Below are 136,301 nucleotides of genomic sequence, written 5' to 3' on the forward strand. Positions count from 1 at the left end.
TTCTCTAGTATTATTACATTTTTGTCCATCTCTCTCTTTTATTCTATTAATGGTCTCATGTATTTTGGTGCTCTATTATTTGATGAACACATATTTTAAGTGTTACTTCTTCTTCTTGTATTAGACATCTAATCATAATATAAAATTCCACTCTCCCCTTTTTTCAATTGGTCTTTTTTTATCTTTTTTTTTTTTTTAGAGATTTATTTATTTATTTATGCAAGCACTGGGTACAGTCAGAAGTTCAGGAGGGTGAAAGAATTCACCAGAGCCAGAGAGGGAGCAGAACAGGCAGACTGATAAAGTACACTGCTGATGGGAGCAGTGGGGGCGGCAGGAGAGGTCTGTGCGCCATGTAGGACCTTAGCCCAGCGGCCGGGGATCTAACCGGTGCTGCAGAGGCTGCGGGCAGCTTTGCAGCCCAGCTTTCAACCGCTGCACCAAAAGGGAGGCCCATTCAATTGGGCTTCTATTTTATCTTATGCAAGTAGAGCTGTCCCTGTTGTTATTTTTCTTTTAAAGATTTATTTACTTATGCATACAAGAGCTGGGTTGTAGGCCAGAAGTCGGGAGGTGAGAGGATTCACCAGAGACAGACTGGGAAGCAGATCAGGCAGATCTACTGAAATACACTGCTGTGGAGAGCAGTGGGCAGGATAGGAGAAATCTGCTATGCCACACGTGGGTCAGCTTCCTGGCTGGGAATTGAACTCATGCTGCAGTGGCTGCTGATAGCTTCATAGTGCTGAGACTGAATCCATTGCACCACCAAGGAGGCCCTTTTTAAATTATAATTTTCTTGTAGGATTGTCTTTCAGCCTCTACCTTTAAGTCTGTGCTGTTTTGTGGGTGAGATGAACTTCCTATAGACAGCAGAAAGTTGGACTTAGTTTTGAAATCCACTCATCCATTCATACATTTTAATGGTGAATTCATGCCATTTACATTTGTGGTTATTATTGTGACTTAAATACATATGCTACTTTATTGTAAATTTTTTTTTTAGTTTGTCTTTTTAATTATTTGATCTCTTCCTTTTATTCTTTGTTTAAGTCCCAGTTCCACTGACTCATGTTATACTTTGTTGATTTTTATTCGATGGTTAGTATATGATGGGCTATTTTGATGGCCTGATGGTTCTGATCTGATGGGTTGCATTGTTGTTTTGGTCCTCCTCCACATTGTGTAATTTAGGTCTTTTACTTCTGGAGATGGCTCTTGTTGTTTTATAATTGTCCCTTTAGTACTTCTTCATATCGAGCTTAGTGTTAATAAGTTCTTTTTTGCCTTTGAATGAAGATCCTTACCTTTCCTTCTATCTTGAATGATAATCTGACTAGAAATCATTGTCTTTGAGTACTTTCCACATCTCCTGCCATTTTCTTCTTTCCTGCAATCCTACTACTCAAAAGTCCATGCACAATCTAATAGGTGCTTCCTTAAAGGTTAATTTTTGTTTTGTCAGTGTTATTAATATTTAGTCATTGGCTTTCAAGAGTTTTATCATAATGCATCTTGGAGTTTATTAGTCTGGTATTTTCTTTGGAGATCTTTAGACTTCTTGATCTGGTTCATGTCCCCGATTGAGACATTACTTAGCAATTATTTCTTTAGATAAAATCTCCAGGTAGACATTTGTAATGGGGGGGTTGTGCATTTGAGTGTGGAACTGAATTGTAAGATTCTTACAAGTGTGGTGAAGAGAATGGCTACCCTCAGATGAATATGTCATGTGAGAAAGGTAGGATAGCCATTTAGTTGCTCATCCATTCCCGATTTCTTCCAGATTCTAAACCCTGGATTGAATGGCATATCAGCCTTCTCTCATGTGACTAGGAAAGAACTACCATATCTTAAGTTTCAAGGGTAAATCTTGATTGACTTGAGACACTCACAGTGGTCTCATTCTTTTCAATGATGATTAATTGGGCATGCATATGACCTGGTCTGTCAATGAAGTATGAGGAGAATACTACTCTGTGACTTCTTAGGAGTTACCTTACTCTAAGAATAAAACTTGCAAAAGATCATCCTTTTCTGCTGTGAATTGTGCTGCACCAATTGGGGACTGGATTGCTCCTTACCGGAGGATGATGCCAACACAACCAAATTGGACAGACCCTAGAAATATCAGAGGAGTAATGAGGCTTACCTAAGGGATGTTAATGAGGCTTACCTATGGGATGTTTGTTTGATTAGAAAGTCTGAGTCCTTACTGTTCATACCATTTTGGTTTGGCAGGGCCAGGACCAGGGTGAAGCAATTGAGGCATTAGGCATACCAGGAGGTGCTCGATATCAGGTGTGGATGCTGCAATAACATGACTCTGAGAGTGTGCCATTCTTTAAATGTTGCACCGTAGATGCCTCACTTACCTTACCCTGGTCTTGACTTGGTTGACTTAAGACTTTTTAGACCTATAGCTGAAGCTTCTAACTGGCAACTATATGGTACTAAAAATTAATAGATGGATAGATAAGGGAAGTTAGAAAAGGAGATGAAAAGCAATGCTGTTGCTGGGGCCAGAATGATATTACATCAGTGCCAGCAGCCAGGCCCATCTTCATTCTAATATAAAGAAATTGTACTCCAAGCTCTCAGTAGTCATCTTTTATTTTCATGATTCTCTAGTGTGTGTTACTATGTTTTTATTTCATTTGATTAAAATTTTATTTAGTAGAATTTTCGCTAATTTCCCAGTGGTTGGAGCTTTTGTAATTTAAGTTTGTGTTATTATTTATCTGTCAAATTGTGCTATGATCAGAGGATTTGACCTGAATAATATTTGCTTATTTGAATTTATCAAAACATTTTGTGTGGGGCCTCCCTGGTGGCACAAGGGGTTAAGACGCAGCACTATGAAGCTATCAGCAGCCACTGAAACATGAGTTTGATCTCCAGCCAGGTAGCTAACCTACATGGTGCAGCAGAACTCTCCCAACCAGCTCACTGCTCCCCTCAGCCGTTATTTCAGCCAATCTACTTGTACTGCTCCCCATTCTGTCTCTGGTGAATCTTCTCACCTCCCCACACCTCTGGCCTGTACCCCAGTTCTTGTATGCATAAAATAATTTTAAAAATTAAAAAAAAAATTGTGATCCAATGTAGGGCATATTTTGATAAATGTTCCAGGGATATTGGAGGTAGTGGTGATTCATTTTATGATTTTATTTTATGTAGATCTGTTTAGAACTCAATATATGTCTTTATGACTTATTAATTCTGTTGTTCAACTCATTGTAACTTTTATATTTGCTTATTTGCCACAGTCTGTATCTTACACACTATGTATCATATTTTACTATTATTGTGTACCTAATCATTGTATTTGCAAAGATTTTTGTTCTTAAAAGAGGTGAAAGACCTATACAAAGAAAATTATAAAACATTGTTAAAAGAAATAGAAGAAGACACAAAGAAATGGAAGGACATCTCCTGCTCATGGATAGATAGGATTAACATTATTAAAATGGCCATCCTTCCAAAAGCAATTTACAGATTCAGTGCTATTCCAATAAAAAATTTCTTTTTTTTTTAAAGATTTATTTTTATTTATACAAGAGCTGGGGTACGGGCCAGAGTCATGGGAGGGTGAGAGGATTCACCAGAGACAGAGTGGTTTGCAGAACAGGCAGACTGACTGAGATACGCTGTTGAGGGGAGCAGCGGGCAAGACAGGAGAGGTCTGCTTGCCATGTGGGACCCTCCCTGGCTGACCAGGAATCAAACTGGTGCTGCGGAGGCTGCGGACAGCTTCACAGCACTGAGCTCAACCCGCTGCGCCACCAGGGAGGCCCTCCAATAAAAATTTCAAAGACATTCTTCAAATAAATTGAACAAATATTGATAAAATTCATATGGAGCCACAAAAACCCTGAATAGCCAGAGCACTCCTGACTAAAAAGGAAGGGAATAGAATTATCACAAACCCAGACTTCAAACTATACTACAAAGTCACAATAATCAAAACTGCATTGTACTAGAACAAGAACAAACAGACCAATGGAATCAAATAGAAAACCCAGAAATAAACCCACAGATTTATGGACAACTAATCTTTGACAAAGGTACAAAAACATGCAATGGAACAAAGAAAGTTTGTTCAATAAATGGTGCTGGGAAAACTGCATGCTACATGCAAAAAAATGAAGCTTGACTGCAACCCTATACCATGCACAAAAATCAACTCAGAATGGATTAACTGGACATAAGACCTGAAACCATAAAATATATAGAATAAAATATAGGCAAAACACTACATAGCATACACCTCAGTAACATAAAGGATAAACAGCTGGGACTACATCAAATTAAAGAGCTTCTGTACAGCAAAAGAGACATTAACCAAAACAAAGAGACACCCCAGGCCTCCCTGGTGGCACAAGGGGTTAAACATAGCACTATGAATCAATCCGCAGCCCCTACAGCACGAGTTTGATCCCCAGCCAGGGAGCTACCAACATGGCACAGCAGACCTCTCCTGACTTGCCCACTGCTGCCCTCAGCAGTGTGTTTCAGTCAGCCTGCCTCTTCTGTTCCCTCCTCTGTCTCTGGTGAATCTTCTCATCCCCCACACCTCTGGACTGTACCCCAGCTCTTGTATGCATAAATAAATAAATCTTTTAAAAATAAATAATAAAGGATTTATTTTAAAAAAACAAAGAGACACCCCACTGATTGGGAGAAAATTTTTGCACACAATACTAATGATAAGGGACTGATCACAAAGATCAAATAGCTGGTGAGACTCAACAAAGTAAACAACCCAGTCAAAAAATGTGGTATATAGGGCCTCCCTGGTGGCGCAAGGGGTTAAGATGCAACCTATGAACCTGTCCACAGCCACTGCAGCACAAGTTCAATCCCCAGCTACCCAGGGAGCTACCAACATGGCGCAGCAGACCCCTCCTGGCTCGCCCACTGTTCCCCTCAGCAGTGTGTTTCAGTCAGTCTGCCTGTTTTGTTCCCCACTCTGTCTCTGGTGAATCCTCTCACCCTCCACACCTCTGGCCTGCACCCCAGTTCTTGTATGTGTAAATAATCTTTTTTTAAAAATTGTGGTATATATACACAATGGCATACTATTCAGTATGCCATTGTGTATATATACTCATGCCTTAGTTCATACTAAACTCATGCCTTCTGCAGCAACATGGATGGAGTTGGAAGGAATTATGCTAAGTGAAATGAGTTTTACTTATATGTGAAATATAGAAAGACCAAATAAATGGTTATACAAAGACAGACCTTGAAAGCTGACCATAGATATGAGGCAGTGAGGAGGGGAGAGAAGGAGAGTAAAAGCAGGGTGGGGAAGAGCACAAAGGAACATGGTGATGGCCATGGGTGCTTTAGCGGTGGGAGAATGATGGTGACCACAACTGAGGGGAGAAATCATACATAGTCCAAAAATTAATGATGTAAAAAAGAAAGTACATTTAAAAATTTTCTTAAAAACCTACAATTATAAAAACTGAAGGAAAAAAATCTCAATTTTTTTCTTTTGTTACCATAGCAACAATTATTTCAACTTATCAGCATCAGTCTCTACTGACATTTTTATTGTTATCTCTGTCTTTACATAGTTCAAAGTTCTTTTCTTTCATCATTCACTGCTTTCTGGTTCAGGTTTTAGTGATTTATTTTACAATTCTGAGCAATTTTTGTAGAAAAGGGAATTAATGGTTACAGCATAGTCAGAAACCTGTGGTTTCAAGTGACAGAAACCTATCTCAAATTGATTTCAGTAAAATAGAGAAGATATTGGTTCATGAAACTGTAAAGTTCAGTTTCAAACTATTTCAAATACAGTTTCAAACTATGTCAACAGGAAATTGTCTCCATCTTTGGATTCTGCTTTTCTTGTCTCATCTTCATTTTCAGGAGACATTTTTCACTTCATGGCATGTTTGGCCCTTGAATCCAGTGAAAAGAGAAGACCCTTTTCCCTATTATTTCTGCAAAAGTTTGGACTGAGTGTCATTGGCACTGATGCGGTCACATGCCCAAACTCTGAGCCAATGTCAAAGAGTCTGGTTGGGGAGACCTGGGTCACATGGCTACTACTGACTTGAGTTTGGGACCAGCCCTCCAAATCCTGTGAAAATGTAGAAGGAATCATTCTGTATTTAAAGATTGGGTTATTACTACCTAAAGGAGGAGTTGATGATTGGGGAGAAAATAACAGATGTTAATTCTAAGAGTCACAAGTCTGTGAATTGTTACCGCTTAGATAAGCATCCAAGGTAGTCAACTTGCCATTCAAGCCTGGCTTTCTGCTTAAATATTGACTTAATATGGTCTCACAGGGTTCCAGATCCTAGTTCTCAGCTTTGTGCTTCCAAAGATTTGTTGTTGTCAGTATAGCCAGATGACTTTTCCCTCTGGACATAGCTCATGCTAACCTGACTCAGCAGAGAATGATATATAATTAAAACCCCATTTTTCAATGAACAATAGCCACAGGACCTGAAAAGGGCTATCCTCTGATCAGGGCACTTTTCCTGTAAGGAGTTTTCCTTACAGTGAAATCAAATTCTAACCAAAAGTTTGCTTAGAACCCATGGAACCAGGCAAGAGAAGTTCTCTGGAGAAAATTAGTGGTCTGATGCATGATGCCATGGTGGTTTTGAAATGCCCACAAACACAGGAAGAGTGGAAACAAATCCATAGGTGCTGAGAAAGAGAGAACTGATCTAATCTGGCTGGAGCATGGAAGAACAGAGTAAGAGGAGTTGGGGTGGAAAGTGGTTAGCAAGGAACTCAAGAGTGCAATGGGAAACCACTGAATGTGTAGTAACATGGTTAAATTTGCTATGGAAAGATTAATCTGAATATAAGAAGCAATTGGAGATGAGCAACATTGAAAGAAAGGAGTTAAGGCTATTGTGACAGTGGCCTAGGTACAAAAATTTATGCAGTTGGGCCTCCCCTGATGGTGCAGTGGTTGAGAGCTGGGCTGCAAGGCTGCCTGCAGCCTCTGCAGCGCCAGTTCGTTCCTGGGCCGCCAGCGAGGGTCCCACAAAAAAAAAAAAAAGCAGCAAAAATTTATGCAGCAGGTTTTAACCAGCAGCACGGTGGTGGGGATGAAGTGGATACATTTAAAACAGGACTTTTCAAAGTTTAATATACATGTGAATCAATCACCTAGGGATGTTGTTAAAATGCAGATCCTGGTTCATTAGGTATGAGGTGGGCCCTAAGATGCCGCATATCTAACAGGTTCCCAGACAGTCTGTCATGCCAATCTTGTCAGTGGGCGACCACACTTTGAGTAGCAAAAAATTCAGAAATCGGGCCTCCCTGGTGGCGCAGCGGTTGAGTGCTGGGCTGCGAAGCTGCCCGCAGCCTCTGCAGTGCCGGTTCCAAGCCCGGTTGAGGGGCGAGGGTCCCACATGGCGTGCAGACCTCTCCTGCTGCCGCTGCTCCCCTTAGCAGTGTACTTCGGTCCTTCTGCCTGCTCTGCTCTCCCCTCTGGCTCTGGTGAATTCTCTCACCCTCCCGCGCTTCTGACTGTACCCAGTGCTTGTATAAATAAATAAATAAATCTTTAAAAAAAAAAATCAGAAATCCTTAAGAAATACAATTTAAGAGTTTGTGATTGGTTCAAGAGGAGGGTTTGGGTGTAAGGTAAAATGAGTGTATAGGTGAAGGTGATGCTATCTACAGTTACAACATGAGAAACAGGTTTGGGGTGGGTAGAAAATAACAGAACATATTTATTAGATACTTTCCATCTGCCAGGCTCTTTACATATGTTGTCATATTTACTCTGTACAACAATCTTTTGAAATAGGTACTATTGTGATCTCTTCTTTTTTAAGAGGAAAATAAGGTTAAGGTCATACAGGTGGTAAGTGGAGCAGCCAAGAATCAAATCTTCCAGCAGTCTGAATGCAGAACTCATTCCATTAACCACTGGCACCTGTGGAAGTCATGCGGCTCTGTCCACGTAGACACCATTACCTGGAGTTCATTTTGACCAACAGTTAAAGGTCTGGAAGGAATTAGGGCATTGGAGGGAATGCAGTCACACAACAAGAGTGACAATCTAACCCCTCAGAATACTATCAGTCTTGTTCCATTTTTCTCCAACATTTAATTATTACAAAGGAGGAATACGAAAAAAACAGGTTTTAGCTTTTTATAATTTTTTTTCATTAAGTGCCATTAGTGCTTATTCTTTGTTCCTGAAATTTAAGACTTTTTCCAGACAATGTCTTGAAGTTTATTTTTGCTATTAACTTTGCTGGATCCCACTGAATTCATTCCATTTTCTACCTCCAACTCAGATCTTTTCAACCTAAAGAAAGTTTTCATTATTATAATCTGAATTAATTGTCTCTAATTGATTTGTTGTCTTCTCTTTCAAAAAAATAGAGAGGATCTAAGAAAACAAACATATTAGACTCCACTTGCATTAAAACAGATGTGGTACGTTTGTAACATTTCCTCCAAAGCTGTCTTGCTGCAAGAAAGAAGAGCTAGAGATATCAATCATTCTACTGCGCAAGTTTGAGAGGCAGTGCTAGCTATTCCAGAGCTCAAGCTCCCTAATAGTACTTGTGTGTTTTTGTTTTAAAGATTTATTCATTTTTTACAAGAACTGGGGTACAAGCCAGAGGTGCGGGAGGGTGAGAAGATTCACCAGAGACAGTGGGGAGCAGAACAGGCAGACGGACTGAAATACACTGCTGAGGGGAGCAGCGGGCGAGGCAGCAGAGGTCTGCCACCATGTGGCGCCATGTGGGCATCTCCCCAGCCAGCTGGGAATCAAACCCATGCCGCAGAGGAAGCGGACAGCTTCACATGCTGCGCTCAACCCACTGCGCCACCGGGGAAGCCCTCTTTTTTTTTAGTTCTTTTTAAAAGATTTATTTATTTACACATACAAGAGCTGGGGTACAGGCCAGAAGTGCGAGGGGTGAGAGGATTCACCAGAGACAGAGTTACAGAGCAGGGAACAGAACAGGCAGACTGACTGAAACACACTGCTGAGGGGAGCAGGGGGCCAGTTAGGAGAGGTCTGCTGTGCCATGTGGGTAGCTCCCTGGCCGGGGAGTGAACTCATGTTGCAGTGGCTGTGGATAGCTTCATAGGATGCATGGGTTGCGTCTTAACCACTTGCGCCACCAGGGAGTTCCCAGTACTTGTGTGTGTTATTTAAAATATTTATGTTTCAAATGTACAGCATTACAATTCGTGATCTGGATATACAACATCATGATCTGTGCTATTTTCTTTCAGGAGTTGCTTTAGTCTTTAAGATGTTCTCCTATCCACGTTCTTCTCTTTTAAAGAATTCTCTCACTCCTGAATTTTTCTTATGTTTATTTTCTATATTGCTTCTGCATTGTCAAATCTGCTTTTTTACTCCTTTGACCATTGTTTGGCTACTGTGAAATTAAATTCATATTACTGTTCATTCAGTGGCCTTTCCTTTAAAAGACTCAATGTACTTTTTAAATTTAGAGTTAAGAATTATGTGTTTTTGGGTCTTCCTGGTGCGCAAGGGGTTAAGACGCAATCTATGATGCTGGTCGCAGCCACTGCAGCATGAATTCAATCCCTGGCCACATGGCTCAGCAGACCTCTCCTGTCTTGCCCACTGCTCCCCTCAGCAGTGTATTTCAGTCAATCTGCCTGCTCTGTTCCCCACTGTCTCTGGTGAATCCTTTCACCCCCTACACCTCTGGCCTGTACCCCAGTTCTTGTATACATAAATAAATAAATCTTAAAAAAAATTATGTGTTTTCTCACACTGGGCTCTGTTCATGAACTAAACATATTTCAAAGGAACAATTTTTTAAGATAATAAAGTTGCTGCTTTTATTGAAAATTTATATATAAATATATAAACAAATACATAAACATACATAAATTATATATATACATAATAACCACTTTCACCCCTCCCAAAAAAAAGACAGCTATGCTAGAGAAAATATTAATTGGGGATTTACTCAGTGTGGCAAGACAGATTTTCATCAATACAGAATAAATAGTAACAGCATTCTTGAGCCAATGTTGATACCCAGCAAACTGTAGGAACCAAACTGAATATAACGAAGAATTATCCTGAGTAAAAGATGGTGTATTCTTAGATAAGATCATCTTTATAAACTGAAAGCTCACATTCAGATCATAGGACTGTCTACAGTAAAGAGCCATCCTCTGAAGAAAGCAGGGGAGATGAACTCTAGTGTTACATATGGCAGAGTAGGAGTAAAAGTCATTCGTGACTATTATCTCCCTCTTAACACCTCACCCAAATTTCATTATGCTATAAGTAAAAAAATGTTTCCAAAATTTCCTCCCATCAAAAACTGAAGGGAAAATGAGGGAAGGGTTTTCTTCTTTCTTCATAAAGGGCTGATTTTTCTTTATTTTCTTTATGTTCGTTCCACTTGTTTCAAAAATCATTTGCTTATTTCCTTTTGAGACTGACCATTTGATATTTACTGATACTTGGAAGTCTAGAAGGTTTTCAAGACCACAGTGTTAGACAATCAGGAAGCAGGGCTTTCCGCCATCTTTCCTCTCCCTCCAGAAATGGCATGTGAAATGGTTCAGAAGTTCTGGCTGGATCATTATCTGTCTCAGAGTCTTAACTACGCACCTACTTCAGGATTCCGGTTGGGTTGTTATTTTTCAACTTTTTGTTTGTCACTATTTCTGAGCCTCAGTGTATTTGTCTCATTTTCTCTAGATCTTGATGTTTTGATTATGGCATTTCTACCTCTGCATTTACATTTTCAGTATGCATTATATTTAAATTTCAATCATCTGTATAATCTGGGTTTAATGTATTCCTACACCCACTCTTGAACCCCTTACTCCCCTTTACATTTCTTCAGTGCACATACATACCTACATACACATGCACATAAGCATACTTTGTCTATCTTTTCCCCCTAGAATGTAATTTCTGTCAGGAAACACTTGTTGAACCAACCTCTTTCAGGTTCCTGGCTCTTACCAGACTCTCTACTTTTTGGTCTGAACCTTTGTGTTCACACTTTCTCAGTACGCAAATCTTCCTCGGTCTCAGTCATGCCTTTCAGTTTCTGACCTAGTCCCGGGGGCTCTGAGGTTGTGTGTGGGCCACGGACTCACACAGGTCGTCAATCTCCACTCGCTGCGCCGCGTCGCTCTCTGGCTGAGTAAGGAAGCGGCTGCTGGGCTCTCCGTGCCCCCGGCCGTTTCTCAGGCTCAGTCTTGTGGGTTGTCCCGACACCTCGACGTCCTTCAGCATCTTAAGAGCCGCCTCCCACGCCGCCTCCCCAGCGAGCGCACGTGACCGCGCCGGACTGCGCCTCGCCTGCCGGGGGGGCGGCGCCTCGAGGCCACCGCAGCCGCCTCCTTGAGCTCACCGCTTCCGCTGGCCCGCGCGGCCCCGCCCCCAGGCCGCAGGGAGCCAATCCGTGTGTACGCTTGTTGGCCCCGCCCCGGCGCCCTCCTCGGAGCGCGCCCCGCCCTCCGCCCGCCGGCCCGCCCGTCAGTCAGGCAGGCAGGCAGGCGTCTGTCCGGGCGGCCTTGGGTGCTTCAGCTCTCTTGCTCATAGCGGTCCGGCTTCCTTCCCGGCCAGCGGCGGCGGCTGCATCCGCGGCGGCGCGGTCCCTCCGGGAAGCGCGGCGTGGGCCGAGCGGCGGCCGCGGAGGGGAGAGCCCAGCGCGGCGGCGGCGGCGGTCTGGCAGCCAACATGGCGGCAGCGGCGGCGGCGGGCGCGGGCCCGGAGATGGTCCGCGGGCAGGTGTTCGACGTGGGGCCGCGCTACACCAACCTTTCGTACATCGGCGAGGGCGCCTACGGCATGGTGTGGTGAGTGTCCGCGCCACGCTCGGGCTGGGCGGCGCCCGCCCGCCGGCCCCACCGCCCGGGGCCGCAGCGACCGTAACCGCGGCCTCGTCGGCGCCTCAGCCTGCCCCGCTGCTGCGACTCGGACCCGGGGCCCGGCAGCAGAAGGGGCCACGGGCGGGACCGCGGGCGGGTCGCGGTTTGGGTATTCGCAGTGCTTCCTAGGCCCGCCCTCTCCTGCCCCTGGAAGATGCGGGGCGGGGTGTGCAGAGGCTGGGACTCCCACCCCGGGCGAACCCTAGATCCCCCCAAATGGGCTGCGCGGATTTTACTTTCTGGGTCCCTGAGAAGGGACCAGACGGCCCCCGCCTCCCCAGTTCACTAGCGTCCTGGCCTTTTTGTCTGCCGATTGTAAAACCGGGAATTCCTTCCGAAGGTTGTTGGTGGTGGTAGTGATGGAGAATGTAGTCTTGAAAGCGGTTCTCCTTGGCATGGGAACACCAAAATAATAAATTTTTCTTCCGTCTTCCTTGTTTTCCTCCAACGAGGCTTCCATTAAATATCAATCGTGGTGCTAATGTTGCTCTTCTGCGCAGGCTTTTTAAACAGTGTTAGTGACACACCAGTGTTGGTTGTGGAATATCCCAATCTTCAAGTTTTTAAAATGGATTTAATATCGTACTGTTAGCTTTTCAAGAAGACAAGTCAGCATCGTTCTCTTGGTTTAGTTGAGTCGTTCGGAGTTGGAACTAAATTTGACTTTTTCTTTGTTGAATTCTCTTACCAACATAAATGCATCCAGACATTTTAGCACAATTCCTATGTCCTTTTCTTGTTAATGTTAGTGGTCAGTATGTGTGCAGCCTTGATGGAGTTCTTGAAGAATCACAAGATCGCTCATCTTGATCCAGATCCCTCAGAAATGTTCGTGGAATGAGGGTGATGGTATTGTTTTTGTTAGAACAAACTAGCCTGGAGTGTTTTATGCCGATAAAGTCTTGTGGATGTGTACACTCCCTTACACCTAAATTTTGTGTCTTTTGTGTAGAATGAAGGAAGCAAACTACTATTTATTGAACTCTTGTGGCAGTTACTGCGCTAGGTTCACTATTTTATTTGAACAACCATCTTAAAGGAGGTAAGGTGGTATCTTTTTTTCAGGTGAGAGTATCTTGAAGTGAAGCCAATTCCTAAGGTCAGATTTAAGATTGTAGAGTTAGATCTTATTTCAAATGCTGCAGCACTTCTCCATTACACTCTTTTTCTTGAGTAAGATTATCAACAATCTTAGAATTTTACCATGTTACTGTGTTAGAAGCAAGTCTATTTCAGAAACATTTTCAAATTTGAATGATCATAATTTTAGAAATACCATAGAGGGCGTATTTTACCAAGTGTCTTAGCGTGGTGAAGGACTAGTTAGTTCATGTTCTTATTTAAAAAAGACAAGTTGAATCTTGAATATTTTCATTATCTTCTGGAGCAAAAGGCTTCCCATTATATAACTATGAAAATTAACATGAGTTCAGAGGCTAAGGAACCAAAAGAGAAATTAAATTAGGTCAGAATTAAAAGAAATAAGACCCTAGTAAGTAACTGAAAGTACTGGCCCCCAGCATCATTACTGTTATACATCTTGTGATTGCACCATCTGGTAGGTAAAACATATCTCATTATGAGAGGCTCAGAATTTTCCCTCACATTTTCTTACCTTAAAAAAAAAAATTAACTTCTAAAATATGGACTGAAAAATTCTTTCGGCTTAGGACATTGCAACCAAAAGATCTTTTTTTTCCTATCTGGTAAAATTTTTACTAGTCTGAAGGTCATTTAGATCTCGTAATTTATTTCTATCGTTGCTACAGACTTATTTCACCTAAGTTTCCACCAGATGAAATGCTAAGTTCTCTTACAGTGATTTTCCTTTCTAAGTAAAATGTAAATATAATTGAATTAGAATTCTGGTGTATCCTAGTAAGAAATTAATCTTTATTGCACATTATTGTCATTTAACAAATGTTGACATTGTTGGGTTTATAGAGATCATCTTAGTTGAAATGCTACTATTTGAATAATGATATTTTTAAAGACAATGCTTCCAGAGGGTTGAAGATTTTCTGTTGCTTTCATTTCGTGAATCAGTTCATTAGGAATTTTGCCTTCTCTTTTCTAGTCATTATGTGGAGGATATAAAGATGAAGAGTGGGGTTTGTGTTGCACCTTTAAGAGTGGATGTGCATTTGGTAGACAGATAATAGGTGCAAGTGACAGTTTGTGTTGTGGAATCTAGTTCTGGAAGAATACTTGAGTGGCAAACTAGTGAATTTTAAAGTGACTGAGTTTATTGTAGGGAGGTAAGAGAAAATGGGGTTGGTGTAAGTAAAGAGGGAGATGCACTGGATAAGGGTTTTATTCTGGGCCTCCTATTCACAGGTCTGTACAGCCAGGCCATGGATCTGCCCTATTCTTTTAAATCAAGAAGTTGATCTTATAAGCTTATTTCCATATTGTAGATAGCCAACGGGTTTTATAGCTTTCCCTCTGTCTCTGGTGGCAGTGCTTCTCATAGTACCACTGTCAATAAATGTCCTAAGTGAGTTCATCTATGAGGAGGAGGCTCTTCAGGGTCCTGCAAGCACCTTCAGTGTTCCCTTCCTGCACCATCACAGTATTAGCAATGAACTTCAGCTGTTTTCCATGACCTTGGATTTAAATCTTCACTCTGTAGTATCATGTGCTCATGGGATCCAACTGACTCCCAACCCCAGATGATGAGATCTTAAAGGCAGATGCTGAAAGTGGTAGGTTGAATTTGGATTTGAGAGTGACTTATGAAACAGGGTTTGGTGATTGATTTGGTGTTGGTATAGTTAATCCCAGGACTTTAAGCCGGGGAGTCTGGGATGATGGTGGTGCCATTACCTGAGAGAAGGAATACTGTAGACAAAGCAGGTTGATTAGGGAAAAGTAGTGAGCTCTGGTTTGGACTTTAAATTTTTGATGCCTGTAGGCCATTAAGATATATCCAGAAAGCATCTTGAAATTTATAAGAGCAGTAGAAGCTGGAGATAAAACTTTGTGTAAGTAGTTGTCTTGCTTTGAAGAACAAAGATTCTTACTTGAGGTAATTACTGGCTAGGTGAAACTGCTATTACCTTCTCTTAGGTAATAATAGCACCACTGTCCTCCCAGACTCCCCATCTGAAAATCTTGGGATTAACTATACAAATACCAGTGTTGGTATTGGAATACCAATGTTGTATATCTTCATCTTTTTAGTGAATAATCCATGGCATTCAGTAGATTTTGAGGAATTCATTATTCCAGAGAAATTAAGAACCACTGAAGTAGACCATAAAGACCAAAGAAGTTATTGGCAAATAATTTTAAGAAGTGGGCAAAAATAAGAGGAAGCTGAGGATTGAGAATATATAAATCAAGAAAAAAGAGTAAAAGATAATATAAGGAGGGCCTCCCCGGTGGCGCAGCGGTTGAGCGCTGGGTTGCGAAGCTGCCCGCAGCCTCTGCAGCGCCGGTTCGATCCCCGGCTGCTCCCCGGCCACCAGAGGAGGGTCCCACATGGTGCGCAGACCTCTCCTGCCGCCCGCTGCTCCCCTCAGCAGTGTACTTCTGTCCTTCTGCCTGCTCTGCTCCCCACTCTGGCTCTGGTGAATTCTCTCACCCTCCCGCGCTTCTGACTGTACCCAGTGCATGTATAAACAAAACAAACAAACAAACAAATAAATAAATAAAAATAAAACATGCCTCTATTAAAAAAAAAAGATAATATAAGGAGAAATCAAAGTTGTATTCTTGAGTCTTAGTTTATTAACTAAGACAAGAATGATCTATCAATATTTTGGATACATTGATTTTTTTTTTTAAAGATAGATTGATTGATTGATTTATACAAGTCTGGGGTACAGACCAGATGAGCAGGAGGATGAGAGGATTCACCAGAGATAGAGCGGGGAACAGAACAGGCAGACTGACTGAAACACACTGCTGAGGGGAGCAGCTGGCAAGACAGGAGAGGTCTGCCGCGCCATGTGTGACCCTCGCTGGCTGGCTGGGATTGAACTGGCACTGCAGAGGCTGCGGACAGTTTCACAGCGTGGCGCTCAACCGCCTGCGCCATTAGGGGAGGCTCTACATTGAGGTTTTTTTTTTTTTTTTTTTTAAAGATTATTTATACAAGCATTGGGTACAGTCAGACGTGCGGGAGGGTGAGAGAATTCACCAGAGCCAGAGCGGGGAGCAGAGCAGGCAGAAGGATCGAAGTACCCTGCTGAGGGGAGCAGCGGGCAGCAGGAGAGGTCTGCGCGCCATGCGGGACCCTCCTCCGGTGGCCGGGGAGCAGCCAGGGATTGAACAGGCGCTGCAGAAGCTGCAACACAGCGCTCAACTGCTGCGCCACTGGGGAGGCCCCCTACATTGAGTTTTCAACACTCTGAATGTGACTGAGAGGCTATAGGATCATCTCCACAGATAAACTAACCGAAGTCCCCAGAGTGAACAAAATGAGAAAAATTTGAGAATTGAGCCAAAATAATGTCAGCAGACATTCATGTTACAGAAGAGGAGAGAGGAAGCATGGTCCGAGAGATCAGATGGTGGGAGTGTGCATTATTTAAGGAACCAAGGGAGATAGGTAGTCATTAAGGAATTGCTGTTGAATGCTATGGAGGGCAAACAGTATGGTTTGAAGATGACCTATTGGACTTGACTTTAAATTCTCTTAAAAAGGCAGATTGTTCCAACCAAAATTTTATTGTGATCACTTCCCTCATGGTACAAATCCTGTCCCACCTAGATTTTTGTGATTATGCCAGACTAGTAGAACAACCATCTGTTTAGCATTTTGTTTTTGTTTTGCATACATCAATTAATGCTCATAACCAAAAGTGATTCATTACCTTATAAATTAGTGAGGAAACTTGAGGCAGGTTAGTTAACTTGCCCAAGGACACATGGCTAGGAAGTGATAAAGCTTCCCGGTTTGTCTGGTAGAGTTTTAATAGCAGAAAATACGTGTTATCTGCTTTTGTGTCTATCACTTTTTTGGCCTTTTTAAAACCTTTCATGCAAGGTCATTTTCTCAGAAGTCATTTGGTGAACATCTATTACATGCCAGGATGTACATAGTCCTTGCCCTTTAGCAGCACTTAGTCCAAATAGTGAGATGGAGTTGGGCATTGATAATTAATACAAACACGCTCCCAAAGCTATGCAGGAGCTGTCTTGTGGGGCTATCTTTGTATGGCTTTACAATCTTTTATACTGGGTGTTGATGATTAGACATTTGCCTTGAGAAGTGCATTCTAGGTAGAAGAAAGTGAACATGCAAAGGCACAGGGTATGAAGATCACCTTATGGCAGATCATAAGGTGCCTTAGGCAGGTAGCTGGAATTGAGCGTATTATTTACTAAGGCGATTGGACTTGATTTTGTAGGTGAAAGTCATTAAAGAATGGCCCTCTTTTGCTAGTTCCTCATCAAATTTTATGAGTTGGTTCACCATCTTTTTTTCTATTTTCTGCCTAATCTCCTTTCTGCTTATCTAGAGGTACTCAGTAGATAATATTTTTTAAATCCCCTCTCCAGGGGTATTTTTAAATATATGTAGGTTGTTTTGTTTTGTTTTGTTTTCTGGTTGTTAACATTGATTGGAGAGTACTACTGACCTGTGTGTATGTAGGGGCAAAACCTGCACTGCTGGGATCGTCCTCCAGTGGAGAATTGTTCTGTTAAGATACCAGTTATATGCTCCTCCAGCTCAAGAAACACTGAAACCTGGTCAACTCTTACCTTCCTCTAAGGCTTATTTCCATAAACTTTCACTTATTATGCTCTGTTAATAGCACTCCCTCTTTCCTTGAAATTCTGCTGGGTATTTGTACCAACTGTGTATATACTACTGTCAACCTCTGTACCTGAATTCAAATTCTAAGTTTTGCTTGATAGAAAATCCACTGTTTCTGAACAGAGTATTAAGTGCAAGTAAAATATAGATCAAAATAATTTTTATATAAATAACCACTCTAATAATGTACTCCTGGTGGTTAGTTACAACTGATATGCCATTCCCATGTATTTAACTTGTATGTTCTCAAATTCAAATATTTATAAAGATACTTACTTGAAGCTTCTGTAAGCTGAGTTTTCCCAGGAACCACCTGTAACTATTTCTCATCTTGCTCCCATTGATGTATCTACTTATTAAAAAACCTCTCTGATTCCCCAACAAATATCCTGCCTCCAACCTACTCCACCCACTCATCCACCTCACTAATAACCCTGAGATGCTTTTTCTCCCCTTTATTTCACTTTGCTGTTTTACTTCTTGGAACTGAAAGGAGAGATGTTCTCCAAAGTCCTGCTCAGATTTTCAGCCTTAAGGTATGCTCTGGGTTCTGAACCCATAGCAAATAGGAATTGGAAAGTGGGTATAGGGGTGTTGGGGGTGTCTGGATAGGTTATGCCATTACCAGCTGACTAACGGTAGATGCAGGCCTGCCTTGCTTTATGTGCTGTGGTTTCTAAATCATTTTCAACCTGATACTAGAGACATTATCTTTTCACTTTACAAATAAGAAAACCAGGTCTCAGGCATCTTGCACAGCCAATAAATATATAGCAGAACTGAGATTTATCTGAATACCAAAACTTATGACTTTTTGTTTAAATTGCTGTTACAACCAAGCTACCTGGAAACATGCTTCATGTAGCCTGGATTCTTGAATTCATCTGTATCAAGTATAAAATACGATTTCCATAGCTGACTTGTGCCAAGTGAGAAAGTGGCAGAGAAAACAATGGATACCTGGAAGAGGTGAAGGAAGGTTAGGGTCAAAGCTCTTAGGTTTTGTCAAGATTATAGTTTTGATTTCTATATTCCAATAGTTGTTGATTTTCATTCATTCAGTAATATTACTAAGGGTTTACCTGACCTATGTTCTACATAGGAGGATCAGAGTGGTGCAATCCAAAAAGATAAACTCATGAAATTCACAGCAGTATGAATGGAGTTAGAAGGGATCATACTCAGAGAAATAAGCCAGAAAGAAAAAGAAAAATATTGGACAGTTTCACTTATAGGAGAAATATAGGGGAACCAAATATGGGATCAGGGAAAAATAACTAACTAATTAAAAAAAAAAAAGCAAAATTTGCAGGCAACCATAAATCATAGCCATTTTACAAGAGAGGGGGAGGAAAAGGGATCAGAACAAGAGAGAAGAGAACAAGGGACTCTTGTGATGGTTCACAGGTGAATTGGTGGTGGGAATTTTATGGGGAATACACAATGATGTAAAAGATATAAATTTAAAAAATAATAAGAAAAAAATGGTGAACAGATGTGGATTTTACTCTTTGATATTTATAGTCCAACAGGAAAATAATGACATTTACTGAGTATGATGAGGCACAGAGTGCTACCAGAGATTATAAAAGGTGGATGTGAGATATTTTGAGAGGTAGTTCTTGGAGGATTACTTAGAGTGGTGGTTAGGCAGGTACCCAAAGAATAACTTGGAACTAAGAGAAAGGTAGGGTAAGGTGGTGGAATGTTTCAGGCACTATCTTGTTGAAAATGGATTGTAAAAATTGAGGAATTTGTGATTAAGATCCAGGCATCTTTCTCATTGTACTACAGAGGTAGGGAGTGCAGTTAGAGTTTCAGGTATGGTTGGAATCAGGAAATAGAAAATAGACCAGAACTAAAGAGAGATATTAGCAACAACCCGATAACTGGGGGATTTTAATATTCCACAACAATGAATAGATGAGCAAGTGAATAAATAAGGAAAATATAACTTTGGATGAGGAGATAGAACTAATAGACTTAATAGATAATTACAGAACACTCCACCCAAAAAAACATTGCATGCACAATTCTTTTTAAGTGCACATGGAACATTTTCAAGAAAAAACATATGTTGGGATACAAGACAGTTGTCAATAACACTGCAAAGATTGGAATCATACCAAGTATTCTTTTTGAAAATGCCATGAAGCCAGATTTCAGCTATATTTAAAAAAAAAAACACTGGAAAAACATCACATGGCAAGTAAACAATATGTTGTTTATTACCTTTTGGATTGAAGAGAAGATAAAGAGAAATAAAAATATCTCAAGGATAATACAAATGAGCCAACAAGCTATCAGAATTTATGGGATACTGGAAAAATGATCTTAAGAGAGAAGATAATTGCAATACAGGTCTACCTTAGGAAGCAAGAAAAATCCCAAATAAACAACTTAATATTATACCTAGAGCAACTTGAAAAAAGAGGAATAAACAAGACCCAAAGTTAGTAGAAGGAAGGAAATAATAAAAATAAGAGTGGGAAATAAATAGAAATCATAAGGACCATACAAAAGATCAGTGAAACTAAGAGGTGGTTCTTCAAGAAGATAAAATTGATAAACCTCTAGTGAGGCTCACAGACTGGGAAGGGAGGGAGAATATTAATGAAAAGAATTTGAAGTGAAAGGGGAAATTTCCACAATGGCATATAAATACAAAGAATCAAAAGAGATTACTCTGAACAACTATAGCAATAAATTTGATAATCTTGAAGAGATGGACAGGTTTTTAGACCAATACAGTTTGCCAGGGTTAAACTAGGAAGAAATAGAATTGTTGAATAAATTGATCATAATCATAGATATTGAAATAGCAATAAAAAAAACTCCCCCCAAAACAGAAGCCCAGGGCCAGATGGCATTTCAAAGAAATTCTATTAAATCTTTAAAGAAAATACCCATCTTGCTCAAATTATTTCTAAAAATCCAAGAAGCAGGGAATCCTCCTTCATACATTTTATGATGCTAACACTACCCTAATACCAAAGTCAGACAAAAACAGCGCAAGAAAATTAGACTTCATCCTTGATGAATACTGATTAGGGATTCTGAGTATTTATAAAATTCTAGTAAATTAAATTCAACAATGTATCACAAAGATTATATGTTATGATCAAGTAGGTTTTATTTACAAGGATGGTTTGATATCCGTAAATCAAGGCAATATGTTATATCAACAAAAGAAAAGATAAAAATCATGTATCAATAGGTGCAGAGAAAACTTTTGACAGGATTTGGCACTCATTTATGGTAAAAACTTGTTTAATACAAGGTGGGAATAGAAGGAACCTACCTCAATATAACAAAGGCCATATATCACAGACCTAACCCAGTAAAATACTTAGTGTTGATAAACTGAAAATTTTTCCTTTAATATCAGGAATAAATCAAGGTTACCCACTTTCACTACCTTTGCTTAATTTAGTATTTGAAGTTTTATCTAGTTCACACAACAAGTAAAGGGAATCCAGATTGGAAAAGACTTATTCACAGACCACCTGATACTATTTATGAGAAACCCTAGATTCCACCAAAAATTATTACATACATTAAATGAACACAACAAAATGACAGGTTACAAAATCAACATACAATAATCTATAGCATTTTAATATACAAAAAATGAAAGAAAAAGTAAAAAATTAAGAAAAAGGGACCTCCCTGGTGGCACAGGAGGTTTAACATCAGCACTATGAAGCTATCTGCAACTACTGCAGCATGAGTTCAATCCCAGGCCAGGGAGGTGACCCATGTGGCGCAGCAGACCTCTTCTGTCTCGCCCACTGTTCTCCTCAGCAGTGTATTTCAGTAGATCTGCCTGTTGTGCTCCGCACTCCACTCTGTCTCTGATGAATCCTCTCATGCCCCACACCACTGGCCTGTACCCTGATTCTTGTATGCATAAATAAATCAATCTTTTTTTTTCAGGTTTATTTATTTATACAAGAACTGCAGTACAGTCAGAGGTGCAGGAGGATGAGAGAATTCACCAGAGACAGAATAGGGAGGAACCGAACAGGTAGATGGACCGAAGACACTGCTGAGGGGAGCAGCGGGAGAGGCAGGAGAGGTCTGCTTCACCATGTGGGTTGTTCCCTGGCCAGCTGGGGATCAAACCTGCACTGCAGAGGCTGCAGACAGCTTCACAGCATGGTGCTCTACCCACTGTGCCACCGGGGAGGCCCCTAAATAAATCAGTCTTTAAAAAGAAAAATTCCATTCACACTTGCTTCTAAAAAAAATAAAATATCTAGGAATTAACTTAATTAAGGAGATGAAGGACTTAAACAATAAAACCTCAGCTAAAGGAAATTCCTTATGGAAAACATTCCATGCTCATGGATGGGGAGAATCGTATAGTCAAAATGATTACCCTGCCCAAAGTGATAGATAAATACAATGCAATCCCTATCAAGACACCAACAATATTTTTTTTAGAGAAATGGAACCATAAAAGGCCTCAAATAGTGAAAGCAATTCTGAGTAAAAAAGGGAAAAATGGAAGCATCATGTTACTTGACTTTAAATGATACTATAAAGCAGCAGTAATTAAAGGACTGTGGTGGTGGGATAAAAAATAGATACCAGATCAATGGAACAGAGTTAAAAGCCTGAAAAATAAATCCATGTTTATATCAATAATAATTCTTTTATTTTTTTTAAGATTTATTTATACATACAAGAGCTGGGGTACAGGCCAGAGGTGCGGGGTGGGAGAGTGGGAGTGAGAGGATTCACCAGAGACAGAGTGGGGAGCAGAATAGGCAGACTGGCTGAACTACACTGCTGAGGGGAGCAGTGGGTGAGACAGAAGAGGTCTGCTGCGCCATGTAGGTAGCTCCCTGTCCCAGCATCTAACTCATGCTGCAGTGGCTGCTGATAGCTTCTTAGTGTGAGACTTAACCCCCTGTGCCACCAGGGAGGCCCCATCCTGGTTCTTGATAAAGGATCTACAACCATAAGTTGTGGGAAGTAAAGTAGGGTCTCTTTAATAAACGTTGTGAAACTGGACAGCCCCCACACATAAAAGTACAAAGTTGGAACATTCTCTAATCCCAAGCACAAAAATATGTCCAGAATGAATTAAAGTCTTAGGTGTAAGATCTGTGGCAATAAAATATATGAGAGAAAAATTAGTATATGTTTCATAACATTAATGATAGATGTTTTTGGAGGCTTGACCATCCTATGGTGAAGGAAATAAAAACAAGAGCAAACAATTGAGATTACTTCAAATTTGAAAGGTTTTACACAATTAAAGAAAATATAAATAGATTAAAAAGACTGCCTGCTCACTGGGAGATATTGACACATAACTGACAAGGGGTTAATCCAAGTTATACCAAAAAAGCAAACAATCCAATCAGTAAATGAGTAGCATTTTTCCTTTTAATACTGGAGATGCAGGTCAAAACCATCCTGAGATATCTCACACCTGTGAGAGTGGAACATATTAAAAAGATCCCCAACAAGAAGTACTGGAGAGGATGTGAAGATAGAAGAACCTTATTACGTTGTTGGTGGGGATATAAACTGGTGCAGCCATTTTGTAATGTAATCTGGATTTCCCTTTAAAAACTGAAAATGGAAATACTGTATGGTCCAACAATCCCACTCTTGGGCATCTCCATGAAGAATATGAACGCATAAACTAAAGACTATGCTTTACAGTGTTTATTGCAGCACTATTTACAATAGCTAGGTCATGGAAACAACCTGAGTTCCTACTGAAGTGATAGATTATTGGATTAATAAAGTGTGGTATAGCCACATATGGAATGTGAGTCATAAGGAAAGATGAAATGTTGCCATTTATAGCAAAATGGAAGGCGTTCAAGGGAATTGTGTATAGTAAAGCAAATCAGAAGACAAACTCAGATATTGGGTGTTTACATAGTGGATGATCTGGAAAAATACCTGTCAAACTAGTGAATATGAGTGAGTTTAAAAGGGAAGGGAAGAGGAATTAAGGGCCAAAGTGGTAAAAGAGATGATGGGGAGTGGGAACAAAAATAGTTACTTCCCTCCCACTTTATATTTACAAAGTCTTCTTGCACCCTTCATCTCTGCACAACTGGTTCCCCCACCTCTTTCTCTTTTACCATTTCCCCATGCATTTGTCTGAATGCTCACCCTCACTTCCAAAAGGTATATGTCTTGAGCCTCCCCTGGTGGCGCGGCGGTTGAGCGCTGGGCAGCAAAGCTGCTGGCCTCAGATCCCTGGCCGCTGGCGAGGGTCCCACGTGGCGCGACAGACCTCTCCTGCCATGCAACTGCTCCCCTCAGCAATGTATTTCATCAGTCTGCCTGTTCTGTTCCCTGCTCTGGCTCTGGTGAATTCTCTCACCCTCCCGCGCTTCTGACTGTACCCAGTGCTTGTATAAAGAAATAAATCTTAAAACAACAACATCAGCAACAACAAAAGGTATATGTCTTTAGTTTATTGACTACTGAAGGCCGGGAGCACTGTGAATCCGGTTTCTGGGGAAGAGAATCTGATCCAGCCTGGGATGTGTCCATCACTGGTGTCAAGTTGAGGGCTAAGGTGGAGTCATTTGCTAATGCTGAACATTCCTAAGGTATGAGGGGTCAGGTGAAAATGTCAGAAGATATGACTACTGACTTTCAGATTAATAAAGTTCTTGTTGCTGCTTCCCATGATCTAGTTGACAACTGGTGTCCCCAGTTGCTATTCAACTTGAGAGAGATGGGAGGTGGGAGATTGTTTTGGGTTGCTTTTAGGAGTTTTGTCATTATATCTCTGGCAGTATGGTGTGGCAGCTAAACACAGGGGCATTTATTTAAAATTTATTTAATATCTGATGCATCTATAAAGTGATATATATGTGAGTTTTGTCACCTAATAATAAACACCTAAGAGCTTGTCACACACATAGTAACTTCTTGATCAGATTGTCTCAGGCCAACATTGGGATTCCCTGGACACACCCTTTACTCCAGGGTTTTATCCTTTTGGGACTGTGTACAGTAGAGTGGCTGAGAACATGGCCTTTGACTGAGGCAGGTTGCCCAGTTTTGCCTTGATTTTCTCACCTATCGGAAAGGGTAGTGTTGTGAAGATTAAATCTTATTTGTTTTAATAAATATGCCTGGTGAGACCCGAGTCCTCCTTCATCTCAATTTCCAGGAATACCCTCTTGGAATGTAAAGCACCTTGTCCAGAAATGAAAATGTTACGCTTGGGGTCACACAGGTTTGTGAAGTTCCAGTTGTGTGGTTTTGGGCAACTTTCTTCCCCATTCTTTGATCAAAGAAAGAACCTCTTTTTGGACCTTGTTTCTGCTCTTCCTCAAGAGTGTTACAGTGTAGTGGGAACAGAAGGAAATAAATTACTGTGTAACATGGTAAAAACACTTTTATGAGATTACTCAGAACAGAACAACTAACTCCACCTGGATTTACTTTTTTTTTTTTAAATAATAAATTTTATTTTTATATTCCCCATACAATTGCAGCCCCCCCATTCTGACCCCAATCCCTCCCAATTCAATGAATAGTGGATGTATTAGGCAAGTTCAAATTGTGCTTTACACATCAGTGAACATATAGTCCCCTGGGAGCATACCTATGGGATGCCTGCCTGGATGATTAGGAGTGACTTGAAAGAAAATTAGAAAAGCCTGGTCAGGGCCTTGACTTTAAGTTCCCACTAATGATTTTTTCTTTATTTCTTTTTATAGTACTTATCACAAAAGCTGGTCTAAAATACTTTTTTTCAAATTCTGTTATGTTATTTAATTTTAAATGACCCTGTTTTTCTACATTGAAAAAGGTTGCTTATGCACAATTTTATTTTTTAGGTGAATTACTCTTTCCATTCTTATTGAATGAACAGAAAACACCTTTGAGCAGTTATATAGTAAGCAGATTATATTTCTTTTTTCTTAAATATGTCCGCTAAAATAATTTTTGTGATCTTGAAACCATAATTCTCCCTCCTTTATAAGAATCATATTCTGTTGTAAGAAATAAAACTTTTGATTGACATAAAAAGATGGTGGAACATTATAACCAAGAAAATTAATCTTTTTTCTTAGCCAGTCAGGATTCTCTACATAAATGTAAATTTTGTTCTCTACTTTGCATCTTTTTTTAAAAAAAGATTTATTTATGCATGCAAGAACTGGGGTATAAGTCAGAGGTATGGGGGCGGTCAGAGGATTCACCAGAGAGAGTGGGGAGCAGAACAGGCAGATCTACTGAAATACACTACTGAGGGGAGCGGTGGGCGAGGCAGGAGAGGTCTGCTGTGCCAAGTGGGGTAGCTTTCTGGCTGGCTGGGGATAGAACTTGTGCTTCAGTGGCTGGCAGTGGTTGGAGATAGCTTGATAGCACTGTCTTTAACCTCTGTGCTCCTGCATCATTATTTTAATTACTAGTATTGATGGGTTTCTGCTACTATGCCCAGGTGCTGATGTATGAGTTCAATGCAAATTTTGAGAATTCCTTTTAAGGCCAACTGAGGGGGGCAGGCAAATTGACAGAATATGAAGACTGCAGCTCCTACCACTTACGAAGTTCTCCCATTTTGTTGCCTGGACCTTAATTTGAGTTAATAAGCTCTTTTAAAATGCTCATCTTCCCTGTGTGGAGTGAAGCCTTGCTCGCCCCTCTATAGATGCTGATTTTTTTAAAAAAACTTGAGAGTAAATGGCTATACAATTTCTTACACCCACCTCCACCCGCAGGCAGTAAGGAAAAGGAGCTTGTTTCTGTTTTTCTCTCTTTAAATAGCTATATAGACATAAAATTCATAAAATTTAAAGTTTTCAATTCAGTGATATTTTTAGTAAATTTTACAAAGTTGCCCAACCATTTTCCACAACCCAGTTTGAGAACATTTCTGTCATTCCAAAAAGTTCCCTCTTGTTTAATTTCTTACTCCCACCCCCACCTACAGGCAACCCTGATCTGCTTTCTGTTTTATTGTTTATAGAATTTTCATAAAAATGGCATCATTGCAAGATGAAGTTTTTTATATCTGGTCATTTCTTCACTTATAATGAATGTTTAAAGATTCATCCATATTGTTGCCAGGATTAGTACCTTGTTGCTTTAATTGGATTGACATTTCAGATTGTGAACATTTAGAGTATTTCCAGTTTTTGTCTGTGATGAACAATGCGGCTATGAATATTCATCGATAAGTCTGTGTGTGCTTTGTTTTCATTGTCTTTTGGGTATCTAAGAATGAAGTTCCTGGCTTAATAGGTGAGTAATGTATGTGTGTTTTGTTGGCAGGAGATTGCTGAAATGATTTTATTTAAACCTTAGTAAGACTACAAATTTATTCACTGCATAAATAAGAATACTATGTGCTTACCGCTAGTCTAGGCACTGAGATAGAGTGAGAAAAACTTAGTTCTTGCTCTGGAGCTTACTTTTCAGTGGAGAAGATCGACTATCACATGTATATAAATTTTACTGACAATTGCTATGAAGAAAAATAAATTGGGTAGAGTGGAAAGGGGGAGGCATGCTTTTGTTTTCCTGTAATACATTTGAGGCATTTTTAATACTACACATTAGAAAAATTGTTTTAAATCTTAAATGTAGAGAAGTCTGTTTCAGAGGTTTTTCCTTAAGCCATTGAGAGTAAATTGATATACAGTGACCCATTTCACTAAAACACATCACTGTATTTTCACCAAACAAGGACATTCACCTATACAATCTTAACATAACTGTCACCATCAGGAAATTAATACTGATACATTACTACTATGTACTGTTCAAACTCCCATACAGTAACCACATACTGTGGTTAGTTGTCCTGTCTCTTTAGTCTCCTTCAGTCTGGAGTGGTTCCTTGGACTTCTTCAGCTTTAATGCTTTTTTGATGATTGTGATTCTGACTTTCAAAGAGATCACCAAACTATTTTGTGAAGTAGCTGTTCTATACATTTTACATGTATGAGGCAGTCCAGCTCTTTACCTCTTTACAAACACTTAGTTTTATCAGTCTTTTTCATTGTGTGATAACTCTTTATAGTTTCACTTTGTGCTTCCCACATGACAGATGATGATGTGTGTTGTTGTTGTTTTTTTTTTTTTAAGATCTATTTATTTATTTATTTATGTATTTATGTATGTATTTATTTATTTATTTATTTATGCGAGCACTGGGTACAGTCAGAAGCGCGGGAGGGTGAGAGAATTCACCAGAGCCAGAGCAGGGAACAGAACAGGCAGAGTGACGAAGCACACTGCTGAGGGGAGCAGCGGGCGGCAGGAGAGGTCCACACGCCATGTGGGACCCTCGTCCGGCAGCCGGGGATCGAACTGGTGCTGCAGAGGCTGCGGGCAGCCCCATAACCCGGCGCTCAACTGCTGCGCCACCGGGGAGGCCCTGATTATTGTGTTATTTAACTGAAGAGCTTTTGCCTAATGGCTGGAATGAATATTAATGCTGCCATTTTGACTTTGTAAACAATTATAGGCATAATGAAACAGCAGAGTTTCAGAGAAAGGGAAATATATAGTATTCAGTAGAGCTGATTAAAAATAATTCTGAAAAATATTTGATTTATTACAATCACATTTATAAAAGAAATACATTTAGTTGCACTGCTTAATAACACAAGAGCAATACATTTCTCCAGTTAATATCAAAACTGCCATTGAACACACTTGAAGCTTGCAAAGTAGAGTTTAAAACCTATAGAACTTACCTTGACCAGAAAGATTAATCTTGATTCAGTGACTAAGTTGAGTCTACAGCTATTTTTTGCTTCAATAGAAATGGGAAAATGTTCAGTTTGGGGTTTATTTGAAACTTTTTTTGTTTTGTTTTGTTGTTTTATTTATACAAGCACTGGGTACAGTCAGAAGCACCAGTGAGAGAATTCACCAGAGGCAGAGTGGAGAGCAAAGCAGAGCAGGCAGACTGATGAAGTACACTGCTGAGGGGAGCAGCCGGCAGCAGGAGAGGTCTGCGCGCTATGTGGGACCTTCGCCTGGTGGCTGGGGATCGAACCGGCGTTGCAGAAGCTGCGGGGAGCTTTGCAACCCAGAGCTCAACCACTGCGCCACCAGGGAGGCCCTTTATTTGAAACTTTTCACTTTTTAAATCTAGCAGTGCTGAACCTATCCTCAAGTAAAGTTATGCTTCCTCCCAGTAAAATCACCTTTGGTTCTGTTCCATACTTGAAGCATATGTTTTTTGTTTTTTAGGATAATGTAATCCTTTTCACAAGTTATTTGATGTTATGTTTTACGCTAGTGAAAAATCAGTTGATAGTAATATTAGATTGATTCACGATTGTTGCCAAGAACATTTATTTCTTTATTGAGCCATTCTGCTTGTGTTAAATGTTGCCAGTCTTTTCAAGCATCTTTTCAGGCCAACTCTGGTTATTTAACCATTCGTGTGTTGATAAACGTGACATTCTTTAGGAGTGTTATAAATTTGTTTCTCTCTTTAGTCCAAAGGGAACAGGGAAGAAAACTCATTTGTGGTTCTTTGTCCATTCTAACGTGACAGCTAGGTAGAGCCATATGTTTATTGCCTACAAGGAAGTATAAGACAGAATCAGTCATAAGAAGGGCAATGTTTTATGGAAACTAAGAATGCAGGCAAAATGAGTCATCAAAAACTGGTGAATTGTTTGTCTAACACCTTAGAACTTAATATTTACCTATAAAAATGTAAATTGAGAAGTCCAGCAAATGGTGACAAAGTGAAGAAGTTAGGCTCACCTTCTGTGTGTACTTACAACTAAATTGCAACAAAACAAAGTCAATAACCCCTGAAAGATAAACAGAGGACTGCAGCATACTCCAGGAGCATTGTGTGGCAGAATGGGGTTGGAAAATTTATTTTATTTTTTAAAGATTTATTTATGCATACAAGAGCTGGGGTACAGGCCAGAGGTGTGGGGGGTGGGAGGATTCACTAGAGACAGAATAGGGAACAGAACAGGCAGGCTGACTGAAATACACTGCTGAGGGGTGGGGTTTCTCCCTGGCCGGCCGGGGATCAAACTTGTGCTACAGAGGCTGCGGATTGCTTCATAGTGTGTAGCTTAACCCCTTGCACCCACCAGGGAGGCCTTGAAAAAACTTTAATTGAACTGTATTTGTAATGATAACGGACAATACAGTTATGAAAGGCTACTGCTATTTTTTGCTTCAGTAGAAATGTGAAAATGTTCAGTTTGGGGTTTATTAGAAATTGCACTATTGGAGAACTGTAGAGATGGGAGTGCAGAATGATTATTGGCTTAAACCAGAGACTCTGAATATAGAACAGCTGGGGCCCAAACCAGGCAGAGGAACCAAGTTGGATCACTTGTATTTCCTCATAGAATAGGCTTTTATTTGTCGCCTGAGACTGATACTCAAAATATCTGCCATTACAACCACCCCAGGGGCTAGACTGAGACAACAGATGAACACTTCCACTAACCAGAATTTAAGCACTTGGATCTTAATAGGAGCAAGAACCTCAAGTCTCTGTACAGGAGAAACAAAGAGAATGATTCTTATTTTGTTTTTTTGTTTTGTTTTGTTTTTAAGATTTATTTATTTATTTATACAAGCACTGGGTACACTCAGAAGCTCAGGAGGGTGAGAGGATTCACCAGAGCCAGCAGGGAGAGCAGAGCAGGCAGACTGCTGAGGGAGCAGTGGGCGGAAGGAGAGGTCTGCACGCCATGTGGGACCCTTGCCCGGTGGCCGGGTATTGAACTGGCACTGCAGAGGCTGCGGGTAGCTTCACAACCCAACCCTCAACCACTGCGCCACTGGGGAGGCCCTGATTCTTATTTTGTGGCCCTGTCTCTACTACCCAGCATTGCATCTAGGATTCAGACATAACCTAGAGATTTGACTGGCATGAGATACTTAACTGAGGAGTTGACCACAAGGATGGGATCACTGTGGATTACAATCCTAACCCCTTTCTGTTATCCCTTGCCTGTACTGGTTCTTCTGCCTCCGGAAAAGGTGCAGAGGCAGCAGTCTGAAAGTTTATCCCTGTTACAACTTACAAAAACTAAAAATGAAGAGACAAAAGAAGAAATCACAAATGCTGGAGCAAAAAATCCCTGAATGTCTCCTTTCAGCAGACCTATGAAGTATGACTCATGAGGTTTTTTGGTTTTTTTTGTTTTGTTTTGTTTTGTTTTGTTTTGTTTTTAAAGATTTATTTAATTATTTATACAAGCACTGGGTATAGTCAGAAGCGCGGGTTGGGAGAGTGAGGGAATTCACCAGAGCCAGAGGGGAGAGCAGAGCAGGCAGAGTGATGAAGTACACTGCTGAGGGGAGCAGCAGGTGGCAGGAGAGGTCTGCGCGCCATGTGGGACCCTCACCTGGCCGTGGGGGATCGAACCGGCACTGCAGAGCTTCTCAGCTTCTCACGCAACCGCTGCACCTGGGAGGCCCTGACTCATGAGTTTTAGCAGTTACAATAGTGTTTGCAAATTTAAGAAAGTGGATGATGTAAAAACAAGAACAGAATAAAGACTTAGAAAATGTGAGGATTTTGCAATTAGAACCAATGGATCTAAAACATAGTCTAACCAAATTTAAAAATACAGTAAATATCTTAATGGCAGACAAATACAAGCAAGCAACAGAGAATTAGTAAACTTGAAATCACAGTGTTGGAAAAAGCACAAATATAACATTGAGAAATACAATTAAAAAAATGAAAGTAGTGCAAAATTCCTTGGAGACAAGCTAAGGAAAAATAACATCTGTATCATGGAGAAAGAAAAAGGCACAGAAAATTTATTTTAATAAAATAAACCAGGTGTCATGATGTAAGAGGCACATAGAGTTTCAAACAAAATAATATCAGACAGACACACTCCAAGACACGTTGCAGGAAAACTGTTGCAAGCCAATGACAAGGAAAGAATATTAAAAACCTCACAAGAGGGTCTCCCCGGTGGCGCAGCGGTTGAGCGCTGGGTTGTGGGGCTGCCGGCGACCTCTGCGGCGCCGGTTCGGTCCCCGGCTGCTCCCCGACCACCGGAGGAGGGTCCCGCACGGCGCGCAGACCTCTCCTGCCGCCCGCTGCTCCCCTCAGCAGTGTGCTTCGGTCCTTCTGCCTGCTCTGCTCCCCGCTCTGGCTCTGGTGAGTTCTCTCACCCTCCCGCGCTTCTGACTGTACCCAGTGCATGTATAAACAAAACGAACGAACAAACAAACAAACAAATAAATAAATAAAAAAAATGCCTCTAAAAACCTCACAAGATAAAAGGGTGACTGCTGAGGGAACACCCATTAAATGATCTGCTGACTTATCTGTAGAAATCTTATAGACAACAAGGGAATTTCAGGAGATATTTAAAGTACTCAAATAAAAGATGTCCACCTAGAATCTGTTACCCTGCAGCATTAATATACAAGACAGAGGGAAGGGTAAGGAGCTTCAAAGAAAAGCAAAAACTCATAAACTTATTAATAAAGAACTGCCCATATAAGAAATGCTAATTGAGTTATTATATGACAACGGAACAACCAAAATAGAGGTAACAGTCTTGTTAATTATATAACATAGAGAGGGGGGAGAGTAACATTGTGACCCGTGAGAAGGAGCTTGAGACCAGACCTTCCATTGTGTGACATGAATAGTTAGTCCATCATATTACTAACTTTAGCAAAACCTTCAAAAAAATATCAATAGGAGATAATAGTCTTAAATGAGGAGCTATACTAAATAGGCTGAATGGAACTCATAACTTCCAAGTGGAATAGAGTTAGATAGGACCTGCAACAATAAAATATATAGAAGAAAACATCAGTGATACGGTTCCTTGATGTCAATGATAAAAGATTTTTTTTGAGACTCGATCCCTGTATTGGCCCCCTCTCCCAAAAAAAAAAAGTAAGCAAAAGCAAACAATTGGAATTAAAAAGCTTTACACAGTAAGAGAAAGTATAAGTATATTAAAAACGCATTTGTACTGAATGTGAAAAAATATTTACACATTACATAAATCACAAAACGTTAACAGCCATATGTGGAAGTAGAATCTAAAGAAAACATAAAAGGAAGATGTTAATGAAAAGACAAACTTAAAATTGTTTTTAAAAATTTCAAAATGTCATTATGCATTTAGGTCTGAACAGTTATCTTAAATATAAGTCTTAAATTCACCATTAAAAGGTAGAGTGACTGAGTGAATACATGAACAAATTCCATCCTTCTGGTATTTATAGGAAGCCCATCTTAATAAAAACAAACAGTGTTAAAAGTTGGATGACAATTCTACAAGAAAATGGTAATCTATGGTAGAAGAATCAGGAACAGCTCTGCTTATATCAGATAAAAATAGATGTCCAATTTAAAAAGGTAATAAGAGATAGGAATGGACTTTACATTATGATTAAGGGTCTAGCACAAGAAGGAGAAATAACACTCAAATATGTAGACAACAAATAATGGTGCACCAAGATAGACAGTTATCAACAGAATAAAGAGAACTCTACTGAAGACATGATAATACTGGAGGATTTTCATACTCACAACTTTGGACAGATGAACGAGACAGAATAAATAAGGAAAACAGATCCTTAGATGAGGCAGTAGACATAATAGACTTAATATCTATATTATACTTCACCCCAAAACACTATATGCACAGTTGTTTTAAGTGCACATCTAAACTGAGCCTTAGATGAGGCAATAGACCTAATAGACAATATCTATATTATACTTAACCCAAAAACACTACATGCACAGTTATTTTAAGTTATTTCAAGAATAAAATTACCTTATGTTGGGACACAATTCAATTGTCAATAATACAAAGATTGAAATCATACCAAGTACTCTTTCTGAAAATAATACAATGAAGCAAGAAATAATAGGAAATACTATAAATACACGGAGAGTAAGCAATGTTATTTAATAGCTGCTTGAAGAAGAAATTAAAACAAATCAAAAAACATCTCAAGGCTAATAAAATAAGGAAACAAGGGCCTCCCTGGTGGCGCAGCGATTGAGCACTGGGTTGCGAAGCTGCCCGCGGCCTCTGCAGCGCCGGTTCGATCCCCAGCTGCTCCCCAGCCACTGGAGGAGGGTCCCACATGGTGCGCGGACCTCTCCTGCTGCCCGCTGCTCCCCTCAGCAGTGTACTTTGGTCCTTCTGCCTGCTCTGCTGCCTGCTCTGGCTCTGGTGAATTCTCTCACCCTCCCGTGCTTCTGACTGTACCCAGTGCGTGTATAAATAAATAAATAGATGTTTAAAAAATAATAATAATAAGGAAACAGAATTTATGGGATGCAAGAAAAGTGGTCTAAAGAGGGAAGATAATTATAATACAGATTCATATTAGGAAGCAAGAAAAATCCCAAGCAGTCCAAGGAATTTGAAAAAGAGAAACAAGATCCAAAATTAGTAGAAGGAAGGAAATAATAAAGAGTGGGAAAAATTAAATAGAAATTAAAAAGACTGTACAAAAGAGGAATAAAAATAAAAGGCACTTTGAGGAGATAAACACAATCAGTAAACCTCTTGCTAAGTAACAAAAGAAAGAGAGAAGACATTAATAAGCATAATGAGAAATGAAGGAGAAATTACCATAGATGGCATATAAATACAAAGGATCATAAGTGATTGCTGTGAACAGCTTTATATGCCAATAAATTTGGTAACTTTAAAGAAATGGACAAATTTATAGATCAATATAGTTTACCAGGACTAAATCAGGAAGAAATAGAAAAGTTGAATAAAACTGTTCAGTCATGGAAATTGAAACTAATAAAAAATAAATCTCTTCCCAAACAAACTCCATGGCCAGTTGTCTACAGCTGCCATTTTTATCAGACCTTTTAAAAAGAACCTGTGCCCATCTTGTTCAAATTATTTCTAAAAATCCAAGAAGATGGAACTTTCCCTAATAGTTTATTGATGTCAGGATTACTTTAATACTGAGCGAGATAAAAGACAGCACAAGAAAAGTGTAGACCGATATCCCTGATGAATGTTGATACAAAAATCTTAAAGTACTAGCAGGTCAACTACACATTATAAGGATTATACATTATAATCAAGTGGGATTTATCCCAGGAATGCAAGGATGGTTTCAGTCAATGTAATACATTGTGTCAACAGAAGTAAAGAGAAAAACCATATGATAATGTGAATAAATTCAGAGAAAGCTTTTGATAAGAGTCGGCACCCATTTATGATAAAAACCCTTAAATAAGTAGAAGGACCTACCCCCACTTGATAAAGGACATATATCACAAACTGACAGCCAGTATAATACTTAATGGTGACAAACTGAAAGCTTTGCCCTTGAAGATCAGGAACAAGACAAAGAAGCCCACTATAACAACTTCTGTTTAGTTTTAGAGATTTTATCTAGACCATTCAGACAACAGAAATAAAAGGAATCCATGTTGGAAAATAAGAAATGAAACTATCATTCACAGGTGTTTATACCTAAAGACTCCACCAAAAAGCTACTCAGTAAATGAGAACAGTAAAGTGCCAGGCTACAAAACTTACAACCTAATTAATAAATAGACTTCCGATTTGACGGTTCTTCAGAGAGCCAATAGATACATGTTCATTATTTCTTCCAATAAGAGGATGCATGTTAAAACCACCTGAGATAATCAGCTCACACCTGTGAGAACCAACAAGTGCTGGAGATGCAGAGAAAGGAAAACACATATTTCATGGGAATGTAAACTAATGCAGCAGTTTGGGAAAGTAGGATTTAACTTAACTAAAAAATGGATTTACCATATTACCTAGCAGTCCTGCTCTGGAGTACCTATGCAAAAGAGAGGTGAAACCATCAATTCAAAAAACTATGTACTCTACAGTTTATTGTAGCACTGCTTATAATAGCTAGGACATGAAAGCAACCCAGATACCCATCAGTAAAAGATTGGGTTAAACAGATGTTGTACAATGTATTCATAATATGAAATACTCTTTATCTGCAGTAAAAGACAAAATCCAGTCATCTACAGCAAAATAGAAGATACTTGAAGCAAATTATGTGCAGTAAAGCAAGTCAAAATGACAAAGACATATGGGATATTTATATAGCAGACAATTCAAACTAAAATGCTTATTAACTGGCACAGATTATTAAATGAGGTGAGGTTTCTCAGGTTAAGGAGGAGGAGATAAGGATAACAAGTTCAAGGGGATATAAGGAATGATGGTGGGAAATAATTTCAAAATGTGAAATTCTTCAAAATGGGGAAAGATGTAAATGTGAACATATTTTGGCCCTGCATAGTTTTCTTTTTCAGCAGGTAAGTTTCTAGTATTTTCCTCTTAGCTGACAGTAGGAAGAAGAGTATTATATTTACTTAAGGAAGTTCCAAACCATCGCTTCCTATTTTGGTTGTGTTTAACACAAATGAGTGAATTTTTTTCTGTATCTTTTCCGTCTCTGTGGAGATGGTTATATGATTTTTCTCACTTTAACTCTATTAATAATGAGGATTATATTAATTAACTATTAATAATGAGGATTATATTAATGGATTTCTTTATATTGAATCTCCCATATATTTTTTAATCTTTTTTTTTTTTTTTTTATAGAGGCATGTTTTATTTATTTTGTTTGTTTGTTTTTTTTGTTTATACATGCACTGGGTACAGTCAGAAGCGCGGGAGGGTGAGAGAATTCACCAGAGCCAGAGCGGGGAGCAGAGCAGGCAGAAGGACCGAAGTACACTGCTGAGGGGAGCAGCGGGCGGCAGGAGAGGTCTGCGCGCCATGTGGGACCCTCCTCCGATGGCCGGGGAGCAGCCGGGGATCAAACCGGCGCCGCAGAGGCCGCGGGCAGCTTCGCAACCCAGCGCTCAACCGCTGCGCCACCGGGGAGGCCCCTCCCATATATTTTTTAAATAAATTCTGCCTCATTAATGGTATTGTTTGTAGCTGACTAGTTGATTGTTACCTGTTAATAAGACATTGCTTTGATATTAATATGTGATATTATTCTCTAGTATATTTTTTGTGCAGTATTTGTCATGTTTGGGATTTACCGTTACACTTGCTTATAAAATGACTTTGAGGGCTTCCCCGGTGGCGCAGCGGTTGAGCACTGGGTTACGAAGCTGCCCACAGCCACTGCGGCGCTGGTTCAATCCCCGGCCGCTGGCGAGGGTCCCACATGGCGCAGACCTCTCCTGCTGCCCGTTGCTCCCCTCAGCAGTGTATTTCATCAGTCTGTCTGTTCTGCTCCCTGCTCTGGCTCTGGTGAATTCTCTCACCCTCCCACGCTTCTGACTGTACCCAGTGCTTGGATAAATAAATTAATTAAAAAAATAAAATAAATTGAATTTGAGGGCCTCCCTCGTGGTGCAGGCAGTTGAGCACAGCGCAGTGAAGCTGTCTGCAGCCTCTGCAGTGCCGGTTCGATCCCCGCCGGCTGCGGAGATACCTACATGGCGCTACAGACCTCTCCTTTCTCGCCCGCTGCTCCCCTCAGCAGTGTGTTTCCGTCGGTCTGCCTGTTCTGTTCCCCACTCTGTCTCTGGTGAATCCTCTCACCCTTCCGCACATCTGGCTTGTACCCTGGTTCTTGTATAAAAATAAATCTTTTTAAAAAAATGAATTTGAAAGTTTTCTTCTTTTCATGTATTCTGAGATAGCTTTGAAACTACCTTATCAAATAGGAAAATTTCCTTACAAAACCATCAGTCCGGTACTTTTTTGTGTTACCATACATAGACTTTTGTTTCTGCCACCAGTTTATTTTCCCTTTAGGTAATTCTCAGCAATCACTACCACAACTACTATTTCTTTGCCAGAATGTATTCATAAGTATTACACTTATGTGATTGTCCTTAAACATTAAACAATATACCACTAAGTTTGTATTTTTTTTCCTTTCTTATGTTCTCTGGTCTATTTGTGTAAAATTGGAGTGATCTATACCTTTAAGGTTTGGCAGAACTTGCTTGTAAAGCAACCCTAACCTTGGGTGGTTTTTCATTTTACTTTGTTTTGGTATTTCTTTGTTTTTGGTGGAAATGTGTTAAACTACTGATTCAAAATTCTTCAAAAAAAAATTAACATGACGTTCCCTTTTTTTTTTAAGACTTAAGGATCAGATTTTTTTTTTTAAGATTTATTTTTATTTATTTATACAAGCACTGGGTACAGTCAGAAGCGCAGGAGGGTGAGGGTGAGAGAATTCACCAGAGCCAGAGCGGGGAACAGAGCAGGCAGACTGAAGTACACTGCTGAGGGGAGCAGCGGGCGGCAGGAGAAGTCTGCATGCCATGTGGGACCCTCCTCTGGTGGCCAGGGAGCAGCTGGGGATTGAACTGGCGCTGCAAAGGCTGTGGGCAGCTTTGCAACCCAGCGCTCAACTGCTGCCCCACCGGGGAGGCCCCCCTTTTTGTTTTTTAAAGATTTATTTATGCATATAAGAGCTGGGGTACAGGCCAGAGGTGTGGGGGGTGAGAGGATTCACCAGAGACAGAGTGGGAAACAGTACAGGCAGACTGACTGAAATACTGCTGAGGGGAGCAGTGGGCGAGACAGGAGAGGTCTGCTGCACCATGTGGGTAGCTCCCTGGCTAGCCGGGGGATCGAACTCATGCTGCAGAGGCTGCGGATTGCTTAATAGTGCTGTGCTTAACCCCTTGTGCCACCCAGGAGGCCATGACTTTGCTTTTGTTTCTTCTTGGTAATGTTTATTTTAAAGGAATTCAGACTGTTTTTACATTTATTGGACTATCTCATTAACTATATTTTGAACTATTTAAAATATAAAAAAATATGTACTATTTAAAGAAAAAGTTAAATACATATAATCATTATGTCAATTACAAAAAAGAACATTGTTACTAGCTTATTAAATTAAATCCCCTTCTAGAGTTAATTGCTGTCCTCAATTTTGTGAGTTATTCAGCTTAATAAATTTTCACATACTAGCCACACCCATGTAGTGTCAAGATCAATGATCAGAACCCCAGCACCACAGAAGTGCCACTTGCACTCTTTTTCCAGTCATCATCCTTTTGAGTTCACCTCTATTTTCATGTTTGATAGCATGAATTTCATTTGGACTTCATGTGAATAAAATCATAAATAAGTTTGTTCTCTGTTGTATCTGTCTTCTTTAATTCAGCATTATGTTTGGATTGTTCATTATCATTGCCAGTATTATATTGCATGGTGTGGCCAGACCATAATTTATCCATCCTACTTTTAACATGAGCTTGGATTGTTCCTAGTTTCTGACCCTTTTTTTTTTTTAAAGATTAATTTATTTATGCATACAAGAACTGGGGTACAGGCCAGAAGTGTGGGGAGTGAGAGGATTCACTAGAGACAGAGTTGGGGACAGAATAGGCGGATTGATTGAAGTACACAGCTGAGGGGTGCAGCAGGCAAGTCAGGAGAAGTCTGCTGCGCCATGCGGATAGCTCCCTGGCTGGGGATCGAACTCATGTTGCAGTGGCTGCCTATAGCTTCATAGGTTGCGTCTTAACCCCTTGTGCCACCAGGAAGACCCGTTTCTGACCATTTTTAAGAGTACTACCATGATCACTCTACTTTAAGTGTTTTAGTCAACAGGTATGCACATTTCAGTTGGGTACGTACCTACAAACAGAATGACTGTATCACAGGATATGCACAGGATTCTACTTTAGTGGATGTTGCCAGTTTTCCAAAGTGGTTAATGATATGTATGATTAAATCATTTATCTGCTGGCAGTATATTAAATTTCAGGCTGTTCCTTAACTACACTTGGTATTTTCTACTTTAGTTTTAGCTATTCTGGTGGGTATGAAATGGTATGCATTGTGGATTTTGTTTGTATATCCCTGCTAATTTTAGGTCTTTTGTATATTAGCCTTTTGGCTCTTTTGTGAAGTGTTCAGGTTTTTTGCAAGTTTTTCTATGGTGATTTGACTTATTAAGTAATAGTTCTTTATAGCTCATGACAGGATTTTTTTTTCAGATTTATGTATTACAAGTATATACTCCACTTTGAGAATTGCCTTTTCATCCTCTTAATGGAGTCTCTGATTCTGCTTTATAGATTTCACTTCTTTAGTGAAGTTCCTCTTGTATCGTATTTTCTCTTGGCTAGATTGGCAGTATTAGAAAAAGGATATGTTCATGAGGGAAAGACCCTAGGGTAGTGTGCAATTTGATGTTTTGTTTTGGTTTTGAATATTCACAGATCTATGCAGTCATTGTCAAAGTCAATTTTAGAATATTTTTACCATCTCAAAAAGAATTTTTTTTTTTACTCAAAAAGAAATCTTTTAACACTCACCTCTATAATGCCCTCCTTGCCCCTAAAGCTAGTGACCCACTAGTCTTCTTGCTATCTCTATAGAGTTGCTTATTCCAAACATTTCATATAAATGGTATAATATGTTCTCTTTTCTGAATGGCTTTTTTCACTTAGCATATTTTCAAAATTCATGTTGTAGCATTTAATGAGTATTCATTCCATTTTAGATTGTATAATACTCCACTATATGAATATAACACTTTTTTTGAAATCCATCAGTTGATGAATAATTGGGGTCTGTCCACCTTTTGCTATTATAAATAATGCTGCTGTGAGCATTTGTGTATAAGTTTTTGTATAGATAGCATTTTCATTGACTGGGTCTTACGGTAACTCCACCTTAAACATCTGGCAGGGTATATGAACTGCCAGACTGTTCTCCAAAATGACTACATCATTTTGCATTTTCACCAGCAGTGTGTATGGTTCCAGTTTCTCTATGTCCTCACTAGCACTTGTTTTCCTTAAACAAACAAACAATAAAACCCATCCTAGTGGGCATGAGGTGATACCCTGCTGTGGTTTCAGTTTACCTTTCTCTAATAACTAATGCTGTTGAACATATTTTCATGTGTTTGTTGACCATTCATTTCCCTTTTCATTTTATTTCATTTTTTTAAGATTTATTTTATATTCCCCATACAGTTGCACCCCCCTTAATTTCACCCCAATTCCTCCTCTCCCCCCCCTTTTCATTTTAAAGAAATAGCTGTGTAAATCCTTTGTCCATTTTTAAATTAATTGTTTTATTATTGAGTTGCAAGGGTAACTTAACATATTCTACAAATTCCTTATCCAGATGTATGATTTGAAGGTATTTTTTTCCCTATCTGAGCTGACCTTGCACTTTCTTAATAGTGTCCTTTGAAGCTTTTCATTTTGACTGAGTTTAGTTTTTTTCTTTTGTTGCTTGTGCAAATAAACTAAAACACACTATGTATTTTAAGAGTTTTGGTCTTGAATTTAGGTTTTTGGTTCATTTTGAGTTAATTTTTGCTTCTGGTGTGAGATAAAGGTCTAACTCTGAGTTCTTTTGCTTATGCCCATCCAGTTGTCACAGTATCATTTGTTGAAGACTGTCCTTCCCTGTTAGTGCTCTTGGCATCCTTGTCAAAAATTAGTTGACCATGAACAAATGGTTTTATTTCAAGACACACCATTCTGTTCCATTGATCTATACCACTATCCTTGTGCCATTACTACAAATCTTAATTACTTTCTTAATTACTTGCTTTGGAACATATTTTATAATTGGGCAGTGAGAGTTCTGTAACTTTTTTCTTTTGCAAGATTATTTTGGTTATTCCCGTTTCCTTGAGTTTCCACATGAATTTTAGGATCAGTGTTTCAACTTCTAAAAGGAAATCAGCTGGATTTCTTTTTTTTTTTTTTTTAAGATTTATTTATTTATTTATTTATTTATTTATTTGTTTGTTTGTTTGTTTGTTTATTTATACAAGCACTGGGTACAGTCAGAAGTGGGAGGGTGAGAGAATTCACCAGAGCCAGAGCGGGGAGCAGAGCAGGCAGAAGGACCGAAGTACACTGCTGAGGGGAGCAGCGGGCGGCAGGAGAGGTCTGCGCGCCATGTGGGACCCTCCTCCGGTGGCTGGGGAGCAGCCGGGGTTCGAACCGTCGCTGCAGAGGCTGCAGGCAGCTTTGCAACCCAGAGCTCAACCGCTGCGCCACCTTGGAGGCCCTCAGCTGGATTTCAATTGTAATTGTGTTGAATCTGTAGATCAACTTTGAGTACAACCATAAGACATTGTTATGTTTCCTGATCCATGAATATGAGATGCTTTCCCTTTATTTAAGTCTTTGGTTTCTTTCAACAGTGTTTTATAGTTTTCAGAGTGTAAGTTTTATATTAAATTTTATTAAGACTATTCTGGAACCTTGCTGAACTTGCTTACTAATTCTAAATTTTTCTACAATTGGATTTTATATAAGATTGTGTCATCTATAGGTAGAGATAATTTTTCTTCTTCCTTTCCATTGTGGATGCATTTTATTTCTTTTTCTTGCCTAATTGCCCTGACTAGAACCTCAGGTATAATGTTGAGGAAAAGTCTTGTTACGTTAGAGGGGCAACATTCAGACATTAACCAAAAAATGTTAGATTTTTTTGTTTGCTTGCTTTGGTTTTTGTATAATAGATGCCCTTTTCCTCTTATTCCTAGTTTGTTGAACTTTGATTTTTTGATTTCTAATTGTGGAAGAGTTTTCGTAAAATGCTTTTTCTGTTTTTCAGATGATCTGGGCTTAACTTTAATATGATTTCCTCAGTGACTAGGGATATTGTACAGTGTTTCCTTTTATTGAAAATAATATTTAAAAATCATTCTTATTTGGAAGATTTAGCCAGTTTTATAGTGATTTTTTTTTAAAAACTCAACAGCAGGTCTTTTGCTATAAAACATTTATTGAAGACATCAGTTTTTCTTTATCTCATACTTACTCATTGTTTAATCAAGTCTTGAACTTTCCTGCACTTTGCCCACAAATTAAGAAGAGGGAGAAATAGAACTTTTTGCTCTTTCCCTGATAGCATTATCTCAGTTGTAACCTATAATACTACTACTTTTATAGTCTTGAATTTGCCTCTTTTGCTCACTGTAACCATACTACTCAAACCCAGTATTTCACTCAACTGATGCTGTGCACATTTCTTAATGTGTACAATCTTTTTTAATTTTGATCTTTCTGTATTGGTGACTTTTTCCTGAAGGTCCCTAACTTCTCCTCTCTCCTGCCATTAAAATTTTTCATCTTTCTGGAGAATTTGATGTTATAAACTATTTTCTTTTTAAAACATTACCTCTACTTTGCTGAAACATACCTGTTTTACCCATTTCTGTCCATATGAGTCTTCAGCTCTCTCTGCTCTGCTGGACCCTTTCTCAGCAAGGTATTTTTTTTTTTTTAACCTACTTAATGCATGTAGTATTTTTTACTGTGTCCTATTTGTACCCCTTTTCATGTATTGAATCCAACATGGAATGTCAATGTAACATTAAAAGTAGGTAGTTTAGGGGCCTCCCCAGTGGCGCAGCGGTTGAGCACTGGGTTGCAAAGCTGCCCACTGCCTCTGCGGCGCCGGTTCTATCCCCGGCTGCTCCCCGGCCACCGGAGGAGGGTCCCACATGGCGCGCAGACCTCTCCTGCCGCCCGCTGCTCCCCTCAGCAGTGTACTTCGCTCCTTCTGCCTGCTCTGCTCCCCGCTCTGGCTCTGGTGAATTCTCTCACCCTCCCGCGCTTCTGACTGTACCCAGTGCATGTATAAACAAAACAAACAAACAAATAAATAAATAAATAAAACATGCCTCTATTTAAAAAAAAAAAAAAAGTAGGTAGTTTATGTAGGTCTTCCATTTGTTGGATTTTTGGAATCCTTCAGCTTTTCACTATTATTTGAGTGATTTTCTCAGAATTTATTTCTCTAAAATGTCAATACCAGGTCAAAATAATGACTTTTGTAGTCCTGCCAGATTACTCACTAAAAACAGTATTTGAGGGCCTCCCCGGTGGCGCAGCGGTTGAGCGCTGGATTGCGAAGCTGCCCGCAGCCTCTACGATGCTGGTTCAATCCCCGGCTGCTCCCCGGCCACCAGAGGAGGGTCCCACATGGCGCGCAGACCTCTCCTGCCTCCCGCTGCTCCCCTCAGCAGTGTATTTCGGTCCTTCTACCTGCTCTGCTCCCCGCTCTGGCTCTGGTGAATTCTCTCACCCTCCTGGGCTTCTGAGTGTACCCAGTGCATGTATAAACAAAACAAACAAACAAATAAATAACATGCCTCTAAAAAAAAAAACAGTATTTGAATTTATGTTGCTACTGTACTTGTGTTCTCCATTCCCTCTTGCTGTCACAACATTATTTTACTTCTAATTAAATAGGGGTAGGTTAGGAGCTTATAGTTGCTGTCGGAACCTTATAGGTGTCCTGTTTTTGGTTTGTTTAACGCTAAACTTTCTTTTAAGTTTTGTATAGGACATCCATAGGTGAAAATAGCATGACCTGGGTGAGTACTTACTGTGAATTTAAGTGACAAGATCCAAAAGCAGACACATAGAAAAAAATGAAATAAAATAAAAGCTTTTTTTATTGGGGGAGGGGGGGCTTGCATGGAAGGGGAAAAAAACTTGATTGATTGACATGTCCTACCAGTAATGCCATCTGAGTTGAGAAACCAGGGTACAAGTTGAAAGCTGGGAAAGTCAGAGAGCTGGAGAATGTGTTCATAAAGGTAAGCATAGTTGTTTAACTGTATGCTAATTCCCAGGGAACTCCCATTCAGGAAGAGAGATTCATGGCATGCGGGGAGCTGTAGTCCTCTGCATCTGAAACCCCTTTAGCATGGAGACAAGGGTGGAGCTCATTCAGGATGTCATTCACAGACTCAGAGTTTGCTCCTTTAAAAAAAAATAAAAAGGGGCCTCCCCAGTGGCGCAGCGGTTAAGCGCTGGGTTGCGAAGCTGCCCACAGCCACTGTAGTGCCCCCTCGATCCCCGGCTGCTCCCCGGCCACCAGAGGAGGGTCCCACCTGGCGCGCAGACCTCTCCTGCCGCCCGCTGCTCCCCTCAGCAGTGTATTTCGGTCTTTATGCCTGTTCTGCTCCCCGCTCTGGCTCTGGTGAATTCTCTTACCCTCCCGCGCTTCTGACTGTACCCAGTGCTGGATAAATAATAAATAAATAATTCTTTAAAAAAAGGGTATTTATGCATACCAGAACTGGGGTACAGGCCAGAGGTGTGGGGGTTGAGAGGATTCACCAGAGACAGAGTGGGGAATAGAGCAGGCGGATGGACTGACATACACTGCTGAGGGGAGCAGCGGGTGAGTCAGGAGAGGTCTGCTCATCAGGTGGGTAGCTTCCTGGCCAGGGATTGAACTCATTCTGCAGTGGCTGTGGATAGCTTCATAGGTTGCGTCTTAACTGCTTGCGCCACCAGAGAGACCCCAGAGTTTGCTCCTTATTCCTGCAGTTTTACTCATTTAACTGGCTTGGTTTGGTTTTAACCTGTAACACTTCACGAATTTACATGTCATCCTTGAGCAGGGGCCATGCCAATTTTCTCTGTATCAAAGGTGGGGAACAGATCATAGTGCATTCACACCATGTACACTGTTGCAGTACATCACCCAGGCTCATGGTGTAACAGTGGGGTTTATTAACAAAGGGGAGAATGGGAAGAAGGAAAGAATTTCTAAGGCCACAAATGTATGGCTGTCCTTCCTTAGATAGTGTCCACAATGTCTAATAGTCCAAAACAGATTATTTGTGCAAGATGGTGTTGTTCCTTGAATAAGAGCCTGGAGCTGGTTGCCTACTGGTAAGTGGTGGACCAAGATCCAGCTTATAGTGGCACCTGGAGGTGATCATAGCTGGGGCTGCTAAGGTGATTTCACAGCAGCAGTCCAAAGGTCAGGCTGGACTGCACCAGATGCCAGACTGGATAGTGCTGGCTGCAGCAGCACCAGGAGGTGGTACCAGAGGAGCAAAAGTGGTGGATAGCTCTCAGGTGATTGGACACAGGTCAGCAGTGCCAGTCAACACTGGTCAGCAGGTGATGGGGCAAGAGAACAGGCACCACTGTTAGTTCTTAGAGATGCTGGCTATAAACCAACAACAAAGAGCTCTTTCAGAGACACCAGCACAGGCCAGTGGTGCTTTTTGCAAGTTATGTCAGAGCCAGGGCTGGAGTTAGGTCTTCAGAAGTCCCAAAGTCTGTTGCAGTCTCAGAGGTCTCTGTAAAGGTCTTTCCAGGAGTCCTGACTAATCTAATCTGAAGCAATCTGATGAATCGCTCAAGTTGGCAACTCTCCTTATAAATCTTCAGGGTTTCCACCTTTTAAACCTGATTGGTCTGTTTGCAATTCCAACTGTTTGATGGGTGCTGGATGAGCTCCAGTCAGATTGGACCATTTATAATCCCAAATGGGCTCAAAAAGCCTTGAATGGCACATGGTTCTGACCTGCGCTGAAATTGGACTGTCTAGTTGGTGGTGGGCTTGGGAGCCAGAGCCAGAGCCAGCTCCGGCAGGACTGAATGCTCATCTATATCCTGCATGCTCCAGTGAGGGCCAGAGGCTCACCTGAGCAGTCAGTTCTAGGGCTGGCCTGCAGGTCGCACCTGAGGTGGGCCCTCATGAGGCCACCAAGCCTGGTCATACCCATGGCTTTAAAGCTAAGGGGTCTCTGGGTCTCTCTTTCAATTCCAATTTTAGTATATGTGCAACAGAAACAAGTACTTATCTGGTTAGAACTGTATTTGAAATAAATTATCAAACTGTATTTGAATTGTATGGAAATTCTTATGCATTGTGCTACATTTTGATGCTTTTATGTTGATTTATGTTAATAGCTTATGTTTTTGTCACTATTAATTGCTTTCCATTTTGTTTAAATTCCTAAGTGTTCCTATTAATTAAACTTATAGATACTTGTCTTTCTAGAAGAGTTCCACATTTAGGTGCTTTATTTTATGACATTAGCTTATTTTTTCAGTATTAACTGCTTTCTGCTTCGTCTAGTTTGACATGAGTTTTCATATTAAATTTACAGATATTTACTTATGTTTTTCTGGAATCTGTTCCACTGGTCTAGTTTTCCTAGCAGAATTTCTACCTTGAGTCCTTGTCAATTTCCTGACTCTGGTGAAGTGGATTGGGCAAGATAAAGTGTCGGGATGCTCTTTCTTTCCCTCTTCACTGCCCAGGAAACTACTCACAGTTTATCTCCTTGCTCTAGGCTCTTGTGTCCTGTTTTGGTTGACTCTAGCTCTCAAGAATGAAGGGATCTCTCACTTTGAACTCTTAAGTGTTAGTACCTGAAGCCTTTTTGCATTCTTGCCTCTATCTTTCCACTTTCTTTTTATTACTTGTTAAATTGCCAGGATTTACTTTTTAGAGTCATTAGTTAGAATTTGGCATTCACACCATTAAATCAATTGGAGAATAAACATCTTTATTTTAAATTGGTTGGGCCCAGGAATGTGTTTTCTCATTCTCTTTCTACATTCTCAGATCTTTTTTCCCTCCCTGCTGTTTGGACTTTTTCTTCCCTTTGCTGTACTTCTTCCTAGGCAAATAGCTTCTTTCATTCTTACCACAAAATCCTTCGTTTTCTTTGCAGTTTTGAAAAATATTGAACTATTTTCTTTGTGATTTTAAAACAATAACGCTCTTTCTGTGGGTCTCTGTTATTGTAGACTAATTCTTTTTTACCTGTTTTCCAGTTCTGATAGCTTTACCTGTGTTGTCTTCTGTTTGTTTTAAGTGCCTGGCTTTTGACATTAATTTCCTAAAAATTATCTTATAATTTATATTCTGCTTGCCTCATTTAAAAAATCATATTTCTGGGCCTCCCCGGTGGCACAGCGGTTGAGTGCTGGGTTGCGAAGCTGCCCGCGGCCTCTGCGGTGCCAGTTCGATCCCCGGCTGCTCCCAGGCTGCTCCCGGGCTGCTCCCTGGCCACCGGGGGAGGGTCCCACATGGCGCACAGACCTCTCCTGCCCCCCGCTGCTCCACTCAGCAGTGTACTTCGGTCCTTCTGCCTGCTCTGCTCCCCGCTCTGGCTATGGTGGATTCTCTCACCCTCCCGCGCTTCTGGCTGTGCCCAGTGCTTGTATAAATAAATAAAAATAAATCTTAAAAAAAAAAATACATGATCTTTAAAAAAAAAAAAAAATCATGTTTCTGGGCCTCCCCGGTGGTGCAGCGGTTGAGCTCTGGGTTGCCCGCAGCCTCTGCAGTGCCGGTTCGATTCCCGGCTGCTCCCCGGCCACCGGGGGAGGGTCCCACATGGCGGGCAGACCTCTCCTGCCGCCCGCTGCTCCCTCAGCAGTGTACTTCAGTCCTTCTGCCTGCTCTGCTCCCCGCTCTGGCTCTGGTGAGTTCTCTCACCCTCCTGCCTTCTGACTGTGCCCAGTGCTTGTATGTATGTATGTATGTATGTATGTATGTATGTATAAATAAATAAATAAAATCATGTTTCTGCTATTTGCTGCTTCGGAGGTGTTTTAAATTATTTTGTAATATGTCATACTAATGCAGTATTCTAGTCTGTTCTTAGGTGACAGTCGTCACACACACACACACACACACACACAACTTTAAATAGTGTAAGTGGGTCCTGTTTATTTTTATTTATCTCTGTTCTTGTACACTTAACTCTGCCAGACCATTTCTTCTGTCCTTTATGGTTTGTTCTTAGTTACTGCTCCAGTTCCTGGGTTGCCCTTTAAAATTTGTTTTTATTCTTTAAGTTGCACCTGTGTTTATTTCATTGGGTTTTGGAGAAGGTATTCTGTACCATTTCTCACATAGCTCTTCCCAAAGTTCTGTTGTGTAAGACTTTCTGGGCAAATTCTTTTTTTTTTTTTTTTTTAAGATTTTTTTATTAATGCATACAAAAACTGGGGTACAAGCCAGAGATGTGGAGGGTGAGAGGATTCACCAGCGACAGAGCTGGGAACAGAACAGGCAGATTGACTGAAATACACTGCTCAGGGGAGCAGTGGGCAAGACAGGAGACGTCTGCTGTGCCATGTGGGTTAGTTCCCTGGCCAGAGATTGAACTCGTGCTGTAGTGGCTGCTATAGCTTCATAGTGCTGCGACTTAACCCCTTGCACCACCAGGGAGGTCCCTTGGCAAATTCTTACATTATGGAAAGAACATAAAATTCAGAGGAAAGATCAAAGGCTGGTCTTAGCCCTCATTGGGTGATTTTGACTTAAGTCACTTCAACTCTATGGTAGGACTTTAATTCTTTTAATGTTTTATATAGTTGTCATGTTCTGAACCAGAATAATTTTTGTATTTAATTCAAATGTAAGGTAAATTAAAATATTGCAGCATTTTCAGTAACAAAATATATTAGTAAGTGATGTAGTCATTATTTTTTTCTTCCTATTATTTTTTTTATTAAACTTATTTCTTACATCATTGTTCAGTATTTGTGCAGTGTTTGATTTATCCCCTCAGTTGTATTCCTCATACCACCACATCACCTGTGAACCATCACCATAGGCCCTTGTGCTCTTCCCTCTTCTTCCACCTCCCCTCCTGTATGCCTCAGTCTCTATTTTGCCAGCAAGTTTTGTCTTTTTTTTTCCTTTGACACTTCGTTCAGTTTCCCTATATTCCTCCTGTAAGTGAAACCATAGGATACTTTTCTTTTTCCTTTGGACTTATTTCACTGAGCATATTCCCTTCCATCTCCATCCATGTTGCTGCAAATGGCATGAGTTTATCTTTTTTGATTGCTGAGTATTCCATTGCATATATAAACCACATCTTCTTGATCCAGTCATCTATTTGGGGGCATTTAGGTTGATTCCATGTCTTAGCTGTTGTAAATAGGCTGAAATGAGCATAGGAGTGCAGGTTCCTTTCAGATTAATATTTTCATGCCCATTGGGTAGATTCCTAGGAGTGGAATTGCTAGGTCATATGATAGCTCCATTTTTAGTAATTTGAAGTTCTTCTACACAGCTTTCCATAGTGATTGGACCAGTTTGCATTGCCACCAGCATTCTAAAAGTGTTCATTTTCCTCCACATCCTCGCCAGCATTTGTTGTTACAGGTTTTTTTTTTTTTTTTAAAATATGGGCCATTCTCACCGGTATGAGGTGGTATCTTGTGGAATCATTATTTTTGAATGATAAAATAATAAGAAAATAAGATTGTTGATTTTAGAAGTCTGATAAAATTCTCTTCTGAATGACAGCTGTATTTGTATTTCCAAGTATTTCCACGATTTTACAAGCACACAATTGTGTCAGTGCAAGAATTCAAGTTCAAATTCAGATTGCAGGATTTCTAATACTAGAGCTTTGTAACTTGATCCTGAATAAAACTTGAAAACTCTTACTGTTGTTTCTTCAAATATATGACCCTCTATTGCTTCAGTAGGTTTCTTGGAGTGAGTAAAGGCAGGAGTTTCGGCACTTGTCCTGGAGGTCATGTTACTCTGAATGTACTATTACTGAATTTGCAATTCTTTTCCTTCTTTGAGAAAGAATTCAACAATAAGGCAAGGATCATGTATCCAGAGATGGTTTATTAGACTATGCGTAAGCACCAGGGAGGTAGCACTGAAGGAGAGGTTTCAGACTGGCTTTTTGAAAGGAGCTAGAAAAGGGAGTAATTCTCCAGAACTTGCTATGTCGGATGAATCCTCCAATCATGGGCAGTCCTGGGTGGGCAGCAAGGGCTGTGACAGCTATTCTTTTTCTGCCTATGTGCTTTTTGGACAATGTTGGTAGCACATGAATTTTTCCCTTTAAGGGAAGGTCATACCCAGCTGCACATGAAGGTCATACCCTGCTGCACATGCAGGGCTCTTGGCCACCCCTTCCAGGGAATTGTACTGTAAAGGGATATAGAGGGTGGAACTAATTGCTTATCAAGCTGTTTAGGCCACTCCTCTTAACCAATTCATGTGCTATCACACTACCAGGAATCAAAATTGTGAGTTATCTGGGAACAACCACCATCTCCGGAACTATTTCTCTCTGTCTCTATTTGAGAATAGATGTATTGCTCAAGGATAAAAGTGAGGATATAATATGGAGTGAAAAGAAAAGAACTTATTTCAGAAATGATTTCCACAATACTTTCCCTCCCCCACCATGTTTTCTTTTTTGTTGAATATTTGATTCACACCATTTCTTCACTTCCTCACTTGATTGCTACTTAGGTAACAGGTAGTTTCCCACCTCTCGAGAACATGACATCTGAACAAGCGGAAACAGGCAGTCTGAGCACAGGCTTTAGAGTAACAAGAACAACAAAAGCTAGCCTTTCTCTTCACTTAGGAAGAGATTATGAACCAGAGTCCAAAGCTCTGCCTTGCAAATGCAGAAGACCTGGAACTTAGTGCAAAACTGAAACCAAAGTGCATCAGAAATGAACTGTATTAGGGCCTCCCTGGTGGCATAAGGGGTTAAGACGAAACCTATGAACCCTTGAAGCTATCTGCAGCCACTGCAGCATGAGTTCGATACCTGGCCGGGGAGCTACCCACATGGCGCAGCAGACCTCTCCTGACTCGCCCACTGCTCCCCTCAACAGTGTATTTCAGTCAATCCACCTGTTCCCCACTCTGTCTCTGGTGAATCCTCGCACCTCCCGCACCTCTGGCCTGTACCCCAGTTCTTGTATGCATAAATAGATAAATCTTTACCCCCAAAAAAGAAATGAACTATATTACCTCCTCATATATTCAAGGTTAAGATGGTTTTTGAAAAAATAATTACATCATTTCCCAAAAGGGTATAAACTCTACCAGTGATGTAATTAAACAGAATAAATCAGGCCACTTATAAGATACTCTTCTAGATAATAATACTCACTTGCTGAGGTTACTCAACATGTTATTTCAAAGTGTCAAGATTCAGAGTAGTCTGAAAAGAAAAGTCAAAAGTGGCAGCTATACTCACTGATAGTTTTATGTGAGATACTCATACATTCAACCATTTTTTCAGTATGTTTATCAAGGGGACAGGACCCCTGAAGATGAAAATGTTATTTTGTAAATTACAGTATACAGAATAATAGAAAGAAACTTTTTTTGAGAGTGATCACAAAGCATTTTGCAAAATCCTCATACCACATTTGAGGTGAAAGGACTGGAGCCTAGTACCTCATATGGCCTTCATTAGTTTGATCCCTCCTCTTTGGTTGCAGGGGCATCAGTGGGAGTTGTTTGCTCAAAATCTGCTGGCTTCTTCCTCCCTTCCCTCCTCCTGCGGGTAGAGGGTGAAATATTTCTGCGTACATTCCTGCATGACCCAGAACTGATCTACACAGTCAAGCCCTTGTCATCCTCCATGCTATAGTAGAATCAAGAAAAGACCCACTTGAAATGTTCCCCCTGGGGGCCACTGGTCAATCTCCCAAAGCATGGACAATTTCAAGTAACTCCTCAATAGAATGTAGGGGTCACCAGCCACCAGCTCTGCATTGCTTATAGTTTCATGGTCTTCTTTGTTCCCAAGTATGATTTGACCCTTCCCTTCTGGCCATATAGACTATTGCATGCAGACCTCAAAATAGTGGCCCAAAGTAACTTTTAAGCCAGGAAAATTTGAGTAATTTTTCAAAAATTCAGAATTCTTCTGACCAGTATCTTGTGGGATTCTTGTAATCATTAGGGATTTTTGTGTACACTTAGAAACTCAGGCCAGGAATTCTGAGTTAGAGGATGAAATTGAGGAATTGGGAAGGCATCAAGATCAAGGCAGTGCCCTTGTCATTCTCTCTGAAGCAGCAGACCTTGTTTCTGTAATTCTGCTTGCTACAGGGCAAACTGGAGAAAAAGGGATGACCAAATTTACGAACCCTCACCCATGTGCTTATGATGACAGGACAAGATCCAACAGCAGATTTTAAATCAGGAACAAGGAAAGGGAGAGCTAAGAGAGAAGAAGATTTATTGGCAGGATGCCACTGCTCTACAGTAGATAGCCTTTGCTGAGCGGAGACAATAGTGCAAGCAGAAGCCAGAAAGAGAGAATGGCCTACCTAGGTTTAATCTTTCAAGCTTAAGCTGGCAGTGCTGATCAGTCCCTAATCTGCAGCAGCTGTGGTTCAGAGAGTTGGGGTGAGGAAAGCTCCACCTTTTCCATCAGTTTGGCTATGAGTACCATCCACTGGCTCAGTGGCTTCTCACTGTTCCTGTTACAGCTTTCTGCTGCTTTCTACAGAATAAAATCTGACTGTGTGCAGCCTATCTTAACATTCTTGGCTTTACAACTAGCCATTTCTCTACCAGCCTGGCCCCTCTGGTGTCTCTGTAGCCCAGCTCTGCCTTTGGGCAGGTTCTTTTCTGTGCTGGGGCGTAGTACAGTACTTTTCCCACTTATGATGGGCTTACATCTCAATAGATAAATTGATATCAACCCGTCATAAATTGAAAGTTGAAAATATCTAAGTAAAAGGCATTTAACACTGTATCCTAAAAATACCAGCAGTACAGTACACTATAAAATAAGGTTTGTTTAACCTTATGGTCTAGTGGCAGGCTAGGAACTGCAGTTCCCTCATGCTACCCAGCATCACAAGAGTATCATATCACACACCATACACTCAGAAAAAGATCAGAATTCAAAGTATAGTTTCTAGTGAATGCCTGTTGCTTTTACAGAATTGTAAAGTCAAAAAATCTTTTGTCAAACCATCATAAATAGGGGACTATCTGTATTCTCAAGGGGCACAGATAAGACATTGGCACACATCTCTGAGTAAGGGTGATCTAGGCTGGGCAGCTACCTTAAAAGGTGTTTGTCACAGAAAGTGACCTAGAAGATCTTTGTAAAGAGAATAGCAGGTTCTGTTTCCTAGAGGTTTATTTAGATTTATTTATTTATTTATGCATACAGAAACTGGGGTATAAGCCAGAGGTGGGGAAGGGGGCCAGGGAGGGTGAGAGGATTCACCAGAGAGAGTGGAGAGCAGAACAGGTGCATCCACTAAAATACACTGCTGTGGAGAGCAGCAGGCAAGGCAGGAAAGGTCTGCTGCACCATGAAGGTTTCTCCTTGGCCTGCTGGGGATCGAACTTGTGCTACAGTGACTGGCGATAGCTTGATAGCACTGTCTTTAACCCCTGCGCCACCAGGGAGGCCCTACTTCCTAGAGGTTTTGTGGACATTTTTAAAAACTGCTTGGATGATTCTGATGCCTCATAAACTTTGGTAATTACTCTGTGTAAATAAATCAGTACATATTTATATTTGCATGAAGGATAAACAAGAAACTAATAAAGTGGCTATATAGGGTGTGGGTAGTTGATGGCAGGGATGGAAACACAGTATCTTTTTTAAAAAACTTACAACCCACTTAGAAGTTTAATAAAATTCTTAAGCTTAACAATTTAAGACCTTCATTCAAAAAATTGTACTAAGGACCAGAAGATGTCACCCTGTTTCTTTGGCCAGGTTTTTCAGCTGCAAAAGTGAATTTATATGAATTATTATTATTTATATGAATTATTTAAATGGAATTCATTTTTCTCTTTAGCATAATCTCATAGAAATTAATAATGGTAGGCAGAAGAAGGGAATAGATCCCAAAGAGAAAATGAAAATTTTAACTTTTCTCTGTTTTGTAAGGATGACTCTTCCAAAGTAGAACTAAAAGAGATACCAGCCCAGGACAAAACAAACTGAAAAGAAAAGCATTGGAGCAATGGTTTTCAATCTAGGTTAAATATTAGAATTGCATGGGGTTCTTTTTTGTTTTGTTAATTTTCTTACATCACTGTTCATTTTTGTACAGTACTTGATTTCTTCCCTCAGGTATAGTCCCCATAATTATCCCACCATCACGACACCTGTGAACCATCACCATAGTCCCTTGTGCTCTTCCCTCCCATTTTGACTTATCTCCCTGCCCCTTCCCTGGTGTTACATGGGCTTCTCAAAAATAAATAAATAAATAAAATAAATCCCAACGCCTAGAGTGTACCCTAGACTAATTCAGTCAACTTCTGGGTGTGAAAACAGGCTTTTTTTTTTAAGCTACAAGGGTGATTTCAAGGTTGAGAGTCACTGTGCTAGAACAACAGGAAACAGCATCAGGGCTGTGCCCATTTCCATTATTTTTTTTAATGTTTGAATCAAGACATTTATTGAAAATTTACTGAACTGGGTACTATTCTGAATATTTCATGTTCTTTATTTCTCCACTACCTCTTTTCATTTCTAGTTAATTTGATTCCTTTTACATTTTATCTAATTTCTTTTTTCATATCCGTCCTTCTCATTCCCTGTTCCTTTTTATTTTTATTTTTTAATTTTTGTATAGTGCTTTAGATTTTATGAAGAATTTTTTTAAAGATTTACCCATTTATGCATACAAGAACTGGGACACAGGCCAGAGATGCAGGGGGTGAGAGGATTCACCAGAGACAGAGTGGGGAGCAGAACAGGCAGACTGACTGAAGTTCACTGCTGAGGGGAGCAGCGGGTGGAGCCAGGAGAGGTCTGCTGCGCCATGTGGGTCACCTCCCTGGCCAGCCAGAGAATCGAACTCATGCTGCAGTGACTGTGCACAGCTTCATAGGTTGTATCTTAACCTCCCGCACTACCAGGGAAGCCCCTGTTCCTTCTTTTTTTTTTTCCCCCCCATATAAAAATGCATTACCAACATTTTATTTTTTTTATTTATTTAATTTTACTTCATAGATTGTTACATCATTTTTCATTTTTTGTTTTTATTTTATTTTTTATTTAAATATTTTATTTTATATAATTCTTACATCTTTTTCATCTTTGCACAATGTATGCATTTTCATTTTGGTTATATTCCCCATACAATTGCACCCCACCACCTTATTTTGACTCCAGTCCTTCCTTTCCCCGACACTCCCCCCCCCCCCCCACCGGTAGTGTGTCTCTGGTTTATAGTTGCTTGTTGATTTAGATTTTTACTTTGTATTGATTAGTCTTTTTCCTGGTCTCTTATTTAGGTTTTCTAAATTCCTGCCATGAATGAGACCATCGGTATTTTCTTTTTTTTTTTCTGACTTATTTCACTGAGCATGATCCCTTCTAGCTCCATCCATGTTGCTACAAAACTGCATGTGTTTATCTTTTTTGATTGCTGAGTAATATTCCATTGTGTATATGTACCACATCTTCTTGATCCAGTCATCTATTTTTGGGCATTGCTGGTGGGAGTGCAAACTGGTCCAACCACTATGGAAAGCTGTGTGGAGATTTCTTGAACTACTTAACAGAGCTTCCATATGATCCAGCAATCCCACTCCTAAGTATTTACCCAAATGACACAGAAACAGTAATTCCAAAGGGCACCTGCACCCCTATGTTTATAGCAGCACTATTTACAATAGCTAAGCTGTGGAAGCAACCCAAATGCCCAAAAACTGTTCCTTCTTTTTAAAATCTTTGTTACACAAATAGATGTGCATGTGATTTTTAACATAGGTATGTAGTTTTTTAAATAATTATTTTAAGATCATTTTAGATTTAGGAAAGTTGCAAAAATAGGTCAGTGAGTGAAAACCACACCTGTCTCTAAAACCCACTTTTCTCTAAAGTTAATAAAAATCTATAGCAATATTATCAAAACTAGAAAGTTAGGCACAGTTCTGTTAACTAGCCATGGTCTTTTCTGCATTTCCGCATATTAACATTTTTTTTCCTTCCAGGATTCCATATTAGGTTTAATTGTTGTATTTCCTTAGTTTCTGCCAATGATCATTTTGTCTTAATTCCTGGATATATTATCTTTAATCATTTGGTTAAGATGGTATTCATTTGTAACAAATAAGTTGTGGGGATGTAAGCTGAGACTATGGAGATATGTTTCTTCTCAGGTTTTCACTCAGTAAGCATCCATCCATGTATCTTAACAATGTCATTGTAGTATTTGTATAATGACACATCTTCTCTTTGCCTTATCCCTTCTGTATTTACTAATTGTAGTGCTTCTGTAAGAAAGAGCTGTCCCTTCTCCCTCATCTGTTCAGTTATTTATATTGGTATGACACATGAATATTTGTTTTATTCTGTGGTTTATAATCCACAATGGTCATTTACTTTGTTGCTCAGTTTGTTGAAGTTCAGCCTTTTTTTCTCCATCTAGTTGACTGGGAGTTTCTTTCAATAAGCTCCATCCTTTTTTTTTGAGTATCTCTTTAGGTGTAGTGTTTATTGCTACTGGGGTGTTGTTGCTTCCAGGTCTTCTCAGTGAACAGAACTAGGAAAAATAGATGTATATGTACCAACCCACGCATATCAATGTTTATATCTATGTCTGTATATATGTTAAAAACTGAGTTTTTTAATGTAAAAACGCTGATCTCTCCAATTCTGCTTCAACACCATGGTTTATTTTAACCTTCCCCCTTGTGCAATTCTTTCACCAAACTTGCTCTCATTATCTCCTTTTTGTTTGCCAATTTGTTCAGTTCTGTTCTCTATCTACAATTAACTACTTTCAGAATTTCTAACCCTATCCTGTGAGGGAAAAAATTTACAAACTAGATTACAGATTTTGTATATAGTTCTTCCTGACTTTAATTTTGCAATATTTCATTAAAATACTGTTTTTCAGAGTTTCTTTCTTTTTTTTTTTAAGATTTATTTACTTATTTATACAAGCTCTGGGTACAATCAGAAGCACGGGAGGGTGAGAGAATTCACCAGAGTTAGAGCGGAGAGCAGAGCAGGCAGACTGATGAAGTACACTGCTGAGGGGAGCAGCTGGCGCGGCTGGAGAGGTCTGCGCACCATGTGGGACCCTCACCTGGAGCCCGGGGATGGAACCGGTGCTGCAGAGGCTGCGGGCAGCTTCACAACCCAGCGCTCAACTGCTGCGCCACCGGGGAGACCCTGTTTTTCAGTTTCTTAGGCTAATTTTTATGACATTCAGTGTGTTTGATTTTTGTTTGTAATGTGGTTTGGTTCATTTGCTGCTGTTTGTGTTCTGTTTTGGTTTCTTCCCACATCCTGGTTATTTTTCATTTTTTTGAGTGTGTGATACATTATTATGGTTTTAAGAATCAGAGCTATACACAGAGGTGTATTCACAAAAGTTCACTTGCTCCTCACCCTTACCATCCCAATATCATTCTCTTCCTTTTTTAAAAAAAAAAGATTTATTTATTTATGCATATAAGAGCTGGGGTACAGCAGGAGGTGAGAGGATCCACCAGAGACAGAGTGGGGAACAGAACAGGCAGACTGACTGAAATACACTGCTGAGGGGAGCCGCGGGCGAGACAGTAGAGGTCTGCCTCACCAGGGTTTCTCCCTGGCTGGCTGGGGATTGAACTCATGCTGCAGAGGCTGTGGACTGCTTCACAGTAAGGGGCTTAAACCCTTGCGCCACCAGGGAGGCCTATCATTTCTCTTCTTTACCTCTTCCCTATCACTCCCTATAAATAGCCAATCTCTTTAGTTTATTCTTCCTGTATTTATATTGTACAAATAAGTGGTGCTTATATTTTTTCTTATTACCCCTTTCTTATATGAAGAATCGCACAGTATAAATCTCTTCTGTACTTCTTTTTAACTTAACAGTATAGCTTAGAAATTACTGCATATCAGTTTGTGGACCTCTTTGTCATTTCATTTTACATCTGCATTGTACTCCATCATGTGGATACACTATAGTGTATCTACCCTCTCTGCAATATATGGGCATGTAAGATTGTTTCTAGTGGGCCTCCCCTGTGGTGCAGCAGTTGAGCGCTGGGTTCCGAAGCTGCCTGCAGCCTCTGCAGTGCAGGTTCTATCCCCGATCAGTCGCTGGGTGAGGGTCCCACATGGTGCACAGACCTCTCCTGCCACCTGCCGCTCCCCTCAGCAGTGTACTTCGTCCATCTGCCTGTTCTTCTCCCCGCTCTGGCTCTGGTGAATTCTCTCACCCTCCCGCGCTTCTGACTGTACCCAGTGCTTGTATAAATAAATAAATAAATCTTAAAAAAAAAGATTGTTTTTAGTAATTTGAAATTACAAGTAATGCTGCAGTGAATAACCTTGTCCATATGTATTTTCTTACCATCGGAGGTATATCTTTATAGATTCTTGGGAGTGAAATTGTTGGATCAAAAGATAGCTGCAGATGCATAATTTTGTTAGGTGTTGCCATACACCCTTCCAGATGGATTGTGTATTTGCATTACTATCAGCAATATGTGAGAGTTCATTGCATATTTTTAATAACTTCAAATTTTGTTTGGAGTCCTCCTTTCCTTATCTGTTGATATTTTCTCTTCTACGATGATAGGTTACAAAAAAAATAAAAAACCTTTAATTGCAGAAAGTTTTTTTAATGGAAAAAAATGAAATTAGTTTTCTAGTGCTGACTGAAAATTTTCTTAGTGGCCTTTAGAGTTATAATTATATGCTATATTTTTCTACTTTACCTAGTTTAGCATCTGTTATATAACATCCCACCACCTACTTAGTAGTGCAGACAGTTCTTTTCAGTTTAGATAATAATACTGTGTACTTCAAATGTAAACATTTCTCCTGTTTTAGATAGTCTTTTTTCTACATATTTGAACCAGGTATTTAGTATTTCTACACGTGAGGCATTCATAAGAGATTTGTATCTCTTGATTCCTTTAAGTTTCAGTGATGGGGATAGTCATCTGAACCTTTCCCCTTTGGACTGACTCCTAAGTCATTGCACCAACTCACAGCTTACAAAGGAGTGTGCAGGGGTTGCCTTTCTGAAATAGATAATCTTTGCAGACTGTAGCTCCCTATAGAAGTCCCTTGTGTTTTCTCCCCTGCACCTTCTGACTCCAAGACTCTCTTCTTTATGGTTTTTCTGGTATATTGGTCCTGTCTGGTCTCTTCTGTGATCAGAGCAACATTTGTCTAGATCTCTTCACATCCATTCTCTAAGAACCCAACTGTTTATTTAGTCTGATCTTGCACACAAACAGTGATACATGCTGGAGAAAATTACTTAGTTGTCATGATTAACACCACTAAAAGTCTCTGGATTCTGATTTTCCCTCGATCTTCAACATTTTTTTTTAAAGATTTATTTTATTCATGCATACAAGAACCGGGTGCAGGCCAGATGCGTGGGAGGATGAGAGGATTCACCAGAGACAGAGTGGAGAACAGAACAGGCAGAGTGATCAAAATACACTGCTGAGGGGAGCAGAGGCAAGACAGGAGCGGTCTGCTACGCCATGTGGGGATCTCCACGGCTGGCTGGGATCAAACCCACGCTGCAGAGGCTGTGGACAGCTTCACAGCGCTGCGCTCAATCGCCCGCGCCACCAGGGGAGGCCCTTCAACATTTTTTTTTTTTTTTTAACTTGTCCCATTCAGTCCTCTTTTCCACTTCCCTTTTGACTGGCTTGCCTTTATATCTTCTGCCTTCAGACTTTCCTACTCTTTCACCTCATTTATAACACATATTTGCCTCTTGTGAGGAAGACAGATTTTGGTTCATTATGACAAAGAAGATCTGAAAAACCAGAACCTTTGATATTGGTAGGCTACTTGGGAAGGGAAAGCATTTTCTGTATCATGAGCATTTGATTGGTTTTTTGTTTTTTGGTCCTAATTGTCTCCCCTTTTCAACTTCTTTTCAATTTATTGCCAAAATCTGGCTCAGTTATGAGTCTAATCTTATAATATCACCAAGAGACACTTGACCTTCAGATGATGTGGTGGCTGAGAGTATCAGCATTGGAAGCCAATATACTGGAATTTAAATCCCGGTTCTTTTGGCTACTAAAAGAACATCTGTGTAGGGCCTCCCCTGGTGGCGCAGCGGTTTAGCGCTGGGCTGCGAGGCTGCCCGTAGCCTCTGCAGCGCCAGTTTGTTACCCGACCGCTGGCGAGGGTCCCACAAAAAAAAAAAAAAAAAGAACATCTCTGTAATCACGGATGAGTGAATTGACTTTCCTTGCCTCAATTTCTTCATCTCTAAAACAGGGGTTATACTTCACGGGGTTGCAGTGAAGGCAAAATGTAAGGATTTTCTAAAGCTCTTAGCACTGTGTTACGTACTCAGTAAACTGTATTCATTATGGTTAATGAGACTGGTTCTCTTTTTCTTGCAAGTCCAGAGGTAATGAAACTGCCTGTGTTGCTTCTCTTGGCTGCTTGGCATTGGAGGAGACTTGACTCATTTAGTCTTTGTTGATTTCTTCTAGCTGTTACCATAGCTTTTTGGTAGTCAGCCCAACCTGGACCATTCTGTGTAGAATTCCTACACAGTGAAAGTGGGAAAGTATAATTGAGGAGGAAAAAAATGTAAGGGAATGATAAAAAATGAGTAATCACATCTGATTCATCCAAGTCTTTCATGACAGGCTCACAACAGTTTGATTACAAAGATCACTTCTAAATAGTATTGCTTGGGATTAGCACTGTTTTGGATTAGAGTATCTGTTGCAAAGAATACTCACCCTGACTTTATGCTACTCTGGCTTGCTTCAGATAAAACAGTTTCTTTTCTTTAATTGTATTTATTTTGTTGAGGTAGCAGTAGTTTACAGCACTGTGTATGATGTGGGAGCGTAGGTTCACACCTCTTCAGGTATATGTTGTCATACCATGCCCATTGGGTCCCTCACCCCTTTTACCCCAATCCTGTCCCACCTCAGATAGCATCAGTTTTACAGTTAGATTTCTAGGGTTTGTTTTGGTTTTGTTTTTCTGTGTATTCCACATATGAGTGAAAGTGAAACAGTACTGACACGGTGCAAAAGACTCTTAAAAGAGTGTTCGATGGTGCTCAGACAGTAGTGAACAAAGAGTGTTTAAGGGATGGTGACCACGATGGAGGACAGGTCTTTATCACTGGTTTCTCACCCGTGTGCACAATTGCAAGACCTCTCTCTGGCTCAGGGTCCAACAATAGGGTTTATGTAACAAACAGGAGATTGGGGGAAAGGAAAGAGTTTTTAAGCTACAAGTGGCCAGCTATCTCACCCCAGATAGTGTCCAGAAGTCCCAAACAAAGGCCTCTCCTGGAAGATGAGCTGACACTGCAGCTACCCACAACAGCAGTCTGAAGTCTGGGCCAGATGCCAAACCAGACAGCAACAGACTCAACAGCACAGGAGATGGTGCAGGAGAACTGCAATTTGTGATCAGCCATTTGAGACTCTAAGCCAAGCCATACAGTGCTTCTCGCAGACATTGTCAGAGGCAAGTTCGGTAGCCAGGTCTCTATGAAGGTCTACGGAGGTGTACGGAAGTTTATGGCGTCTGGTGAAATCCCAGAGTCAACTGCTTGATGCAGCTCTCTGCAGAGACAGGGAGCAGAATCCTTCTACTTGAAGGTCTTCTGATAAATGCTTCCTTTTCAAGGCTTGGCAGGAGAATTAATCCCTTTTCTGTCTTTGGAGGCTAAGAGCAGGATGCTTCTTTCAAGGTGATCCAACGAATCCATCTTCCCTCTTTGGAGACTGGGAGCAGAATGAAACAAGCTGGCTCTTACTCTGCCTTCTATTCCTTTCAGCCCCTCTTCCTCACATACCCCCCCGACCCCCCTACACCCCCCTGCCCAAGCCTGATTGGACCATTTTTAATCCTAAGCATCTTATTGAACCATTTAGCACCTGTCAAGCTAATTTTCCATTTTCAATCCGAATAATTAACAAATGAAGTGGACTCAGATTGTTCCATTTAGCTCACACCTTGTTGGTCCATGTTTGAATCCTAGCACCAGATATAAAAGAGGGAGAAAACCTAGTCCTGCCCTGCCTTAGGTCAGGGCAGGCTGATGGGTCTGTTGGCTCCAGAGACCACTGAGGTCGGGGCAGGGGAGAATGTCCACAGGCTTCTGGGTGCTGCGGGGATCTGGTTACAAAATCATCCAGTTTTTGTCTTTCTCCTTCTGACTTACTTTGCTTAGCATAACCCCCTTTAGTTCTATCCATGTTGTTGCAAATGGCAAAACTTCATTTTTTTTTTTTAATAGCTGACTGGTATCCCATTGTGTGTATATACCATATCATCTTAATCCACTCATCTGTCATTGGGTACTTTGTTTCTGTAACTTGACTCTTGTCAATACTGATGCAGTGAACATAAGAGTGCATATATTCCTTCAGATCAGTACTATTGCATCCTTAGGGTAGATACTTAGGAGTGGGATTGCTGGGTTGTACAGTACAGTAGATCTATTTTTAATATTTTGAGAAACTTCCATACTGTTTCCATAGGGCTGGATCAGATTACATTCTTGCCAACACTTGTTTTTTCCGATCTTCTTTACATGGACCATTCTTGCAAGAGTGAAGTGGTATCATATTTACTGTGGTTTTGATTTGCATTTCCCTGTGTTAATGAGGATTTTTTCATGTGCCTGTTGACCATCTGTATGTCTTTGGAAAAGTTTCTGTATTTAGCTCTTCTGCCCATTTTTTAATTGTACTAATTTCTTGTTGACTTGTGTGAGTTCTTTATAGACTTTGGATATTAGCCCCTTGTAGAAATATGATGTGCAAATATTTTCTCCCACTCAACAGGGTGTCTTTTCATCTTTATGCGTTTCTTTTGCTGTGCAGAAACTTTATTTTATTTGTATATATTTTACATCAGTCTTCCTTTTTGTACATTGTATGCTTTCTCCTTTCAGGTGTAGTCCCTGTAAAATTCTACCAGTTCACCTGTGCACCATCACCATAGTCCCTTGTGCTCTGCCCTCCCCTGATTTGATCCCTCTCCTTCCCTCTCCCCTGCAGAATGTCTCTAATTTATAGTTGCCTGTTAATTTTGGTTTATTATTTTTTTTTTTTCCTGATCTCTTATTTGGTTCCCCTACATTCCTCCTATATGTAAAACCATCCAATATTTTTCTTTTTCTTTCTAGCTTATTTCACTGAACATAATCCTTTCCAGCCTCATCCATGTTGCTGCAAATGGCATGAGTGTATCTTTTTTGTTTGCTGAACAATATTCCATTGTGTATATACACCACATCCTTTTGATCCAGTCATCTTATTTTGGGGCATTTAGGTTGTTTCCATATTTTAGCTATTGTAAATTGGCTGAAATGAACAAAGGAGTGCAGTTTCCTTTTAAATTAATGTTTTTGCGTCCTTTGGGTAAATTCCTAGGAGTGGAATTGTTAAGTCATATGGTAGCTCCATTTTTAGTATTATGAAGATCTTCAACATAGTTTTGCATGGTGGTTGGGCCAGTTTGCATTCCCACCAGCAGTGTAGGAGAGTTCCTTTTTTGTGCAGAAGCTTTTTAGTTTGATGTAGTTCCATTTGTTAATTTTTGCTTTTGTTTCGCTTGCTAGTTGAGTTGAGTCTCCAAAGACATTTCTGAAGTTAGTGTCATGTTGTTTTGCTGTGTCTTCTTTTACCTATTTTAGGGTTTTGAGTCTTACCACCAAGTATTTAATCCACTTTTGAGTTAATTTTTTGTATATAGCATGAGATAATGTTCTGGTTTCATTCTATGCGTGTGGATGTCCAGTTTTCCCACCACTGTTTGTTGAAAAGCCTTTTCCTTTCTCCATGTTGTACTCTTGGCTCCTTAAAACCAAATTTCTTGGTTGTGGGTTTTTAGAATGATAGTCACAGTACTAAATCCTAATAAGAATGTTTACATCTCATTAATATTCTCATTTTTCTTTTTTTTTTTTTTACCTTTTCCCTTAATGTACTTTGGGCCACCAAAAATTTGTGGAACCTCTACTGACTATGTCACTATAAATCTTCCTCCCTGTAACTTTATGTCTATACATAAATACCTATGTACATTCAACCACTCAACTGGGTGTGGGTTTTTTCCCCATTCTCTTATATACATATTAATTTTTAATGTTGCACTTCTTATGGTTATAATGCCTGATCACAGAATAAGAAAATATTTTTGTAATTTAGTCAACACTATCAGAGCAGACATGTAAGCTGAATTAGGACTAACCGTCAGGCCTCCTGATTTGAAGTCTGATGTTCTTTGATATTACTACTACCTTTCTAAGGTACCATGTGATAAATAAAGCAATAAAAGAACGGTCATACCCTGTTTTTGTTTTTTGAAGGCCCTAATATCTTTCAGGCTTTGCATCTGCTATTTTGCCATCTTAACAACCTTTGCACTTCATTTTTCAGCCAAACAAATGGTTGCTTGGAAATGCTCACTCTCTTAAGTTAATGAGGGATAGAGTCAGTATTAGAACTTGTCTGGCTCTTTCACCCCTGTTTTATTATTAAAGAGATTTTGAAGTACTTATGTAGACAACCAGATTTGTTCAAGAGCATCTTTTCTAGAGAGATTGCATTTGTGTTAGTGATATTATATTTTGAGCTACAATACCTATTGAACAGTGATACTAAAATAACTGCAGGCTAGCTATTACTTGCTCACTTAATGGCTGCACTCTAAAAAAACCTTTTCATAGGCTTTCTTAGTTGGTAAATTATGAGATAATTAAACTAAAGTAAGGAATACATTTTCTTTTGAAGCAGTCATTTGTATTATCTACCTATTTATTTTTGGAACATTAATTTGGATCAGTCTAACTTAGCGTCTGAAGACAAGTTAATTTTTATCTGTGAAGCAAAGTACTGTAGTTTTGTGTTCAGATAATTAAAGTTCACCAAAATGAGTAGCTTAGAGAACAGCTTAATAGCTTTCTCTAAAAATAACCCATTCACAGTTGATAGGTAGCATTTTAGTTGCTTAACAACGTGTACAGTATTTGGTGCATGTGCATGATAAGATATCTGTTTAGACAAACTTTATGATCCACAAATATTATTGAGTTTCTGCTGTGAAATCATTATAATGACAAGGGGCTGGGAGGGTGTAAAGAAAACCTGATTTATACTAGAAATTTTATATTTTTATATAGCCCTAGAAATTACTGTGAAAGGCTAGGCATTTATTCTAATAATACTGCCATTGCATAAACCTGTTTAGAACATTTACCTTTGAATTGCCTTCATTATGAGCATATGAGCCATGAAATAAAATCAACCCCAAATTTTACAACATAGCTCAGTTTTTGAAAATCACCTTTCGAGGTATAATTGGTATCTAATAAAACACCTTTTCTGTGTGTACAGTTCTGTGAATCTTGGCAAATGTATATATTCATGTAACCACTACCACAGTAAAGACACAGAATTTTTATATAACCCAGAAAGTACTCTTACGCCTCTTTACAGCCAGTCTTCACCTCAGGCAATGACAAATCATCTTTTTATTTCTATTGATAGACTTCAACTTTTGTAGAATTTCATTTAAATGGAATTTATAAGTCTCTTTTCTTTTTTTTGTCTGGTTTCATCTCACTCAGGGTAGTATTTTCTTAGTTTCATCCTTGTTACATGTCAGTAGCTTTTTCCATTTTGTTGCTGACATTGGTTTGATTGCCCTTGTTGATGAATATATGAGATTTGCAGTTGGTAGGAATGAAGGTCCTACAGACATTTGCATACAAATATCTACAGACACATTTTCATTTCACTTGAGTATATTCTTAAGAGTAGAATTGCTAAAAGAGACATTAACCAAAATAGAGAGACACCCCACTGATTGGGAAAAAATATTTGCACTCCATTCAACTGATAAGGGACTGATCACAAAGATTTACAAAGAACTCTCATGTCTCAACAAAAACAAAATAAACAATCCAGTCAAGAAATGGGCAGAAGAACTTAAAAGACATTTCTCCAGAGAGGAAATGCAAATGGCCACCAGGCATATGAAAAAATGCTCAACATTCCTTAAAATCAGGGAAATGCAACTCAAAACCACACTGAGATACCAACTTACACCAGTCAGAAGGGCACATATCAAAAAAACAAGCAACAACAAATATTGGCGAGCATGTGGTGAAAAAGGAACTCTCCTACATTGCTGGTGGGAATGCAAACTGGTGCAACCACTATGGAAAGCTGTCTGGAGGTTCCTCAGTCTGCTAAAAATGGAGCTACCATATGACCCAGCAATTCCACTCCTAGGGATCTACCCAAAGAACACAAAAACATTGATTCAAAAGAACACCTGTACACCTATGTTTACTGCAGCACTATTTACAGTAGGTAAAATCTGGAAACAACCCAAATGCCCAAAAATAGATGACTGGATCAAGAAGATGTGGTGTATATACACATAGGAATATTATTCAGCAATCAAAAAAGATAAACTCATGCCATTTGCAGCAACGTGGATGGAGCCAGAAGGAATTATGCTCAGTGAAATAAGCCAGAAGGAAAAAGAAAAATATCAGATGGTTTCACTTAAAACAGGAATATAGGGGAACCAAATAAGACACAGTGTAAAAAAAATAATAACAGTACAAACCACAACAAAGCAAAAACAGACAATTATAAATTAGAGACATCCTGCAGGAGAGGAGGAGGGAGAGGAATCAGAGGGCGGGAGGAGCACAGAGGACTGTGGTGATGGTGCATGGGTGCCTTGGGGAAGGAAATTCTATAGGGACTCAATCTGAGGGGGTGGAGGGAAGCAAATATTGTTTAAAAATTTAAAAAAAATTAAAAACAGAGTAAAATTGCTAGGTTGTTTGATAAGTATATATTTAACATATTTAACTTTAGAAACCACCAAACTTTTCCATACAGGTTGTACTATTTTGTAATCCCACCTGTAGTATAGGAAAGCTTTTCTTTCATCCTCATCATTTGGTATGGTCAATCTTTTATTTTAACCATTCTAATGGGTTTATGGTTTCTTTTGTATTTCCCATGTCAGTCATCTTTTCATGTGTTTATTGTTACAAAAAATTTGTCTATTCTTACCTTTGACCTATTATTGATATTCAGTTGCCTTATTTTGAAGTTGTAAGAGTTCTTTATCTATTCTCAACATAAGTCCTGAATATAGTAAATTTTACCCCTTCACCTGCCTCTCTCATTCTTGACCTTCATGGTATTTGGATTATTCACCACTTCGTTTACCAGATCCCAGACAGTGCCACTTTTCTTTCCAGTCTTACCAGCTCCTTCTCTCTATACTTTTATCATTATTGTACACTTTTGGGACTTTGCATGTATGTGTACAAGTATGATTATTTTTCTTTTTCTCTTTAAAATTATTTCACTGGGCCTCCTGGTGGCGCAGTGGTTGAGCGCTGGGTTGCGAAGCTGCCAGCAGCTTCTGCAGCGCCTGTTCGATCCCCAGCTGCTCCCCGGCCACTGGAGGAGGGTCCCACATGGCGCGCAGACCTCTCCTGCCGCCCGCTGCTCCCCTCAGCAGTGTACTTCGGTCCTTCTGCCTGCTCTGCTCCCTGCTCTGGCTCTGGTGAGTTCTCTCACCCTCCCGTGCTTCTGACTGTACCCAGTGCTTGTATAAATAAATAAATAAATCTTTAAAAAAAAGTTTTAAAATAAAATTATTTCACTGATGAGGACCTCCCCGGTGGCGCAGTGGGTTAAGCACAGCACTGTGAAACTGCTCTTAGCCTCTGCAGAGTAGGTTTGATTCCTGGCTGGCCAGGGAAATACACACATGGCACGGCAGACCTCTCCTGTCTCACCTGCTGCTCCCCTCAGCAGTGTTTTCGATCCATCTGCCTGTTCTGCTCTCCATTCTGTCTCTGGTGAATCCTCTCACCCTCCTGCGCCTCTGGCTTATACCCCAGTCTTGTATAAATAAATACATCTTCAAAAAAAAAACCTTATTTCACTGATGAGAGTGCGCCTGGTTCATAGTGCCTTCGAGTCAGGGATGCTAAATGTCCTGTAGTGAGTGGCACTGAGTTTCATACAATGAACTTAGAAGAGTGCAAAGTTAGGGGACAGGTCTGTGGCTTCTCACCCATGTGCTCACAATTGCAAGATACCACTGAGACTCAGGGTGGAACAACAAAGAAGTTTATTAACAAAGGAAAGATTGTGAAGACGCAAAAAGTTTCTAGGCTACAAGTAGCAAGCTGTCTGAACCCAGGTAGTCCACAGTGTCCAGTAGTCCAAAACAAAGGCTCCTCATGCAAGATGGTGCTGTTCCTTCAATGAGAGCGTGGAGATGGTTACACATTGGTAAGCAGTAGACCAGGATCCAACTCATAGTGGCAGCTGGAGGTGCTCACAGGTGGGGCTGCTGAGGTGAAACCACAGCAACTCAGCAACAGTCCAGAGGCCAGGCTGGAAAGCCCCTGATGCTGGACTAGACAGTGCAACATCACCAGGAGGTAGCGCCGGAGGACCAGAAGCACTTGACTGCTCTCAAAGGTGGTCCAACACAGGTCAGCAGAGCCAGTCAGTACTGGTCACCAGCGGTGGTGCGCACACACAGGCCCAGACTGTTGGTGCTCTTTGCAGGCGAAGTCATAGAGGCAGGGCCAGAGGCAGGTGCAGCAGCCTGGTCTCTGAAGGTTCTATGGAGATCTTTGGAGGCCTCAAAGTATCAATGAATCTGGCTGCAAGGGGTCTGCAAAGCTATCTGCTCCATCTTCTGAAGCCATCTCCTGACTAAATCAAGCTGGCTCCTGCCCTGCTTTATATTCTCTTAGGGTCCCCACTTTTCCAGCCTGATTGGACCATTTTTAATCATTTGGTAGGTGCTAGTTAAGCACCAGTCAACTTGGTCCATTAAGTTCAAACCTGATTGGTCCATTTATGATCCTGGTGCTGTATTCAAAAGGGAACCCTGTTCCCCGCCCAGACCCAGCCTGAACTGAGGCCAGGGCATGCTTGTCTGCTGTGCACTCTGGGTATCCACAGCCAAAGCTGGCCTCAGGGGGACCAGAGGCTGGCTGGTACCGGCGTACCTCAGCAGGGCCAGGTGTAGCCATGCTGGGGGTCCTGCTGCAGGGTTGGCTGCCACTTGGAACCCACCATGTTGGCCTAGCACACAGCCCTCGGGCTTCACTCCTGGGACTCTTGCCAGGCCAGATTAAGCCTCAGCGCTGGAGCTAGCTTGCTCTGGGGTGGGTCAAGGAAATACCAGGCGGGTGACATGGGGCTTAACCCAGCCTGCACACTGCATGCACTGGACTACGGGTACTCCAGTGGGACTGCTCGCACTGGGGTGGTGGGGCAGTAGGAAAACATTGCTGCTGCCTGTGCTGCCACTGGAGTGGCCTAGGGCCTGCCCACAGATGTAGCACCAACAGAGCTGCCATGTTCCTCAGCTTGAACCAGGGCCATAGTAAAGCCAGTCATGCCTGCAGCCTTTAGGCACTAGGGGAGAGCCTCTGTTTCAAACTGACCTGGTTAAATTGCTAGCTGTGTTGTCAGTGGCTTAGTCCAAGCCACTGTTAACCTCTCACTGGTACTGTTGGAGTGCTTCAAGTGGTTTCCTTTTTTTTTTTCCCTTCAGTTTTACAGTTCACTTTTACTGTCACAACTGGGAAGATCGTTTAGAAATCTAAATTGGGCACTTTTTACTCCCCAGCTTTAAGTGGAAGCGCACTTAAGAAATCTTCAATCATCAGCACAACTGCCAGTTTGATGCCTATTTCTTTGGCCTCATTCTGAGCCATACTCTCTTTGTTTGGTATCCTCAAGCCACGTTGGCATTCTTGAGTCCACAAATACTTCACCCCTAACCTTTCCCTGCCCTTAGAATATTTGCTGCTTTGCCACATCTCAGCCTAATTCCAGTTCATCTTTCCCAGTTCTCTAGTTACTCATGATGACATTAATTGTATTACTTGCGTTTCCCTTTTAACATTCCTCATAATTTATGTCAACTACTACTATTTAATATATGAATACATACTTATATATATCTATAGTTTCCCCATATTGTATAAAATTTATGAGAACAGGAAACTTTCTAATGTCACTGCTGTATCCACAGTGCCTGTTACAATGCTATATGATTGATAAATATTTGATGAATAAATAAAATTGATTTTAACATTTAAATGCTTTTAAAGTAATTCAGTATGTCTCTTTCAAGATCCCAAACTGACATTTCTTTCTCTTGAACTTCTAGTTTTTTGTCTTTTTCACTGTCTGTAAATTCACCCAATAACAAGAGTTCTTAATCTTTTTTTATGACCTTAAAGCAGTCAGTGAAGCCTGTGACTCATTTTCAAATTGTTTTTATTTTTTTAAGATTTTATTTATTCATACAAGAACTATGATGAAAACCTGATGGGGGGTTGGTGAGAGGAGCAGAACAGGCAGATGCACTGAAATATACTGCTGAGGGGATCAGCAGACAAGATAGGAGAGGTCTGCTGCACCATGTGGGTTAGCTCCCTGGCCGGCCAGGAGCCAAACTTTAGTTTGACTTTAGTTTTACTTTAACAGACCTAGACATTTCTTATATTTAATCACAAAAACCCTATGAATAATTTAATGTGCTATAATATATAATATATTGTATGTATAATAGAACCCTCAAGCTCCTAAGAATTCTGCAGTTGGTGGTGGCTGGTGTTTTGGATTTTTGTACATTTTTAATCTGCCTTAATTACTATTAAGTATTCATCTGCCTCATATATAATCTATACCAAAACAGAAATCTTGCCATAAGGAAAACAAGACTTGAAAGCACTACATTAACTATGTTAATTGTTGTTGCTTTTTACACTATAGTAAATATGACCTTGAAAGGAGGAGGTGTGACTTTGAAAGGGGTAGATATGATGAGAAGTTTGTAATATAAGCTACTGTGTGGAGCAGCTACTCAAACCTCACAGCATAGACAGTTTGAGAATGCAGTATCTGTGTTGGATTTGTAGTTAGTTGCAGGGATCAGGTTGGCTAACTGCTTCCTGAACACATTAGTTTCAGGGCCATAGACAGACCTAAATGCAAGTATTCTTAAGATGGCAGTGAGAAATATTAATGTTATAAGAAAGAGTTAAAGAAATACTATCTCTCAGTGAAAGGACTATACCAAAAGTAAAGCTATTCAATCGAGTGGTAAAGGTTAGTTCCTAATTTCTAATAACCAAATAACTAGAAAATTTGAAAATAATGCTTTTTAAAAATGTATAAGTGGTACAGTTTTCATGCAGTAATTTGGGGAAGACCTGTTTTTCCCTCCACATATTTTCTCCCCAAATAAGACTGCTGCTGTCCTAGTAGGCAAACAGTAATAGGTTTGAAGTAGTTATTTTTGGTTCTTAGAGTTTAGAGTCTCTTTTTGATCTGTTGCTGTGTCTTCTTGGTCATCAGGTTTTTCTTCAGTGTGTAATCTATTCCTAATTCCAACCATTGCATTTTTTTTTCATCTGTAAAGTTCATTTTGAGTCTTCTACCTTCTATTTCTCTCATTACGCTCAGTCTTTCTACTCTCTTTGAATGTATTTTTAATAGCTTTTAAAACATTCTTGTCTACTGATCATCTGTAATTTCTATAATGTCTGTTTTTACTGACTTTCTTTCATGGATCATATTTTTCTGCTAATTTGGTTATCAATACATTTTGAATCCAGTACATTGGATTCAAGGCAGTGCAGCTTTTACGTTATAAAATTGTAGGGTTCCCCCCCCCCTTTAAATTTTTTGGGCTCCCCCCCCAACATGGAATTAAGTTATTTGAACAGTTTGATTCTTTCAAGGCTTGCTTGTTTTAAAGGAAGGTCAAGAATGGTCTTTAGTGGCCTCCCTGGTGGGCAAGGGGTGAAGTCTCAGCACTATGAAGCTATCACCAGCTGAGGAGCTGACCCACATGGTGCAGCAGACCTTTCCCGACCTGCACGCTGCTGCTCTCCTCAGCAGTATATTTCAGTCATTCTGCCTGTTCTGCTCCCTACTCTGTCTCTGGTGAATTCTCTCACCCCCCTGCATCCCCCCTCCCATACTTCTGGCCTATACCCCAGCTCTTTTATGCATAAATAAATAAATCTTTTAAAAACAAAAAGACTGACCTTTAGTCAAAGTCTAATTTGGCCTCACACTGAATTAGTACTCTTCTGAGGAATCAACTTGATGCTCAAGACTGAGCTCTTTCTACTCCTGGTGATGGAACGGAAATTAGTCCCACTTTAGGATTCCATTATGCATGTGCATTTCTTAGCTGAAGACTCAAAGCCACCCTGAAGATCTCTCCAACTTTATTTGAATTTCTCTCCTCTCTAGTACTGTGCCCTACAAATTCTGACTGATTTGGTCTCTCCAAACTTCTGATTCTGTCGTCAGCTCACCGAGACTGCCAGGCTCAATTTAGGTTTCCCTTCTCTGCATTGCAGCCTTGAAATTCCAGCAAGTAAGTCGGAGCAGTCATAGGCCTCACCTTGCTGTTCTGCCATTGTTGGATGTTAAAAAAACTGTTGTTTCCTTTGTATTGTATTGTAGAATAGACAGAAATGGTTAAACAGAAGACAATTTAAATCACATCTTAAATCACTCATTATCCCATCATTCTAGCTTGTTTTATAGTTGCCTCCTGTAGGTAAATATTTTTAAGCTGCGGCCTGTGATTTTATCTTGAATCATACTTTTAGTTAATCTTATCATCATACATGATTTAATGGTTACACAATGACATATTAATATTCTATAATGAATTAATCTTTGTTTGGCAGTACAGATTTTAATCCTTTAAGAAGTGCTACAGGGCCTCCCCTGGTGGCACAGCGATTGAGCGCTGGGCTGCAAAGCTGCCTGCAGCCTCTGCAGCACCAGTTCCATCCCCGGCTGCCGGCGAGGGTCCCACATGGCGCGCAGACCTCTCCTGCCATGCCCGCTGCTCCCCTCAGCAGTGTATTTCATCACTCTGCCTGTTCTGCTCCCCACTCTGGCTCTGGTGAATTCTCTCATCCTCCCGCGCTTCTGACTGTACCCCAGTGCTTGTATAAATAAATAAACAAATAAATAATAAATCTTTAAAAAAAAAAAAAAGAAGTGCTACAGTAAATATCTTCATATGTCATCCTTACTCTTTTTTTTTTTTTTTTAAGATTTATTTATTTATTTATATAAGCACTGGGTACAGTCAGAAGCGCGGGAGGGTGAGAGAATTTACCAGAGCCAGAGCGGGGAGCAGAGCAGGCAGAAGGACTGAAGTACATTGCTGAGGGGAGCAGTGGGCGGCAGGAGAGGTCTGTGTGCCTTGTGGGACTCTCCTCCAGTGGCCGGGGAGCAGCCGGGGATGGAACCGGCACTGCAGAGGCTGCGGGCAGCTTCGCAACCCAGCGCTCAACCTCTGCGCTACCGGGGAGGTCGGGCGGTCCCATCCTTATTAAGGATACCCAAAGGAAAAGCAAGTAGGATGATGTTTCATTTGTTTCAATCTGCAATGATGATTAGGGCTATATTAGACATTTAGTAAATGTTGAATGGTTGGGGTGGAATTTACTTATAAAGTTCAATTAGGTAAAGTTTTCCATTATCTATTTAGGGATTTTTTTTTTATTATTTAAAAAATAAATAATAATAAAATTTTTTTTTGGTGGGACCCTTGCTGGTGGCTGGGGGTTGAACTGGCACTGTAGAGGCTGCGGGCAGCCTTGCAACCCAGTGCTCAACCGCTGCACCACCAGGGGAGGCCTTATTCAGGGATATTTTTATTCTACTTGTCATTTACCTGTATTTTTTTTTTTAAGATTTATTTATTTATACACGCACTGGGTACAGCCAGAAGCACGTGAGGGTGAGAGAATTCACCAGAGCCAGAGCGGGGAACAGAACAGGCAGACTGACAAAATACACTGCTGAGGGGAGCAGTGGGTGCGGCAGGAGAGGTCTGTCGTGCCCTGTGGGACCCTCGCTGGTGGCTGGGGGTTGAACTGGCGCTGCAGAGGCTGCGGGCAGCTTCGCAGTCCAGCGCTCAACTGCTGTGCCACCAGGGGAGGCTCTCATTTACCTGTATTTTTATGGGGATTAAAATAACTATAAAATATTTGTTTCCTTCTTACTAAATTAAGCCTATAGCTCATAGAAATTTATTTCATCAATTTTGGAGATAACATTTAGTGGAATACTTTCTCAAATAATCTTTTATTTTGGAATAATACTAGATTTACAGAAGCATGGCATCTTAAGATAGCACAAAGGGTTGCCATATGTCCATCCAGTTTCCGTTTCCCTTGGTGTGAACATATTACTATAGCACATTTATCAAAACAAAAAATGAGTGATTTAAGATGTAAACAGTAATTTAAGAGGCAACTATAAAACAAACTAGATTGATGGGGTAATGAATGGTTTAAGATGAATGAAACCAACACTGGTATGTTAGAACTAAACTCCAGACTTTATTCAGATTTTATTTTTCCACTGATTTCCTTTTTCTGTCCCAATATCCAACCCAGGATACCACTTGCAGTTAATTGTCATATGACTTTTTCTTCACCAGTCTGTGACTTTCTTATCATGACCTTGACAGGGCCTCCCTGGTGGCACAGGGAGTCTCAGTGCTATCAAGCTATTGCCAGCCACTGTGGCATCAGTTCCATCCCTGGCCAGGTAGCTAACCAACATGGCGCAGCAGACCTCTCCTGTCTTGCCTTCTGCTCCCCACTGTCTCTGGTGAATCCTCCCACCCCCCGCACCTCTGGCCTACACCCCAGTTCTTGTATGCATAAATAAATAAAAGGGCCTCCCCTGGTGGCGCAGTGGTTGAGCACTGGGCTGCGAAGCTGCCTGCAGCCTCTGCAGCGCCGGTTTGACCCCCGGCCACCGACATGGGTCCCACATGGTGCGCAGACCTCTCCTGCCGCCTGCTGCTCCCCCCAGCAGTGTATTTCGTCAGTCTGCCTGTTCTGTTCCCCACTCCTGCTCTGATGAATTCTCTCACCCTCCCGCGCTTCTGACTGTACCCAGTGCTTGTATAAATAAATAAATAAATAAATGAAGATCGGGGGGGGGGGACCTAATCATCTTTTAGGATACGGTTTCTGTAGGCTTCATCTTTTAATACCCTTATTCAGACTTAATCGGCCCTGTTTCCTTCTTTTAAAAATGCTATACTGTGATAAAGGCATTGTATGTTTTCTGTTTCTGTCTCCTTACCTCATCAAATTGCAAGCTACTTAAAAGCAGGAATATTTGTTTTTACCATCAATCCTAACATGAAGTCTTACAAATGGGCAGTGCTTGACAAGTATGTGTGTTTGAGTCCACCACAACTCTGGGGTCACTCTTAACATTACTGTTGTTGTGGTAACCCTATCAAAACAGGAAATGACGTTAGCTTGGCATGACTTCATAATTGACTCATGCTGGTTCCCTTTCCTTCCCTAAGTGATCACAAAACATCTGCTAGTTAATCTACTCCAGAATCTTATGGACATCTACTTCCACATTTACTGGTCAGATCTGCAATCTCTCTGTTTCTACCCTGGCCTTGGAATCAACTGCAAATCCCAGGAGCCGTGGGCCTTGGTTCCTTTATTTAATTGCTTTCTTGAGAAGTAATTTACACATGCATACGCACGTACACACAGAGATTTATTTATATAAAGTGTAGTTTGGCAGGTTTTGACATTATACACCCGTGAAAGTTGACACAATTAAAATAATGAACATACACATCACCTTCATAAGTTACCCTGTTTCCATTGTGTAGTTCTTTCTTCCCACTAACCTCCCTCCCACAGCCCCAGGCAACCCTGCAAATCTGTTTTCTGTCCCTGTAGAAGAGTTTGTATTTTTGTGAATAGAAGTACTTTTCATTTGGTCTGTTATCAGCACAGTTAATTTTTTTTTAAAGATTTATTTGTTTGTTTGTTTATACAAGAACTGGGGTACAGGAGAGGACTCACCAGAGACAGAGTGGGGAAAAGAACATGCAGACTGACGAAATACACTGCTGAGGGGAGCAGCGGGCGACAGGAGAGGTCTGCCACGCCATGTGGGAACCCTGCCGGCCGGCCAGGATCGAACCAGCGCTGCAGAGGCTGCGGACAGCTTCACAGCACGACACTCTGTGTCCAGCACAGTTAAATTTTAAGATGCATCTGTGTTTCTGCTCTCAGTTTCATTTCCTTTTACAAGATACATAGTGGGAATCTCTTTCGAGAATTGAGTGTGTTCACCTCTAGCCTTGAATTCCTCCCATTCCCCAGGATTTATGGCTCTTCAGATAGAACTCATTGGGGACTTGAAGCTGCATTTATGTAAGAAGACTGGATACTGTCAATAGCTTGAACTTCTTCGGGGCAGATTATTTTTTTATAATTTTGTATACTGTTAATACTGTACTACAGAGAAGTCAACTAGCTCACAGTTTCCCCCTTTATTCAGGTGTCTTTGTATGTATGGGACTGTTGGTCAGATTTAAGTGATATACCCAATTCCACTTTTAAAGTTTATCCTCTCAGGTGGGAGCAAGGTTAAATAAGGATATTTTATACCTAACTCCCAATTTTTAAAAAAATATTTTCGTATTGGTCAGGAATTTCAGAATAATTATGCTTTCTCCTATGTAAAGAAGTATGTGTTCCAGTATTCTACTAGTATTTTTTCCATTTATTTCCCAATTAAAATTGATATTTTGAAGAGGTCACATAACTCGTAAAGTACTACAAAAAAATAACAAAAGGTTTTGTTTATTCCCTATATATCCCACTCCTGCCTGGCATCTGCCTCCTCCCTGCAGTTACTCATGTTCTCTCTCTCTCTCTCTCTCTCTCTCTCTCTCTCTCTCTCTCTCTCTCTCTCTCTCTCTCTCCCCCCCCCCTCTTTTTTCTCCCCCTCTCCCAAAAGATTGATTTATTTATGCATAGAAGAACTAGGGTCTAGGCCAGAGGTGCAAGGAGTGCGAGGATTCACCACATACAGAGTGGGGAGCAGAACAGGCGGATTGACTGAAATACACTGCTGAGGGGAGCACCGGGCAAGACAGGAGAGGTCTGCTGCACCAGGTCACCTCCCTGGCTAGGGTTGGAACTCAGGCTGTGGTGGTGATAGCACTGAGACTAACCCCATGCCAACAGGGAAGGCTCCTCATTTCAGACTTTTGTAAACTTTATATAAACTAAAACAAATGTTAATATATGTCTTACATTATTTTTAAAAAGATAGTTTATCTACTGTTCGACTTTACTGTTTTTCACTTAGTAAATCTTGAAGATCTTTTCACATCATTCCTTTATTTAACTGCATAGTATTCTACTCCCCTGTTGATGGACTTATTTTTAAATTGAACTTTTTTGTTCATTTAAACTTGTAATTGTAGAGTCACATTCAGTTGTAAGAAGAAATACAGAGATCCCATTTTAACCCAGTGGTAACAATTTATATAATTATAGTACAATACCAGATTGGCACTGATACACTGTATAGTACCCAGTCACATCACTGGTTTTATTTGCACTCTGTATGTGTGTGTTTAGTCTGTGTAGGTTTGTTATAGGGCAGCCCTGATACAAAACGGGGTGCCTGACTGTGGGTCCTCACCTGCGCACTTAAAAGGACTTATCAATGCTCTACTGCAGGCACACGCGAAAGGTTAATAAAAGGTTTATTTACAAGGGAAGGGCAAATGAGGAAATGTACAGCTCAGGGAGAAAAATGGGAGACAAAGTTTTAAACAATTCTTTTTTTTTTTTTTTTAATAGAGGCATGTTTTATTTATTTATTTGTTTGTTTTGTTTTTTTGTTTATACATGCACTGGGTACAGTCAGAAGCGCGGGAGGGTGAGAGAATTCACCAGAGCCAGAGCGGGGAGCAGAACAGGCAGAAGGACCGAAGCACACTGCTGAGGGGAGCAGCGGGCGGCAGGAGAGGTCTGCGCGCCATGTGGGACCCTCCTCTGGTGGCCGGGGAGCAGCCGGGGATCGAACCGGCGCCGCAGAGGCCGCGGGCAGCTTCGCAACCCAGCGCTCAACCGCTGTGCCACCGGGGAGGCCCTGGGAGACAAAGTTTTAAATGAGTCCTACCCGATCCACTGATCTGGAATCCCAAATGGCACTCTGAGAACTGGCTGCAAGCCAGGAGCCGTGAAGCCAGGAGGCGAGCGACAGAGCCAGAGACCCCAAGGCCCAAGTGTCTGGTTTTTATACCAACCCTGGCTGCTTAACTCCACCCTCAGGTCCCAACCACCTTCCCTTTGGTGGTGATGGGATTTGTCTTTCCCAGTGTCCTGATGGCTTTGGTCTGGAGTGGGGGCGGGGTCCACAAAGCCTGTATGGGATTAGCGCAGGACATCCTTTCCCCCTAACAATTTTGCGTAACTACTACCATTCTTTTTTGACAACTGTTGAAACAATTTTTTCCTCTTTAATATGTCTTTTTCCCATTAATTTTTAAAAATTTCAATATAATAAAAATCACATAATGTAAAAGTTTCCATTTGACTATTTTTAAGTTTGCAGTTTAGTAGGGTTAAGTATATTCACATTGTGTTTAACAGGTAAGTAGAATTTTTTCATCTTGCAAAACTGTAACTTGAACACACTCTTCATTTCCCATTCCCTGCATACCTTGGTACCTACCACCCTACTAAAATTTAGATACCACATATGAGTGGAATTATACAGTATTCGTATTTTTGTGGCTGACTTATTTCACTTAATGCAATGTTCGTGAGGTTCATCCATGATGTATTGTGTGATAGAATTTCCTTCTTTTTTTTTATAGAGGCATGTTTTTATTTATTTATTTGTTTGTTTGTTTATACATGCACTGGTACAGTCAGAAGCACAGGAGGGTGAGAGATTTCACCAGAGCCAGAGCAGGGAGCAGAGCAGGCAGAAGGACCGAAGTACACTGCTGAGGGGAGCAGCGGGCGGCAGGAGAGGTCTTTGCGCCATGCTGGACCCTCCTCCGGTGGCCGGGGATCGAACCGGCGCCGCAGAGGCCGCGGGTAGCTTCAGCGCTCAACCGCTGCGCCACTGGGGAGGCCCGAATTTCCTTCTTTTTTAAGGATAAATAACATTCCTGTGTGTGTGTGTGTATGACTTTTTGTTGTTGTTGTTGTTGCTATTGTATTTGCTGGAAGTTTTTTTATTTGCTATTGTTAATAATGCCATAGTGAACCAATATCTTTTTGAATTCTTTTGGATATACACCTACAAGTCGGATTTCTGCATCACAGGTTAATTCTAAATTTAATTTCTTAGGAATTCCCAATCTATTTTCAACAATTGACTGGAACTACCTACATTTCCCAAGGTGCACAAGAGTTTTAGTTTTTTGGAATTTGTTGTTTACTTTTTTTTTGGACATTGGCACTCTGGATGGGTTTGAGGTGATATCTTGAGGTTTTGATTTTTATCTCTGTAATGATTAGTGACACTAGTGATGATGAACAACTTTTCCTTTGCTTGCTGACCATACTTTCTTTGGAAAAATGTCTGTTTGACATGCCATCTTACTCTCAATGTATTTTTTTAACCACTATTTAATTCCTAAAATTATATTACTTGGATATAATGGATTATTTCAATGTGTTGTCAAATTCTGTTTATTCTTTGTTTTTGTTGATTTATGGCCTTGTGCTTATAAGAGAGTGGCCTTTAGTTTTGGTTTTAGAATTTTTTCATCATCAGTTTACATTTATTTTTAAAGATAATCTTACAGAAATGAGCTAAGAAGCACTTCATTCACTTAACCTCAAATAGTTTGGTTAACCTTGAATTTTGCTTTTGGAAAGAGCAAGTTTATCATTTAAAAGAAAAATATGAATATCTAAACATAACCCATCCAAAAAATGTCTAGTCACAGATTGCATTAAGATCCCAAACTGCAATCATATGTTGTTTACTAGAGAGACATAAAGCAAAGGCGGTAGCCTGTCTATAGTTGCTGGAGAATGGGAGAAGAACATAGGTTGAGTTCTTAGAGAAAAAAGAAATAAACAGGATTGGTAATGCCAAAGTGATTTTAAAACAAAAACTTTAGTAAACAGCAAAAAGGTTCCATGGTAAAAGGTATACCAATAAAATATATTTGCTGAGTATTAGAACCAAAAACAAACAAAAAAAATTATAAGAAATCCAAGGAGAAATGAGAAAATGTATTGAAAGAGTGTAAATTGTTTGTGATCAGTTCTGAGGCAAGATTGTGTGAACCAAAAAGCCAACAAATGGAAAGGTAGAACAGACAGGAACAGTCCCAAATCCATGAAGTTACACCTTCTGTTCAAGTGGGAACCAATCTCATACCTTTTCACTTGGAAGGGATTAGTTCATTATTTCATCATTGGGTATTGATCCAATTAGAGGGATACAGTGGCCTCTTCCCACCCCCAATTATCTTGTTCTCAAAAGTGAGTCTGTGACCTTATTTGACTATCATGTTTTAGTAAAACTAGAAAATTAAGTTGAGTTTAAACCAGTATTTTACAGCTATCTTAACCTGTATTCTTTTGTTCATGCTCTCTTGGATTTGAATTCCCCAAAATGTTCTGATTTCTAAAAATACTTATACCTAATAGTAAGTTTACTTGTACAGCATATCCCTTTGCGTGCCTACCTGAAAATCAGTAGCTTAGTCCTTCATGAAATATAAACCAAAGTAAAACAAAATATGAGTTGTGATTTTTTTTTTTTTAAGATTTATCTATTTATTTATACAAGCACTGGGTACAGTCAGAAGCACGGGAGGGTGAGAGAATTCACCAGAGCCAGAGCAGGGAACAGAGCAGGCAGACTGACGAAATACACTGCTGAGGGGAGCAGCGGGCGCGGCAGGAGAGGTCTGTCGCGCCATGTGGAACCCTTGCCCGGCGGCTGGGGATTGAACCAGCGCTGTAGAGGCTGTGCCAGCTTCGCAACCCAGCGCTCAACCGCTGCACCACCGGGGAGGCCTGTGATTCTTTTATATAAGAAAATATATTTCATTTCAGAGTACAGCAGTTCTTCAAATAATGTTATTTTGTTCAGGGTTATTTCGTTATAGTGTTGATAAGAGAAAAAAATTGATTTCTGGTCAGGGTGACTGTCATTGTGAAATTTGCATGTTCTTCCCATATCTGCATGGGTTTTCTCTGGGTAATCTGGTTTTCTCCCACATCCTAAAGATGTTCATATGAAGTTTACTAGAGTGTCTTAGTAAAGTTGTCCCAGTGGTTGTGGCAGGGTGCGTGTATGTGAGAGTAGGCCCTGTGGGCCCTGCAATGGAAGAATGTCCATAGTTAGATCCCACATTGCATCCTGTGTGGCCAAGATAGGCTCTAGTCACCTGCAACCCTGAGCTGGAATAAGTGGGTTGAATAACAAATTAATACAAATGTTAATTTAATATTAGAAGTGTTTTGGGATCTTTATTTGGTAGAAGTTTGGTAATGTGTTTGTGACCAGAAATATGCTGTAGCAACTTAACTCTTGTTTATTATCAATTAGCCTATGGTAAAATTGGTTTCGTTATACATCATTTCACTTAGTTTCAGTTTCTGAGAACCTGTTGATGATGGTAAGTAAGGACTTACTGTGTTGGGTGTACTATGTGCCATGTATTAATAGTGGCTTAGGAGAATAGAAGTTAAACAAGGTCCCTGCCATAGCACAGTTTGTAATAGAGTCAGACAAATTAAGGTTGTAACTCTCAGAACAAATAGGCTGATACATATCATTAAACTTATTTTTCTGTTTTATGTTTCTAGCACTTTCCCTAAGGAGATGAGAAATAATATCTTATTGCATGTCAGTATTGTTTCATTTGTTTGGTCAATGGACCAGATATTTATCAATATTAACTTTGGTATTTATTAATATTAAGAGCTCATAGAAAAGATTCATTTAATATTGATGATAAAGGTAGTAATATTCAAGATTCAGATTCATCATAAAATTGAAATATAATTATTACTGGTTCTGCTTGGAATTCTATTTAAAATTGAACCCTGTAGGCAACTGGGAAGAACTGGGTCCTATTTCAGATTTTAGAGACTTTATAGATTTTATTTCTAAGACTACCCAAACATTTGGGTTAAATTTCTTGAAATAGAGTCATGACATTTTGCTAGTGAGACAGAATTGTCTCTTTGTCTGCCTATTTGAGACAAAGGCATTCTCTTGGGTCCATCATTGTTAGGGATGAAAATATGGTTGATGGCGATTTGAATATTTCTGCTGAGTGAGAGGAATCTAATACAACAGTAGGACATTTTTTGGAGACAGAAATCATTTTTCACCAGAATGCAGTTGCTGTTAAAAACAATGGGAAAATATGATTGGGGGGGCGGGCAGTGTGTGTGTGTGTGTGTGTGTGTGTGTGTGTGTGTGTGTGTGTGTGAGAGAGAGAGAGAAAGAGAGAGAGAGAGAACACTGTAGCTTCTCATGTTGTTGAGTCAGAATAGATCTGTTACAAATCAGGATTTTGCGTGTGCTGGCAATTCGGCTTAACTATTCTTTCCTATAAACTTATATTCAAAAGGTGATCAGTTTCCTCATGTAAAGATAAACCCATGTCCCCGGGTTTCTGAAAATGGGCATCTTGGTTACTAAAGCCATGATTTCCGTTAAGTTTGAGAATCAGTATGTGCTTCATTGTGCCAGCTCTGGTCACCCTCTAGCTTGAGGGTTTTTTTGTGAATAATATACATGATGCCTTGAAGTATTTACTCAGAATACTAAATATTAATACTTTACCAACTTGAATTGTTTGTCACAAAGTAGTTTAAGAACTGTTTTTAAATGCCATCTCTCCCCTCTCCTGTTTTTCTTTTTAGCTCTGCTTATGATAATGTCAACAAAGTTCGGGTAGCTATCAAGAAAATCAGTCCTTTTGAGCACCAGACCTACTGCCAGAGAACGCTGAGGGAGATAAAAATCTTACTGCGCTTCAGACATGAGAATATCATTGGAATTAATGATATTATTCGAGCACCCACCATCGAGCAAATGAAAGATGTGTATCCTTTTCAAGCAGATAGCTGACTCTACTTCTTGTTTACCTTGTTAAATAAATGTAATCTGAAATTTCCTGGACTCACCAGAGTGAAAGAAAAGTATATAAAGCACATTTAAGGGGAAATTGTAATCTGATTGCCGTTTGTTATACTTGCATCATTTACATTTTCTCTGATTCACTTTACCAGTTGTCAGTAATTTTTATTGTCTTTTTGGCAAATCCAGTGTTTTCTCTGTCAGATTCAGAAAAGTTTCCTGTAAGTGTAGTTAGAGAAAACCTTGGTACAACACTTTCAGCCATGTTTTTTTCCATTCAAGGTATGGTTCGTTATGGGAAACGGAGAGGGAAAGAACAGTAGACTGAGAAAGAGGATGTCCTGGATATCACCCGCTCAAATCACAACTATGTCCTGTCCTTAGACAATGTCAGTTGACCTTTAGTTCTCAGTTTTCTCATCTTTAAAATAAAAGTAGTAGGGCCTCCCTGGTAGCCTAGGGGATAAGTCTTTGTGCTATCACTGCCGCTACGGCCTGAGTTCAATCCCTGGCTAGGGAGCTAACCCACATAAATAAATAAAGGTGATAGCCCTGATAATCTTTAAGACTGATTGGGCTCTGAAATTAACTATAACCAATCTTGAGAAATAGGGACTAAACAGATCCAGAGGATAAATTCTGAGTTAACACTACAACTGAAAAATAGAGGCATTATGTATACTGGAAGATTTGTCAAAATAAAATTTTGGCTGATACAGCATTCCTACCGGTTTCCCTAATTTGCATTTTGCCCCTCTAGGAGAAGGCAGCTCACTGTCTCTAAGCAGCCCTTTCCATTTTTAAACAGCTCTGTTACTAAGTAATACTGGTATTTTAAAATGAAATGCCTCCTGCCAGCTGACACCAGTTGGGCCAGCTTTACATTTTGCCATTAAAAAAAAAAGTCTCAGTTGACAAGTTTTCAAGTCATGTTTCCTTTTAATTCCATAGTGTGCATGAATCTGTAGGAGTCATAAAATAATATTTATAAGAAATAAAATAAATGCAAAAGTGTACTGCTAATAAAATATGGTAGAGTTAAAAAAAAAAAACTAAAAATTAGATCCAAAAATAGGCAAGAAAGCAAGAGGAGCAAAACTTGGCACAACCCCCTTCTTAGAACAACTTCCCCCCTACTCTTAACATTTTTAGGATCTTAACATTAACTGAAGAGTCAAGCAAATAAATTGACTGAAGGTTGAATTTAGTAGCAATCTGTTCTAGACCTGTATTTCCAAATGTTTTACAGTTGATATTTGAAGGAAGGAGGGGGACAAAACGAGCGATAAAAGAACAGTGATATTACAAGTTGTTGTCCAGCCAAATAGAGGAGATAAATGATGCTTGCTGGCCACTGCCCTCTTTCTGCCTTTTCCAGCTAGACTTCCAGTGGCTTGCTGATAGTGAACTGTGGAGAACGAGGAGGTTGATACTTCAAGATTGACCAGTAGTTCTGTAACAACTGGTTTCAGGTCTAAGTCTAGATCCTTAATCAGTCAAAGGTATAATACCTTAATCAGACAAGGTATAATACCTTGTCTCATGGAACCTAAAAAAATAGTTAACTACTTCAGATTGCTTCCATAAAATATACCAAGATTTCACCAGCTTCTCATTTCCCTCCATGATATAATAAATGGATCATTTGGGGAGAAGATTCGTTTTGTTTGCAGTGCATTGCTAAGTGTGACTATTTGGTGTGTTACCTTAACCTGTTTAAACAGATATATAGTACAGGACCTCATGGAAACAGATCTCTACAAACTCTTGAAGACACAACACCTCAGCAATGACCATATCTGCTATTTTCTTTACCAGATCCTCAGAGGGTTAAAATATATCCATTCAGCTAATGTACTGCACCGTGACCTCAAACCATCCAACTTGCTGCTCAACACCACCTGTGATCTCAAGGTCAGCCAGGTTATTGATTCTTAGGGTCATATAAATTGGAAAAAAAACTTTTGCTGGGAACCTAATGCTATTCATGTTTAAAATAACACCAGAAATACATGAAAACATTTTTATGGGAAAAAAATAGATGAAAGTAAAAAGTGCTGGTCCCCTTTTTCTTATCTCATGGCTTCTACCCCTCTGGCGGTAACGGCTGTAATAATAAATCGGTGTGTTTTCTTCCTGGTTTTTTTTCTGTGCTCTTACATACATATATACTCTTCTACTATATATATGATTGTGTGTGTGTTATGTGTAAGTTAAATGATTTTTTTTTTAAAGATTTATTTATTTATACAAGCACTGGGTACAGTCAGAAGCACAGGAGGGTGAGAGAATTCACCAGAGCCAGAGCGGAGAACAGAGCAGGCAAACTGACAAAGTACACTGCTGAGGGGAGCAGCAGGCAGCAGGAGAGATCTGCGTGCCATGTGGGACCCTCATCCGGGGGCCGGGGATCGAACCAGCGCTGCAGAGGCTGCGGGCAGCTTCACAACCCAGTGTCCAAATGCTGTGCCACTGGGGAGGCACATCTTTTTTTTTTTTTTTTTTTTTAAGATTTATTTATTTATACAAGCACTGGGTACAGTCAGAAGTGCGGGAGGGTAAGAGAATTCACCAGAGCCAGAGCGGGGAACAGAGCAGGCAGAAGGACCGAAGTACACTGCTGAGGGGAGAGGTCTGGAGAGACCTCCTCCAGCGGGTGGCAGGAGAGATCTACGCCATGTGGGACCCTCCTCCGGAGCAGCCGGGAATCGTACCAGTGCTGCAGAGGCTGCGGGCAGCTTCGCAACCCAGCACTCAACCGCTGCGCCACCAGGGAGGCCCAGGCCCATCTTTTTTTTTTTTTTTTTTTTAAGATCATCTATTTGGTGACCTTTTTCTTCAATTAAGTTTATACAAAGGATTCTCAGAAAATTTAACTTTAAATAATTTAAGTAAGGCATTCCGCCAAAATAGTGAAACTCTAAGTCCTTGACAGTCCTCACAGTTCTCTTGAAAATGGGCAGCATATAATATAATTCCATTTTAGTAGGTAACAGGTAAGGTAAATAAGAGGGATGTTGACATATGTCTTAGATGTGCTGCAGGTATGTAGATTTAATCTTATAAAAATGCATGTGAGGGTCTCCCCGGTGGCGCAGCGGTTGAGCGCTGGGTTAAGAAGCTGCCCGCGGCCTCTGCGGCGCCGGTTCGATCCCCGGCTGCTCCCCGGCTACCTGAGGAGGGTCCCCCATGGCGCGCAGACCTCTCCTGCGCCCGCTGCTCCCCTCAGCAGTGTACTTCGGTCCTTCTGCCTGCTCTGCTCCCTGCTCTGGCTCTGGTGAATTCTCTCACCCTCCCACGCTTCTGACTGTACCCAGTGCATGTGTAAACAGAACAAACAAACAAAAACAAATAAATAAACAAACATGCCTCTATTAAAAAAAAAAATGCATGTGAATTCAAGAAGACCTGTATAAATGGAAAGACATTATGTGTTCATGGATTAGAAGACTTAAGATGGACATTGGTTCCTAAATTGATCTGTAGGTTCAGTGCAATCCCTGTTAAAGCCCCAGGATTGGTCCCAAAGAACAAGGGGAAATTCAGGAGACCCAGAATAGTCAAAACAGTCTCAGAAAGAACAAAGTTAAAGTACTCATACTTCCTGATTTCAAAACTTTATTAGAAAACTGTAGTAATCAAAACACTGTGATATTACATAAGACTAGGAATATAGGTCAATGGGTAAAAGTGAGGATCGTTGAGTAACCCCTATATTTCCTACCAAGCAAAACTGAGGCATTGCCAGGGATTCCCAAACTTAAAAGGAAAAACTCATATTGCCTATTCTAAGGGTTCATGACCACCTGTACATAAAAGCAAGTTAATCAAATTCTAGAATGCATGGAGATTTTTAATCAGTGAGCGATTCACAGGGACTAGAGAGAAGGAGAAAAGGAGTAGGGGAAAGAAGCATTTCAAAATAAAGACTCTTGCTCAAACTTCAGAATCAAACATCCCCTTCTAGACAAATGTTCAGCCAAATAGGCAGGGCCCGAGGCAGAAGTGACCAGTGCCTAAGAGTGGAGCCACCAGGAAAACAAAAGATAAGGCAATCTCCCAGCAGGAGACACAAGCAAAAGGTTGTGCAGGGCCAAAAGTTCTGGGAGAAGTAGAGAGAACCAAAGTTCAAAATGTTCCACCCAGGGCCTCCCCGGTGGCGCAGCGGTTGAGCGCTGGGTTGCGAAGCTGCCCGCGGCCTCTGCCGCGCCGGTTCGATCCCCGGCTGCTTCCCGGCCACCGGAGGAGGGTCCCACATGGCGCGCAGACCTCTCCTGCTGCCCGCTGTTTCCCTCAGCAGTGTACTTCGGTCCTTCTGCCTGCTCTGCTCCCCGCTCTGGCTCTGGTGAATTCTCTCACCCTTCCGCACTTCTGACTGTACCCAGTGCATGTATAAACAAAACAAACAAACCAGCAAACAAATAAATAAAAGCATGCCTCTATAAAAAAAAAATGTTCCACCCAATCTGAATCCACCATGAGGTTAGGATGGCAACCAACATCTCTCAGAATGGGATTATGCTTCCTGCCAAAGTCTGAGCAGGAGCAAGAGTACCCCCACCCCAAGCCAAGCCAAAGTAGAAATGGAAGACCAACATCACAATAAAGGTTCTTAAGAGGTGAAGAGTCCCTACCACACCCACTGGCTCTGTCATTTAAAAGTCTGCCCCATGCTACCACCCCCTTCAGGAAGTCAGGGGAGTAAAGCTCTGACGCTCAATACTCTCCTCCAGTTGCCCCCAGTTGTCTTCATTCAGGAAGTCAAGGAGGGTAGGGGGCCTCCCTGGTGGTGCAGGGGGTTAAGAAGCAGCGCTGTGAAGCTGTCTGCAGCCACTGCTACACGAGTTCAATCCCTAGCCAGGGAGGCAACCCACATGGTGCAGCAGACACCTCCTGTCTCAACTGCTGCTCCTCTCAGTAGTGTATTTCAGTAAATCTACCTGTTCTGCTCCCCACTCTGTCTCTGGTGAATCCTCTCAGGCCCCGCCTCTCTGGCCTGCACCCCAGCTCTTGTATGCATAAATAAATAATTCTTTTTAAAAAAAAGCAGGGGGGAGGGGGCCTCCCTGGTGCCTCAGGCGGTTGAGCACAGGGCAGTACTGTGAAGCTGTCTACGGCCTCTACAGTGCTGGTTCGATCCCCGCTGGCCTCGGAGCAACCCACATGGCGAGCAGACCTCTCCTGTCTCACCCACTGCTCCCCTCAGCAGTGTATTTCTTCAGTCTGCCTGTTCTGTTTCCCACTTTGTCTCTGTTGAATTCTCTCACCCTCCCGTGAATCTGGCCTGTACCCTGGTTCTTGTATAAATAAATCTTTTTAAAAAAAAAAAAAAAAAGGAAGTCAAGGGGTGAAGTGACAAGAGTCAGGGCTCTCATGTTTATGATCAACCAGTTTTCAGTAAGAGTACAAAGAGAATTCATTGGGGAAGGGAAAGAATAGTCTTTTCAACAAAATATGTTGGGACAATTGAATAGCCACATACAGAAGAATGAGCTTTGTTGGTTTATAACCTCTAGAATTCCAGAGTGAAATTCTAAACTGGTCTTCTTACAGGAGGGCATGAAGAGACTGACAAAAAGGCAGACCACTTCAGGTTGATAGGTGGAAGTTTTAATAAGCAAGGCAGCTTATATATGAGCAGAGTGGGTAAGGAGACTCAGTTTGTTAGAGTGCAGAATGAGGGCTACTCTGGGACCCCCAAACCTGTACTGCCATCTGCCAGATAAAGACAAAACATTCTTTAAGAGAACACCCGAAGTTACCCATCTCCTTGTGGGTATATGCCCAAACAGGATTGACCCAGAGTGGAGTTGCTGAGCCCTGAAAACTTGCCACAAGTCTGAGGCACCTCCTGGCAGGAACCACAGGAAAGGGTCAAAAGGTGCTAGACAAATTTGGGACAAAAGGAGCAAAATCAGAGTACAAATCAAGGTAATGGCTGCCATTGTCAGCCTCCCACAGTTCTCTCACCCATGTCTCTCCCTGGTCTCTCCATGTCTCATTGCCACATATCTCCTTCCATGTCCCTGATGTAAGTCCAAAGCTGAGAGACAAACGCGCCCTTCTTATATGTGTCTGCCACCTCCAAGTCTCTTCCAAGTCTTCTTCCCGGAGCTGTGCTCCACCCTTCATTAGATAGGGCAGGGAACATGGAACCTGTCCTTTCTCTGTAACAAATTGCCCAAGTCCAGCTCACTGGTCAACCAGCAGTCACATCCTCTTGATGGCCTCTTTCAACAAGATTGGTTCCCTACCTCACACAGTGTACAAAAATTAACTCAAAATAGATCAAAGAACTAGAGAGCGAAAATCTGCCATCCCAAGATGTGTTTTCAGCAAGAAGATTATTTCATGGGGTGGGCTCTGAAGGCTGCATGGCAAGTTGCTTTTTATATTTATCTGTAAACTCTATAAGAGCATCTCCCAAAAAACCTTAATCTCCTTACCTTTTTCCCTTGGAGAAGACAGAACTTAAATCTTCATTTCTTTGTTTTCCCACTTTAGCCCCTATGCTTAGTCTCCCTTACTTTAGCTAAGTTATTTAAGATGGTATTTAAAGCCACGTGGACAGTTACTCAGCCATCCTTAGCCTCTCCCATATATAAAAAGGAGGTATACATGTTACTAAATTTCTATAAGACTTTTTCTCCTGCCAAAAGAAGAAAATAATAGTAGTAGTAAATCTTTGCAATCTTGTGTTAGGCAAAGTGTCTTAGACATGATATCAAAGGCACAAAAGCAAAAAAAAAAAAAAAAAAAAAAGGATTTCATTAGGATTAGAAATTTGTGCCACAAAGTAAATCAAGATAGTGGAAAGAGAACCCAAGAATGAAAGAAAATATTTGTAAATTGTTTCTCTTATATGAGTAATGTCTAGGATATATGAAAAACTCTTATAACTCAATAATTAAAAATAAATGCAAAATTTAAAAATATGTAAAGAATCTACAAAGACATCTCTCCAAAAAATATATAGCCAGAAAATACATGAGCGATACCTAGAATCATTACTTAGTAGGGAACTGCAAATCAAAACCACAATGAGCATGATTATAATCAAAAAGTAAAATAAGGACCTCCCTGGTGGCACAGGCGGTTGAACGCCTCACTATGTGAAGCTGTCTGCAGCCTCTGCAGCGCGGGTTCGATCCTGACCGGCCAGCGAGAATCCCACATGGTGAAGCAGTCCTCTCCTGTCTTGCCCACTGCTCCCCTCAGCAGTGTATTTCATCAGTCTGCCTGTTCTGTTCCCTGCTCTGTCTGTGGTGAATTCTCTCACCCTCCTGCTCATCTGGCTTGTACCCCAGATCTTGTATAAAAATAAATCTTCAAGAGCCTCCCTGGTGGCGCAGCAGTTGAGCGCTGGGTTACGAAGCTGCCCGCAGCCTCTGCAGCACCGGTTCGATCCCCAGCCGCCGGGCGAGGGTCCCACATGGCACGCAGACCTCGCCTGCTGCCCGCTGCTCCCCTCAGCAGTGTGTTTCATCACTCTGGCTCTGGCGAATTCTCTCACCCTCCCACGCTTCTGACTGTACCCATTGCCTGTATAAATAAATAAATCTAAAAAGAAAAAAAAAAGAAATTATTTTTAAAAAAATTTAAAAATCTTTTAAAAAAGGTAAAATAAATGTTACTAGGATTCTGATCCTAGGTGTATACCTAAGTGAGGTAAAAATATGTTCACCCAATAAATGAGCACACAAGTAATAGTAGTAGCAAAATAGCCCCCAAATGTAATCAGTTCAAATGTCCAGGTGATGATGAATGAATAAAATGTGGTAGATCCATACAATGGAATAAAAAGGAATGAAGTTACAAGCTACATGTGTGAATTTTACAAATATTTAAAAGAAACCAGTCATAAAGACAACATATTGTATGGTTCCACTTACATAAAGTGTCCAGTATACACAAATCTACAGAGACACAAGATTAGTGGTCACCTAAATCTAGTGGGATTGGGTAATAGTGAGGAGAGGCTGCTAAGGAGCATAAGGTTTCTTTTTGCAGTTATTAAAATGTTCTAAAATTGGGTTGTGGTAATGATTGTATGGATCATAATACCAAAACCATTAAATTGTACATTTTAAGTGGGTGAATTATTTGATACATAAATGTCATATATCAATAAAATTGCTTAAAAAGTGCATGGAGAGATAGAACAATGATCATTTCTTGGAGTTTAGTTCAAAAGACTATGAGAAGCTCTGTAAGCCTTCTGAGAACTGATAGGTCAGAAATCTGCTGAACAGTAATCGCAATAACATCTCCTATAATTGAGATACTGGGAAGAAGGGGGTACAAATGCAAAGGAGAATGGGAGGTTAGTTCTGGCTAGGGCTATGAGAGATGTCAGGACGAAGGTGGTATCTTTATTGACCCTATTAGGATGGGCAGGCTTTCAGTCGGTGAGTAGCTGTGTTGGACATAGGATATTGTAGGCAGAAAGGAGAACAAATTAAAGTAAGAAGTGAAGTATTAGTGCACAAAAGCTGAAACCTGCTTTGTGTGCCTGCAACATTGAGAAGCAGGGAGTCGTTGACACTAAGCTGGACCAGTTGGTTGGGGAACCTTCTGGAACTATCTAAAAAAGCAGTGGGTTTTGTCATCAGGTGGTCAGCTTATCTTCATGGTAGAAGCAGTATGGCTGACACACCATGAGATGTTGTGGAACATAGTTTCCTACGTCTGATACAGTTGGGTTGGACTCTGTCATCTCTTAGGATCCTTCTGAATTGGAGTCATGTACTTTCCATGTGGCATGTAACCAGATCACATGCCATGGATATGTGAAACCAAACACCACATAGGTGCTAAAAAACGACTCTGCTTTTAGGAATGGCCACACTTTGGCTTTTAGTGATTTTTTTTTTCTTTTAATTACAAAATGAGTGTATTCATGTCTCCTAGTGCTTTCCTTTTTTCTTTCTTACCGCAACCCTTTATGGCAGATTGCTTTTGCTTGGTTTTAGAGAAATATTCTCAATCAATATTTTAGATATGTATTATTTATGGAAAAAGTTGACTCTTACTGTTTCTTGAGAATGCATCCTTAAGAAGAAACTAAACAGAGCCAGAACATTTTTTCTGTTGTCTCTTCACTGTTTGTGGACTTCTCTGTACATAGGATAATTTTATGTACTACTCACCAATTTTTATGGCCAATTGATATGTGGGGTTTTTTTTTAGCCCTCTGCATAATCCAGACATTGTTTTCAGAACCCAGTTTAACACACAGACTCAGAAACACAATAGTATGGCTTAGATATTTATGGAAGTATGATTCACCCACATTTTTGAATGTGTATTATGTATGGGGTATGCATAAATATTCAGGAGAAAATCTCATTCCAAAGATGAATATGGTGTGTCACTAATTATTCTGGGTGTACATGTCTGAAAGGCAGTCCAGGATATGATGGCAGTTCAGTTCAGGTGCATATGTGAGGGTTGAGAGGGTACCAGGGGGAAGAAGAGTTTTCCTCCTGAGCTCTAGAATCACTGTATACCCATCATACTCTTATTACAGGGTGACCATGATGTCCATCCCCACAAGCCCCTGTGCCTGAGTTTTGTAACCTTTTGTGGTTTTACTGCCTTTTTTGTTATTTAGATCCTTTTGAATTTTCAAGTAGGCACTTATGTCACTTCTTTTTCCATTGGCTGCTGTGTTCATGAAAGTGTTTCCTACTCATAAGGCCTAGGATGTCAGCTGTTCTGTCTTAAATCATTAACTTTTTTTTTTTAATAGAGGCATGTTTTTATTTATTTGTTTGTTTGTTTGTTTTGTTTATACATGCACTGGGTACAGTCAGAAGCGCGGGAGGGTGAGAGAATTCATCAGAGCCAGAGCAGAGCAGGCAGAAGTGTTATAGAGCAACCCCGATATTAAACAGGTTCCTGGCTGTGGGTCCTCACCCGCGCGCTTTAAAGGGACTTATGAATACTCTACTACAGACACACGCAAAAGGGTTAATAAAAGGTTTATTTACAAGAGAAAAAGAAATAAGGAAAATATTGACCTGGGGTGGGGGTGGAGTCCACAAAGCCTATATGGAATTTGCTTTGGGACATCCTTTTCCCCCTAACAGAAGGACCAAAGTACACTGCTGAGGGGAGCCGCGGGCGGCAGGAGAGGTCTGCGCGCCATGTGGGACCCTCCTCCGGTGGCTGGGGAGCAGCTGGGGATCGAACCGGCGTCGCAGAGGCTGCGGGCAGCTTCGCAACCCAGCGCTCAACCGCTGCAACACCGGGGAGGCCCTAAATCATTAACTTTTGACTCTCATACCATTCAAGGCCAACAATGATAAGCTTTCTTATCAGTTTCCTTAAATTTGCTTTGAACTTTTTGTATGAAGCTATGAGTCCCAGCATGCATTGACCTCTCATAACGCTTCACTCAGTCTCTCTCATAGACTTCCTCTTTATTTCTCAGGACCACAGAACCACAGATTAGAGACCCTATTTGGAGATTCTGCTAGCATATTTTTACTGGAGCAACCAGGGAGATATGGTACCTAGCCAACTGTGGACTCGATGTTTGCTAAACCAAGCCCACAGAAATCCTAGCAGGAGCCCCAGGGTGGTAGGAGCCCAATGCGTGGTTCTGGTTGTGCCTAGGAAGAGGGTTCTGGAAAATATAAATGAAATTTGCCTTTGTAACTTCCTTTGTTTTAAGAAAATTTGAATTTACACAGCATCAGAAGTAGCAGGTGGTAGTGCTATGGGTGGTTTTATGTTATCTTAATTGTCTATCTTCCTAGACAAAAAGTAAAATTATATTGTGTTACTGCTTTTTGATTTTATAGCCTTGGGAACTTTTCTTTTTTTTTTCTTTTTTCTTTGTTTTTTTTAAAGATTTATTTATTTATACAAGAACCGGGGTACAGGCCAGATGTGCAGTAGGGTGAGAGGACTCACCAGAGACAGAGCAGGGAACAGAACAGGCAAATGACCAAAATGCACTGCTGAGGGGAGCAGTGGGTGAGACAGGAGGGGTTTGCTTCACCATGTGGGATTCTCACTGGGATCAAACCCGTGCTGCAGAGGCTGGGGACAGCTTCACAGCACTGTACTCAACCACCTGCGCCACCAGGGAGGCCCAGCCTTGGGAACTTTTAGAGGGGGGAAAAAAAAAACCAGTCATCTTTCTGTTGATAATCATAAATAGAGTTGTAAAATCTTCAAGGTCTAAACCACATGTTTCCCTGTTTATTTATAACCAGTAATTTTTGAGACCTGCTGGTTCTATACCCTGTACTAAGTATGATAATACTGTATCTTTATTATAATAACTGTATCTTTATTATCTGTAACTAAGATACAGATAATAAAACATGATTCCCCCAGTATCAACTCTCTTGTGCAAACTGGTAGCTGAAGGTAAACAATTAAACATTTTTCCTCCCTTTCCAGTAGGATCAGTTCATCAGGGCAAACATAACCCATTGATGAACAAAGGCTATTCTTTAAAAAGAATGCTAGGTTATAAATGCTGAAGGAATAATAAAATTTAGAAAAGTCACCATTGTGCAACCGCCAATAAAATAATTGATTTGTGCAGTAATCCATGGATCTTGTGTATCCTGTTCCAATTTCCTGAGTGGGCTGCCCCTGCCTTCCTACATGAACTCCCTATTTACCTCATGTCTAGGTTACATTCAAACCTGGAGCCCCCTCTTAATTCCACTTGTATACTACATATCCCACTGGGCTGCTGGGACTCTTCCCAACACACAGGAAGTCTCCCTGCCTTGGGGGGAAGGACCTGACTGCCTGGAGGGAAAGGAGAAGAAAGAGCAATTGTGTGTGTGTAGGTTTAGTTTTAAAGAAATTGATGTACTGCTGCATTCAGTATGACATGTTAATTTTCCTTGCAAAGGAATGTTAGTCCAGTTTTTATTTTTTCCTTCTCAGTGGTGCTACTTTGAACAATGTAATTTTATTGATATTGTTATTAATGTAAGGTTTTTACCCTGATAACTCTATATCCTAATTTTTACTTTTAAGATGCTATCAAATATTAAGGTAATTGTGTCAGTAACTAGAGTTTCTGCCAATTAATCCACCCAAGTTGTACTTCCTACAAACATTTAAAATAAGATATTTATTTACTAAATGTTAAATTCCCACTATATATAGGACACTTAGAAATAAAAAGTTCAGTATTGCCTTTTTCCTAGGGGCTTAAATTCTAGCTGGGAAGACAGGAACATGTACCACTCTTGTGGTTTGCATACCTATATATAATACAAATCTTAACAATGTATAGGAGTTCAGAAAAGTGAGCAATTAGTTTTTGGGAGGTTGGGGACATTATTCCTGAGAAACTTCTCAGAAGAGGTAACTTTCAAACTAGGTATTCAGGGTAAGGAAATGGCAGGGATAAGGCACACGGTTGAGGACATTGTCTAGTCAGGGAAGGGGCTATTGTCTGGAGTAAGTGGGAACAGATGTGGACCAGGGGGTTATAGGGAAGAGGTGAGATTAGGAAGGTTGATGACTGGTGAATGGTTTTGAAAGTCATGCTTAATGATGTTGGTCTTGGGCCTCCCCTGGTGGTGCAGCAGCCTCTGCAGCGCCGGTTCGATCCCCAGCTGCCGGCAAGGGTCCCACATGGCGCGACAGACCCCTCTTGCTATGCCTGCTGCTCCCCTCAGCAGTGTATTTCATCAGTCTGCCTGTTCTGTTCCCCGCTCTGGCTCTGGTGAATTCTCTCACCCTCCCGCGCTTCTGCCTATACCCAGTGCTTGTATAAATAAATAAATATATCTTTTAAAAAAAAAAAAAAACCCTTTTAAAAAAAATGATGTTGGTCTTCATTCAGATGGCGTAGGGGATTGGTTGAAAGATTTTTGTACCAGCAAGTTGATTTCTATTTTTATTTTATTTTTTTTAATGATTTTTTTCTTCCCTGATTTTTTTTTTTAAAGATTTATTTATTTATTTATTTATTTATGCAAGCACTGGGTACAGTCAGAAGCGCAAGAGGGTGAGAGAATTCACCAGAGCCAGAGCGGGGAGCAGAGCAGGCAGAAGGACCGAGGTACACTGCTGAGGGGAGCAGTGGGTGGCAGGGGAGGTCTGCGCGCCATGTGGGACCCTCTGCCGGTGGCCAGGGAGCAGCCGTGGATCGAACTGGCGCTGCAGAGGCTGCGGGCAGCTTCGCAACCCAGTGCTCAACCGCTGCGCCACTGGGGAGGCCCTGATTTCTATTTTTAGAAATAACACTTAAGCAGGAATTTGTGGATTGCAGGTAGGTAAAAATTAGTCTCTCTAATCCAGACAAACTACTCTTGATTCTAAACCAAGGCAGTAACAGTTGATAGGTAGAAGCTGCCAGTCCAAGAGCCATGTGGGGAGGTTTCAGCTACAGTGCCTCCTCTACCCCTCACGGTAGACTAGTTTCTTAGCGCATTGCTGACTTTCCTTGGGTTATTCTGCACCTTTCAGTGTTCTGATATCATTTCAAATGGATACTCCTTATCCATTGCCTGTCCCATCATAGGTACTTTGTACAGTACCACTACATTAGTTGTATCTTGCTCTGTAACAAATCACCTGAAAATGTAGAGACCTGAGTCAAGAATTCAGTCAAGGCATGGCAGGGATGACGGGTCTCTGCATCTCAACTGAAAGATGTGAAGGTGGATGCTGTATTCATCCTTCATTTTCCTGGCAGTTGCTGACTATCAACTAGAACACCCATGTGTGTAACCCATGTGTCCTGGGCTTCCTCACAACTTGAGCAGAGTATTCTGAGAATCATGGTAGAGAAAAAGCCTGGTGGAAGCAATACTGCAATTTATGCTGTAGCCTCAGAAGTCACATAGCAACAGTTCCACAGAGGTTTGCAGAATCACACAGAGGGAGGTTAGATCCTGCCTTGATACAAATTTAATCACAAAGGACTTTAGCCCTTTTGGGAAAGTGTAGTCTACCACATCTGTTTATTCATAGTACTTACCTCTGTCCTTATAGATATTTAAAATTCTTTTTACCCTATCTAAAATAAAACTTCCATTTCTTTGCCCATATCCCTAGAGTAGTATGGAGATATCTACCTCAGATTTGGCCTCACTGACATGTGAATTTATGGAGTTTGTTTGTTTTTAACATGGGGTGTGTTTTGTCAGCTAACCCACAAAATACTATATATCAAATCTGAACACATTCAGTTTGCGTAATACTGGGCAGAGAGGTAAAGGATCTGTAATCATGGTCTAGAACTTGGCTGGATTTTTCTCTCCTGATAAGATTTAGTATTTCTTCTCTATTTGCACAATTCAAAATGTGATTTTAGTTGTCCATTTACAGAAAACTGGTTGAGTGATAGGCTTTGGTTGAACTTGAATCCGAAGATGAAGTATTTGTCCTGGAAAAAAATTATAAACTATGGGTCACAGATATATTGAAAGGTTCAAGCCAGACAGAATTGAAAAGGATTTGTGATATGCTGAATGATGGCTCTGAATGACTTAGAGGATTCCCCTTCAGATTTAAGAAGAAATAAATTGTTCATTGCTCCTCTGAAAATCAAACCAAATAGAATCCTTTCACTAGTAAACCTCCTAGGCAATGTGCTAGGAAATCTTCCTGCAGTTTAACTTCACAGATATTGGTTGGAAAGACTCTAAAAAAAACCAAATAGGGTACAGGTACATTGAAAGCCTCAAGATCAGTCAAACTAAAGCTGGAGCTTACTATGATTCTGCTTAAAGGCTGATGGCCATACACTAACCAGATCATCTGACAGGCCTGTGGCCAGTGGAGATGTAATGGCATAAGCACGCAAGCCAGCTTTGAAAGGTACTTATGGTGGAGGTTATATAAACTGAGAAGACAGTGGTTGGAACTAGCTGTCAGGGCGATAGAGCAGGACCCAGAATTTCCTTATCTAGCAGCTCTAGAGAAAACACATTAAAAGTAACCTTTGGAAGAGTAACTAGAGAAACAGATGTACTATTTTCTTCTTTTGAAGATGCAGTGGCTTATATATAAACTATGAAAATCAGACAACAGATATGTATCATCAAAATATTGGATAGCCAGATGATAAAAGGTCAGCAGCTATTTTTGTGAGAAGAAAATTAGAAGCTGGATATTAAAAATGACAAATCATTTGAAAAATGATATGCCTGTAGTGTATGAAACATCTTTCAGAATTTTGGGAGTGAATTGGACTACGTAAAACAATTTGGAAAGTGGAAAGAATCTTTGGATATACCACATCAATGGAACAAGTGAAAGAAGTCTGAGAAACAGAAGGCAAGTGCAGGTTGAGGAGCTAACAGTGATAACCCCAGAAGCACCAGCTGGACAGGGCCTGAGAAAGAGTGGTTTTTGGTGCCTTTATTTTTACCCAGAACAGCCAAGTAACCTAAGTGATTTGCTTTGGGAGAAACAACTGATGAGAGGTAGGAATGTCTCTTGAAGTGTGTCATGTTAAAACTCATTCAGCCTGTGTCCTGACAGGCGGATTGTCATTGCCGCCTTTCAGATTTAAATAGTTTGTAGGATACCCAACAAAATATCTGCCATGTAGTAATAGAGAACTATTACCATTATTGTTGTCTTTTCAAATGTTTATGTTTTGAGATTAAATTGGTTAGAATGTCTAAGTAACCATCCTACTTTTTTTCTCTTAGATCTGTGACTTTGGATTGGCCCGTGTTGCAGATCCCGACCATGATCACACAGGGTTCCTGACAGAGTATGTAGCTACACGTTGGTATAGGGCTCCGGAAATTATGTTGAACTCCAAGGTAAGAAGCATGCTTGCATTTAACAAACAAAAAACCACAGGAAGTCAAAACTTCAAATGTGTGTTACAGTAGGTCTACTTCTCAGTAATGCTGTTTCTACCTGGGTTGAGGCATGGCTGTGTGGCCAGTCCCTGGATTTTGGCTTTTCCGCTTCAGCCGAAATAGTACTAATTTGTTACAGAGTTGCAGGGCATTCTGTAGTCACTATTAGAATAAATGGTCTGTGTCCCATCCCTTGGTCAGCTCTCCTGAAGTTCTAGTATTTATGGCAGTTTTCCTTACTGCTTCTGACACTGCCAGATGCAATCTGCATTTATGTTAGAAGTTACCTGATTGTGTTTATTTCTGTGAACATGAACCAAAGCTCTTGTGTAAAGGTCAGATTTTTCTGATAATGAAGAATGCCTCTTCAGCAAAATTACTGTATAAATAGGTCTGGAAAGAATGGGAACTGCTATGGATCCTGTCAAAGTTAGATGCTTACAAATGACCTGTGTTTCTCCATATCTTGAATAACCATGGAGAGTGCATCCAAGTCACAAGCAAAATCTTCTAACAAGGTCTTTATCTTGGTCATAAGAAATGATAGAATAAGTTTTAAAAATAAAAAGTGAAGTAGAGCATCTTTGTCAGGTTTGTAGGCCAGGTTGCAAGAGTTGAGAACTGTTTATGGAGTTTAAGATTCAATATTTTTAAAATAATGAGTGAATGAGTGAAAATAATGAATAAATGAATAAAATGAAAAATGAATAAATAGGGTATCAAATCTGGGGAGTTAAGTGGGCCTGGCATCCTGGCTGTAATGTCTCAAGATTATGAGATTCTTGAACTCCGTTCCATCTACTATAATGTAACATTAAGATACATGAAAAAAAGCAATTAAAAATAGAAGCTGACTCTCATGCTCTCATGTCTTTGTTTGAGGAACCAGAAATAGTCCTAAATGGCTTGATGGGATTAAAAGAAACAAGTCTAGTTAATCCCTAGGCTGTATTCTCTTTCTTCATCCTCTAGAAGTTGAAGGACTTGAGGTGAATATTAAATTGTTCTTGAGGAAATGGAATTGGCTTAAAGCAATTGGTTATTGATAACAGATTTATTCAGTTCAGTTCTAAAAGTAAAATTCCATTAAAATAAATTCCATCTTAAAGAATTTGGTGTAACATGTTTCAAAGACGAAAATAACCGTTGATTCTCTTAAAATTCTGTATTACAAATAATCCCACACAGCAGGTACTTTCTTTGGCCACATTACAGCTATTCCAAACCAGTAGCATTTGTGTGTACTTTTTTTTTTTAAAGATTTATTTTATTTATACAAGAGCCAGGTACAGGCCAGATGCACGGGAGGGTGAGAGGATTCACCAGGGACAGAGTGGGGAACAGAAGAGGCAGACCGACAGAAACACACTGCTGAGGGGAGCAGCGGGCGAGACAGGAGAGGTCTGTCGCGCTATGTAGGTATTTCTGCAACCGGCAGGGATCAAACTGGCATTGCAGAGGCTGCGGACAGCTTCACAGCACTGCGCTCAACCACCTGCGCCACCAGGGAGGCCCTTGTGTGTACTTTTATGGTACCTGCTGGTTGCAAAGATGAACTGTTGGTCTCCTTTTTGTCCTGGTGCCCTCATGGTCTTGCAGCCCCCATCTCACTGATACACTTCCAATCTTCACTTCTCAGTCACCGCCCAGAAGGAGAGTAGTCAGGGAAGGTGACCTTTGCATTCTGCAAGGTGCCCAGTACTCCCTTTGTGCAGTTACCTCTAAGTGAAAACTGAGTGATTTTTTTTTTTTTTTTAGTTCTAGTCTGAGAATGTTGCTTCTGTCAAGAGCAATGTATTTATTTTTCTTATTAGACCATTTTCAAACCTATAGGCAAATTGAGGGTGCAGTGACCACCCATATACTCCTTACTCAGGTTTGTTTTCCTGAGTCCTTTGGGAATAAGTTGGAATTGTGCCTCTTCACCACTGAATGTATTGGTGTGTATTTCCATATAATAGTGACTCTTATGTTCCCCAAAGACATTTGGCAATGTTTGGAGGCATTTTTGGTGGTCATTTTGGTTGCAAAATTGGAGAGAGAAGTGCTGCTAGCACTTCTAGCATCCGGTGGGTAGACGTCAGAGATGCTGCTAAACATTCTATAATACACTGGACAGTCCCCACAGCAAAGACTTATATAGCCTAAAGTATCAGTAGTGCCAAGGTTGAACAATCCTTCCTTAAGAGAAGGATATTCTATCTTGATCATAATACAGTGATTAAGTAGGAAATTTGACAGCAGTACAATATCTAAAACACAGTTTATGTTTGTATCCCAAGATAATCTTTATAACTTTTCTTCCCCCCGTCTAGACTCCCCCATTGCATTGTATCTGTAGTCCTTTAATCTGAAAAAGTTACTCAGCCTTTCATGACCATGACATTTTTTGAAGGGTGCAGGTCAACTGTTTTATAGAATACAATCCAATTTTGTATAGTGCATTTTGGGTATGAATACCACAGAAACAATATTTTGTTTTCAGTGCATCTTATCCGGGAGTAGATCTGATTTATGTCAATATTGGTGGAGTTCATGTTGATCTTTTGGTATGTTGGTGTCCTCCAGATCTCCAGCCACAATTATGGTGATAATTATAGTAATATTGTGATAATAATAATTATGGTGGTGATTAATAGGAATTTGTTGGGGAGTACTTTAAGACTATGCAAATTACCTTCATCAGACTTTCACCTAGTAGTTTTAACCATTCACTGATGATGTTATAACCGTCATTCATTATTTATTTTAGTTTCTCTTAATTTATAATTTTTTTTTCAATGATATTATCCATAACCTACTGTATTTTGATGTTCATATGATCCCAGATTTTCCAGTGTGAGCTACTTAAAACTTCTCCCCACTGCTTTTTGGCACTAGATGCTTCAGGCTTACCTTACAGTACCAGACATGGCACGGCCTTTTCTTCAGGGAGCCTTGGCATAACTCAAAAATAAACAAAACAAAACAAAATTTTAAAAAACACTATTTCTGCACTGTTGTATGATTTAGGTAGATAATTCTTCCATGTCTTTTTTTTTTTTTTTTAAGATTATTTATGCACACAAGAGCGGGGGTATAGGCCAGAGGTGTGGAGGCTGAGAGGATCCACCAGAGACAGAGTGGGGAACAGAACAGGCAGATTAATTGAAGTATACTGCTGAGGGGAGCAGTGGGCAAGTCAGGAGAATTCTGCTGCGCCATGTGGGTTGCTCCCTAGCTGGCCATAAATCGAACTCATGCTGTGGTGGCTGTGGATTGCTTCATAGGTTGCATCTTAACCCTTGCGCCACCCTCTTCCATGTCTTTTCACAGAATTCCTTTAAAAGAAAAATTGTATCTGAAAAACAAATAGATAAAGAAAACAAAAATATGGATTTGGTGGAATAATAATGGAGTCAGCACTTTTTTTTTTTTTTTTTGCCGTGATCAAGAGTTTTCAACCTGACTTTTTTTTTAAAATGACTTGCAAAATAGATGAATATATTCCTTAAGTGTAGCTGTACACTTTTTTTTTTAAGTTGGTTTCCAAAATGAGTAAATAGGCCACAGATGTCCTAGCTATTACTACTATTTACCTTTTCTAGCTCCAGCTTATACAGAATCTAATTCTTTCTCTGAAATCATTTGCAAAAGTGATAATGTACACTTAGGAAATTCTAATTTAATAACAAGTTAATCAGCTTTGAAGAGAGAAATAAAATCAAGTAATAGCCTTTGTTTATTTCTGAAATACAGACCCAGAGTAGCAGTTAAAACTCATGTCAGCCATGTGTCTGTCATGTAATTCTCTCTGTGTCATGTCACACCAAATATCATCCTCAATCTTTTCTTCCTTTCTATGGCAGGGCTATACCAAGTCCATTGATATTTGGTCTGTAGGCTGCATTCTGGCAGAGATGCTCTCCAACAGGCCCATCTTCCCAGGAAAGCATTATCTTGACCAGCTGAACCACATTCTGGGTAAGGTTTCCAAGCACTCTGAGGGCTAGGTTTACTCATTTTACCTGCCTGCGTTTTACATTAGAATCACTTCAGTAAATTAAGAAGAGTTCTAATAACTCTTTAATCTCTGGTAGATAGGAGTTTCTAATCTCACTTGATTTAACATGTTAAAAACCCCTGTAAAAACTTGTTAATAAAAAGGTAAGCATTGGGAGTTGGTGAGAAGACACTGATTACCAGGGGTTAATTCTGCCCCACAGCTGGTGGTGTGCAGTTGGTTTATCTTGGTCTTAACTATTAACAACTAATTATTTTATCTGATAGGTATTCTTGGATCCCCATCACAGGAAGACCTGAATTGTATAATAAATTTAAAAGCTAGAAACTACTTGCTTTCTCTTCCACACAAAAATAAGGTGCCATGGAACAGGCTGTTCCCAAATGCTGACTCTAAAGGTAAATATTATTTCATTGATTATTTTTCTTAGGCTTAGCTTTTTGTCTGTGTGTTTTATTAGTTAAATCATTAGATCAGTAGCCTGAAAAGGTAGCCTTTGACTAGTGACTAGTGCCTTGTTTAGTGTTCATTCTTTATTGCTCTCTTTCCTTTTTATTTATACATACAAGACCTGGGGTGTAGGCCAGAGGTGCAGGGGGTGAGAGGAATCATCATAAACAGAGTGGGGAGCAGAACAGGCAGATCCACTGAAATATACTGCTGAGCAGAGTAACGGGCGAGAGAGGAGAGGTCTCCTGTGCCATGTGGATAGCTCCCTGGCCCGGGATGTAACTCATGCTGTAGAGACTGGTGATAGCTTGATAGTGCTGAGACTTTACCCTGTACCACCAGGGAGGCCCCAGTACATATCTTTCTTATGTTTAGTGAACTTACAATATTTTCACCTAATCTATTGGAAAATTTAACTTTTAATTTTTGCTCTTTTGTGTGTGTTTTTTAAAAGCTTTAACAACTGTCTACGTAGATGTTGGATATTGGATTTGTTTTATGTATTGACCTGAGTCAAGATTCAGAAACATTTTGGCTATTTAAAATTGAATTTCCTTAAGTCAGAAGGAAAAAGAAAAAAAAATCAGATGGTTTCAGAATGTAGTAAACTAAACAAAGGGTTAGAAAAAAGACAAAACTTGCAGGCGTATTATAGATCCAAGGCATATAGCAGGGTCAAAACAGGAGGGAAGAGTACAGGGTACTATGGTGACAGTTCATGGGTTACGTGATGGTGGGAGATTTATGGATATTACACTTGAAGGGAAAAATCAAATATTGTAAAAAAAAAAAATGAACAATGATGTAAGAAAATAAAGTTTAAAAACAAAATAATAAATAAGTAAATAAAATTGAATTTCTTTTGGAAGTAGGAGGAACAGTCTTTTAGAATTCTGATATGAAGGTAGTGTATAATTATTGTAGACAGTTTAGAGGTATAGAAAGAATAGGTAAAAGAATAAGGTACTCTTAATTACCAAAACTCCAGCATAACCTTTTTAACATTTTGTTGTACCAGTGTGTGCACATCTCCAACCTATGTAGTTATCTTATAGTTATATATTCTAACCACTGGAATTTTAAAATTAGAACATCATGTGTTTTGTGCATGTTGCTGATTAAATTCACTTACAAATGCTGTATCTCCCTTAAAGGTGTCAGCTAAATCTTACTTCCTGAGTTGTCTTTTTTTTTTTTTTTTTTTTTAAAGAGATACATGCATAACAAAAAAGCATAGTTAAGACTTATGATAAACAGACCTTCCGGGCTTCTCTCCTGTTTCTTTCCTCACTATTTTCTGTAGTAGTTAGTCATGACTTGCAATTATTTTAAGGCTTTTTTAGCTTATTTTTCTTTGGTTAAGATCATGAACTTTGAGATTAGTTCATTCTGATAACACCACTAAAATTCAGAAAGTTAACTTTTACATGTAGGTTTTGGATGGATATAATACAAGCAGGGAAGGACTATGTATGGGTAGAATAAAGTAGAGAAATGTGAGTTGGTAGTACTGGAATGAGTTAGGAGCACAGCCTTTGCAGCCAGACCTGTTTCATTCCACAGCCCCACCACTTACTAGCCATGTGAACTATTTAACCTCTCTGAGCTTTAGTTTTCCTGTTTATGAAAAAGGATTAGTAATAATACCTGCATCACAAGATTGTGGCATTTGTAGGTCTGGATTTTGAGATCTCAAGACTGAAATATATCTTGGAGATCTTTGTATCTCTGTAGTTACAAAGAGTAACTACAAAGTGTTCCTTTAAAGGGATCAGCCATAGTGTCTTTAACCATTCTCATATTGGACATTGAAGTTCAATCAGTTACCTGTTGCTGAATAACAAGCCACTCCATAACTCCATAACTTGGCAGCCTTTAAGCAACCACTATGTATTTGTTCATAAGTTCATTGTACTGGGCACAGCTGAGTAGGTCTGCTCTACTCACCTCAAGTTGCATGGTTCTCCTCTGTGCTGTTGTCTCTCATCATACAGTAGAGCAAACTGAGCTGCTTCTCATGATGGCAGAAATATTCCAAAAGAGCAAGAACAGAAACTGTGAGGTCTCTGAAGGCCAGGTCACAGAATAGAGACCCTTCTGCCATAGTCTATTGTTCTGAGCAAATCACAGGTCAGCCCAGATTCAGGGGGTAGAGAAATAAATGCACCCATTGATGGCGAAGCCGCAAAGAATTTGTGGCCATATTTTATCTGCCACCAGGTGGGTTTTAGTTTTTTACTATAACACACATAAATTCATTCATTTAATAAATAGATCTGAGTGGGTATTCTGTGTCATCAAGGGTACTTAGGTCCTGGACATAGAAAAGCAGTAAGACAAAGAACCTGCCTATTGTGAACTATTACTATTAGAGCTGTATGAAAATGACATAAAGAAATGAATGAAAGACCTTAGGAAACTTGAGGTTAAAACTTTCAAACTGAAACACCAGGACTTTTAACTCTGATTTTTTTTTTTTTTTAAGATTTATTTATTTATTCATACAAGCTCTGGGTACAGTCAGAAGCGCTGGTGGGTAAGAGAATTCACCAGAGCCAGAGTGGGGAACAGAACAGGCAGAATGACAAAATACACTGCTGAGGGGAGCAGCAGGTGGCAGGAGAGATCTGCCCACCATGTGGGACCCTCGCCAGTGGCCAGGGATCGAAACGGCGCTACAGAGGCAACGGGCAGCTTCGCAGCCCAGCGCTCAACCACTGCGCCACCAGGGGAGGCCCTTAACTCTGATTAATGATACTGCACAGAACAGGAAATTAAATACCTCTTAAATATAAAAAAGTACTCATTTTTATTCATTAAATAATATATGAAAATTGAAAGATCAGTAATCCCACTGCCTTTAGCCCCCCATCACAGTAGCAGGCATCAAAAAGTTTGATAACCCGCTGTGTGGTCAAGGTTGTGGGGAAATGGATGTTCTAAGAGACAGCAAGTGGCATTTTAATTTGTTTTTCCTTAATAGTGAGAGTGAATATTTTTTCACATGTTTGTTGGAAATTGCTGATTGCTGAGTCCCTGAACCAGTAGTAGTATAGATTTTTCTTCAGAAGAGTTTAACTTAGGATTCTCTCCAAAATTACTCCCCTGAAGGGGAAGAAATGATTATTATTCAGCAGATGGTACTAGGCTGGTTGAATAGCTGTTTGGAAGAAAATCAACACATCAAAATTAATTCCAAAAGAATTGATGATTAAATAATCTTTTTAATCATACTATTAAAAATTAATAATACTTAGAGTATTCAGTTTTTTTCTGGTCTCTGCATGGAGTCTATCATCCTATCCTAAGCTTTGAAAACAAACATAATGGAAACAGATTTAATCACAAAAATGTTTAAAACTTTGATTAGACAGATCAGATTTGATAATAGATATAAAATGTTCTAAATTGAATAACATTTAAAGGATCCCTATCGTAACTGTTCTGTTAAAGGCAGTTAGGATCAGGGCCATTCACACAGATTAGTGGGTCAGCTATTTGAAGCCTTCTCAGTTCCACATAAGAAGAACCTGTTCTTGAGTGACTTAGACCTAAAGCAGGGCTTTATTGGCTCCCACAACTAACACATGCAGTCGTACTTGGACTCCAGCCACTTTGACCAGAGTCTGTACTTGTTTATTGTTCAGCGTTGCCTTTCTGTGTGTCTTGCTAGTCAGCCTCCTCTTGTTAATACGACTACCAGCAGCTCTAGGCTCACACCGACCTTCTACTGATAGTTTCAGCTTAGGTGTGGTGCTAGCCACTCATTGCCTCTTTGATGACACGCCCACCCCTGACTAGTCACCGGCCAAGGAACTCAGGTGAATGTGATCAGGTCAGTGTCACCATACCCACAGCACAGTCAGAGAAATGGGCAGCCTGAGAGCTCCATTGTAGCAAACACAGCTTTGTGTGATTAGAGGGGCAGTGGACACTGGCAAACAGAACCAACAAAGATGAAGAAAGATGAGGAGTTCTGTTCTTTTAGTCCCACTTTCATTTTTTAATTAAAAAATGTAGTTGACACAAGAAATCTGACTTCATTTATCAGATAACCTAATGTTTGAAGTTTCCAGATTTCAAACAACAACATTCCCTGTAAATACACATATCTGTTGTGAATGGAATCATAAACTGAATACTTTCTATCCCATGAAGAGTTGTATGTATTTATTTATTTATTTATTTATTTATTTATTTATTTATTTATTTATTTTTAAAGGGTTTGTTTGTTTATTTATGCAAGCACTGGGTACAGTCAGAAGGGTGGGAGGGGGAGAGAATTCACCAGAGTCAGAGCGGAGAACAGAGCAGGCAGACTGAGGAAGCACACTGCTGAGGGGAACAGCGGGTGGCAGGAGAGGTCTGCGGGCCATGTGGGACCCTCACCCAGTGGCCAGGGATTGAACCAGTGCTGTGGACAGCTTTGCAGCCCAGCGCTCAACTGCTGCGCCACCGGGGAGGCCCGAAGAGTTGTATTTATTAATCTGAAGCTTGGATGAGAGTTCCAGGCTGAAGATGTATTGGGATTTTTTTTTAACACAGCATTTGAAATCATGCAAGTTGAGAAAGTAAAAGAATGAAATGTGTAATCTGGACAATAAGAACTTTGAGCATGCAATCAGATAGGAATAGGAACTCCTAAAGACTGGTAAGAAAGGACAAAGATCTAATGTCTTGTTTCACAGAAGTGGAAGATAACAAAAAAGTTGGCATGTTCAGCAGTCTTCATGCAGCAGAGAGGCTTCCAATGAAGGTGTCATTAGTGATCACATAAGTAGTTTTAGTGAAGCTAAGAGTAGTTTGAAATGGAAAATGGAGACAAAACAGATGTCTAGGTGAGGAGAGGTTGTTGTGGGTTGGACTAAACATTGGGGAGGATTGGCTTTGAGTAGAAAGAAGGTATCCTTTCTACAATAAGGATGGTGTACATAAGAAAGGTTACTCCTGGGGATTTCAGTTTTCTCAGGACCATCCACAGTAAGATCTGCTTGGAGGTAAGTTAGCAGAAACGACTTGATTCAAGCTGTGTTAATTGGGGAAGAATCTTAGAAGAAAGTCTAACTAGGGATTTCCTAGAGCTATCGAGGGCCTTGATGAGAGAAACAATTTAATTTTTTGTGGTACAATAGTCCTTGATAGTTCATTCCCAAGATCTCTTGAGTTTTGAAAAACTTTGTTTTTTCAGAATAAGTTTCTGAAATGAGAAAGTTTGAGAAGCACTATTGGGTGTCACAATTTGTACACCTAGGTCTTTCTTCTCCAGACCTGCTCAGAAATTCAAATTGAGGAAGCAAGTGACAGATTGTGGCCTCAGGCAGCACCAGAGTTAGGAGATGTACCTGAAGTGGTACTAGAGTCAGTCAGATGACCTGCCCTGATGTCTGAGCTACCACAGGAAAGAAAATAGCTGATGGACCAGAAAGAGAAGGGCAAGGGTCGTGTTCCTTGGCACCCCTGACGTTCAAAGACAAGAAGTGGGGCTCTGAGAGAGCACCAAGGAAAATCATGGATTGTGGTAAGATGTAATCCCAGCCACAAAGGGACTTCCTGTCTTAGGGATAATGAAACCTGCATCCATTGAACCTTACATTCATGCCATGCCTTACATTCAGGCCTTACGTTCAGCGTGATTCATACCATCTGAGTGTGCCAGTGGATTGTTGTGTGGCATGGGAGGAGGGAGGCCAGGCACTGTGACTGGGATCAGCACCTGCCAGCTGCTTCCTATTTTTTGCCTTTTCTACTTCTGTAGCTACGAACAATGCAATAAAGGAGACCAGAGGTCCACTTACTTTCAAGTAGCAAAAAAATAACTATTGTCCTTTGAAATTTTTGCCTAGAGGTTTAAGGGCCTAGAATTTAACTTGAAGGAACTAAAAGATCTGTTTTGGAAATACTTAAGTCATAAAAACATCCAGTAGCCTTGAAGTGCCTCCTTACTTAACGCCAAGGTTTAGAGGGAGAAATTATTTAGAAATAATGCTATTAGAATCTGACTGTGGCCAGGCTCTCCTGGACTTTGCTGACACAAAATGTCTCATTGGGCAAAAGGCCAAATGACTTTGACTCTCCTCTCAAGTCCTTTGGGAAGTGTCTGTAAGCTCTTTTGGCAGGAGGAATGATTGAGAGCAGAAAAGGAGGTCAGTTTTATTGCCTGCATTACAGAGAATAAGACTGAAGCTCAGCAAGGAGTATGTCATACATTCACACATCTCCCACATTTTCTGTGGGATTGGGATTTGAGCCAGGATGCCCAAGTCTTGACCACATTGCCACCCTATTCTAATCCCTTGAGGGAGCCTCCTTTAAACCTAGCCTGTTGTGGGGCCATAACATTCTGTGTCACAGCTGCTGGAAAGACAACCTTTTCTGCTCAGACTGTGCTTCAGACTGCGATTTTTCAGACCTCCAGTAGACTCTCAGACTTGTTCATTAGAGCCCTTGGATTTCTCAAAAGTGCCTTGGTGCTGTGGTCTGTGACTTAAGGGAGGCTTTTATCTACTCCCTATCTTAAGGCACCTCTAAGGATTTATTTGAAGAAAGGGACCCATTACTTAAATTGAAAGCCACTGGTCTGAGCATCATTAAATAAAAGGAGATACAAAGATTTTTTTAAAAATAACCCTTTGTGACCTCTTTGCCAGAACACTAATGTCTTTTCTAGCATGTATTCTTTCTCATTGATTCTAAATATGGGAAGTATTTTATTATTTTACTTAATCCTTGTCCTAGCCATAATTAGCTGTGTTCTTTGGATAGCCTCATAGCTTGATCTAGTCCCTGAACACTAGCTACAGAGCAACCATGGAAGGTAGTCCTTAGATGTCTTCTTTCTCCCCAATCTCTTTCCTGTTGCTACACTCTCGACATGAAACTTCCCCTGCTGACTACTGGCCAGGTCAAGAGTCTACTTTTGGTTAGGGACCTTGGAGAAAGACAGCAAACTGCAGAGCAGACCAGGAGATCTTTAGTTCACACATCACTCTCAAGAGGAAACTGAAACCAAACTGCACAAGAGTCCAAGTGACCACTCCATTTATGATCTTAGAGGCTTTCTCTGTATTTTGAAAGTTTAAATTAAGCAATGCAAAAATTCTTTGGAGTTGATTTAAGACAAGCACATATATAAAACCTTTTTTTTTTTTTGAGATATAATTGACATAAGTTTCAAGTATACAACAGTGATGATTCACTATTTGTATAATTATAAAACAATAACAATGTATCTTATTATCATCATCTCCACAACTACAAATTTTTTTCTTGTGATGAGAATTTTTAAGCTCTGTTCTCTTAGCAACTTTCAGATTTGCAGTGCAGTGTTATATAGTCACCATGCCATGTATGTTGCATCCCCAAATTTATTTTATAACTGGAAGTTTTTTGTACCTGTTGACCACCTTCATTTTGCCCATACGTACACCTCCTGCCTCTAACAACCATCAATTTTTTGTGTGTTTAGGAGTTTTGTTTTTGTTTTTGTTTTTTGTTTTTTTTTTAGATTCCACATATAAGTAAATTCATGCAGTATTTCTTTCTCTGACTTATTTCACTTAGCATCAATGCCCTCAGGAACCATCTATATTGTTAAATAATATTCCACTGTGTGGTGTGTATCCGTACATATACACAGATGTGCACATACACCACTTTGTTTTATCCATTCAAGTAATGGGCACTTGGGTTGTTTTTATGTCTTGGTTATTGTAAATAGTGCTGCAAGGAACATAAGGGTGTGTGTACACACACACACACACACATCTTTTCAAGTTCTTTTTTATTTTTCCTTAAGATAAATAACCTAGAAGTAGAATTGTGGGATCACATGATAGTTCTAATTTTTTTAGAAACTTCCATATCGTTTTCCATAGTGACTATGCCAATTTAGTCTCAACAACAGAACACAAAGGTAACATTCTCTCTACATCTTGCCAACACTCGGTATCTCCTGTTATTTTGATGATTATCCATCTGAAAGGTGTAAGGTGATATGATAGTTTTGATTTGTATTCCCCTCATGAGTAGTGGTTGGTATTTTTATTGATATAATACTGCTTAATTAATTAGTGATGTTGAGCACTTTTCATATACCTGTTGCCTATATGTATGTCTTTGGGAAAATGTCCTCTTTAAGCTTTGTGCAGTAGCACAAAGTATAGTAGCCAGTGAAGTTTATCCGGGGTGTGGTTATTATTAATTGAAAACTTTTCCCAGTTCCCTACCTTTATGACTTGAATGTAGTTGGCATTGGCAATATTTGATAGTCTCTATGAAGGCTAAATTTTTTGAACATTTAAAAATATCCTTTCAGATCCTCTGATCATTTTTAATCCGAATTTTTTTCCCAGCTATTGTTTGAATTTTAAAATATATTTTGGATGCATTTTATCAGATGCATGATTTTATCAGATGCATGATTTGCAAATATTTTTTCCTGTTTGGTAGGTAGCCTTTTATCTTGTTGATAGATTCCTTTGTTGTGAAGAAGTTTTGTAGTTTGACATAGTCCCATTTGTTTACTTTTTACTTTTGTTGCCTTTGGTTTCAATATCTGATCAAAAAAATCATTGCCAAGACTGGTATTAAGGAACTTAATCACCTGTTTTCTTCTAGGAGTTTTATGTTTCAGATCTTATGTTCAATTATTTAATCCACATTGAGTTTGTTTTTTTGTATGATGTTAGTGATCCCCTTGTATTCTTACGCGTTTGGTGGTTCAGTTTTCCCAACACCATTATTGAAGAGACTGTCCTTACCCTGTTGTATATTCTTGGCTTCTTAGTAATAAATTAATTGACCATATACACATGTGTTTATTTCTTGCCTTTCTGTTCTGTTTCATTGATGTGTACGTCTGTTTTTATGCCAGAACTGTACTGTTTTAATTGCTATTAGTTTGTAATAAAAATAGTCTCTGACTTATGATGACGACTACAATTTTTCAACTTCATGATGATATTAAAGCAATGTGATATATATTCAGTAAAAATTGTACTTGAATTTTTATCTTTCCCCAGACTAGCAATATGCTGCAACTCCCAGTCAACCATGTAATTCCTGGGGTAAACAACCAATACTTGTATTGTCTTATTTATTTTCAGTACAGTATTCAGTAAGTTACATGAAATATGCAATACTTCATTGTAAAATAGACATTGTACTAGATGGCTTGCCTAACTGCAGGCTAATGTAAGTGCTTTAAGCATTTAAGGTAGGCTAAAATAAACTATGACATGAGTATCAAATGCACTTTCCATTTAAGATATTTCCAACTTACTGAGTTTATTGGGATATAACCCCATCGTAATTCAAAGAAGATATATATAGTTTAAAAAGCAGATGCTTCCAGCTTTGTTGTTCTTTCTCAAGATTGCTTTGACTTTTTGTGGTTCCACATAAATTTTAGCATTATTTGCTGTAGTTCTGTGGGAAATGTCTGTGGGATTTTGACAGTGATTGCACTGAATCTGTAAATTGCTTGAGTAGTAAGGACATATTAATAATGTTCTTTTAATCCATGAGCACAAATATCTTTCCATTTATCTGTATCTTAATTTCTTTCATCAGTGCCTTATAGTTTTCAGTGTACAGGTCTTTCACCTCCTTAAATTTATTCTAAGGTATGTTATTCTTTTTGATGCAATTTTATTTTATTTTAAAGATTTATTTATTTATGCAAGAACTGGGGTACAGGTCAGGTGCGTGGGAGGGTGAGAGGATTCACCAGAGACACAGCGGGGAACAGAACAGGCAGACTGACGAAATACACTACTGAGGGGAGCAGCGGGTGCAACAGGAGAGGTCTGCAGCGCCTTGTGGGACCCTCACGGCCCACCGGGATTGAACCGGCGGTGCTGAAGAGGCTGCGGACAGCTTCACAGCGCTGTTCTCAACCCCCTGCACCACCAGGGGAGGCCCTGATGCAATTTTAAATGAGATTTTTTTTATTTCTTTCTGATAGCTTATTATTAATGTATTGAAACATGATGTGTTTTGGGTTTTTTTTTTAAAGTTGATTTTATATCCTGTAACTTTACTGAATTTATTTATTCTAACAGTTTTTTGTGTAGCGTCTTAAGGATTTTCTATCTATAATATGTCATTTGGAAATAGTGCCAGTTTTACTTTGACTCATTTTTTTGGATGCCTTTTTTTTTTTTTTTTTTTTTTCCCTTGCTAAATTCTTTGGCAAACACAGGCATCTTTTTCATGTTCCTGATATTTGAGGAGCAGCTTTCAGTTCTTCACTGTTGAGTGTGATGTTATCTGTGGGAGAACCTTTGCTTTTTTTAAGAACTGCAAAGCAGACCAGTGATTTAGGAAAAGTCCAAGTTTTGTAGGTAGACTTCTACTTTTAGCCTTTGGCTAATATGTCACCTTTTTGAGTCTTGGTCTGTGATTGTCAGATGGTCTTGTCTTGGGAAGCTCTAATATAAAATAAGCATTCATTTTGCTGGCCTTTATTCCCATGGCAGTGCTTAGCTCTTGTTTTTCATAAATCAGTTTACTTAAACAGGAAATGGAAGGTATTTCATTGACTCTTCCTTCTGCTTCTCACCAATGACAAACCTTTCTCTTTGTAGCTCTGGACTTACTGGACAAAATGTTGACATTCAACCCTCACAAGAGGATTGAGGTAGAACAGGCTCTGGCCCACCCATATCTGGAGCAGTATTATGATCCAAGTGATGAGGTAAGACCCCCTGCTCCTGGCTTCTTCTTCAGAAATGTCTATCAGCCAGCATCATGCCCAACAGGGTGGGGGCGGGGGCATGGGCAGGAGTAGATATCATGTTTAAATTGTCCTGAAGTACACAATGCCATACCTGGTCTTCCCTACAAGTCCATATCTTCCACCTCAAGGGCTAATGCTGTCAGCACAGCTTGAAGCCCTATCCGCACTTCCCCAAACCCCTTCTGTCTTTGAAAACTTCTGCTAGGACACCAGCAGGAGCAGCAGGAATGGGGCCAGCAAAATGGGTGAATAAAGAGAAGCACAGATAGGGAAGGGATCCAAAGCTGGAGATCATTTCATGATTTGTTGCAGTAAATCAAGGTTCTCACCTTGAGAATGGAGAGGTTGGCTGCCTGCTGGGGTAGGATAGCAATGTACAAAGCAAGGGGGAAGAGCTTGGCTGGATAGTTCACACTATAATTTGGTGACTTCACATACGGTGTATTTCCTGAGTCCAGAGGTAGATGTCCAGTTAGCTGGATGTCCAAGTAAAACATACTACATCTCCTGTTCTTTCCAGGAAAGTTCCAATTCCTTGGCTCTTGAGTCTTCTGGGGGTTCAGTTTAACATCTTTCTCCAGAAGAGTTGTGCAGTAAGAACCATAAGTTTGGATCTTTCTAGTTGAGGGTCATATGTACAAACAAACCTTAACAATCCTGTTTTTAAAAGAGGGAGAACTATGTGGAATGTGTTAAAATTAACGGGGAAAATGGAAGGAGAGGAAAAATAACTATAAAAGCTAAAAAAAAATGAAAGAGGAAGAAGAAATTAAAAAGAGGAAGTATTTATTAATCAACTTACCTTTCCATCTCTCTCCCTTGAGAAACAGTTGAGGCAGCTTGGGAAGATACCTACAGCACAGTAAATGACAGGAAAGTAGGTGAGGGTCGAAGGTTTGGGGCTCTTACGGGCCTTGTGAACTGGAGATTTCCTAGGCCCTTGTGTTGTAATCTTGAGCTGGTGATATCCAAAACCTAATGGGGGGATAGGAAAGTTAGAAGGATAGTATATATGGGTCAACTCATATGATCCTACACAAAGTTGTCCTTCTGAAAGTCTTAGGTTTTTTTTTCTTACAGACATTAATCTTTTTCCCCATTTTAAGAGGCCAGGAGTTTAGTGCAGAATTTGGGATCCATGTTTCCTTTCATAAAGTCCAGGTCTGAGGATTACGTGGGTAAGATCTGGGAATGCCTGGTGAATATAAGGCATCCATTGATTGACAGCTGGTATTATCAGGTTAATTCTTTTACATTGTATTAGTTTTGGGAACACGTTAAAAAAATCAAAACAGGAGTAATATTGACTATTTTCATTTTTGTCATTAGGTATGTATAGGAGTTGACATAAATAGGCAGTTTAAAACTGTGCTTAAATAGCCTGTTTATTTTCATATATTAGGGTCTAAAGGCAGTTACTCAGGCTGTCAATTTTAGCTTGATATTGCTAAAAAAACAAAAATGAAAACTTTCATAAAAGTACAAGACACAGTCCTCCCCTGGTGGCACAGCGGTTGAGCGGTGGGCTGCGAGGCTGCCCGCAACCCCTACAGCGCCGGTTCGTTCCCCGGGCGCCAGCAAGGGTCCCACACAAAAAAAAGAAAGTACAAGACAGGTCACTTTATAGCTTGTTAACAGTTACTAAAATTAAAAACTTAGTAATAAAAATTTTAAGTTAGTCATTAAAATCAATCTTTATATATATTAGTATATGTATGTATTAAATGAGAATTTTCCAATGATACTAATTTTCCTTGCAGCTTAATTTCTAATGACTCCATAATATTTTTCTTTTTTTAAAGATTTATTTATTTATACAAGCACTGGGTACAGTCCAAAGCGCGGGAGGGTGAGAGGATTCACCAGAGCCAGAGCAGGGAGCAGAACAGGCAGACTGACGAAGTACACTGCTGAGGGGAGCAGCAGGCGCGGCAGGAGAGGTCTGCACGCCATGTGGGACCCTCGCCAGCCAGCCTGGGATCAAACCGGTGCTACAGTGGCTGTGGGCAGCTTCGCAGCCCAGTGCTCAACCGCTACACCACCGGGGAGGCCCAACTCCATAATATTTCTTAATATAAAAATACTGTGTGATATATTTAACCAAATGCTTTTATTTGAATATCATAGGTTTGATCATATCAACCTGCCGCTATTCCTAATTCCTACAGTAGCAAATTTCTATGATTTAAGACATATTCAGTGCCTTAAAATATTTGAAAATTATTCAGGGATTTGTGGTAAGTTCAGAACACTCAGAATGGTTCAGTTGCTCCCTCTCCATTTATTTAATCCTTATGAGAAGTGTGCTTTCAGGAATGTGGAGTCCAAGTGTTATAGATGTCAGTCCTATTGTATGATTATTGGAATCTAGCCATAGTCATTTTATGACTCAGTAAATGATTGCCTTAACCATAATAACTTTTTTATTTACTAATTGTTTTGTTTTCTCTTAAAGCCCATTGCTGAAGCACCGTTCAAATTTGACATGGAATTGGATGACTTGCCCAAGGAAAAGCTCAAAGAACTCATTTTTGAAGAGACTGCTAGATTCCAGCCAGGATACAGATCTTAAATTTGTCAGGTACTTAGAGCTTTGACCACATAGGAAACCCTAGCAAGGAAGGGGAGTATACAAATCAATTGTTACTAATAAAAAAAGAGGGTTTGAGCTTAGCGCATAAGGTGTGGTAGACAGTGCTGCGCCATTGGTAGATTTTTCAGGGACTAGTGTTGGAGCAAAAGAAAATGCAAATCTTGATTTTAAAAAATATATAGCAAGAGGAGAGACAATAGGGCTTGTGTTAAAATGAGCAGTCAAGTAAGGAATTATGAATTATGACCAAGGGCTGAAGCAGTTGCTGGGTAAATGATTTGGACTGTTCTGCAAGGAAGAGCCCTAGGTATCCTTCGGTAGACAGCATTGTCTTGTCCAAAGTGGACAGGTAGCAGAGCAGGTACCATGTTTGTATTGGAATAAGAGGCCAGCCTGGTGGAGTTATGGAAGAATGGTTCCTGCAATGGTGTTTGTTTAGGGGTTTTCTATTAGCTGGATCTCTGTTCTCTTCTCTCCTGCTGTGTCCTTTATTTTCATATGTTTGACCCTGGAGGCAATTACTCAGGCTGACTGTTGGCAGCATCCAGGCTTGAAAGCAGAAGCCACTTGAAGTCTTTCAAATAGAGAACATGTCATCAATCAGAAGGCATTAGAATGGTTCAAGAACAAAATGGGGTTGGTTTGCCTGCAGATTGGTAACAGTAAAAAACTGCCCTGGGTCACCATGCAAGGGAAAATGTTAGCCAGGGTCCTCAGTTACCACACAAGGGAGGATACTAGAAGTGTAATGTAACTGCAGCCTTTACAGCACGACTGTCACTGAGGAGGAGTTGGGAGTCCATACTGTCACTGATGTGGAGGATCTCAGGGGTAGTCGATGCAGGCATGAGCAATTTAAGAGGGCTTCACTGGTGAGGCAGGGACAGACAGAGCAGAGCCAGGGAGTTAGACCTGCGTGTGAGCCCGGGCACAGTCATCCTGTGAGGATTCTGCAGTACAGGTAGGGCCTAAAACCTAAGACAGGTGACCCAGTAAGGATGTCAGGGAGCAGGAACCTGTGGGACAACCAGCCAGACTTCCGGAGGAAAAGGGCAGCCCAGCAGGTACAGGGGAAGTGACACTAGGAGGAGAGAGCTCCTGGTGCCACGGAGAGGTCCCTCATAGGGCCCACCCCAGTTCTGAGAGTCCAGGACTGGGGCTAGTTACCATGTGGCAAAGACAGTTATTCTGTGTTGTGGTCACTTCCACCAGGGCCACAGGAGGCACGTGTTTCCTTATTTTTTAAGTGACAATTTTCAACTGTTCTGAAAAGTTGAAAGTGTTTTACAGTTGACAGCATATTTCCATTACCTAGATTCTATGAGTAATGTTTCCCCACACTTGTTTTCTCACATGTCTGTCCTTCTGTCTACCCATCAGTCCATCTTTTTTTCTTTTCCATTTCACAGGAAGTTGTCAATGTCTACACTGACTTACAATTTAGTCATATGGAATATAAAAGTGAATCCAGAGAAAGATAGGATTGGGGAGGACTCATTAAACTCTGAGCCCAGTTCTTTCACGAACATTTTATTTTGACCTATCACAGCATCTCTGAGGTCAGCTTCTGGGCTTAGGTCTACGATAGAGAAAACTCTGTAATATTTCCTTGCTTAAGATTATATGATTATATATAAGATCTATGGCAAAACTGCAGAGAATCCAGAAATCTTTTTTTTTTTTTTTTAAATTTTGTCTCTCCACACAGCCTGGACTAGATTTGTGTCTTGACAAGTATACAGAACACTGTTCCTGAGCTCCCAGCCTACAACATTGAGAATAGAAGCTGCAAATTAGAGAGTCTGAGAGGTATAGTTGATGTTACACATGTAGGCACTTTAGAGAAAGGTGATGGCTGACTCTCTGGTTACAGTAAGAAGAAACTAGAAAACTGCATACACAGGACCACAGAATATATAGCCATAGGCCCTTTAGGAGAGAGGATGACAGAGACTACTCTAGGGGAAGCTTCAAGTCGCCCCTGTTTAACAGGGGCACAAGCCTTCCTGATGTCTACAGTGGCAGCCCTGAGTGAGTGGCTTAAAGGGTCAAAGTATGTTCATTATATTAGGAGAGTCAATTTTGGAAATTAAAAACTTTCCATTTAAAGTTTAAAAAGTGTATCATCTGCCTGTTTTTGAATTTTCTCAGGTGGATTGATTATAGCAAAGTGTTGACTCATTTCCCTATTGCTTTGTTGAAGATAAAAGCATTTTTAAGGCAGTTTTAATTTCTTGCCAGCCAGTAGGTTTGCCTGCAGATAAAAGTAGCATGCCTGTAGATGAAGGTCATATTTCATTGCTGAGCCTCTCTCCTTGTCACATAGTTGGGCCTCGTTCTTCCTGCCCTGACAAGAGAGTGGGAAATGAAAACCACCCATCAGAAAGTGCTCTGTGAGGGCCTCCCCTGGTGGCGCAGCAGTTGAGCTCTGGTCTGTGAGGCTGCCCCACAGCCTCTGCAGCGCCAAAAAAGAAAGAAAAGAAAGTGCTCTGTGAAATACTGAACTGACTGTCATTCTGCTAGATCATTATACTAGCAAACATTTTACACTGAGTCTCTAAAAAGAAGAGTCTAATTTGTTTTTATTTTGACACATTTCATTACTATAATGACCACCTCAACCAGGCTGCCTCATCAGAACCAAGAACTTAGAACACAATTTGAGTGGCTGTGTTTTCACTTCTCCCAAGGATGGAACAAAACTAATAGTGACCTAGGAGTGAAGTTAATTCATCACATACAGTGATGCCATAGACAGTGGTCCTCAATAGTATGTTCCATTGGTGCACTGCCCCCCAGCAGTCTGTCAAGATCTCCAGGAAATTCTCAAGCTTATGTTTGAGTATTAGTAGCCTTTAATGGTCAGAATCAGCTTGACTGGGAATATTTCTCTAAGTACAAGAGAGGCATTAGGTAACAATGGGAAAATATGCTACTTGTGCTGCTTTTATAGTACAACACACTCCTGGCAGACCTCATGCCAGTAGCCCACATGCAGACATCTGGAAGGCCAGTTGTGGACCCTGTCAAGTGCAGAAAAGGAGTGAATGCGGTCAGCAGATTGCCATCTCCTGATTTCCAGGGTGCTGTCTTGGAGGCCTAAAAGGAAAGAGCTGACGGATCACCTCTGACCTGGTGATCAGACCATTTCTGGTGCACGGAGGCCATGCCATGGCTTCTGCCTTTCAGGAATCCAGGCCCACCGACCTCATGCTTCCAATTTGCACTTTGTTTTGCTTGTTCTGCTGTGTCCCAGAGAAAACTTGAACATTTTTAGTACAACACACTTTCTATATCAATGTGGTTGATACTATCCATACCCTGGTCACTAGAGAGGGAGACTGACTTGCTGAGAATACAAGAAGGTAGAAGAGTTTTTTGCATACGTATGTGTTTTTTTATAAAACCCCTCACGCTGGCTTTGACTATTGGAGTGGTAGTAGGTATCATGCAGTTGACCAAAGCTGTCATGTGAATGAAGGTAGCTGTGAGCACATTAGTGTATATGTACATACCTGTGCGCACATGTGTGTGTTCCCTCTGAGTATGATGGAAACATCCTCTGAAAAGAGGTGCCTGTGAAATGAAGGCAGAAACCCACCCTTTCAAACTGCCCAGTGGTTTCCAAGTGCCGTTGGTGACCTTGCTGTCATTTTTTTTCCTTTTGCTTTTTCACATCCCCATTTTTTCCTAATTGATAGTCTCATGTGGCTCATTTTACTCTTTCCATTTCCCTAAAGCTGTTGTTGATGTTATTTTAACATAGTTCATTCTTAACTCATTGTTTGTTTTTCAATAGGACAAGGGCTCAGAGGACTGGACGTGCTCAGACATCAGTGTTCTTCCCAGTTCTTGACCCTGGTCCTGTCTACAGCCCGTCTCGGCTTACTCACCTTGACTCCTTTGAGCCATTCGGAGGGGTGGTTTCTGGTAGTTGTGGCTTTTATGCTTTCAAAGAATTCCTTCAGTCCAGAGAACTGTTTCTGGCACCCCTGTATGTCACCCACTGGTGACTCGTGGCAGTATGTACTTTCAGTGCACCTACTGCTTACCGTTGCTTTTGTCACTAATCGCTTTCTGGTTTGAAAGATGCAGTGATTCCTCCCTCCCCCTGAATCCTTCTTGACACCTCCTGAACCATGCTATCTGCAGCCACACCAGAGTTAGTTCTTTCTAAATTGGCTCTAGTCACTGGCATCTCACTTTACGATAGGGAAGGCTACTATCTAGGGCACTTTAAGTCAGTGACAGCCCTTATTTGCACTTCACCTTTTCATCACATCTGTTTCCCTGGAGCAGGAGCTCTGGAAACACCTGGGATGGTGTTGCAGCCTGCAGCAGGTGCTCCCATCTCGGGAATCTTGGGGGCATTTGCAGCCCATCTTTTCTCATATCACGTTAGTCACTAACATATTTAAAGTATGTGCTGTTTGCCCAACTTTTAGAAACTTAATCATTTTTCTAAATAAAAAGAAGTACTGCACCCAGCAGTTACACTCTGTGCATTTACTGTGGTTACTTACACCATCATAGAGGTATAACACTTACCAAAATGTGTTATATGCAGTACTTACATTTGCAAAACATAAGCAAAAAGAGCAAAGTGACAACTTCACTTGGCAATTAGTGAGAGAGATGGAAAGGTCATAGCAGGGTGCTGAGGGAAGTACCTGGAGAAGTAGCCAGCAGGCTGATCAGATGTTACAGGATGGAGTTCCAAACATCCACAATGCTATACCCCTGTGCAACCTCACCCGGTATGCCACATTAGTGCAGCCACACTCAATGCAGAGAGGAACACTGCATCTTCAAATGAGAAAGTGTACAATTCTTTTTCCTCTTACAGCATGTCAGCATCTCAAGTTCATTTATCAACCTACAATATAACAATTTGTAATAAAGCCGTCATGAGCTCATGACATGAAGCACTATTCTGTCATCAAGTTTTCTCAGATGTTTCTGATACTGCTGAGTTAAGACCATCAGAAAAAGCTAGCACTAAGTCATGTTTGGAGCTCTAGCCCATATTTTCCTGATCTCTTTAAGTATTTGTTCCTGCCACTGTACACTGTGGCGTTGACTCGGTGTTCTGTCCCAGTGCAGTGCCTCCTCCTGACTCCCCCACTGCTCTCTGTGGTGAGAAACTTGCCTTGTTCAATAATTACTGTACCCTCGCATGACTGTTACAGCTTTCTGTGCAGAGATGACTGTCCAAGTGCCACATGCCTATGACTGAAATGACAAATCTATTGTTACCTCTGAGTTGTGTTCCACGGAAAATGCTATCCAGCAGATCACTTATGAAAAATAATTCTATTTTTAGCTTTTCATTTCTCAGCTGTCCTTTTTTTCTCGTTTGATTTTGACAGCAATGGAGAATGGGTTATATAAAGACTGCCTGCTTAATATGAACAGAAATGCACTTGTAATTCATGAAAATAAATATACATCTTTTATCTTCATATTCATGTTAAGATTCAGTGTTGATTTCCTCTGGATCAGCGTGTCCATGTGGACAGTCAAGTTCAGTTTGTGGTTAGGACAGAAATGCTTACGGGCCTCACCTTCCCACCTGGGTACTGCCCCAACACTTTGTTTTACATGAGATGATTTACAAAGCATTTCTGTAAGGTCCTTTTTTTCCCTCTGACAGCAGAACATCAGCTCATATGTTCTTTTTATATAAATAATAAGTCTGAAATATTCCGTCAAACTGATGAAGAGGCCCAGATGTCTCAGGCTTGATTCTCTGGTTCGTTCCACATAGGGCCTATCTCTGTGCCCCAGAGCTGTTGCAGGGCACAACTGAGTGCTGGGAAGGGCTACCCAACATCTCGGGGCCCATAACCCAGTCCAGGGTGCTGACACTCACACCTCATAGACTTTAAAGAGGGATGACTGGCTTATCTTCAGAAATCAGAACCACTTTGAGATTCTTGTCCTAAAATACATGATTTTCACCTCCGTGCACAGAACAGCCATGTGAAGGTCCACACAGCCTTGACAGGTTACAGAGATTTGACTGTTGCTTAATAATTGATGTCAGTTTTCATTTCAAAGAAGCATTGACAGTTTTACTATTACTGTTTCTTTGTACTTTTAAAATGGAATGTTGTTGTTGCTATGAGGTTAATCTGCAGTCCTCTAAATAGAAAGCCATAGCCTTGGTTACTAATACCTGGGGATTATGGGCTCCTTTCCCACCCCGCTCACTGGTACAGTGGAGTCAGATTGACTTGAAACCACTAACTGTGTTCTAGAATCACTGTAGCCATAAGTTGTATGCTTTTTTTTTTTTTTGAATCATGCCAAACTTGATTTAACAGATCAGAAAATTGTCATAACCAAGATATTTGTGCAAAGTACTAGCTGTTATGTATAATAGACTCATCATTGGATCTTTTTGCATCTCAAAAAATGTACAGATTAGGTCTTCTAAATTCATGTTGGTAATGCTGAATGCCTTTATTAGTAATGTCCTCAGATAAGCTTTCAGTCTTTTTGGTGTCTAAAATTCAAGCAAAAACAAAAAAAAATCCTGTTGAAACATTCCAGTCGTTTAATTTATTATGAGGCAAAATATACCTAACAAGCCAGTGGGCTGGATTTGAGAAAACTCATGACAACTCTGCTGATAAAGTCTTCAAAGCTGATACCGACACGCAGACCATTTTGATGCATGGGTAGAAGAATATCATTGTATTTTGTATGCAGTACATAGTGTGTGATGTGTTCACATAATTCCTTCTGCTGTAGGCAAAGGTGATGGGTATGGCAGTGCCTGTTAGCTTTCAGGAGCCACATGCAGCTCATCGGTGGTTGTCTCTAAGGAATCACAGATCTACTCCCCATGCCGCATGCCACATAATATTCAGACCATTCAGAGGAGACTTTTACCTTTATTTGCTTATGTGTCCATACAGTTTTTAAATTGGTGACTTTTATATAGTATGGTAACAGTATGTTAATATACACACACATACATACGCACACATGCTTTGGGTCCTTCCATAATACTTTTATATTTGTAAATCAATGTTTTGGAGTAATCCCAAGTTTAAGGGACATATTTTTGTAAATGTAGTGGTTTTGAAAATCTGAGCAATCGTTTTTGCTTATACATTTTTAAAGCATTTGTGCTTTAAAATTGTTATGCTAGTATTTGAAATATGATACTCTTATAATGCAGATGAAAAGCATGTAACAGTAGAGTAAGTATGTGATTTCTCTCACTGTAATCCAGACTTGGCATAATTGATCAGAAACAACTAGGAATCCAGAAGTAATTCTCTAGGGTTGCACCAGGTTTACCTAAAGCTCGTTGCCTTCTTTGTGCTGTTTACCCATGTAGAGCACTCAAGAAAGTTCTGAAATTGCTTTGTATCTACTTTGTATTGTTGGTGCCTTCTTGGTATTGTATCCCAAAACTCTGCATAGATTATTTAGAATAATGATAAGTTTAAAAAAAAATGTTAAAGGAAGATTTTATTAAGAATCTGAATGTTTATTCATTATATTGTTACAATTTAACATTTATTTGTGGTATTTGTGATTTGGTTAATATGTATAAAAATTGTAAGTAGAAAGGTTTATATTTCATCTTAATTCTTTTGATGTTGTAAGCGTACTTTTTAAAAGATGGATTATTTGAATGTTTATGGCACCTGACTTGTAAAAAGAAAAACTACAAAAAAAACCCTTAGAATCATTAAATTGTGTCCCTGTGTTACCAAAATAACATAGTACTGTGCATGTATAGTTTAACTGGAATTTCATGTGAAAATATGAAGTTACTAGTCCTTTATTACAATGTTTCCCAAATAAGTGTGTCTTCCTAATTTGATTTTGCTAACAGCAATTAGTAATAGAACCTTTAACTGGTACTCTAAATTTCAGTGGGATGTTAGTGCTCCATCACGTTTTCCAGATTATTCTTCAGACCTTTGACTTTAAAGGGAAAAAAGGCAGTGCTGGGAGTCCTAGTGCAGTTTCCATGTCCATCTCTTCTCGTCTTCCTCAACTTCAACTGAGCTGCCAGGTGTCACTGCAGCCTCTCTTTTTTTAGACCAAGAAGTAATGAATATATTAGGGAATATTGGACATTTGGTTTTTGGACATCATGCAGTTACTTACTTATAGCACTGAAATATAGGAAGTATTTCTCATGTGGTGGTATAGAAAGGACACAGGCTTTGGGCCCTCTGCCTTTGACTGCAGCTGACTTTTGGCCAGTTACTGTGCTGCTCTAAGCTTCAGTCTGTGAGCTTCATACTCTCAGCTGTAATCAGTATACTTGCCTTGCTTGTGGTAAGGATTATGAAAATACATATTTGAAGTGTTAACCATAATATCTCAAAACGGGTACTTAGTAACATTTTCCTAAATATTATCATAAGGTACTCAGTAACATCTTCCTAAATTTTGTCATAAGGTGACACTAAAATGTCTGCTAACTAAACTGCTTTCTGTTAATCTGAGAGAGAAAAAACTTCCTGCTCCACGCTAAACTGGGAGTTTCTGATGGGATATTCTATGGCAGAACTGCATCTGCTTTCCATCTGAGAGAGTACCAATTAACATTCTTCGTTGTTGTCCAAATCCTATAAAAAACAATCAAAATGATTCTCTTCGCTATCTATAGAGAAGCCTAATAATAAGTATTTGCCCACTTTAATTATGAGGAGTGCTTTCCTTAGCAATAGTGCGGCCATTCTGGCTAGTGGTATAGAACATCTTGGCTAGCCTGGTTCATTTTATTTCACTAGAGAGGCCCTCTGAGAGAAGTAGGAACCAGCTCAGGTCATGGGGATAACAGAGTGGGTGGAGGTGAGGTGCAGGCCAACCCTCCTGAACCCCCAAGTGTGGAGAGAGGAAGAAGAATTGAGTATCCACAGAGGAGCTGTGGAAGAATCAAATTGTCATGGGGCACAGACATGATCATCATTTGAGTTTAAGCGATGAGGGAGAGACAGTAAAGGGTTTGGAGCTGGTCCTACGAGGCCCAGCAATGGATCACGTGGAAAGGGCCACTAAAGACAAAAGGTCACTTTCTAGGCAGAGAGGAAGAAATGAAGTGACTGTGTACCCAATAACATGTCTTTTTTTTTTAGATTTATTTATTTATACAAGCACTGGGTACAGTCAGAAGCGCGGGAAGGTGAGAGAATTCACCAGAGCCAGAGCAGGGAGCAGAACAGGCAGACTGACAAAGTACACTGCTGAGGGGAGCAGCGGGCGGCAGGAGAGGTCTGCGCACCATGTGGGACCCTCGCTGACAGCTGGGGATGGAACTGGCATTGCAGAGGCTGCGGGCAGCTTTGCAGCCCAGTGCTTAACTGCGCCACTGGGGAAGCCCAATAACATGACTTTTTCAGGTGAAGTAAACAGAAGCTTTAGGAATGAGGAAGGGCCACCAAGGGAAGTGGGAATAAGAATACCCTGCCAGGGCCTCCCCAGTGGCACAGCGGTTGAGCGCTGGGTTGTGAAGCTGCCCGTGGCCTCTGCGGCACCGGTTTGATCCCCGGCTGCTCCCCGGCCACCGGAGGAGGGTCCCACATGGCGCGCAGACCTCTCCTGCCGCCCGCTGCTCCCCTCAGCAGTGTCTTCATCAAACTAAGTACCCACTATATATGCCTGGTGCAAAGATAGCAGCTGCACCGTGTCAAAGGGCAGGGCTTTGCCTTCCAGGAAGTCCCAACAGTTGAAAGAAGGGAGATACCCTTTCAGCCATAAAAGGCCAACACCGCATAGCTTTGCCATAATTAATGTATTTGTGTCCATGAATGGGTGGGTTTGAAAGATAAATAATTACAGCAGGACTGTGAAAAAGTCTTTCTCGTCTGCAAGCAAAGTTTTGTCTTTTCTTGAGGACCAGAAAGTTTCCGTAGGTTGTCACTTCTCCTGGGGCCACCACAGTGTTATAGGCACACAGAAAATGGGCAGAAACCTCTTTATTTTGAAATTAAAGACACTTAGGGCCTCCCCTGGTGACGCAGCGGTTGAGCGCTGGGCTGTGAAGCTGTCCTCAGCCTCTGCAGCACCGGTTCGATCCCCAGCCACCTGCAAGGGTCCCACATGGCGCAATAGACCTCTCCTGCCATGCCCGCTGCTCCCCTCAGCAGTGTCTTCCGTCTGTCTGCCTGTTCTGTTCCCCGCTCTGGCTCTGCTGAATTCTCTCACCCTCCCGCGCTTCTGACTGTATCCAGTGCTTGTATAAACAAATCTTTTTAAAAAAGGAAAGAAATTAAAGACACTTAATCACCAATACCAAGAACTGGAAAAATTCCTGTTTGCATCTACTCTTCATCCTCCATTGCCTAATTTCTGTCTCAAACTGAGTCTAAGGTATTCTCTATACTGATGTCCTGAGAGATTCATGATGCTTTCCCCTCTACTGGAGGGGAGCTGCTGGCTCCTGAGTCGAAGCCTGTGACATGCAGGGCCTGTCAGGACCGGATGCCCAGCTGTTTAAGCCTGCGGTTCTGTGGGCCTCAGGCTTGGGAATGGAAGGGGAGTGAGTAACAGGTGAGGGAAGCCCCGAAGTGGATATCGCACAGGATTACTCTTGAATCTCTTTAGTTGATTTTGAAAATCTAGTACTTATATCCCACATATCCCTAGTTTTCAGTTTTAGAAATATTTTTATCACCTGTTCTCCTTCAGGGAGCAAAGTCAAAGTTTACCTGCTCTGGGTATGCAAGGGTTGTGGGGCCTCCCAGCACCTCTACCTGTTGCCACTGGCCCCCCCCCCCCCCAGCCAAATGGCATAACATTTCTGCCCTGGAGGAATCAAAAAATGATCAGAGAAGCTAAACAAGGGGCTTTTTCTTGTGAGGGCAGTCCAGGCTGATGACTTCCAAGCTTGCTCATATGTTGAAACTAAAAAGTCACACTGCCTTTACTCTTCTTACCCAGTGTTTTTTCTAACAGGCCTCTGGAAGAGCAGGGTACTCATCAGGTGTGGTTAGAGAAAACAAGTCCAGTATCACAAGAAACTAGAGGTCTGGAGATAGATAATCTCCCCATCTGATTTTACATGGGCTGATGTGGACAACTGTGAGGGGCACAGGGATCCGGGACACAGCTTTTCCAAAGCAAAGAATAGCAAAAATAAAAACACCTTGTCACAGTCCCAATGAATAGTCAATCAAGTATATTACTGTCTGCTTACAAGAAGAGACGCATCCAGTACCCTTAGTAATTAGGGAAATGCAAATTTAAAATAAGGTAAAGTGCCATTTGATGCATACCCTACCTTTATGCCAAAAAAAAAAAAGATGAAAGCCAAATGTAAAGTTGTATGGAAATATGTACTTTTTGGCATGGCTAACAGTGCTATAAATGAACACAGTAGAACTAGGAGATGTAAATGGAACCAATCAGATGTGCTTTGACTCAGTAATTCCATTACTGAAATTTTCCCCCTAGACAATATTTAAAGAGACAGCAGCCACACTTGCAAAGCTGTTTTCATTAGCATTGTTTGTAAATAGCAGGAGAAGATAGTAGGCTCCTTAGGAAATGGCCTTGCAAACAGCCAGTCAACACAGCAGTCACAGTGTAGAACATCACCCTCTCCCTTTGAGCCTCCCTCCAATGTGCAAGCCTCGCCACACTTTAGAATCAGGTAGCTTCCTGTCTGCTCTGAAATGATGTTACCCCCTCTCTTCCACTTGTTAGAAAATTCTTGGAAAGCACACTGGCTAGCTTATCTTGGCACGCCTGCTGCCCAGCAGGCTCTGGTACAAAGAAAAGCTACCAAAAAGCCTGATGTTCAAACGGGGACATGGACCAGCCACAGCGCCTTACCCTAGTGCCTTGTTAAAAACACAGAATCTGGGGCCTCCCCGATGGTGCAGCGGTTGAGCGCTGGGTTGCGAAGCTGCCCGCAGCCTCTGCAGCGCCGGTTCGATCCCCCGGCTGCTCCCCGGCCACTGGAGGAGGATCCCACATGGCGCGCAGACCTCTCCTGCCGCCCGCTGCTCCCCTCAGCAGTGTACTTCGGTCCTTCTGCCTGCTCTGCTCCCGCTCTGGCTCTGGTGAATTCTCTCGCCCTCCCGTGCTTCTGACTGTACCCAGTGCTTGTATAAATCAATCAATCAATCTTGTTTAAATAAATAAATAAATCTTTAAAAAAAAAAAAAAAAAACACAGAATCTGGCTTAAGACAATAAACTTGAAGTTATGTATATGTTGCCACAATTAAAAATGCAGAGCCTGGGCCTCCCCAGTAGTGCAGTGGGTTGAGCACAGCACTGTTGCGCTGTCCGCAGCCTTTGCAGTGCTAGTTCGATTCCCGGCCAGGGAGATTCCCACATGGCACGGCAGACCTCTCCTGTCTCACCCGCTGCCGCCCTCAAGCATTGCTTTTGGTCCTTCTGCCTGTTGTGCTTCCTGCTCTGTTCTGGTGGATTCTTTCACCCTCTCGCACCTCTGGCCTGTACCCCGGTGCTTGTATAAATAAATAAATCTTTTTTTTTAAAATGCAGAGTCTTAGGCCCCACCCCAAACACGCTGCACTTCAGCATTCACATTTTAACAAGACCCCAGTGATTCATTTAAAATTTGAGAGCTGACTTTGTGTTGGATGTGTGATTGCTCTTAAAGTATATATTCCCTTCACTAGTTATTACTTCTAATGAAAACATACACTTCCCCCCACTGTGAGAAGCTGGTCTTTGTTGTCTCCAAATTTCTTTGTACAAAAAATGGAGAGTTGGCAGCTGGCATACTCCAAGGACAGCATGATACCATGGCAACTGCTTCCATCAGTAACTTCATCTCTGCTTTTATATATCTTTTCTCAGTCCTGAAGCTGGGGATTTTCTAATTTGGAAAAAATAGAAGATGACTTGTGGTTGCTATGCCGACGTCAGTGGCATACTTCCTGAAGGACTGCATAAAGGGAATGATCAGCAAACCAGACTTTTAAGCCTCAAGGAGCTTCTGAGTGTGTTCACTTGGCTGAGGAGAGCACTGGGCAGTGAGATCCCTTCTGTGCTATAGTCACAGCTAAGCAGGCCATTTGGTGTGGCCAACCAGAGGGTCTTCAGCAGGATTCCCATGTGGAAGGCCGCTGGAAGATCCTGTTGGAAAATTGCTTTGATATCTTTCTACCACTAGACCTAGTATATTAGCTCCAGCTGCCACAACAAATCTCCACTGAGGGCTTAAACAACAAGAATTTGTTTCTCACAGTTCAAGAAGTTGGCAGTCCAAACCTGGTGGATTCTCTCACCTTCCCGCACCTCTGGCCTGTACCCCAATGCTTGTATAAATAAATAAATCTTTTTTAAAAGACTAAGTTAAAATGAGACAACAGTTGAGACAACTGTTATCTCATTTTAACTTAGTCGCTTCTTTTAAGACTGTATTTCCAAATACAGTTCCAATGGAGGAGTGGGGGACACGATTCTGCCTGTAACACCTGGCCAGTGTGAGGACCTCCATTATGTCTGTGCAGGGCCCAGCTCCAGCGTGTGAAAACCAACATGTCCTCATGCTGCATGGGGCTGGAGAGCCTCTGATGGGCTGAGCCAACTGCAATGTCAAGGATTCCATATTCCCATCCACTTCTGAAATGCGTAACCTGTCTCATTCGCCGATGTTGGACTTCAGTCAATCATCGGGCAAGCTTTATAGATAGCTGTTTAACAACACCGTTGACCCCCATGGTACCCTCCAAGATTCACAGGTTCTCCAAGATAGACCTGCCACTTTGTGGTGCTGCTTTCGGTGCACTGAGCATCCTGAGAGGAAAGAGCTGATGTCAGGATGACACTAACCTTCCTTGGCATCAGCCCCAGGCATCTTGGAAATCATTTACTCCATCACTCCTTCAGCAAAATGGAGAAGAGACCAAGTCCCTGCCCTCAGGGCTCTCACATCTTAGTAAGGGGAGATGAACTCTAAGGGAGGGGGTGAGTTACAGAGGAATAGCAAAAGAGGCCCAATGGGTGAGGGCCTAGTCCCAGATCCTGGTGGGGGCGGGTGGGGGGGTGGGGAGGTGGGGATGGCTGGTTTTCTTTTTTTTTCTTTTAAAGATTTATTCATACAAGAACTGGGGTGTAAGCCAGATGTGTATGGGGTAAGAGGATTCACCGGAGAGTGGGGAGCAGAACAGGCAGATCTACTGAAATACACTGCTGAGGGGAGCAGTGGGCGAGGCAGGAGAGGGCTGCTGCGCCATGTGGATTAGCTCCCTGACCAGCCAGGGATCAAGCTGCTGCAGTGGCTGGTGTAACTTGACAGCGCTGTCTTTAACCCATGCACCACCAGGGAGGCCCCGGGGAGGCTGCTTTTCTGACAGGACACATTTGAACTGAAGCCTAAGCAAAGAGGCCCCAGAGGATGGGGAAGCAAGCACAGAGCCCCACAAAGAAGCTGCAAGGCAGTGTTGTGTGTGGAAAGTGGTGAGTAAGGGAAACGCATAGGAAGGAATTTAATCTCACCCAAAAAAGAATTCTGGCCTTTGGCAGTGCTTCCAGGATAAAAGTCTGCTTCCTGGGTCCTTGTGAATAGTCTCAACAATATATTTTAAAGTGAGGACACCAACCACACCAGATAGTATTAAGGATGGAGTTGGCCATATGAAAAGGGCCACAAGTGTGCTTGGAGGGCAGGTGCTTTTGGTCACCACCACTCCCCGGGCCTGGAGATCGGCCACTCAGTTTCACTCAATCGGCCAGGCCTGAGAAGTGGAACCGCCGTCTTGTGTCTGAGTTGCCATGTTTGAGATTTCTGGGTGAAAATCAAACAGTCTGACAGTCATTTGGTGACTACAAAAAAAAAAAAAACATCTGATGAGCGTGACAACAACGCCCATGCTACTGAGTGCTGTCTGAAGATTTTCTGCCCAGCAAACATGGCCAAATGGACAGCATGTCTCATGTTCAGATGGTACAACCCAGTGAAGTGGGGACTGAGGACGCAGGAGAAAGACAGCCATGACTGCCCTGATCCTCTTGCATGCATGGGGTGGACCACGTGGGCAAGTGACAGTGGGTGATGTGAGCAGTGTATTCATGGTGGTAGGGGTGGGTGGGAGGTGGGCTGTCGGGACATTTAGTTATTGATGTCTGTGTTTTCCTTCCAGTAGGAAATGGCCATCAATGGGGAGGAGTGGATGGAGGTGTAGGATCATCTTCCCAAAATGTAGAGACCTAATGGACACAAGAGGCAGAAAGGGTATAGGGTTGCCAGGAGTAGTATAGATTATATCTCCTTAAGAGCGGGAGGGGCATCACAGTGACGTGAACTGGCCTTTTCCCCACCCCCATGTACACACAGCAGCCTTGGATTACAAGTCCCAGTGCACCATGAATCAGACATTCTGTTTGTATATAACTGAACACGTGGCCTTGGGATCGTGCTTCTGCAGCCTGACTTGTACCCAGTACTGCTGGGAAGGAGACTTAAGGAAGGAGACATGGATAAGATGTGGGGAGACTGACGATGGCAGCCATTCTCTTGATGTGGTATCTCTTGTCCCAGTTCTTTAGGACCTGCTTGAGAACCCCTTTCCTGTGGTTTTATACCAGAAGTTACCTTAGACTTGTGGCAAGCTTTGAACCTAGCTGGCCTGCTTCAGGTCAACCTTGTTTGGCTGAGCGTTTGCCCAGGAGAAGGGAAATTTTGAGGGCTTTATTGCTAAATTATTAGGACTACCCTTTCTAGTCTTCTTTGTGCACGCTAAATCTAGTAAAGATCCATTAAAACCAAGAGTGTATTCTTTGTTTTTGGCAGAATCCCTTTAGAGAATGCACCCCTTACTAGTTTCCGCTAACAGGAGGACCACGCTGCTGCAGAATCTAGTCTCCCCAAGATGCGGTACATTTTCTAGAGTCACATTTATCCAGGACATGTCTGCCTGGCAAGTGTGCAATATGAGGAAGGGACTGAGGGGAAGGTGCTCTTGAGGTGTGAGCACAGCCACCAGTCAGTGGGGATGGCGGGGTGTAGTTCCAACCAAGCACGGTAAGGTGAATTGGGTTGGGATCCTAGCAGGAGGGAGTCAGTGCTGTGGTGTGCCGGAGCAGGCCGCCTGGATTGAGGTTATGAAAGGTGGTGGTGACTGACCAGGCACCGGGGGCAGACTGCAGTCATGGAATCATTCAAGAAGACATGAATAAAAATAAAATAGACAAGGCTAGAGTATTAGGACATTGCACATAATCAGAATATGTATTAAATCATGAAACTTTTTTTAAAAGATGTATTTATGCATACAAGAACTGGGGTATAGGCCAGAGGTGCGGGGGGTGAGAGGATTCACCAGAGACAGAGTGGGGAACAGAGCAGGCAGACTGACTGAAATACACTGCTGAGGGGAGCAGCGGGCATGTGGGTAGCTCCCTGACCAACCAAGGATCAAGCTCCTGCTGCAGAGCCTGCAGATAGTTTTATAGTGCTGTGTTTAACCCTTGCACCACCAGGGAGGCCCTAAATCGTGTGTACTGGATCATAATGGAATTGTTTTGCTAATTTTTAGTGATAAAATATGTAATAACATTTGTCATTATAACCATTTTAATGTGTAAATTTAGTGGCGTTAAATTCACAGTTGTGCAACCATGACCACTATCTAGTCCCAACATTTTTCATCACCCCAGACAGATTTGTTCAATTTTTTTTAAACTGGTCATGCTACAGAATGCTTCTCCATAAGAGGGATAGGAGCATGGCAATGTAGTGAAAGGGAGCTGTTTCCTGCCCCTACTTACAAGCCCCCACCTCAGATTACAACTTCCTGTAGGCCATTAACCAGACTTCCTACAAGGTGGTAGGTTAGATGAAGAAGAAAAAGGTGGGCAGTGTGGTGGAATCATAGGCCTCTGGGGCAAAAGCGGATGAGATTCTTTTTTTCCCACTACTCACTGCCCTGATAGTAGTAAGTTGTGTTGCCCTCTGGTGGGGCTGAAGAGGAGCCTGGGGTCCTGAGAGCATGGGCTCATCCCCCACCTTCAAACAGACCTCTACAGCATGAGTTCCTAGCCTGCTCTAGCTCCCTCTCTCCACACTCCCTCTGTAAACAAACCCTATGCTCTGTCAGCAGCCCCTCTGTAAATCCTTTTTTGTCTGTTTGGGGTCCTGACCTTTTGTTCTGGACAGGATTCATGAATGGAGCATTGTGGTATTGCTCCCTTGCAGACATAGTTTAAAACACTTGAAAGGTCAGTGGTCAATAAGGGGGTCAGTCCCTGAGGTTGTGCAGAGAAGATTCTTGCAGGAGAGGGGGCTGTGAACCCACAGGCTGAGGCACAGGAAGGATGGGCCAAGATACTGAGCACATGGTGATGACTCGTGCTCTAAGGGAATGCTAACTCTGCAGGAGCCATGCTAGGAGCCATAATCTACAGAACAATAGTGAATCTGGTCCTAAAATTTTCAAATGAAGGGGTTCTGCAGAAATAATGAAGTGCCAACCACCACATATAGTTATTTAGGTATGTTAAGTTTAATCTTGCACACCCACGAATGATAATTGAAAAAAAAAAATACAACAGAAAAATGCCCCATTAACTATTAGGAATTTTTCATTACAGGAGGACTGAGTAAAAATATTTGTAAGAGCAGAAACAGCAAAAGCCCAATATTTAAGATAATCAAAGGAAAAATAAAATTTGCAAGATACCCAGTTGGATATTGAAGGAGACCGGAAAAGCTCAACAGTGAGAAGGATGCTAGCCATCAGGTGGAAAGCATCTTCAAGCCTTGCGGAGTTCCCACTGTCAGGCAGGTTTGTGGAAACCTAGAGTTGGAGATATCGCTAGAAAGGCTACATGGTGGAAAATGTTTATCCAGTGGTGGGTATCCAGCCGCAGCCTCAGAAATAAAATAGGTGCCCACCTAGAGACACGGAGAGATCGTTACAGATACAATGGATTGCAAAAAAGAAACAAGGAGGTCTAAAGGGTGCTAATATGTATAAAAATATTATATACGTTGTGACCCCCAACAATGAGGGTTTTAAAAATCATGCATTAAAGAAAAAACAATCTATTAAGACTGTGAGACCAACGAAGTAGACTCGAGTGGCGCGCGCGTGTATGTAGAACAGAACTAGGGGCCAGATACCGACCCCCGGTTCTCGGGAGGCGTGCTTTGGGGAGTTTGTGGGGTGCAGTCAGACAAGGCTAGTGGGAGGACTCGGGACTTGAGGGGCTAGGACGTGGGGGAGTCCAGTCCGGGAAACCCTGGTCCCCGACACCGCCGCCCGGCGCGCCGCCGCCCCGTCCAGCCCCCAGAACACTACGAGAGCGCGGATGGCCCGGACTCTGGCAGACGCGCCTGGTCCCTCGGAGTGAGGGCCAGCGTGTACCCGGGCGCCCCACGCACGCTGGGAAGCGCGGAGGACCCGGCGGCCCCCGGAGCGCGGGCCACAGCCCAAGCGCACCCGACTCGCGCCTGCGTGCTACACCCCGCGCGGCCCCGCCCCGCCCCGCCCCGCCCCGCCCCGCGCGGGCAGCCCGGGCTCGGCCCTCACAGGTTGACTCCGAGGCCGCGCTCTTGGGCCGGCCAATGGGAGTGCGGCGCGCCCCGAGGCCCCGGCGGCCCCGCCCCGCCCCGCCCGCCCCGGCGCCGGCGGCGGAACGTTCCCGGGCGGAGCCCGAGGGGCGGGGCCCGGGGCGGGGCCCGGGGCGGGGCCCGGGGCGGGGCGCGGGCGGCGCAGCGCACTGATTGGCCGGCGCCGCGTTCCGAGGCCGTTAACGGCGGCGCGGCCGGACCGCGGCTCCAAAACAAAGGGCAGCGGCCCGGGGGGCGGCGGCGGGGGGATGCCTCGCGCCCTGCCTCGCTGCCAACGGCCGCGGCGCGTTCGGGGCCCAGCCGGAGTCGCTTGAGTTCCGAGCCCGCGCTGACCGAGGCCCGGGCCGGATGGGCGCTGCGGGCCGGGGTGCGGACCGCCGAGCGGCCGTGAGTACGGGCGGGCCTGGGCTCGGCGCCCGGAGGAGCCGCGGCTGCGGGCGGGCCCGGGAGGCACCTGTTGGGCGTCAGAGAGCGGCGGGCGGGGCGCGAGCGGGCCGGACCCCACCGTATTGACGCGCCAACTTGGTTTTTCGATGTGTTGATATTTGGTTCACTACCTAGCGGGGCAAACCGAAAAACTAACCTCTGATTCCTCCCCTTCTTCTTCTCTCCCCCCTGCCCTCTCCCCAGTCCGGCCATGAAGCAGTTCACAGAGACATGATCCAGATGCCTGGTGATGAAAGGCTTTTTTCATCTTAAAAAAAAAAAAGAGGCGGGGGGATTGCGTCTGGGGAGGGAATGAGAACCTAAGAGGGTTCCTAGGACTGGTCCTTAGATTGCCCGCGTGAAGACCGACCGAAAGGAATTGTCCTCTGTGCCCGTTCGCCACTTGTGGCGCTGGGGCCTGTTAAACAGCGGGCAAAGCCTCAGCTCCCGCAACCTGCTTAAAAAGAAGAAAGGCCTCCCTCCCCCAAGCCTGCCTCTGATAGGCATCTCTGATGTTTAAATTATGTGCTGAATCCTAGGTCGGAAAGAAGGCTGGAACTCCCTTTTAGGTAGATAATGACAGTGGTTTCCCCACCCCAAGCCTTCTCTCGTCCATTGCATTTATTCTTCCTCTTGTATGCAGGA

General features: G+C 41.0%; 1 protein-coding gene across 1 annotated transcript; it reads left to right on the forward strand.

Annotated features, from left to right (window-relative positions):
* Positions 1-11,701: 11,701 nt before the first annotated feature.
* Positions 11,702-116,684, forward strand: MAPK1 (mitogen-activated protein kinase 1; the record flags this gene model as incomplete). Its single annotated transcript, XM_084246407.1, has 8 exons — positions 11,702-11,820; positions 82,899-83,081; positions 84,840-85,029; positions 98,763-98,879; positions 102,770-102,884; positions 103,191-103,322; positions 113,961-114,070; positions 116,568-116,684. 8 exons carry the CDS (start codon positions 11,702-11,704, stop codon positions 116,682-116,684), a joined length of 1,083 nt encoding a protein of 360 aa, XP_084102533.1.
* Positions 116,685-136,301: the final 19,617 nt, after the last annotated feature.

Source organism: Talpa europaea (assembly GCF_964194135.1).
Source record: "Talpa europaea genome assembly, chromosome: 10".
NCBI classification, from domain to species: domain Eukaryota; kingdom Metazoa; phylum Chordata; class Mammalia; order Eulipotyphla; family Talpidae; genus Talpa; species Talpa europaea.